At 47.1% G+C, this 142,283-nt stretch overlaps 2 protein-coding genes, 1 long non-coding RNA gene and 1 pseudogene across 6 annotated transcripts; all 4 read left to right on the top strand.

Annotated features, from left to right (window-relative positions):
- Positions 1 to 2,744: 2,744 nt before the first annotated feature.
- LOC132658560 (frizzled-3-like) lies at positions 2,745 to 12,785 on the top strand (annotated as a pseudogene).
- Positions 12,786 to 18,846: 6,061 nt separating this feature from the next.
- Positions 18,847 to 23,981, top strand: LOC132658609 (uncharacterized). The gene is made up of 3 exons (XM_060406315.1): positions 18,847 to 18,876; positions 19,353 to 19,576; positions 21,343 to 23,981. The coding sequence occupies exons 1-3, from the start codon at positions 18,847 to 18,849 to the stop codon at positions 22,052 to 22,054; spliced, it is 966 nt and encodes a 321-aa protein (XP_060262298.1). The 3' UTR covers positions 22,055 to 23,981.
- Positions 23,982 to 83,720: 59,739 nt separating this feature from the next.
- On the top strand, positions 83,721 to 125,973 carry LOC114112008 (liprin-alpha-1-like). 4 transcript variants are annotated; one of them, XM_060405832.1, is made up of 7 exons: positions 83,721 to 88,169; positions 93,274 to 93,360; positions 93,832 to 93,996; positions 94,563 to 94,643; positions 95,278 to 95,429; positions 96,272 to 96,444; positions 97,732 to 98,973. In XM_060405832.1, exons 1-7 carry the CDS (start codon positions 88,158 to 88,160, stop codon positions 97,785 to 97,787), a joined length of 726 nt encoding a protein of 241 aa, XP_060261815.1. In that variant the 5' UTR covers positions 83,721 to 88,157; the 3' UTR covers positions 97,788 to 98,973. The 4 variants fall into 4 exon arrangements, with proteins under 4 accessions (XP_060261815.1, XP_060261813.1, XP_060261814.1 ...); XM_060405831.1 differs by lacking the exons at positions 93,274 to 93,360; positions 93,832 to 93,996; positions 94,563 to 94,643; ... (1 more) ...; positions 96,272 to 96,444; positions 97,732 to 98,973 and adding exons at positions 116,903 to 116,989; positions 117,459 to 117,623; positions 118,799 to 119,013; positions 120,776 to 120,998; positions 125,842 to 125,973 and having other exon boundaries at positions 87,689 to 88,169; XM_060405830.1 differs by lacking the exons at positions 93,274 to 93,360; positions 93,832 to 93,996; positions 94,563 to 94,643; ... (1 more) ...; positions 96,272 to 96,444; positions 97,732 to 98,973 and adding exons at positions 116,903 to 116,989; positions 117,459 to 117,623; positions 118,799 to 119,013; positions 120,776 to 123,810 and having other exon boundaries at positions 86,984 to 88,169.
- A 1,259-nt stretch (positions 125,974 to 127,232) lies between these two features.
- Positions 127,233 to 130,975, top strand: LOC132658562 (uncharacterized). The gene is made up of 2 exons (XR_009598369.1): positions 127,233 to 127,722; positions 129,010 to 130,975. It is a non-coding gene; the product is annotated as an uncharacterized LOC132658562 (long non-coding RNA).
- Positions 130,976 to 142,283: the final 11,308 nt, after the last annotated feature.

Genomic DNA, 142,283 nt, shown 5'->3' with positions numbered 1-142,283 from the left:
CTGTAGCATGCCAGGCCTCCCTGTCCATCACCAACTCCCAGAGCTTGCTCAAACTCCTGTCCATTGAGTCAGTGATGCCATCCAACCATCTCATCATCTGTCATCCCCTTCTCCCCCCGCCTTCAATCTTTCCCAGCATCAAGGTCTTTCCCAATGAGTCAGTTCTTCCCATTGTTATGCCCAGAGTCCGAGTCCCCAAAACTGAGAGAATATGTCCACAGCAATGCAAAAGCATAAAGGGGTTTTATTGCCAGCTGGAGACAGGGCTCCTGTCTCATCCACCGCAGTGGAGTCTTGACGAGAGCCCCGAGCCCAGATTTACAGGAGTATTTATAAGTTTAGAACAAAGACAGGGAGTTGGCAAGGGTTGATTGGCTGCAGGGGTTTCCTGGTATTTACTGATTGGCCAGTCATCATCCCTCTGATTGGCCAGAGTTACCATCTCTCTGATTGGCCAGAGTTACCATCTCTCTGATTGGCCAGAGTTACCATCCCCGGGGAAGCATGACTCAGGGATTATTTTTGGCCTAGTGCACCTCTCTGAGCCTGTCGTGGCTCTGGTGAGGTTGTAACACCATCAGGTGGCAAAAGTATTGGAGTTTCAGTATCAGTCCTTCCAATGAATATTCAGGACTGATTTCCTTTATGATAGAGTGGTTTGATCTCCTTGCTGTCCAAGGGACTCTCAAGAGTCTTCTTCAACACCACAGTTCAAAAGCATCAGTTCTTTGGCACTCAGCTTTCTTTACAGTTCAACTCTCACATCCATACATGACTACTGGAAAAACCACAGCTTTGATTAGACAGACCTTTGTTGGCAAAGTAATGTCTCTGCTTTTTAATATGCCACCTAGGATGGTCATAGCTTTTCTTCCAAGGAGCAAGTGTCTTTTAATTTCATGGTTGCAGTCAGCATCTGCATTGATTTTGGAAGCCCCAAAATAGTCTGTCACTGTTTCCATTGTTTTCCTGTCTATTTGGCATGAAGTGATGGGACTGGATGCCGTGATCTTAGGTTTTGAATGTTGAGTTTTAAGCCAACTTTTTCACTCTCCTCTTTCGCTTTCATCCAGAGGCTCTTTGGTTCTTCTTTGCTTGTGTCATCTGCACATCTGAAGTTATTGATATTTCTCCCGGCAATCTTGGTTCCGGCTTGTGTTTTGTGCAGTCTGGCATTTTGCATGATGTACTCTGCATAGAAGTTAAATAAGCAGGATTATTTTTGCTTAGACATGATTTAAAATTATTTGGGGTATATTCCCAGGAGTGGAATTGCTGGATCATGTGGCAGTTTTACGTTTAACTGCTTGAACAGTCAGCAGACTGTTTTCCGTAGTGGTTGCCTCATTTAACATTCCTATCAGCAAATTTATTTTTGTACCTAGTCTAGCAATCTTATTCTCTTATGTAGTTGATAGTTCATTTATATATAATGCAATTGGTGATGTACTTGGGTTAATATCTGCCATCTTATTATTCGATTTCGGTTTTTCCAAACCGTTTTTCTTTTTCTCTCTGCTGCCTTGACTTCTTTTGTAGTATTGTATTTCTCTCTGTGATTACCAAGTTCCTTGTGCATTGTTTTATTGCTTACCCCAGAAATTATGATATGTACTCTTGACTTACAGTATTCTAATAAAAATAATAACTTTGATTACGCTCCCATTAGTGTTCCTGTGACCCCTGTCTTTATCATTTTATTATTAGACATAATTATTTTGTATTTTATATGTCTTTGAAGGTATTATTTTTTGTTTTTACAGAGAATGTTCATTTCTGTTTTCCCACATATTTGCCTCTTTTGTGGCTTTTAATTCCTTTTGAATTTTCATCTTAGATTATTTTTATCTTTTAGTGTAGGTTTGGGCCAGTAATTTTTCTTTTTTTTCCCTGTCTGAAAATGTGTTTACTTTGCCTTCACTTATTAAAGGGTATGTCTGCTGACCATAGTATTATGGTGAGCAGTTTTCTCTTAACTCTTTAAATAAGTCATTCTGCTGTGTTCTAGCATTCGAAAGTCCAGCAGTAGTTGTTCTGTTGAAGGTAAGGTATCTTTTTCCCCAGCCACTGGCTGCTTTTACGATATTTTTCTTTTTTTCCCCTACAGTTTAAATGCGATATGCTTAGGTGTATTTTTTGTATGTATTCTTCTGGGGATTTGCATAACTTTTTGAATATGGGTTGTCTTTAATCAGTTTTGAGAAACTCTTGACCATCATCTTGTTATATATTGCCTCTGTTCATTCTTTCTTCCCTCTTTTGAGATTCCAGTTATGTATATCCTAAACCTTTTCATGTGTTTTACACATCTGTTGTGCTTTTTTTCTGTATTTTTCAGTAGGCTTTGATCTGTGTGCTTCTGGTTTGGATATTTTCTATTGCCTTGTTGTCCATTCTGCCAGTTCTTTCTTCTGGTATATCTAATGAGCTCTTCATGTCATCATTTATGTCTTTCACTTACAGAATTTCCCTTTGGCCCTTCTTATGATAGATTCCATTTTCTGGAATCCTTCATCTTTTATTTTCTCAAACATATTTGTCATGTACAGACTTGGGACTGAGCTGAGTTGAGGCTGGGTTTCAGTTTTGATCGGTCTCTGCCTCCCTGTCCTTTGCCCCCACTGCTGAAGGGTGGTCCCTCAGGGGAGGGGCTTCCAGCTGCGAGTGAGTTATGCTCATTTCCCCTAGCTGGACTTGAGCCTCCAATTTATGTTTCCTCATACTGATAACACTGCCAAAATCTCCACTCTGCTTTTCAGAGACTTTGTGCTTAGCGTTTTAACCTCCTGCCCTGTGCATCTCCAGAATTTTCAAATATCTTGAAGGGCCCAAACCTAGGAACTTCCCTGTTCACCCATCTGTCACTTTTGTTTTGAATTTTGTCTGTAGTCTTTTTTTTTCTTCTAATTTTCATTTTATATTGGAGCATCATCTATTAACAGTGTTGTATTAGTTTCAGGGGGGAAAGCAAGGTGATTCCGTTACAGATGGTCTTGCTCGACTCCCAGAGCCCTGCTGGTTTCTTGGTTCTCGAGCCTCAGCCTGGGCAGAACTTGCTTCTCAGTCTCTCACCTTCTACCCAGGCTCAGCAGATGCCTCCTTGGACAAGTGGCTGCACTTAGGCAGGCCACCTCTGCATGCTTCCCTGCTGTCTGATTCCTGGTCTGTCTAGTTCAGTAGTTCTCTAGTAGCCTTCAATAGACACTTTCAAACTTTTCCCATATTTTGAAATTGTTCTTGATGGGCACATTGATTTAATTTAAAGTTATTAATTTAAAATTATCTCTTCATGCTTGGAAGTGCTGGTTGCGTATAGTTATATGTTACTATATATAAATATATGTTATGTTTATTATATGCAGTGTATATATAAAATATTACATGTAGTGTTATTTTATATATTAACATAATTGGTAAAGTGATTGTCATCTACAGTTATGTGTCAGTGATCACATCCCTTACACAGTTAACTTCTTTTCACACCAGTTTCTCTAAGTGACTCTTGGTTTTGTGACTTCGTTGTGTATACAAGTCTTCTGGAAAATGTTTTCTATCAATGTAGAAGTAAATTGATTGAGTCTTCGTGGAAAGGCCTTGTGGTGAAAATATGTGATTAGTTAAAAATCAGCAATGACTCTGAAACTGGTTACATAAACATGTGAAAAAAATATTTGGTAGTCAAAAGCCCAGATGTACAATTCTTGGGATAATTGATCTATTCCTGTGGTTATGATGATAATTTTAGTATGGTTTTATGTTTGGGGCCACTATTTTTTCTGTGTCCTTAATATCAGCTTACAGTGTTAGTTCTGGTTACATCATGTGATTTCAGAGGTCAAAGAACTCTAGTGTATGTTTTTAATCTAATGTGAAAAGAACAGTTTTCCCAGCACCATTTATTGAAGAACCTGTCTTTGCCCCATTGTAAATTCTTGCCTCCTTTGTCAAAAATAAGGTACCGGTAGGTGCATGGGTTTATTTCTGGGCTTTCTATCTTGTTCCATCGGTCTATATTTCTGTTTTTGTGCCAGTACCATACTGTCTTGATGACTGTAGCTTTGTAGTATAATCTGAAGTCAGGAAGGTTGAATCCTACAACTCCATTCTTTCTCAAGACTGCTTTGGCTATTCGGGATCTTTTCTGTTTCCATTTTGTTCTGTTCCAATATTTGTTCTAGTTCTGTGAAACATGCCATTGGTAATTTGATAGGGATCGCATTGAATCTGTAGATTGGGTTTGGTAGTATAGTCATTTTCACAATATTGATTCTTCCTACCCAGAAACATGGGATATGGCTCCCTGTGTTTGTGTCATCTTTGATTTCTTTCATCAGTGTCTTATACTTTTCTGTGTAGGGTTCTTTTGTGTCCTTAGGTAAGTTTATTCCTAGATATTTAATTTTGTTTTTGCAATGGTGAATGGGATTGATTCCTTAATTTCTCTTTATGATTTTTCATTGTTAGTATATAGAAATGCAAGTGATTTCTGTGGATTGATTTTGTATCCTGCAACTTTGCTAAATTCACTGATTAGCTCTAGTCATTTTCTGATACTGTCTTCAGGGTTTTCTATGTACAGTATGTATCATGTCATCTGCACACAGTGAGAGCTTGACTTCTTCTTTTCTGATCTGAATTCCTTTGGTTTCTTTTTCTTCTCTGATTACTGTAGCTAGGACATCCAGAACTCTGTTGAATAATAGTGGTGAATGTGGACACCCTTATCTTGTTCCTGATCATAGGGGGAATGCTTTCAATTTTTCACCATTGAGAAGAACGTTCGCTGTAGGCTTATCATATATGCCCTTTGCTGTGTTGACGAAGGTTCCTTCTGTGCCCATTTTTTGAAGAGTTTTAATCATAAATGGGTGCTACATTTTGTCAAAGGCTTTTTCTGCATCCATTGAGATGATATGATCTTATTTCCAATGTGTTAATCTGGTGTATCACATTGATTGATTTGCATATATTGAAGAATCCTTGCATTCCTGGTATAAACCCAGCTTGATCATGGTGTATGAGCTTTTTGATGTGCTGCTGAATTCTGTGAGCTAAAATTTTGTTGAGGACTTTTGCATCTCTGTTCATCAGTGATACTGGCCTGGAGTTTTTTTCTTTATATTGTCTTTGTCTGGTTTTAGTATCAGGTTGAAGGTGGCCTTGTAGTATGAGTTTGGAAGTGTTCTTCCTCTGCGTTTTTTGAAAGAGTTTTAGAAGGATAGGTATTAGATGTTCTCAAAATGTTTGATAGAATGCTCCTTTGAAGCCATCTGGTCCTGGGCTTTTGTTTTTTTCGGAGATTTTTGATCACAGCTTCAATTTCAGTGCTTGCAGTTGGGTTGTTCCTAATTTCTATGTCTTCCTGGTTCCGTCTTGGAAGATAGAAGTTTTCTAAGAACCTGTCCATTGCTTCCAGGTTATCCATTTTATGACCATAGTTGTTCACGATAGTCTCATAATCCTTTGTATTTCTGCATTGTCTGAGGTAACCTCTCCTTTACGTTTCTGATTTTGTTGATTTGATTCTTCTCTCTCTCTGTCTGGATGAATCTGGCTAAAGGTTTGTCAGTTCTGTTTATCTTCTCGAAGAACCAGCTTTCAGTTTTATTCATCTTTATTATTGTTTCTTTCATTTCTTGTTCATTTATTCCTGCTTGGGTCATTGTGATTTCCTTCCTTCTACTAATTGCGGGGCTTTTCTTTTGTCTGCAGTTGTTTTGGGTGTAAAGTCAGGCTGTCTAGTCTGTATTTTTCTTGTTTCTTGAGGTAGGATTGTTTTGTCGTGAACTTCCCTCTTGGAGCTGCTTTTGCGGCATCCCATAGGTTTTGAGTTGTCATGTTTTCATTGTCGTTTGTTTCTAGGAATTTTTTATTTCCCTTTTATCTTCTTCAGTAACCTGTTGGTAATTTAGAAACATGTTGCTTATCTCTGTGTGTTTGTGTTTCTTACAGTTTTTTTCTTGTAATTGATATCTAGTCTCATAGCATTGTGGTCGGAGGAGATGCTTGATACGATTTCAATTTTCTTAAATTTACTGAGGTGTGATTTGTGACCTAAGATGTGGTCTAGCCTGGAGAATATTCCATGTGCCCTTGGGAAGAAGGTGTATTCTTCTGCATTTGGATGGAATGTCCTGAAGATATCAATGAGATCCATCTCATGTAATGTGTCATTTAAGACTTGTGTTTCCTTATTAGTTTTCTGCTTTGATGATCTATCTATTGGTGTGAGTGTGGCATTAGAGTCTTACTACTATTGTGTTACTGTCAGTTTCTCCTTTGGTGTCTGTCAGTGTTTGTCTTAGGTATCGAGGTGCTCCTATGTTGGGTGCATGGATATTTATAATTGTTATGTCTTCCTTTTGGACTGATCCCTTGATCATTCTGTAGTGTCCTTCCTTATCTCTTGTGCTTTTCTTTATTTTAAGGTCTACTTTGTCTGATATGAGGATTGCTACTCCAGCTTTCTTTTCCTTCCCATTTGCATGCAATATATTTTTCCATCCTCTCCCTTTTAGTCTATATGTGTTGTTAGGTCTAAAGTGGGTTTCTTGTAGACAGCATATATATGAGTCTTGGTTTTGTATCCATTCAGCCAGTCTGTGTCTTTAGGTTGGAGCATTTAATCCATTTACATTTAAAGTAATTATTGCTCTATATGTTGCTCTTGCCATTTTCTTAATTATTGGGGTTGATTTTTTATATCTTTTTTTCTTCTGTTCTATTTCTTGACTGTATCAGTCCTTTTAACAGTTGTTGTAAAGCTGGTTTGGTGGTACTGAATTCTCTTAACTTTTGCTTGTCTGAAAAGCTTTTTATTTCTCCATCAATTTTGAATGAGATCCTTGCCAGGTACAGTAATCTTGGTTGTAGATTTTTCCCTTTCAGTACTTGCGATATATCCTGCCATTCCCTTCTGGCCTGCAGAGTTTCTGCTGAAAGATAGCTGTCAAGTGTATGGGGTTTCCCTTTTATGATACTTGTGGCTTCTCCCTTGCTGCTTTGAATATTCTTTCTTTGTGTTTAGTCTTTGTGACTTTGATTAGTGTGTGTCTTAGCATGTTTCTCCTTGCGTTGATCCTGTATGGGACTCTGTGAGCCTCTTGGACTTGACTGACTGTTTCCTTTTCCACGTTGGGGAAGTTTTAAACTATAATCTCTCAAAATTTTTCTCATACCCTTTCTTTTTTTCTCATTCTTCTGGGGCCCCTATAATTTGAATGTTGGTGCCTTTGCTGTTGTCCCAGAGGTCCCCGAGACTATCCTCAGTTCTTTTCTTTCTTTTGATTCTTCTAGGTCTTTGTTAATTGATTCTTGCATTTTCTCCATTTTGTTTTCAAGGTTTTTGATTCTCTTTACTATCCTTATTCTGAATTGTTTTTCAGGTAGTTTGTCTATTTCCTCTTCACTTATTTGGAATTCTGTGTTTCTGGTTTGCTCCTTCATCTGTGTAGTATTTCTCTGCCTTTTCATAATTTTTTCTGAACTTGTTGTGTTTGAAGTCTCCTTTTCCCAGGCTTTAAGCGAAGTTGAATTCTTTCCTTGAAGAAGGTTGAATTCTTTCTTTTGGTTTCTGCCCGCCTAAGGCTGGTCCAGTGGTTGTGTAAGCTTTGTGTAGAGTGAGATTTGTGCTGAGTTTCTGTTTGTTTGTGTTTCCTCTGGTGGGTAAGGCTGAGTGAGGTGGTAATCCTATCTGCTGATGATTGAGTTTGTACTTGTGTTTTGTGTGTTGTTTAGCTGAGGCGTCCTGCACAGGGTGCTGCTGGTGGTTGGGCGATGCTGGGTCTTGTGTTCAAGTGGTTTCCTGTGTGTGAGTTCTCACTATTTGATACTCCCTATGGCTATTCTCTGGTAGTCTAGGGTCTCAGAGTCAGTGCTCCTACTCCAGAGGTTCAGGAGTTGATCTCTGGTCAGAAACAAAGATTCCACAAGTGGTTTGTTATGGCATTAAGTGAGATTAAAACAAATATCCAACTTTGAGAAAACAAAGATGAATCCCAGACAAATGGCAGTTACAAAATCAGGCAAATAATAGTGAAAATCATGGAATATACACATATACATACACACTCATGAGCAAAGTCAAAACAGTCCAACAAAAATAAAGTGCAGTCGATTGATCCGGCAAACAAAGGAAATAAAAAATTAAACTTACCAGGTGAGAACAAAACTAACTCAAGCACAGACTGGAAACAAAACTAAAGCAGTGTGCCAAATGGGGAACAGAGCAATGAAAACAAAGCTAACAAACATGTTGAGAGGAAAGGAAGGAAAGAAAAGAAAGAATGGATATGCAGATTTAAATAGAGACAGATGAAGATTTATATACATTAAAGATTAGCTGCAAGGGGGAAAAAACAGGAGGAAAGGCAAAGAAAGGGATAAATATACAAAAATACAATAGGTTTAAAAAATTAAAATTATCAAGAGGAGAAAAGAAAAAAATGGAAGAAGAAAGAAGAAAGGAAAACTCCACAGAACTGCAACAGCCCAATGTAGAGGCAGAGGCTTATAACAATGTTAAAAAGTGTGACTGAATATACACATATACATACACACCCACAGGCCAAATCCAAAAAGTCCAACAAAAATAAAGGACAATAGATTGACCCAGTGAACAAAAGAACCCAAAAATTATATCTACCAGAACAAAACTAGGCAAAACACAAACTGGAAAAGAAAACGAGAGTGCAGTGCCGACTGGGGAATAAAGCACTGAAACTAAAAGTGACAACTCTGCTGAGAGGAAAGGACAGAAAGAAACAAAAGAAGGACATGCAAAGGTAGATAAAGGTAGATAGAGAAGATTTATATATGTTAAAGATTAACTGCAAGGGGAAAAGAACCATAGGAAAAGCAAACTAAGGAATAAATATAGAAAAAATAAAAGTAGGTTTAAAAAATTAAAGAGAAAAGAAAAAGGAAAACTCCCCGAACTGCAGAAGCCCAACGTAGAGGCCGAGGTTTATAGCAATAAAAAATGTGACTAGAAAAAATAAAGCTCAAAAGCTCAATTGGATTTCATCGTGCCAGTAAAATCAACAGCTACAACAGAGGGGTGGGGGAGGGGGGAGAGAAAATAGAAAAAAATAAATCTAAAAGAATCTACAGAACAAGTCAAAAATAAGAATAATAAATGTTTTTCTCGAGTCATTGCTGTCAGCGTCCTTTCCCTGACTGGAGGTCACAGCCCACTTTACCTCCCTCGGATGCCCTCCAGCCCTGTGCTGATCTCTAGACCTGCTGCGGGGGCAGCTCAGAGTCTAATCTGGTCCTACTCCTGTGTGTTCTTGCCTCCGGTGTCCACAGCTATCAGAACTAGTAGTGTTCTTTTGTGGGAGCTCTCAGTGACCTTTTATCTATTCCATAGAGACAGAGTCTTCCTAGTTGATCGTGTGGATTTAATCTGCAGCTTGTACAGCTGGTGGTGAGGTTTTAGGTCTTTTTCCTTAGCCACACTGCCCCTGGGTTTCAATTGTGGTTTCATTTCCACCTATCCATGTGGGTCATCCACTGGGGTTTGCTCCTGCGGCTGCCCTGGAGGACTTGGGTTTGCCCCTGTGAGGGCCAAGTGTGGAGGTGGTGCAGCTGCTTGGGCCGCAGGGGTTCTGGCAGCACCAGGTGCTCAGGGGAGTTGGCTGAGAGGGCAGCAGGAAATACAGTGCTCTAGAAGGGTATGGCAACCAGTCTTGGGCGGTACGCTCCAGTGTTGTTGCCTGGAGAACCCCCTCCTCCCTGACAGAGTTGCCTGGCAGGCCACAGATAAGAGAGCGGCAAAAAGCTGCACATGACTGAAGTGGGCATAGACGCAAGACTTTCTTTGCCTGTGGCAGCTCTGCCCCAGTGAGAGTTGAGCATGAAGGTGGCGCAGCTGCTTGGCTTTCGGGGACGCTGGCAGCAAGTGTGCAAGGACACGGCCTGCCTCCGCTGCAGGAGTTACGTCCCTATCAGAGTCTTTTTTCAAGCCTCTTGTAGCTGGTGATCCAAAGGCGTGTCTGTAGCTCCACCTGTTCAGGCACTTAGAGGGCTGGCTACCTTGCCTGTGGTCCTTCTCTGTTGTTGGGTGTGTCAGGCACATAGAGGGGCCCTCCTGGCTGGGATCCTAGTCTGTAGGTTGGCGCGCCTGGCACTTAAAGTGGCACCTGAGAGGGGTCCTGCTCTGTAGTGCCGTGTGTCAGGCGTTTGATGGGCCAGCCTCTCTCTATTGTTCAGCTGCCGATGCTGGCGTGTGGGGAGAGAGAGGCTATGGTGATGGCTCCGTCCCCTACCCATGACTCAGCAGTATCGCCTTGCTTCCGTGGCTGCCTGGCTTTCCTCCCTCATATCCCCTAAGTCCGTCTCTTCTCCCTCACGTGCCCTCAGTCCATCTCTCCAGAGTCCACAGCAGCCCTCGCCCTGGAACGGCCCCACAATCCCTAAACTCCAGCTCCTGGCTGCTGCGCCTTCCAGGGGACCAGTGTCCCTGTCTGGGGTGTGTATGGCTGCGGCAAGGACTGTCTGATTCTCATTCCATTTAGGCTGCCACAGATCGGCTGTTTCACTCTCAGCCTTAAGTGTTTCTCCTCTGACTCAGCCAGTTGGCCCATGCGCGGATTGGACCCCTGCCTCAGTTCCCCCACCCGCCGAGGGCAGGTCCAATCCTTCTGACACTCCTGTTTTCCCCTAGTTCCTTCGTCATACCGAGCTTTACGTGGTTCTCTATCTTCTTTTCTGCTGCTCAGGTCCTCTTGCCCCCTGTTAGCTGGTGTTCTGCATGCACTTCTGTCTCTGAAGGTGGATTCCTGATGTGTCCTTGGACAGAGATGTACCCCACGTCCACCGACTCCTCTGCCCTCTTGTTCTAGGGAAGATTTTTACCTCTTATTTTTAAGAAAGTTCTATTTGAGTCTAGGGTAAATTGAGGACTATCTTGTAATTAATCATTAAAAAAAACCTTTTAGCTACTATTCTACTGGAGCTTTTTATTTATGTATGCTTACTTTATATATACTTATTTATAGTTTGAAATCTTCCTGTATACTGTGTGTCCTAAATAAATAGCATTAATTACATTATTTATTCATGGCTATGCCTGTTTTAATAAAGAGTGATATTTTTGAAGCCAAAACAAAATTAAGTATACCTTCTTTGTTTGTTTGTTTTTTTTTTTTTTTTTGCCAACTGTGGAATATCTCATTGTATGACCCACAAGCAAGATATTTGCATGATTTCTTCAACATATGGTAATGTTCTCCAAGGACATAAGCATAAATAAGCCACAACTGCTAAATGTGGAAATCCAAATCATTCGGTTCCCAAGGAGTAAATGATTCTTGTCCTGTGTTTTTAGGTTCCCAGATTGTGGTGAGCTGTCTCCTCAGCTGGTGGCCCTGAATTTAGCTGGCGATCCTACTGATCCTGCGGATCCTACTGATCCTCCCACAGTGGAGAGGGACTGTGGCTTTTGGTGTCCCCGAGAGTGGAAAATCGATCCTGATCTTGGCTGTTCCTTTTTGCACGTGCGTGATTGTTCACCTCCTTGTCGAAAGATGTGCTTTAGGAGAGGAGAGCTTTCATTTGCTCGGTATTTCATAGGATTGATTTCAGGCATTTGCCCCTCTGCCACGTTGTTTACTTTTTTCACTTTTTTGATTGATGTGATAAGATTCCGGTATCCTGAAAGACCCATTATAATGTATGCTGCCTGCTACATGATGGTGTCATTAATTTTCTTTCTTGGGTTTTTGCTTGAGGACCGAGTCGACTGCCGTGCATCCAGCCCTGCACAGTATAAGGCTTCCACAGTGACCCAAGGATCTCAGAACAAAGCTGGTATCATGCTTTCCATGATACTCTATTTTTTCACTATGGCTGGCAGTGTTGGTGGGTGATTCTTACCATCACATGGTTCTTGGCAGCTGTGCCAAAGTGGGGTAGTGAAGCTATCGAGAAGAAAGCCTTGCTGTTTCATGCCGAAGCGTGGGGCAACCCTGGAACGCTGACTGTCATCCTTTCAGCGATGAATAAAATTGAAGGTGACGGTATCAGTGGCGTGTGTTTTGTTGGCCTCTACGATGTTGATGCCTTGAGGTATTTTGTTCTTGCACCCCTCTGCTTGTGTGTGGTAGTTGGGGTTTCACTCGTTTTAGCTGGCATTATATCCCTAAACAGAGTGCGAGTTGAGATTCCATTTGAAAAGGAGAACCAGTATAAACTGGTGGAGTTTACGATTTGGATTGGTGTTTTCAGCACTCTGTATCTCATACCACTCATGGTTGTACTTGGATGCTACTTTTTGAGCAAGCTTCCTGCGGCATCTGGGAAACAACGTGGATACAAGAACTCTGCAGAGAATATCACATTCCATGTCCATATCAGGTAAGGGAAACCTTGTTCTAAATTTCAAAACATTTAACAGTGAAAAGAGCTAATCTTAGATTCTTTTTTTAACTCTTCATGTAAAACCTGAACATTAAATGTTTGAAGTGAAGTTAATGAACAAATTTATTGTAGTAAGAATGTCATGCACACGTTTCTATTAACATCTTCCTTCTAAAAGATCACTTTTGTGAGTCCAAGCCATGGGCTTTTAAGCACTTTACTTCTGTTACCACAAAATAGTTGCTTGTTGATTACTTAGAAGTCTGCAGGTTTGAGGGGAAGATGTTGATTAAAGACAGTGTCTGTGGAAATTTTAGTGATACTTAGAATGGGAGTTTTAACAGTTTTGAAAAAAGATTAGAATGCATTTGTACAAACAGTTTCATCTCTTAGTTGTTCTTAGTTTTCTTTTTTTCATACTGAATATTTTGTGATTTACCTTTTAATTTAAAGAGATCAGATAATCATGGAATTTTAGATCTAGAGAGGACCTTCAGTTCAGTTCAGTCGCTCAGTCGTGTCCAACTGTTTGTGACCCCATGAATCACAACACGCCAGGCCTCCCTGTTCATCACCATCTCCTGGAGTTCACTCAGACTCACGTCCATCGAGTCCGTGATGCCATCCAGCCATCTCATCCTCGGTCGTCCCCTTCTCCTCCTGCCCCCAATCCCTCCCAGCATCAGAGTCTTTTCCAATGAGTCAACTCTTCTCATGAGGTGGCCAAAGTACTGGAGTTTCAGCTTTAGCAACATTCCTTCCAAAAAAAATCCCAGGGTTGATCTCCTTCAGAATGGACTGGTTGGATCTCCTTGCAGTCCAAGGGACTCTCAAGAGTCTTCTCCAACACCACAGTTCAAACGCATCAATTCTTCGGCGCTCAGCCTTCTTCACAGTCCAACTCTCATATCCATACAGGACCACAGGACAAACCAGAGCCTTGACTAGACGGACCTTAGTCAGCAAAGTAATGTCTCTGCTTTTGAATATGCTATCTAGGTTGGTCATAAATTTTCTTCCAAGGAGTAAGCGTGTTTTAATTTCATGGCTGTTAGAAATGGTTTATTCAAGTTCCCTGTGTAATTTAGAGTTCTTAAACATCTATCTTATTTGAGGCTTAGAAATGTTAAGTGACTTGCTCACTTTATTTAAGTATTTATGCATTATAGATAACTTCTGTTTACTTGTCTCTTTCCCCTGGTAGACAGTGAAGTCTTTAAATGCAAGAAAGTCTTTTTCGAATTTTTTTGAAGCATGTTCTATATGTTAGCAGATGATGGCATTGAGGATGGAATGTGTAGATTGAGAAGAAAAGACATTTTTAAGAAAAGTTCCAGTGTCACTGGAAACAAGGAGTGTGTGATTAGCACATAGTCAATTCTGTAAATCCTTGATGAATGAAAATGCCATTTCCTTTTTTTTTTGTGGTATCAATAATTCTACACAAAATTACATTTTAATTATTATATCATTATTATTTATATTATATATAACATAATATTATAATATTATAAATATTTGCTACTGGCTTTTAAAACACCAACCTATATTTGAGAGACCAGAAAAAAATGAATAATTGATATTTTATTACATTTCTTGATAGATGCTTCCTAAGAACTCTTAATATGAGTTTTCAGGCCTAAAGCTAAGTAATCAAATTTTGCCTCTAATGAGAGAGAAAGAGGTGATTGAATTACATCATGTGCTTCTTCATGTAAGGTTTCTAGGACTCTAAATATATATTATCTTAGGACTAATCCTCAGTGCTCAGCTGGTTTGAGAGGAGTGTTGGGTACGTTTTCTGACATCCGAATTGACTCATCAGGCCTGCACTCGAATTTTTGTCTCCCGAGCCCAAGGAACCTTCCAGAGCTGTGTTAGCCAGCCCCCTCTGCTTGACTTTTTCCCTGCCTTTTCTTCGCAGAGTGGGCTTTGTTCAGATGCCCGGAGGGAAGGAGCGGCCCTCTCAGTCTCTAGCTCCCTCACTGGGCTTCCCTTTTGTTTGAAATCTTGGATTGTGGCTGCCTAAGGACCTTTTTTAAACTGTATTTCGCTTTTCTAGCTCTTGGTAGGCTGACCTACAAGCTGTTTGCTTCTGTCACTGGCAGTGGGGACACCCTGGGGGCCTTCTGTCATCTGAAGCCACATGTAACAGGCCCAGTAATTGTATTGATCAAGGTTATTTGATACCGGGAAAACAAGAACCAGGGGCCTTGCATGGTACCCACGGTTGTGTTTCTGATCAGAACCCCCAGCTTGCCCGGGCTGGTTCAGTGCCACATGAACTTGGGAAGGAGGTGGAGCAAGCGGCCCACGTGGCCTGGAGACAGAGGAGCCGGTCTGCCCTCTTCCCTTGCCCCTGCCAGCCCAGGGCAGGCCTTGCGATGCCAGGCTGCTGGTGGTGGAGGAGAAGGCTGAGGAGGGAGGGGTGATGTGACCTGTGTTCTGGGACATGGTCACATGTGGGTTTTCTTTTTCAGTTTGAAAGAATGACTGCTTTTAGTCTTCCCTCCAGTTTCACTTTAAGGTTAAAACTGAAGATTTTATTCTTAAAGTTGAACACAGTGACTTTATGGTCTTTTTGAAAGCAACAGTTGAGGTTTAAAAAACACATCTCAGAGAACTCCACTAGATAAAGCCAAAAACAGAACGTGTTCAGGGTGAACTGCGGGTGGGACCCCAAACTGCACTCTGTCTCTCCCAGAGTGTGTAATCACTGAGATGAGTGGATATAGGACCCCAAGCACCCTGGGGATTTGAGGTCCTCAAGTGACAGAGGAGGTCCGGGCTGAGCCAGGAGCGGTGGGGCCTGTGCCCTGATGAGTGGAGAGCCGTGAGGGTGGGAGTGGGGCCAGGAGAGGGGTGGGAGACTCGGGGGCGGAGGGTGGGGCAGCACCTGGTGGTGTCTAAGAGGCACTGGCTGTCTCGGCTCAAGGCAGGGACACCCTTGAACCTCCACCGTGCTACGCCCATGGGTCAGAGTTGTCTGGCAGCCCAGGATGGAAGTTTAGAGGGTGAGTTCACGGCAGGTTGAATGAACCCCTGTACCCTCTGTGCGTTCATTTTAAGGGCCTGGAGTGAGGTTGGTCAAGCCCTTGCTGACCTTGAGTGAGGGAGTCTGACAGGGAGGACCGAGCTCAGGGTGAGAGTGAGGGGCAGCTAGCGTGGTGAGTCCTCCTCAGCCGGGTGGGATCTGGGGACACCCTTGAGTTCAGGGGTGCCTTTCAGTAGCCTCCCTGGAGGGTTGTTTGAGGGGTTAGAGCGGGCAGAAGCCCACTTAGAAGACGTGCTCATTCCTAGGGGTGGTGGTTTCTGAAGCAGTTTATACTGGTCGGTTCGACTGTGACCCAGTACCTTGCAGGGTCATGTTTTACAGGGGGCCTGAGCCGTGGGCATGGCCTTCCTTCTCCCACACTCCACACTCCCCTGTCGTCTTTCTGGCAGCCCATCCCCCCTCTCTGCACCCTTGATGGTGGGCCTGAGCCCAGCCCCCCTGTTACCACGGAGCCCCTTGTGACTGAGCGGGTTCCGGTTCCGGGCTCCTGGGAGACGTGCTGGAGGCAGAGCCTTGGTGCCATTTCTCCTTGAGACAGCGGTGCGGGTGGTCATAGTGTGAGAGCAGTGGTCCTAGTGTGAGAGCGGTGTGTGTGAGAGTGGTGTGTGAGAGCGGTTGTGTGAGAGCGGTGGTCGTAGTGTGAATAGTGGTGGTCGTAGTGAGAGATCGGTGGTACTAGCTCGGGAGTCGAGGTATCCTACCGTGAAACAACGGTTGCCCCCGAGTGGGGGGCTGCTCCCATCCGTGAGGATGGGTCGCCGAAGGGCCCACCTGTGGGCGTTATTCCAGTGCTGCAACCCCAAGGCACAGGCCAAGACAAGGAAGAACTTGGCCTCCGCCCAAGTCCTGGAAGGAGAGGGGCCTGAGGTGAGAGCAGCCCACAGCTGGGCCCGTCGGACTGGCCCTCACCCGGCAAAGCGTCGGGGTTGTGTTTCATTTCATTAGCATGGCTGTGGGCCCTGTCAGCCTGGGCGTTTTGGCCTTAGTGCGCAGCATTGACCCCAGCAGTTTACCGTGTAAGACGCTGTGCAGGTGCTGCGTGGAGGGTGGGTGGGGGCCCCACAAGAAGGGAAACACTGGCTGGAGGAATCACTGGGGCACGTGGACTGAGCTACTGAGTCAGTCCTTGACGCAGAAATGCTAAGCCCCTTAACGATTCCCTTCTTCCAAAGAAAGCATATACTGGCTGGAGTAGTCTCTGGGGCGTGAGGATCGAGCTAGAGAGTCAGTCCTTGAATTAGAAAGGCTAAGCGCATTAAGGTCTCCCATCCTCCAAAGCACAGAGCAGTGTGTCCAGTATTTTAATCACGGGTACCTGCTGCTTCCGTGTCTGACATACACCCTCATAGCTACACATGTCTGCTACATGCCTCTCACGAGTGCTGGGCACTGTTCCTGGTGCTGCACACTCAGTGTGTAGTAGGGGATACGTAGCCCAGGATTTTTTAATTTCTGCAAAGAAAAATAGAACGTGTGGTCAGCTTGAGCAAGTTCACCATGTGGACGGCCCCGCGTGCACGCAAATTGTGGCAAAATACATATAACATCAATTTTACATTTTAACCAGTGGATTGAATGACTGGGTGGCTTCCGTGGAGTCAGGCTAACAGATGACCTTGGGGTGCCATCTGCCTTTTTCCCAGAGGAACACTCCAAAGCCTGGTGGCTTCCCTTTTTTCTTCCTTCTCCCCAGTGGCTCTAGGTCACTGGTCTGTGTGTCCTTTAAGAATCTCTTTATCCACTTTGTTGTTAGGTTTATCTTTTGGAAAGCTTCTCAGATGTCCTGGGCCTTGAGAAGGCAGGCTTGGATTCCTGGTTCTCCCCTACCGTGTGCCTGCCAGGTCGAGGGGGAGGCTGAAGGCCAGTCTGAATTATAGTGGTCTGTGTGGTCTTGGGGTCAGTGGACGCCCTCTTCTCTGGAGGGGCTAGGAGAGCCTTTATGTGGAGCCTGGAGAGACTTGGCAGGGCCAGTCTTGACAGTCTCACTGTCTTTTTAAATTATGTTTGCATTTAGTTTCTCATTTCTTTGTTTTTTTTTAGGAGAAGAATATACAACTATTTAGGGAGCATCTTCGGAGACGAGAAGAAGAAATATCAGTGCTCAAGGCCGAAATCAACAACACCAGGGTCAGAATGGGGATCCTCACGTGTTGACATTTGCCCCGCGTAGGTCACCGCTAGCCTCTGTGTTGCTGTCCTTAACCTCTGTCTGATTTTCAAGTCATTTTTCACATCTTCCCATTGAGCAGACCTGGGTGGATCAGTTTGGGGTTCTCATACCTTGTTTCAAATTTATGATGAGACTTAATGTAATTTTAGTACATTTGAGGGGGGAGTGCTCTTAACTTAGATTTTTGTCCACACTACACTTTGTGTGGGATCTTAGTTCCCCAACCAGGGATTGAAACCTGTGACCCCTGCAGACGTGTGGAGTCTTAACTGCTGGGCCCCTGGGGAAGTCCACTCTAAATTTTGACCAAACTGGCGGGATTCCGATGTGCCTTAGCATGTTTCTGGCTATAGCGTGAGGCTGAGAGGAGTTATCAGGCCTGAATTCGAGCAGGAGGTTAAAGGTGCTCCTTTGTCCCTGCCCTGCAGCTGCTGCTGGACCACCTGGAGTTCCTGGTTTCCCGGTACCAGCCATCCTTCCAGTTGACGGCGGGCAAGCAGCAGGCAGAGTCCCCAGCCACCATGACCAGCGAGGTGGAGGTGCTCAGGGCGCTGAGATTGCTCTTTGAGCACCACAAGGCCCTGGATGAGAAGGTACCAGCCCCCCGGCCGTCCTGGATTTGTACACTTGCTGCCTTGTTCGGAGGGTGATGCACTTATTTATGTAACTAGTTGACTTTTGAGCTTCTTGAATTCTTGTATATACATTTTTTTCTGTAAGAAGTCAGAGTTTTATATGGTTAAAAAGCGTTGCCTGTGTACATGCTCAGTCATGTCTGAATCTTTGCAACCCTGTGGACTGTAGCCCACCACGCTCCTCTGTTCATGGGGCTTCCCAGGCATGAATCCTGGAGTGGGTGGCCATTTTCCACTCCATGGAATCTTCCCGACCCAGGGATCGATCCTGCCCTCTTGCATTGGCAGGCGGATTCTTTACCACTGAGCCATCTGGGAAGACCCCAGTTAAAAAGTATTAGTTGGCATGAATGTCTCAAGATGTATTATATTCTGTATATCAACTTGCAGTGAAAAACTGGGTAATAGAATTAATTTAGGATAACATTTTGTTCTCTCAAGCTTAGAATTTAAAGCTGTTAACAAGATTTTCTTGACTTTAAGATCAGTGAGAGACGTTAACGGTATTCTATCACAGTATCCACGTATGAGGGTGAGTGTACACTAAGAGTGTACTAACGCATATGCACACAGCAACACACAGTGACTCGGCCCCTTTGATTTGAGTTGAGAGCGCGATTACGCATATGCTCGAATTAGGTGCCACACATAAAGAGGTAAGCTTGATCAGTCATCCTGTAATTTCAGTTAAGGGTTTGTCCTTTGAATCCTTTCATTTAAAAAAGAATGAAGGCTGTAGTGGTGGGCATCAGGTCTTGTTTCTCTTTCTGCTTGAGGACCCACCCACCTGGGTTATTTTAATGACTAGTCAACTAGCCTTGTGGCTCAGAGCTGCAGGATGTCTAGGTACCCCTTTGTCCTGGAGAAGACAAATTCTGACTCTAATCACCTGGTGGTATTTGGGATGGATAGCATCCCCATGTATTTTCTTTCTATGTTGTGTTTTCAGTTTCGAGTTGAGTTTTTCCAGGTGGGGTTTTGCTGTCTTTACTTATTTGTTTAGTCTGATTCCATTTTTTGGTTTATCCACATTTCTCCAGAGTCAGAGCTTCCAAGTAAAATTGGGTTCAATTCCTGATAGACTTGAGCTGCCCTGAATGTCGCTGACGAGACGTGGTCCTCTCATGCCCAGGTGCAGACCGCGAAGGAGCAGGAATGGGAGCGTGTGCAGCAAGCCAGCGTGCTGGGGGACGGAGCCCAGGTGTTCCAGAGTGATGAGGCCGTGTCTGACGGCGAGGGCGACAGGGTCACCCTCTTCAGCCCGGCCAGTCAGCTATTGCCCAGCGGGCAGGCCGATGCCAAGACTCAGAGTATGAGGCTGCAGGAGCAGCTGGACGCCGTCAACGAAGAGATCAGGTGGGTGATCCCAAACTCAGCTCCCCAGAAACTCGATTTCTCTCAGGAGCTGCCTTCTCCTAGGGAAGTGTGAGTGTTCCATAGTAAGAAACCTGACCTCAGGTCTGCTTCAAGAATTTTCAGTTTTGAGATTGCCCTTGATTATAGAGCTTGGTCAGCCGGGGGGTTCTGTCCAAGGCATTGTGGGGTGTCCCCCCTCAGCTCTGAGCCCCAAGGTGGGTGAGGTGCCGAGGCGGTGTCCGCTGTGGCCCGAGCACCCTCCTGTGTCCTCAGAGCCCACCAATTTCTGGTGAAAGGCCACCTGGAAGAGAAAAGCTCAGGTTTTGGGGTTGGCAAATTCTGACTCAGATGTGCATTTTCATTTTTCACTTAATAAACACTGTGAAGATTGGCTTGTTGTAAGACAGTGGTCCAAGGACATGTGTTTGAGTTTTTCTCATCTCATCAGTATATGTAAGATGTTTTCTTTAGACACCATCTTGGCAATGATAACAATTTACAAAACGGGATAGAATCCAAAGGCCGGCCTCGTGGTGAGCAGGGGCCCTTGCGTCTGGGTGCAGCCGGATGGCTGGGGGCCCCGAGGCCTGCCTGGTGCCACACCCACACAGCTATGCCCGTGTCACGAGTCCATGTTCAGAGTGGCCACAGGCCGGTGACCCTGCACAGGACCAGGCAGAGGCTGCTGCTCAGACTGTTCTCATCACGTCAGCCCAGGCCGAGGTGCCCATTCCTGTCCACCGAGTGCGGGGGGCCGGGAGAAAGGCAGGGGGCGAATGGGACAACCAGCAAACGCAGGTGGTGCCGCCTGCCCATTTGACGGCGAGACAGATGGTTTTTTGGGCCGTGTTTGAGCACAGACGAGATCAGAAGCATGGTCTTTCCATGTCCCCTCAGGAAATGTGGAACGGTTATGTATTAATATTTTTATTTTTACAGCAAGTTGTCATGTAAAAGTGATTTTTCCTTATGTGACAAGTTGACTTGATGTAAATGGTAAATTCTGTCCATCAACTTGTTATCAACAGGGAAAAAGCTTTCAAGATATATAAATAGAAGTAAAGCTGGGGAGTTTACTTTCTGTAAGAATCTTGTACTTTAATTTGAAAATCATTTTATTTGCATCATCTTGTATTTAAACTGCTATATAAAATCATCCACAACACATTAGGGGAGAAGAGCAGAAACCGTGAATTCTAGGTTAATGCAGCACATTGACCTGAATCCAGAAACTCACACAAAGCTGGTGCAGAACTTCCTCAAGTGATGCGTGTGTACATATTCAAACTTACATTAAAAATAAAAAGAAAGATCAACTCAGCACTTCATCTGGTCTGGAGACTTGTGTTTAGAAACTCCAGCTTGTTCGTGAATTGCTATTTTGATTGTACCGAGTTCCCAATTCCCAGTGGAAAAGACTTGCGGCACTGACGTGTATCTCTGCCCTGAGAGCAGGGAGGTAAAGGTTGTCAACATCAGGTATCTCCTCACAGGAAAAGCATCGCCACCAGGGCCCCTTCAGAATGTTAGAGGAAAGACATGAAATGAAGAGTGAATGATCAGGGGCCAGTTTGTAAGACTCAATGCTAAGTTATTCCAAGTTTGAGAATATTCAAAAGAGGAAAAGTCGAACCTTTTGTCTGAGATGTTAGTTGAGCAACTGTTTGTGGAATTTGCAAATCATGACACAGAATGCCAGCCCAATTTGTTGTCCAGACACGTTTCTCTGCTGACAAGGGCAGGTGACGGGGTTTATTCTATTTTAGCTTGGTGGAAGAAGAGAAGGAGAACATGGAGCAGCGGGCCGAGGACACTGAGAGCAGGGAGGGCAGGGGGCGCTTAGGCAGCCTCCATCGTTGTAATTCCGTTAGCTCCCTCAACCTGCTTGCTGGATCCTCAGCTGCCGGCTCCTGCCCGCCCCTGCCCAAGCCCAGAAGGAGGCGGCACTGCCCGGCGCAGGAGGGAGACCAGCTGGGCATCATGACTGTGGTATGTGTCTGCCTCCTCCGTGCCCATCCTTCCCCCAGGACATGGGTTTTCTTTATTTTGTTTGTTTTTTGGTTTTTCTCTTTTTACTTAGAAGAAAATCGGGTACATTTGCTGCACTCAGAGGTCTACACTTTTTTAAACTGCCTAGTCTTTAATCATTCCACAATGGCACAGCAACGAATTAGTCTTGATATTTGGACCACAGGCTTAGCCCATCATCATGAACTCAGCCAGAGCCTGCCTCTGTGTTGTTGGGCCTGGCCTGTGCCGGGCACAGCAGCTGCAGGGAAGTTTCTGTTCTCAGGGAGCAGACAGCTTCGTGAAAGTAACCATAGGCAGCCCTCATGGCGTGGGAAGCCGTGCAGCACATGTTCCATTGGGGCTGCCTGGCTGCAGCGTGCAGGGCATGCAGTGGGAACAAAACCAAGAATCTCCATGGTCTGCTTGCAGATGGACCCGGCCGCGGGCTCAGGCCAGCTCTGCGTGTGAAACCAGGTTAAGAGCCTGGTGCCCCAGGGCCCCAGGGAAGAGTTTGGGCTGCCTCACTTTTCTGAGTCTAAAAATGGGATGACGACCTAGGGCTGTTGGTGACAGAGTGTGTGGTCCAAAGCACATGTTCCAGCTTTCTTGCGTGTTTAGCTTGGGTTTTGTGAGTGCATTGTTATCCCATGAAATCACGTGTACAACACGCTGCTTTGTAACTGGACTTGTATTATCACTTTTTTCTGTGACCACCCATTTCATGTTAGCTACATTGTTAGTCAGGTTATCATTAAATTAACTGTGAATCATTTGAGCAGCCTGTGAAGTGGGAACTAGTCCATTTTGTGGTCTTTTGACACACTGTTTTTATAATTTGCATCATTGGCTAATTAATTGCTATTTAAAATTCTTTGAGGATTTCTCTGTGGTTTCATGCTTGATTTCTTTCCGAATATTTGTTACAGAACAGTTCTGTATGTTTTCCTCGCTGTTGGAGTTCTCTGGCGGTGTGTCTGCTTTCATCATTGGTTTAGATTTCCTGTCTCATCCTCTTGTCTGCTTGGTTGTCATCAATCCAGACCCCTCCCCCGCCCCCGAGGCTGTAGTTTCCCATCCATCTCCCCTCCCCCGTACCCCACTTGCTCTGGTCATGGCCATGCTGTGGTCCACAGCGTGTGTGCCCTTGTTGGGTCTGTGCTTTGTCTTCATGTCTCATTAAACGGTGTTTTTCCCCATAGCAGTAAGTTGAATTGGTGAATCACTATGCAGTTCCAGGAGAAGGCATTGGCAACACACTCCAGTATTCTTGCTTGAAACTCCCATGGACAGAGGAGCATGGTAGGCTGCAGTCCATGGGGTCGCACAGAGTCAGATACGACTGAAGCAACTTAGCAGCAGCAGCAGCATGCAGTTACAAGCATAATGTAGATGGATCCTAAAGGGCATATCATGTATAATTCATAAATGAGATTGTGCTTACATAAAGAAATGATCCTCTTAAGTGTAGAATTAATGGACTTTTAGATATGCAGATGACACCACCCTTCTGGCAGAAGTGAAGAGGAACAAAAAGCCTCTTGATGAAAGTGAAAGAGGAGAGTGAAAAAGTTGGCTTACAGTTCACTGTTCAGAAAACGAGGATCATGGCATCTGGTCCCATCACTTCATGCGAAATAGATGGGGAAACAATGGAAACAGTGTCAGAGTTTATTTGGGGTCGGCTCCAAAATCACTGCAGATGGTGACTGCAGCCATAAAATTAAGACACTTATTCCTTGGAAGGAAAATTATGACCAGACTAGATAGCATATTGAGAAGCAGAGAGATTCCTTTGCCAACAAAGGTCCATCTAGTCAAGGCTATGGTTTTTCCAGTGGTCATGTATGGACATGAAATTTGGACTGTGAAGAAAGGTGAGCGCCGAAGAATTGATGCTTTTGAGCTGTGGTGTTGGAGAAGACTCTTGAAAGTCCCTTGGACTGCAAGGAGATGCAACCAGTCCATCCTAAAGGAGACCAGTCCTGGGTGTTCATTGGAAGGACTGATGCTAAAGCTGAAACTCCAATACTTTGGCCACCTCATGTGAAGAGTTGACTCAGTGGAAAAGACTCTGATGCTGGGAGGGATTAGGGGCAGGAGGAGAAGAGGACAACAGAGGATGAGATGGCTGGATGGCATCACCGACTCAATGGATATGCGTTTGGGTGAACTCCAGGAGTTGGTGATGGATGGGGAGGCCTGGCGTGCTGCGATTCATGGGGTTGCAAAGAGTTGGACACAACACAGTGACTGATCTGAACTGAGCTCACACAGTCTCCTTTCTGTGTTGGTGCTTGTATTTAAGAGTGTAAATCTCATCAGCTTTTGCACAGTTAATGTCTCTATTAGACTCTAGAAACGTGTCTTTTACGGTTAATAAAATGTAAAGACGGCACCTGCTATTATGGTAGCTTTCATTCTTATTTTCACAGGAAGCCTGTTTTAATGAATTTATTTTGAGAAGTTTTAAATCAAATTCTATGTCAGGATTTTACATTAATGTCCAAGAGGTGGTTAGATTTGTTCAATGTTAAAATAGGTATTATGGTAACTTCCTCATCAGCAAATTTACTAATTTAAAGTATAAGATGTTTTTTATTAAGGGAAAATAAGTTATACAGAAGTTTGCCTGAGAATAGACAAGTGTTAAGGGCCTTTGTTGTACGGAATCCTGTGCTTTAGTAAATCATGATGATGTAATAGAATTGTATCTTCCTGAGTAATAATTTCTAGTGTTTCTCTAGTAAATCTGGAATAGCTTATTTAACTTCTGTGGTCAAAAAAATGATCTGCTTCCAGTCACGTGTTCTCTGAATCTTCATGTCACTTACACGTTTGCCCTCATTTTTGCTTTCCTGTATTTGCCTATTCGGATGCTTGAAATTTTAGCTTCAAAGTTGCAGTGAATCTCTCTTCATTTCTTTGCATGCATCTATCAGCCTCATGATTTAAGGAAGCGGTGTCGAAAGGTAAACTATTTATTAATTTAGCAGGCCTTTCTTTCTCTGTGAAGTATTAAAGAGTCCTTTTGGTTTAACGTGAATGAACACCGTGTGGTTATGTCCTGGTGAATAACTGACGTTTTAATGGAAGTAATGAAACTCACCCACCACTTAAACTGTGCTGATGGTTCTGTTGGAAATAGGTCATTCGTTGGGACAATTGTAACAGTTTGCCTTTCTCCCACTTGTTTGCCTTCTGATCATCTCATGGTGGTTTATAATAGACATAGTATTATTTATTATTTTTAAAATTGTCTTTACTTATTTTTTTGGCCATGCTGCACAGCTTATGGGATCTTAGTTCCCCAGCCAGGGATCAGACCAGTGTCCCGGCAGTGAACGTGCCAAGTCTTAACCTCTGGACCACCATGGAATTTCTGCTTAGTGTTTTCTTACAAGGAATGACTGAATGAGAGCCATAGATGTTAGATTTGCGGGAAGCCAATTTAATGATGGTGGGTAGCAGTGTGCAGGAGACTCTGTGTGCCAGGCACGTGCTTTCCGCGTCTGTCATCTCTTCCCCAGGTGAGGGCCAGGCTGCTGCTCTCCCCGTTCAGGAGACATGGACACTGAGGCTTAGCGAGGCCGGGCACCCTGCCCAGGCTCTCATACCCAGCCGCCCGGTGCGGACTGGTCTGATCAGAGCCTGGACACTTAACTGTGGTGCCATCCAGCCCGCTTTCCTCCAGAGGCTCTTGTGTCTATCACGGCATCCCTGATGGAGGGAGCCTCAGGAGGGAGCTTGCTGCCTCTCCCCTCGGGTCCCTTGGATGAGCCCCTGTTGTTGGAGTCCACTGCCCCACGGGCTGGCCTTCCTTGTCCCTCTCCTTCTCCCAGCCCGCTGACCGAGCACTCCTGGGCCTTCCTGCAGGACTGGGGTGGCCGCGCTCCAGTTCAGCCCACTCAGTGCCCGGGAGCCCTTCTTCTGGGCACAGCAGAGCAGCGCCGTCCACTTGGGGTTGGTAACCTGGGTGTGCTGCTTGCCCACTCTGTGGCCTGCTTTGCCCTCCTGTTAAGTGGACACAGTGCTGCCCATCCTGGCCCCGTGGGCACCAGTGGGGCAGCTCCCATCTTGGGGGAGGGCGGCCAGGCTGCGGACCCAGAGGCCTTGCTCAGGAGGAGGCCCGGGGTAAGGGGCTGGCGTGGTCCCTCACCTTGAGGCAGGTGTTTGTCTCCACTGAGTCCATAGTCAGCCCAGGTACGTCACTTCCCTGCTCTGTTCGTTGTTTTCTGATTTTTAGAAATGCTTATTTTAACTTGAATTTGAGATTGATCCCTGTTCAATTCCATGTGGATAATTTCTAGGCTCTGTAGCCTTCTGGTTTCGGAGGGTTCTTAGAGCGCAGGGGAGGGTGCCCAGTTTATCCAGCTGCTGTTAAACGAGTTCAGCTGTGTTTTGCAGTAAGTCACTTTGTTGTCACCAAGCTCCTGTGAGGCTGCATGGGACCAGCATTCTTTACAGAATCCCACTGAAAAGGCACAGGTTAGTTGGTTAAAACAAGGCACCCATTGTTTATAAAAATACATGCCATGCACGTCTCCTATAACCTCCCCTAGCTTAACCACACACCCAGATGTATCAGTGAGACCTGTCTGGACCCTGAGGGGTTAATCTGTTCCCTACACTGTCCTTCCTGTCCTCACACCCAGGACCAGCAGAAAAGCTGGGAGCCAGGAGAGATCACCTTCTTTTTGTGTTTTTATTAGTTTATTTGTTAATTGAAAGATAATTGCTTTACAGAATTTTCTTTTCTGTCAAACGCCAACATGAATCAGCCATAGGTACCCATATATCTCCTCCCTTTTGAACCTCCGACCCTCTAGGGTGATACAGGATCATCTCGTAGTGAAGACCTGGGGGTTCTTTATGGAAACCGCTCTGAGCGCATGACCCTCGAACTGCGTGTAAGTACTTCAGTGTGTGGCCCCCAGTCTGTCTGTTACCGAGAAATGTGATCCAGGCGCATGGTGTTCGCGTGGAGGGTTTAGGTACCTTTTCTGTGTTTCTCTTGTTGTCATGGGTTCCAGTAACCTGCATCATCTCTCCAAATGATCTTGGGTGGTGGCACAAGCTGTATCTTTTCCTCCTTCAAACAGAAATGTCTGGACGGCTTTGCTGAGAGGTTTCGTACTCTCGCTGTGGTGGTTCTGAGCAGCATCTGGCGATAACAGTCCTTTCATCAGGGCAGTTCATGCCATGCAGGGTTCACGGGGCCAGCGTCGCTCTGCTGTCCTGCCCGGCAGGGCCATCTGGTCGCTGGATTCCAGGGAGGGCAGAGCCTGGCTGCAGGGAGGCTCCCGTCCAGGGTCTCTGCACTCAGTCAAATGCTCTCGCTGCCCCATAGCCCCGTTTCTCTTGAACAAGACAGTCCTTAAGGTGGCATTAAGCTAGAACAAGGGTTTCTTTTTGTAATTGTGGGAAAGCATAGCTAATAGATTTTCAGAGAAGATTCTGGTTATAATGTAAAGCCTGTGTGATTGCCGTTTTCAAAACACTCTATTGTTAGCCAATGTTACACTTACGTCACTCCCTCAGCTGCCAGCTTTACGGGAAGAGATAGGAGATGATGAGACTGCTATCAAATCTAAAACCTCGACCCCCGCAACGCTGCGGTCCCTTCGGCTGGACCGCCTGCACACGGGGTCGCTGCGCACAGCCAACCAAGAGGACATCAGGGACGCCCACAAGTAAGCGGCCTGTGTGTGCGTTGTCAGTTTCAGGAGCCCTGCACCTCTTGTCTTCAAAGAGTTGCAAGGATGATTTTAAAGGAATACCATTGGGTTCAGTGCCTGTGTTTAGTGTTGAACATCAGGTGCTGGGAAGAAGAGCTCAGTGAGCTCAGTGACCTCAGTGATTTTAGAAAATGTCCTTCTCTAGAGATTGACTCCTGTGGGAGCTTTCTTCCTGCTCTTGATAGAGGTCTGCCTGGCCTGGGGCACGTTCCTGATGGTGACAGCCCCATACCTCTCGGGTTTGCTCTTGAGGGTCCCTCCCTTTTCCTCAGGGGTCTCGTCTCAGGAGACTCTGTCCCCTCCTGTGACTGACACTGTCCTCATTTAGACCACCACCTGAGCTCCCGTCCTGAGCCAGGCAGCATGGGATCGAGGGCACGTGTGGTCACCTGACCAGCAGCCCTGCATGGTGACCATCGCTCTCCTGCCATGGCCAGGGCCAGTCACCCTGCAGGAGGCGGGGGCAACCGCCCAGAGCAGGGGAGCTCGCCTTCTCCTGGAGCGTTGTCACCTGCCAAGCAACGACCCTGAGGGAGGGTCGGGGTGTCCTCTGCACCAGCTGGCCTGGAGTGAAGCCCTCCTTGGGGGAGAGCTCGAGGCAGAGAACCTCAGCTTCCTGGGGCTGTTGTCTGTGTCCAGAAGCCTGCACTGCTCATGTGAAGCGTGTTTGGTGAAGGAGACTCCACCGTCTGCTGCGAGGTTGAGGCACGGGTGTTGCTGGATGCCCGTTTCTCTCAGCAGCTCTTGTGTAGGGGTGTGTGTTTGCACGAGGGTGCCCGTTAAAGGTCGTTTTCTCTCCCCAAAGCTGGACAGGCTCTGAGGACAGCCCCGAGAACAAGCCCAGCAGCAGCACCAGCAGGCAGGACTCGCTGCAGAAAGCCCCGAAGAAGAAGGGCATCAAGTCCTCCATCCGCCGCTGGTTTCATAGGAAGGAAAAGGGCCGGCCTGAACACCCCGGCAAGGAGGCGTTAGCACCAGGTGGGTGCTTCACTGTTCAGAGGGAGGAGGGCCTGCAGGCATGTCCCTTCTGTGTCTCCCCCATTGTCCCTACGAGGCTCCTGTCACTCACGCTGGGGGTCCTCCTGGGAGCCGGAGCAGAGGAGCTGTCTGTCTTCTCAGTGGGTCTGAGATGATCAGATGAGTTAATGAGTGGATGGGTGGATGGATGGAGGGATGGATTAGAGAGTGGGTGGATGGATGAAGAGATGAGTGGCTGGATGGGTGGATGAACGGAGCATGGAATGAATACAGCAGATGATTGTACTCCAATGCTAGAAACATATTCTATGAATTTGATTGAGTAGGAGCTGGGCAATGATTGTTTCCTCCTAACAGTGACACGTGTTTGGAAACGGCCTAAGTGCTCATCAGTCAGGGGTGAAATACAATCTGTGGACACCCCACAATGAACACCCTGCCCTCCTTCCTGCCACCTTCCCAGGAGCTCATCATGGGTTCTTCTCATGCCCCCCACCCCACCCCACAGCCACGGAGGTCCTCCTGGGGTCCCCTCATCACACAAGGTTATCATTAGGCCCTCCTCTCGCTTGGCTTCATCTCCTTGAGGACAGTATGTTCCTGCCTCTTCAGCCACAAACGTGTTGAGTCTTGTTTGTGCTGGGTGTGGGATTTGCAGGGGTAAGTGGAGCAGATGTGGTCTGGAGCAGTTAAGTGGCAAGAGAGCAAAAGGAGCAGGTTATTAAATGCTATCCCTAGTATTAATAAATACAATGCAGAGATAGATGGTGCATTGATTCTATACTGATGCTGTGTGTGCCCCTTACCAGGCAGGTGCTGCCCCCTCCCAATTTACAGAGGAGGATGCAGTGACGGTCACGCAGTCAGGGAGTGGTGAGGGCAGGTACACACCCACGCGGCGGGCCCAGGCACTTTCCCGAGCCCCAGCCACCTCTCTGGTGGATGCGGCAGCAATGAGACGGTTCTGTGGCATGATGATTCAGTGGACATGAGTTGGAGCAAACTCCCGGAGCTAGTGAAGGACAGGAAAGCCTGGAGTGCTGCAGTCCACGGAGTGGCAGAGTCGGACACAACTGAGCGACTGAACTAAAACCTGAGTGTGTGCTCCCCTGCTTCAGGCGTGTCTGACTCTTTGCGACCCCGGGGACTGTAGCCCACTAGCTCCTGTGTCCATGGGATTCTCCAGGCAAGAATACTGGAGTGGGTTGCCATGCCCTCCTCCAGGGCATCTTGTCGACCCAGGGATCGAACCCACATCTCTTGTTATCTGTTGCATTGGCAGGCAGGATCTTTACCCCTGGCACCACCTGGAAAGCCCCAGTGGACGCAAACAAGTAGAAATGCAGAAAATCCGGGCTGCTCCCAAGGTAAACAGGGAGAGCAGCAACACAGGTTGTAAAGACAAAGACAGAGGATGAGCGACAACAGCGCCCACAGAGACAGGCAGGAATGCGGTCACCCACATAAAGGAAACACCTGTGCCATTCGGAAGAGGGGCCCGTCTGCCCTTGGAGGGACAGTTGGAACCGGAATGAAAACCGAGGCCATGGTCAGCAGTGCCCACCCTCACAACCCGGGTGGCGTGGTGTCCCTCACTGGGCTTCCCGTATCCCCAGAGCTGCTGGCGGTAACATCTCTGAGTGCCAGGCTGGGAGGCATCCCCGTGTGAGCTAAGGCATCACTGCTCTCCTTCCACTGCTGCTGCGGGCCCTCTGTGGGCAGCCACCCTCATCCCCTGCCCTGCCACCCGCTGGGGCCGGGTCTCCCCCTGGGATCCTTTCAGCCCTTGAGCTTGGGTGTTCCCAGCCCTCTGCCACACTGGACTGGGACGCAACTCAGGACTTAGGCTTGAGATGTCAAGGAGACCTTGAATCTGGAAGGACAGTGCCGTGGGAGCAGGAGAGCAAAGCCAGCATGGGGAGGAAGCAGAGCTGGGGAACGTGCCCACAGCCTCCAGTACCTCCTGCACAGGTGCCTCTCTTTGCCTCTCCTTGGCCTGGACAGACCGCAGCTGCTGCTGCTCCACAGGTGATTCCTAAAGATGCACCTCCTGACAGAGCTATTGTCCTGCTGCTCTGGGGCTGCCTGAGTGTGTTCAGGAGCATCAGACAAGTGGGGCTCCCACACCTCATACTGGAGGTGAGGGGCCTGATACTGGGGAAGGGTCGGAGGGTGGGGGAGGGCCTGAGGGTGGGGGAGGGCCTGATGCTGGACTAGGATGTGATGGTGGACTAGAGCCTGATGCTGGACTAGGGTCTGGTGCTGGAGAAAGGCCTGATGCTGAGGAGGTGTCTGACGCTGGAGGAGGGCCTGATGCTTGGGAAAGGCCTGATGCTGGGGGAAGGTCTGATTCTGGACTTGGGCCTGATGCTGGGGGGCACATCTGATGCTGGACTAGGGGCTGATGCTGGGGGAGGGCCTGATGCTGGGGGAAGCTCTGATGATGGTGGACAGTCTGCTCCCAGATGTACATGGAGTTGAGGATACATCTCTATGAGAAATCTTTTTTTCATACTTTCCTCACCACCTTGCTATGTTCTTTTTAACTTAAAGATAACTTTGAGCAGTATCGCTTGATTTCTGCCATACATCAGCCTGAATTACCCGTAGGTTACGTATGTCCCGTCCCTCTTGACTCTCCCTCCCACCTCCCCTTGCTGCATTCTTGTTTCTATGGATATATGAATAATAGGCTGTTGATAACATAACATGAACAGCTCCCACACACGAGTGTGCACACACACTCCCTAGGGCATCATTTGGGTCCGCCTCAGGGACTAAATACATTCCTTTCTAAGACAAAGTGCCAGTCCTAGGATGGGAAGCTAAAATGGGAACCCCTTTACCTTGGGAGAAAGCCTGTCAGGTAAAACACAAGACATCTAGTTAAATTTGGTTTTCAGTGAATAAGTTTTTAGTCTAAGTACAGCCCAAGTATGGCAGGAGATGGACTTTTACTAAAAAGAAAAAAAGAAAAAAAAAGTTTTCATTGTTTCCCTAAAATTCAGATTTAACTGGGATTCCTGTATTTCTGTTTGGTAAATCCAGCCACCTAAAAGGCATGGTTAGAACAGATTCCTTCTTTAGCTGAAAGAGAGTACATCAGTGGTGAGTGAACACAGCACTCTCCCATCAGGGCAGAGTCACGATCACGGGAGGATGATGTGCCATCAGGCGGCCAGTAGAGTTCGGAAGGGCAAAGGTGAGTCTTCCTTGGCCCAGCACAGACCACAAGGTACTGGCAACCCCACAAAAGAGGAGGAGATGAAGGCGGAGGAGATGAAGGCAGAGGGAGAAAACGTGGCCAGTTCAGGAAGCAGCAGAAGGTGAGGGTGCCCAGGAGGTCCCAGGCCAGCCTGCCGGGGAGCCTCACAGTTCAAGGGGTGAAGCGCTCTTCCCAGGGTCCAGTGGTGATCACACCTGCACGAAGGTGCCCAGCTAAGCAGTAGGGGGTCACTGAAGCCCAGTGGCTACTCTGCCCCACCCTTGTTTCTTTTCCATGAAGTTTACAAAATATCCGTACATCCTGTACTCCCATGAACCTTGTACAAGACCTTGATCTTAATGCGGCATCTGCACCTTTCCAACCTGATGTAGGATTTTCTTTACCAATCAAATTGTCCTTTAGTTTTACTTTATGTACTAAGAACTCTCACAGTGGGTGACGAGAGAGAAGTATTGTGTCCAACTTATTCGATATTCCTTAGTATCTTCCAAGTGAGAGTGGTGAAACATGCCCCCCAAATTCCTAAAATTCCTCAGAATTGCAAAACAGTAGCAGCTGGTTAAAGCTAAGGGGCACAGTGGTCCCAGAACCTTGGGGAAGATGTGTCTCAGGTTGATTTAGTGTTGAGCATGTGTAAGGCTTGGAGGAATGATTCCGAGTGTCTCATACAGTAGATCAGGGTGGACCTTGAGAATCTCGAGTTTTAACCACTTCCCAGGTGATGCTAACACACTGGTCCAGTGATGACACTTTGACAACCACTGACTTACACAAGGAGAGAGCTTCCACAGAAATTGAAGTGGCTCTTTTTGAGACACTTATTCTATTCTATTCTGAGAGCTTCCTCACACGGAAAACCCAGATGCCAACCTGAAAATTAGCAGACTAGCTCTTCCACAACTAAGGATGTAAAGAAAAAACAATATGGAGATGCATTGGAAGGGAGAGATAGAGTCTAGTCAGGACCCATACTCCTGATGGGTGACCCAGAATTAGGAGGGGACATCAGCAACTTGGTATCTTCCCTGGGAGGACATGCTGAGCACCTGAGCCCTGGTGACCCTAATGAGGAAGACGAGCCCCCATATCTCGGTTTCAAACCAGCAGAGCTACGTCTGGGAGAGAGCATGGGGCTGTGGTAAGCCAAGACCCCACGCTTAACAGGTTAGTGCCAAATTTACTGATGCTGAATGTTGTCAGTAATGACGCTCAATGTAGCCACAGGTCACATGGGAAAGAGAAGTATGTACTAATTTTAGGACACGAGCCAAAGGGGCAAGGATTTCTTGAAACTTTCTCCAGGGATGAAATCACTGATAGATGACATTTAAAAAGCTCCTCCCTGTAGCCAGCTGTCCCGGTGTTAGCAGGAGCCTTTTCTGACATTCCCCACTTACCTTGCTAGCACTGCTTGCCCTGCTATGTCTCTGTATTCCCTGTGGAACAGATATATCCAGCCCAGCCATGCCCACAATGCTCCTCCAAAATGGCTTCACCCCAAAGGCGTGGATTCCCCCACAATAGCCTCCTTTCCTACCACTCACAGTGGGTGGACTCAGCTGTGACTTGCATCCCCTCAAGGTGATTCCCACTCCAGGTCAGCTCCAGCCAGAAGTACATCTGCAACTGTTGAGGTGGGGCTCACATTCAGCTGCACTGGGGGCCAGCCAGACCCACCAGCATGCCCAAAGCAACACGGGTATATCTAACAGGATACCACACTCAGCCTGCACAGGAGACACCCTGGATTTCCTGTCTCTGGTGACCTGGGGGAACTGTTCTTTTGGGCTGCATAGGAGACACTCTACAAAAATCCACTTATTCAACAAGGAGACATAGTTCATCTACCTAATATTAATGCATAAAACAAAAAGACAAAATAAAGAGACAAAGCATCTATGCTAAAGGAACAGCTAAGACATAAACTCAGGAAAAGAACTAAACAAGATGGAGATAAGCAATCTACATCAAATGACTGCAAAGTAAGGGTCATAAAGATATTTACTGGGTCTTCCCTGCTGGTTCATTTGTTAAGATTTTCCTGACAATGTAGCCAGCAAGGGTTCAACCCGTGGTCTGGGAACTAAGATCCCAGGCTGCGGGGCGAGTAAAGCTGCACATCACAGCTGTTGAACTCACGCACCCTAGAGCCTGTGCTCCACCACAAGAGAAGCCAGAACGATGGGAAGCCCATGCACCAAAACTGAGGGCAGCCCCCACTCTATGCAACCAGAGAAAGCCAATGACACAGCAAGACCCAGTGGACCCAGTAAATAAACGAATTAAAGACATTTACTTCTATCAGGGGAAGCATGACAGAATGGAGTGAGAACTCCACAAAGAGGCAATAAGTATACAACAGAACTGATTATAATGGAAGAATACAATAACTGACATGAAAAATACAGCAGATGAGTCAACAGATTGGATGATTCAGAGGACAGATCAGTAAGCTGACACACAGAGCAGTGCCTGCTGGTGCACCCGCTGACCCAGAGGGAGGGGCGGGGCCTCAGGATGGGGAGCACATGTGCACCCACGGCGGATTCATGTCAATGTGCGGGAGAACCACTACAGCACTGTAAAGCAGTCAGCCTCCAATGAAAGTAAATACATTTATATTTAAAAGAAGAAAAAGAAATACAGAGTAGTGGAAATCACCTGATCTGAGCACCAAAAAGAAGAAAATAAGCCAAAAAATTGAGGATAGTTTAAGGCATTTGGTGGATGATATCAAGCAGACTAACATTCACATTATAGGAATTCAAGGAGAAGAGAGAGAGAAAGATAAACTCTCAGTTGAAGAAACAATGGCTGAACATTTCCCCATATTGTGGAAGGAAACACACCCAGGTCCAAGAGCACAGAGAGTCCGACACAGGGTAAACCAAAGGAGAAACATGCCAAGACATATACTAATCAAACTAAGAAAAACTCAGCAAAAAGAGAAAATATTAAAAGCAGAAAGGGAAAAGCAGCAAATAACAAGGGAATCCCCATGAGTTTAACAGCTGATCTTCCTGAAGAAACGCTGCAGGCCAGAAGGGTGTGGCATGATAAAGTTATGAAAGCTGAACACTTACCAGCAAGATTACTCCAACCAGCTACGACCTCACTCAGAAGCAAAGAACTCAGCACCTTTACAAAGAAGCAAAAGTTAAAAAATTCAGCACCACCAAAGTAGCTTTACAACAAATATTAAAGGATGCTGTCTAGGCAGGAAATAGAAGGGAGTGAATAGACATGGGAATAAAACAGAAAAATAAAGTAACTAATAATAGTATCATGCATATCAATAATTCCCTTACCTATAAATGGATTAAATGGTCCAACTGAAACACAGACTGGCTGAATGGAAACAAAAACAAGCCCCATATAAATGTTGTCGATAATGCATCCACCTCAGAGCTAGGGACGCACACAGACTAAAACTGAGGGCCTGGAAAAAGGGATTCTATGCAAATGGAAATCAAAAGAAAGCTGGAGTAGCAATTCTCATATCAGATAAAATAGACTTTTAAATAAAGACTATTACAAGAGACAAGGAGGGACACTACATAATGATAAAGAGATCAACCCAGGAAGAAGATATTGCAATAATAAGACACACGCATCCAACACAGGAGCACCTGAATACGGGAGACAAACACAGACAACCATAGAACGGGAAAGCGACAGGAAGAAAATAATACTGGGGGACTTTAACACCCCACTTATACCAAGGGACAGATCATCCACAGAGAAAATGAATATAGAAACATGAGCCTTAAATCACACACTAGACTAGATGGACCTTTTGATATCTTTAGCATATTCCACCACCAAACAGCAGGATACATTTTTTTTTTCCCAAGTGCACATGAAACACTCTCTGGAATGGATCACATCTCGGGTCACAAATCAAGCCTTGCCAAATTTAAGAAACTGAAATCACAGCAAGCATCTTTTCTGATCACACTGATACATGATTCAGTTCAGTTCAGTTCAGTCGCTCAGTCGTGTCCGACTCTTTGCCACCCCATGAATCGCAGCACGCCAGGCCTCCCTGTCCATCACCAACTCCCGGAGTTCACTCAGACTCACGTCCACCGGGTCTGTGATGCCATCCAGCCATCTCATCCTCGGTCGTCCCCTTCTCCTCCTGCCCCCAATCCCTCCCAGCATCAGAGTCTTTTCCAATGAGTCAACTCTTCGCATGAGGTGGCCGAAGTACTGGAGTTTCAGCTTTAGCATCATTCCTTCCAAAGAAATAGGGATCATTTATAGGAAAAGTTGTAAAAAACACAAACACATGCAGAAATCAAACAGGTCACTGAAGAAATCAAAGAGGACATTTAAAAATACCTAAAAACAAATGGCAATGAATAAATGACAACCCAAACCCTATGTGATGCAATAAATCAATGCTAAGAGGGAAGTTTATGGCAATATAAGAAGCCTACCTCAAGAAATGAAAAGAACATCAAAGAAACACCTAATCTAACACCTAAAGAACCTAGAAAAAGAAGAAAATGGCCACAAAACCTCCCAAGTTAGCAGAAGGAAAGAAATCATAAAGAGCAGAGCAGAAATAAATGGAAATGAAGGAAACACCACCAAATATCAATAAAGGAATAAGATATGTCTTGGAGAACATAAACAAAATTGACAAATCATTAGCCAGACTCATCAAGAAAAACAGGGAGAAGACTCAAAGCAACTTGAAATGAAAAAGGAGACGTTACAACAGACAACACAGAAAGAGAAAGGGTCATAAGAGACAATTAGAAATAACTGCATGACAATAAAATGGGTATCCTGGAACAAACGGACAAATTCTTAGAAAAGTACAATCTTCTAAGAGTGAACTGGGAAGAAATGGAAAATATGAATAAATCAAGCACAATAATGGAAATATTATTTAAATTAAATATTAATGTAATATTTAATAATCAATTTAATTAATATATTTAACCCAATAAATTAATTTAAAATATTAATGTAATGAAGCTATTTAATATTTAATAATTAAATTGATAATTTAATTTAATAGTTTCAGTTATTAAATTACAAAATATTCAATTACTCAAGGACAAAGGAATCGTCCCATTGGGATAATCTGGCATCCATGTGGGAAGGTAAGTTGGATCCCTACCTCACAAAACACCACCAAACCAGTTAGACACATACTAAAAACCAACAACTGAAGGAAAAAATTACAAAATTGTGAAAAATTTTTGATGAGGGAATATCTTTTCTTTAAATTGAGGTATTGTTGATTTACAATAATTTGTTTGTTCACGGTGTACAAAAAGTGATTCAGTGATATAGCCTCTCAGGTGCTTCCTTGGACAAAATTCATTCACTTTGGGAGGCCCCTGGGCCATGTCCTCACAACAGCTGGGACTGCTAAGTCACTTCAGTGGTGTCCGACTCTGTGCGACCCCATAGACCCACCAGGCCCACCAGGCTCCCCCGTCCCTGGGATTCTCCAGGCAAGAACACTGGAGTGGGTTGCCATTTCCTTCTCTAATGCATGAAAGAGAAAAGTGAAAGGGAAGTCGCTCAGTCCTGTAGGACTCTGCGACCCCATGGACTGCAGCCTACCAGGCTCCTCTACCCATGGGAGTTTCCAGGCAAGAGTACTAGAGTGGGGTTGCCATTGCCTTCTCTCTCAGAACAGCTGAGAGTCCTGAATAGGCAAAGCAGCATATGGTGGTGCTCGTGGGGGGTTTTAGACTGAATACATTATTCTAACATAATACAAGAAACCGGAGAAGGCAATGGCACCCCACTCCAGTGTTCTTGCCTGGATAACCCCAGGGATGGACACGACTGAAGTGCCTGAGCTGTAGCAGTGGTAGCAATACAAGAAACAAGCCCAGAGGTTAAGAGGGAATCTCCAAACCTACCTTCAAACAGGAGGTCTTGCTCCCTTGAATGCGGGTGTGTGAAACAGCGCTTGGGAAGGGAAGAGCTGGGTCATGAATATTTCGTCTGCAGAGGACAAAGCAGTGTGTAGAGAGGATGTGCAGGCAGGTCCCAGGACACTGAGCACACGGACACGTGGACTGGACTCCCAGCCCTGCTCTGGGGGCATCACACTATCTCTACCCCTGACACAGGGTGAGCAGCTCGCACGTACCCTGGAGAGTAAGGTCACATGACCTGGACCTGGCCAATCGGTGTGTTCCATCCTCCCTGGCCACCGTGAGTGGCTCAGGACTGGGCCGTTGACCAATCGGGGCCCAGGGCCGGGCCTCACGCTGGAATCCAGGGAAGAGGAGGGCTGGGTCTGCCGGAAAGGGTGGGGTCGTGTGAGGTCAGGCTGCCGCCCTGGGAGGGGGCGTGAGGTCAGCCTGGGGCAGTGACCTTCCCACGCCCCTTAGGGCAGAGCCGCCGGCCTGAGAAGGAGGGCGCTGCTGAGCCCAGGGGCTGAGAGTGCCGGTTCCTGCTGTGGTCCCGGAGCTCCCCCTGAGACCGGAGGGAAGCCGTCTGCCCGTGAGTCCTCCCCTGCTTATCTGTCAGCTTGTGTGAACCACGCTGGATTTTCTGTCCAGCTGGCTACATGGAGACCCTGGAAATGCTCCTGTGTGGGTTTTGGCTGGCTTCAGGGAGGAAATGCCAGATGACACTGGGCGACTCCAGTTTAATCTGGATTCAGGTCATATCTCTTGAAAGTGAAATGAAAGTCCCTCAGTTGTGTCTAACTCTTGGCAACCCCATGGGCTATACAATCCATGGAATTCTGCAGGCCAGAATACTGGAGTGGGTAGCCTTTCCCTTCTCCAGGGGATCTTCCCAGTCCAGGGACTGAACCCAGGTTTCCCGCATTGCAGGCAGATTCTTTACCAGCTGAGCCACATGAGAAGTCCAAGAATACTGAAGTGGGTAGCCTGTCCCTTCTGTAGCGGGTCAGCATTCCCCACCCAGGAATCAAACCGGGGTCTCCTCGTGGCAGGAGGATTCATTACTAGCGGAGCTATCAGGGAAGCCCAGTATCTCTTAAGGCCAGCTATTCATTGTAGGATTACCCTAATTAGTCTTCATGGGATCAAGCTGGCAACCTGCTAAGGTAGCAATCGATGTCCTTTATCTAGAGGACAAAACGGGGGCTCAAAGAAGGGGGAAACACAGCTACAGCAAGGGAGTGTGTACCCAGACAAAACCCCCAGATCCTTCTGTTAGAACTCAGGGAAGGCCTATGGTGCGGCTTGTCCATGTGACAGGGGCTAAGGCACCAGCCCACACTGGATACTGTGGGGACCTGACTTGGTAACTGCCTTTGGGCAGCTCTGACACTCACAAAAGAAATTTGACTGAAGAGAGGAGGGACACCTCCCTTCATCCTCCCACCACACCCTCCGGGTACTCCCACACCCTGCCCCTTTTCTTTGTGAAGGAATAAGCGTAACGCTCATGTGACCACATTAGCTGTCCGCTCTTCATGAGCTACCACCTGGAGCTGCTACCGGAGAGGCCAGGAGCCTTTGCCCCTGAGTACCTCTCTTTCCTTTGCACCGTGGGGGCCCTCCTCCACACCTGCACACCAGAGGCCGTTTCTGAGACATGCAGGGACCCTCCTTCAGTTTGCAACAGGTCGCATCCATCGCTGTCCTTTCAATGCTTCCCTTGACACTCAGCTCCTGAGCTCCTTTGTCTGTATTGCGGCCCACCTGGCTGCCACGGGAGGGACAGAGCTGACCATGAATCCAAAGCTCGGATCTGAGAGGCAGGAATCTGTGCATAAAGGACCTGACTAATCACGCTGTAGAGGCTGTAGTGGGCTCCAGGGATCTGTAACCAGGGCTTGGGCCAAAGTGACTCCACAGCTGTTTTAATGCCTGGGGGGGGTTCTGGCTATCGTGGGGGTGGGGTGAGTCTCCTGAGGTTCTGAAGGCCCACTGTGTGCAGGTTCATGGTGCACAGAGAAGAGAAGGCAGAGTCTTTCCCTGGAGCTGGTGGGTTGTGGGCACAGCCATGGATGACCAGGAGTCTGCATCTCACTAGGGGCTGAGGCTGGTGCTAAGGGAATCCTCAGTGAGGTTTCTTTCCTTAAAAGCCATCCTAAGTGACTTTGGCTCCATTGCTTTTTGCCAAAAACATACAATGATCCCAAGAGCTTTGTACACTCCAAGGGTGGTGACTGGATGTGGAGCTCAGCGCAGACCCGAGTCAGTCCTGCCCTGAGTCCCCCTGGCTGGCCACAACATCCGCCTCCCATGGCCTAGCTTTCTTCTGCCAGGACGCCCAGAATGGGGGAAAGGCAAGTGTGGCCTCAAGCTGAGGGGCGCAGTGTGGGCTCCACGCCTCGGGGTTCCCCTTGAGACGTCTGGTGGACCTAGTTCCCACTGCTGTCGGGCAACTCTCTCTCGGGGCATGTCGTGTTTCTTTGCTTTCTGTTGTGATGGGGCACCCCAGTTATCTCAGGGCGATTGGGAAGTCTGCTGGTGTGACACGCTCCTGCCTTAGATGGGGAAACATCATTGCTGCATTGACGCTGCTCACTCGATGCTGGGAATCTGTTAGACACAAATGGCAAGGGGAACAGCGCAAAACAGGAAAGAAAAATGGAGAGTTGCTGGGTTGCTTCTGGTCTCACCTGTGATGAAGAGTGTGTACAGCCTGCACGTGAACCCGGGTTCCCTCACCTGCCAGCTACCAGGTGCCAGGCGCTGATTTTAGACCCCCAGCTTCACTAAGGGGTCACTGACAGACACCGTTTGTGTATTTGAAGTCTACACTCTGATGACTTGATGCCCGTAGACGTCATGGAATAATTGCCCAACAGATGCATCGCCTCACACGGTTAACTCTGTGTGTGTGTGCCTTTTATGTTGTGCTTATAATCCATGAATACAATATAGATAGCTCGCCATTTTTTAAGATCTTCTTTAATTTATCTTAGAAGTTTATAGTTTACTGTATGTCTTGTACATGTTAAATTAGATATCTTGATATTTCCAGTGCCATTATAAATTCCTAATAGATAAAGATAGAATTGACTTTTCTATATTCCCTTGGTAAATCCATTTACTTCAAATCATTCTAATTGTATTTTTTTATGTATACACAATTATGTCTGCAAATAAGTGCTTTTTTCCCCCCTTTGCAACTGTGATAACCCTTTCCTTTTTCTTGCCTTATTGTATGGACTAGGATCTCCAGTCCAGTGGTGAACAGAAGTAGTGAGAATAAGTATCCTTGTCTCTGTCAGAGGAAGAGCTTTTAGTATTTCAACATCACACAGGATATTAGCTTTTTTGTAGATATTTTTTATCAACATATGTAAATTCTTTGTTAGTTTACTAAGAGCTTTTCTTAGTCATGAACTATAATTATTACATTAAATTTTCTTAAGTTTATTTTCTGCAGATTTTGAAATGGGTGATTTTTCTTTTATGTGGTGATTTAACTTTTAAAAATTTTGTGATTCTAAAACAACCCCAACCTGATCTCGATGCATTCTCCTTCTGTTGCATTTTATTTGCTAGCGTTTTATTTAGGATTTTTTCATCTATACTCAGAGTCTGTAATTGTCCTTTCTTGTACTTCTTCCTGGTTGGTTTTAGTAGCAAGGTATTGCTAGTCTTATAAAACAAGGTTGGAGACTGTTCCTTGTTTACCCCGAGAATTCCTGTGAGATTACTGTTTTCTTTCCTAGATTTTTGGAAGAATTGATTGGCAAAACAAGTTGGTTTCATTGTGGGGAGGACTTTAATTTCAGATGTAATTTTTTTCATGCAAATAAAATTTTCTGATTTTGTTTGTCTTCTTGGGTCTATTTCAGTAAAGCATTTCCCCCCTGCTAGGAATTTATGGAGGCGAGCAGACTCTCCAGTTAGTAAGTGAACTGTGGTTCATAGTATCTTTCTTATCTGCAAGATATGTTGTCTCCCCTTTTAAAAACCCTCAATGCTGGTGATTTGTGCTTTGTCTCTTTTTCTTAATAAGTCTCTCTAGGGGTTTATCAGTTTTATCAGTCCTTTCAAAGAGCCAACTTTTGGCTTTGTTTTTAAAAAAATTCATATTTGCTTTCTGTTTCCTTATTTTCTGCTCTTCTTTTCTCCCATCTGCCTTGTGTTTTGTTTGCTTTACTTTTTTTCTGGTTTCTAGGGATAGAGGCTTAATTGATTTTTAGCCTTCCTTCTTTTCCAGTATATGTGTTTAAGGCTTTACGTTACCCTCTAAACACAGTTCGCTGCATCCCACAAGTTTGAAGAAGCCAGCTTTTCATTATTTTTATGGAAAAGTATTTTCTAATTTTCATTGTGTTTTCTTAAATTATTACTCATGAAATTCTTCCAAGCAGTATGTGATTTAACTTCCCAGTGTTTGGGGAGGTTTTTCTAGTGACCCTTTTTTGATTTCTAGCTTAGTTCCATGAAGAGCCCCCTCTTCGTCTTTTTGGGCTATTTTGTAAATACTGTAGACTAGCTGATAAACAACAGAAAGTTGTTTCTTGTAGGCCTGGAGGCTGGGGAGTCCCAAGATCACCAGCAGGTGCCACACCTGGTGAGGCCTGTTTCCTGGTTCCTAGACTGCCTGCTGCTTCTCCCTGTCCTCGCAGCACGGGAGCCCATTCCCTCCTGGCTTGACCCCTCCCAGAGTGCCTGCCTCCTAGGATCATCACCACGTGTGGGGTGAAGTTTGAGGGCCCATAAACCATCAGCCAATTGCAATCCCTAGGTATACCCTGCATTGTTTCAGTCCTTTGAAATAATTCGAGCTTTCCTAATGGCCCAATGCATATTCTTTTTGTTATACGTTCCTTGGGCTCTTTAAAAGAATATGTATCCGTGGAAATGCAGTGTTCCGAGTGTATCAGTTACATCAGGTTTGTCACTCATGTAATTCAGACTCCGGTAGCCACGCTGAGTAAAAGCAGAAGTAGGTGAAATTACCTGTAATACATTTTATTTTAACACACCCCAAATATTATCATTTCAGTGTGTAATCAACATGATAAAACCTAATGATATAGTTCAAATTCTTTTTTTCACGCCAAGTCTTTAATATCCAGTGTGTGTCTCAGGCTTGCAGCGCATCTCATTGTAGAGCCAGCCGCATTTCAGGTACTTCATGGCTGCAGATGACTACGTACCAGGGGGCCCGGTTCCACAAGAGATGTGTCTTTAACGTCTCCCACTGGGGTTATGAACTCGGCTGTTACTCCTTTTCTATTTCTGTCAGTTTTTACGTTTTGATATTTTGAGGTTATGTTATTAGGTACACTCCAATTTAGAATCCTCATCTTCTTGCTGGACTGTACTTGCATCAGTAAGAGTTGCTCCATTTATGGCTAGAGATGCTTCTTTCTTTAGACTATTTGACAGTGATGTTGCCACGTCAGTTTTCTGTCCTGGTTGGCCTGGGTATCTTTTACTTTCACCTGTCTAAAAGACCTTCCATCTTAACATGGGCCTCTGTGAAGAGCGTATAGTTTTCACTGGAATCAGTTTGCCACTTTGTCTTTTAATGAGAGTATTTTCTCTGTTTATACTGTTGATATTTAGTGTGTAGACACCAAGTTGCTCTGTGTTTTCTGTTTGTCCCATCTAGTCTGTGTTCTTTGCTCTTGCCTTCTTTGAGAAGTATGAGGTATTTCTCTGGTTCTGGGCTCCTCTGCCAGGTTGTTGGGTTCACATTCACAGACACGGTGTGTGTTTTACATTCAAGCCTAACTTAGTACTCTTACTGCCTCCCTGACACAGCTGTTTCCTCCTTGTCACTGTTCTCTTTTAAACTGTTAGATATATTTTTGGCGTTAACATCGTTTTGTAGAATTAACATTCACCCTCACAGTTACCTCACTGTTGGTCTTTACTTGTTTTTTATATTTCCATCAGAGACTACTTTTCTTTTTCCCAAAGCACTGCCTTAATATTTATTTTAGTTCATGTGTGTGGGTGATGAGTTGTGTCATTTCCATTTGCCCTAAAATTCTTTATTTTGCTTTTACTTTCGAAGAGTGTTTTTGTTGGGTATAGAATTCCAGGTTGGGGGTTATTTGTTTTTCAGCGTTTTACAGATGCCCAGTCCATGATCTTCTGACTTCCTTGTTCTGGGAAAGTCAGCTCTCAGTGTTGTTGTGCCATTCAAAGCCACACCTTTTTTCCTCTGAGCACTTGAACATTTTCTTCTTGTCTTAGGCACCTGCAGAGGTGCTGAAACTAATGTATGGTTTTCATTTTTGAGTCACTGGTCTGATTCTTGAACCAACTCCCTATCAGTCAGTTCAGTCGCTCATTGTCTGATCCCTTGCGACCCCATGGACTGCAGCACGCCAGGCTTCCCTCACCATCACCAACTCGTGGAGCTTGCTCAAGCTCATGTCCATCGAGTCAGTGATGCCATCCAATCATCTCATCCTCTGTCGTCCCCTTCTCCTCATGCCTTCAGTCTTCCCCATTATCAGGTTCTTTTCCAGTGAGTCAGTCCTTCGCATCAGGTGGCCAAAGTATTGGAGCTTCGGCATCAGTGTTTCAGTGAATATTCAGGACTGATTTGTTTTAGGATTGAGTTGTTGGATCTCCTGGCAGTCCATGGGGCTCTCAAGAGTCTTCTCCAACTCCCCAGTTCAGAAGCATCGATTCTTCAGCATTCAGCCTTCTTCATGGGCCAACTCTCACATCCATACATGACTACTGGAAAAACCATAGCTCTGACTAAATGAACCTTTGCTGTGTGGGCTCTGCTGAGGCAGCTTGCCTGGCCATCTTCTCTAGTTTTCTGAGGTTCTGCTCCTTGAAGGGATGTGTGACAGTGATGCCGGCGGTCAGACAAGTCGAGTGGCGTTTGCTCACCCTCAGATCCTCAGGCCCGAGCTGTGTGACTCTGTGGAATCGTGATGTTTCTGGCGGTCTTGTCTGCGGGGGTCATGATTTATGAGAAACATCCCGGGGATGTGGTGTTGCTGGGGGCATCGTCCCCACTACCAGCCAGACAGCCACCCCGTTCTTTCCCTGGGGAAAGGTTGCCCCGCGCTGCCGGTGGGCACTGGCTGGGCATGGGGCGTCGGGCCGGGCCTGTGCTGGCGCGGCAGCCGGGAGCGTTGCCGGGAGCTCAGGGAGCAGCTGAGACACCATCGGTTGGCGGCCGGCGGTGCCGGGTGCTCGCAGACCCTCCCAGAGCAGGGTCACGAGCCGCCGCCAGGGGGCGCGCTTCTGCCTGTGAGCTTCCCCTCCAGGCTTGGTTTCTCCGCTCCCCCAGCATCTCTGCTGGCCGTCCCCGTCGGCCTTGCGGTCCGACCGTTTGTCTTCCGGAAGCTCTGCCACTAAGGAGGCTAAACGGTTCCAACTTCCCTCCCAGCTTAGGAAGGTGGAACGTGTGCCTCGCGCGGCCCGCACTTGCCGCTGCCTGCTGCCCGCGCTGGCTCGCCACAGGCAGTCCCAGGAGGGGGCGCAGTGGCCCCGGGTGCGGGCCCGGGGCTCGGGGAGCGCGTCTCCTCTCACGAGCCGGTCACCAGCACCCGCCGTGAGCCACGTGTCACACACGAAGCCGCGCAGGCTGCGTGAGCAGGCATGCAGGTGTGCTCCCGGCGAACCCGGGGCCCGTGGTCCGCACAGAGCATGGCCCGCTTGCCGCCCCTACGATCACAGCCCGCGTGCCTTCGGGACAGGGGCGATGCGAGCGGAGCTGACGCTGTTCTCGGCCGACAGGCGGAGGAGAGACAGGGCAGCATCGAGGAGAGGCTGCGCCGGATGGAGGCCCAGCTGGAGAACAAGGAGCTGCCGCAGGTGCGTGTGCTGCCCGGGAGGCGGCGTCTGCGCGGGAGACGCGGCTTGGGCGGGGGCCAGCGCTGCCTTTCTCCGCCGCCCCCGTCTCCGCCGCCCAGTGTGTGCGTGTGTGTCCCCATCTGCTGATCGGGCACCCACTTCCTCCGGAGCAGGGCCAGAGGTGGTTGCCCACAGGCGGTGGGCAGGGGCCAGGGCATCCCCACGTTCAAAGAGGCTGCTTGTTGCTCTGACCAGCCAGTCTGGGGAGCTGCTTGGGATACGGGTGGACCTCACGACTGGCCCTCAGACAAACCTGAGGGTGCCAGCCCGGGGCCCATGAAGCGGAAGGCAGGGCGCCCGGGTGTGGAGCCTGCTTGCCTCCGAAGTGGCGCTGGAGCCCCACATGCCAAACTGCTGGTCCAGGCACGGCGTGTGTGTAGCATGGCTGCTCCTAGGCAGGAGGAGAACAGTAGTTGCGCTGCGACAGAAGGCGCGTCAGGAGGGGGTGATGGTGGAGGCTATCATCACCGAGTCCTGAGAGCGGTTTCCCGGAAAGGTTGGCCACATGGCAATACAGACCATCCAGGAAATGGAGTGGGGACCCCGGGTCCAGCCTCACGTGTCAGTACTGTCTCCACCATGCCTGCGTTCTCGGGCCTGGACTGCAGAGCCTCGCAGGTGGGCCCCCAGGGGGCAGTGGTTCTGACTCCCATCCTGAGACCGGCGGTGAGGCGCCCTCCCCGCTTAGGCAGAGAGCTCAGCGTCTCCCGATCAGGGGTGCACATCCTTACTTTCAGAACTGCTGCTCAGAGGCTGTGGAGATCGGGATGCTGTTTATGACTAAGCCAATTCAAAGTCAACTTTTGTTTTGCTTTAAGAATCTTTGAATGCCGACGCCTTATTGTGGAAGCTGTGACAGGTTTTGTTTCCTTGGGCTCAAAAATCACTGCAGATGGTGACTGCAGCCATGAGATTAAAAAATGCTTGCTCCTTGGAAAGCTAAGACAAACATAGACAGCATATTGAAAAGCAGAGGCATCACTTTGCCTACCAAGGTCCATATAGTCAAAGCTATGATTTTTCCGGTAGTCACGAATGGGTGTGAGAATTGGACCATAAAGAAGGCTGAGCACTGAAGAATTGATGCTTTCGAATTGTGTTGCTAGAGAAGACTCTGTTTTAACAGAAAATAAACTGTTTTTAAATGTATTATGATGGAAAATTTCAAACATGCACAAAAGTGGATGGAGTAGTATAATAAATACCCATGACCAGTCAATTAGTCTCAGCAATTTCTAACACAGAGCCAATCACAAATAGATCATTCTTTTGTCTTCTTTCCACTTTTTTTATACAGTAGGTTCTAAAACAGCTTTTTAAACCTTGAAATTGATGCTCATTTTATAAAACACAGACTTGCCAACTTTGTTATTACATTTAAAAATTGCTTGAGGTAATTATTTCCAGTTTTTTAATATGAATTTTCATATTGGAATAGACCCTGGTGCTGGAAAAGATTGAAGACAGGAAGAGAGTGGATGACAGAGGGTGAGATGGTTGGATGGCATCACCAACTCAATGGACATGAGTTTGAGCAGCTGCTTAGCAGAAGTCGAGTTACATTTTCCTTATGGCTAATCCACTGCTGTAACACGTATAGCATTTCTGGTTTTGAACACTGAATGTGTTTGCATTATAGATGAATTTAGAGTCTGTGGCAATTGTGTGTGGTTCAGAATTCTGAGTAGTCCTTTCTGGGTTCACCCAAAAGCTGAGACAAAGCGTGAGCCTTTCATGTGGACTGTGCTGTGCGTCAGAAACATAATAGGAGCCATATACACAATCTAAAATTTCCTAAACACCAACGGGCTACTTGACATCTTTCTTTCACCGCGAGTCTTGAAATCTTCTATGTGATTTCCACATCGAGCTTTGCACCAGCCTGTCTCACGTGCTCAGGGGCTGCACGAGGCGAGTGCTGTGGCCGACAGCACAGAGCTGCCAGGTGAGTCGAGTGACTCGGAAACTTGGCCCATTTGACTTGTTTTACTCCGTGAGGAAGTTAAGTGGGCTGTTGAGGAATGAATGTGAGGAATGCCGAGGAATGCAGGGGAGCTCCATGGAGGTAGTTTAAAGCAATGAGAGGAGCAAGGGCAATAGAGTGAGTCGTGTCCCCCTGACCCGAACCCCCGCCCCAAGTCCAGCTTCTCTCTACAGGCTTCGTCGTTGTTAATGGCTTGCCATGTTTCCTCCAGAGAAACCTTTTCTACACCTGAGATGGAACTTCCTCTTCATTATGGTTTATGGGTTAATATTGTTCTGAGTGTTTATATTTGCTACGGGACTCTTAGAGAACATTTTCTCAGAATTAAAATGGTCGGAGTTGATACCTACTAACGTAACCTGTTCTGCACATTCTGGTGCAAGTCATTTTACATCCGGAAAGCAGGCGGTGCAGGCTGTGTCATTTGCTGTTCCTTAGGACCAGCTGATTCTCAACCTGGAAACCCTGAGAGCCGAACTGGAGCAGACGAGACTGCGAGGGGCTCCCTTCCACCACGGGCAGGCCGCTCCCCCGGGCAGCTCCCCTCAGCGCTGTCGAGTGGGACAAGGGCCTGTCTGGTGTGTGCACAGTATGACTGGGTGTGGCTCATGGTCGCACCTCAAGGAGCCTGTAGCTTCGTGGCCAGCGGGAGGGAAGAGACAAGCATCGTTCCTTAGGGTCAAGCTTGGTACCACGGAGTGGTGGTCACAGGATTGACAACACTGAAAACCACAGGCGGAGGTTTGGAAATGGGGGCCGACCAGTTGATATTTGGGTGTATTCATTTGCGGGGTCTAACAGACTGTGACACTGATGTTTCTGAAGAGTCGCAGAAGGTTGATGACCTGTAGTCTTTTTTACGTGAATGGAGACTGAGACATGATTTGCTGTTGACTGCAGTGGGAGGAATCACCTGGCTTATGAATGAGGCAAGCAGATTACTGCTGTTGCTGCTGCTAAGTCACTTCAGTCGTGTCCGACTCTGTGTGACCCCATAGACGGCAGCCCACCAGGCTCCCCCGTCCCTGGGATTCTCCAGGCAAGAACACTGGAGTGGGTTGCCATTTCCTTCTCCAATGCATGAAAGTGAAAAGTGAAAGGGAAGTCGCTCAGTCATGTCTGACTCTTTGCCACCCCATGGACTACAGCCTATCAGGCTCCTCTGTCCATGGGATTCTCCAGGCAAGAGTACTGGAGTGGGTTGCCATTGCCTTCTCCGGCAGATTACTGAGCATCCTGATTTTTTCTTACTCGTTGTTATAGGGGCGGCAATTCTTATTAAGTATTGAAATGTTTCTTGGGCTTTTTCACGGAAAATGGTAACAAGTGAGAGATCAACTTTAGCAAAGTTTATTAAGGGCTTAACTGGTGACATTCATTCATCTGTAGGAAATCGACTACTGCTTGAATCCGGAGTTAGGAGACAGTTTGGAGCCCATACGCATATTTCTGTGTTCGTGTGCTTAGGGGATCCTTGCAGTCCAGGGCCCCCACCCAGCCTTCTTCTAGAGTAAGGGGATATCATTTGAGACAAAGGCTGAACCAGAAACTGGCTCTATTTCCAAAACCATGGCAGGTGGAGGTCAGGGAGAGTACATGTCCTGCAGAACGGATAGGGGACATGGCTGGACTTGGTGGCAGAGCTCCTCCAGGGTGAGGGGCTGGTGCTGTCAGAGGTGGGGAACCCCTGCTCCCGGGGTGGATGAGGTGAGTGTGAGGAGGACTGTGTAGACAGTGGAGGAAGAGGAGGTGGACACGGCCTCCTGCTCTTGGGGGTTTTGGGTAACGAGGCAGTCCCTGGTGCCAAGACCTGAGGCCTGGCACAGTTGAGCGGTTCAGATGGAGAAGCCTGGAGCCTGGTCACCAGGACCCTGTGTGTCAGTGAGTGTGAGAGGCGAGAAGAGGAAGCAGCCGTGGGGCAGGAGGGGCCGCTGTGCTCTGAAGACTGGGCCGCAGCGGCTGGTGCGAGGGAGGGGTGTTTCCAGGAGGCAGCTCTCGAGGGGTCACGGCAGTGACTTAGCAGCACAGGTGGGGCCTCGGAGTGGGGCTCGTGGGCAGTGTGGGCTGGGTGGGGGCACTATGCTGGCTCAGGAGGGAGGGAGTCGGGACTGAAAACCTGCCTCACAGGCAGGGCAGGCACGGTGTATTTAGCAGGACCTCCCAGAGGAATTGGTCACCTTGTCTCTGAGACCTTCTCCTGGAGTAAAGAGCTTCAGGCGAGGAGGGGGAGAGAGATGGAGCCTGCACCCCGCGAGGGGACTGGGAGGTGATGGTTGGGGGCAACCCAGCCCGGAGGCCTCTGTGGCCCTCAGAGGACCCGCCAGGGTCCACAGTCCATGGCGGGACTGGGTCGTACCCCCGACCCAGTTCCCAAGTGTGCTCTGGCCCCAGGCCTTGGGTGGAAGTGGAGCAGAGAAGGGAGCAGTTCCGTCAGGAGGGAGGGCTATGGGAGGGAAGACAGGCGTGGCTTGGGGAGATTCCAGCCCTCCACCTCCTGTGCAGCACAGCTTTCCTCACAAAACCCTTGAGCAGGGCGGCGTGTGACCCCGAGCAGCCTGAGCTGGTGGTTGGCCCTGGCCGCTCTGCAGATGGATGGGGTGTCCTGTCCTCGGAGGAGGGCCGTGTCTCCTGGGTTTAGGGACTCCTGCACGTGAAGGCGCCACCCTCTTCCCAGAGACAAGACTGAGCAGAGCCCGGGCAATCCTGCAGTGCAGGCGGCTCACAGTCAGGGCGGGGCCGCCCTGCCTCTCAGCAGGCCCCTGCTGAGTGAGCTCCTGGCACCTGCAGGCCCAGGCCTTAGTGCTCAGGGCCTGAGCATCTGTGCTGGGCCTTGTTCAGCCCAGAGTCTGGTGCCATGCTCACCTCTGCTTTAATAGGAGACACCAATGGTGCTCAGCTCCGAGCTGTGGGTCCGAGGCCTTTCTGCTGCGGGTTGTCTGAGATGCCTTTAAAAACACTGAGAGCGGTGCAGACAGTCTTCCAGGCAGACAGGTGATTGTGATCCACGGACTTCACGCGGGAGAGGGAGGTCAGAGCAGGCGCGGGCCGGAGGGGAGGTGGGGTGCCAAGGAGAAAGCAGAGCAGGTGCAGGCCCCGCCCTGGGACCTGAGGGTGGGCTCTGGCGGGACTCTGGACCCCCCATCCCCAGACAGCTGATCCTGTCCTAGTCAGCTCCACGCCCTCGTGGCAGCGCTGCCTTCCCCACATTCGGGAGTTTTCCAGCTGCTGGGGATGAGGCCTGAGTGTCTGTGGAGCAGCGGGCAGCCTGTTGCTGTTGTTGGAGCCAGGAGGGCAGTGCCCTCCCAGGGGCTCTTTTGCTCTGAAATTGCCGATCTTCCAAATGGACAGGCTGTGGCTTGCCTGACAGAGTGAGCTCTCTTTTTCTTCTAACAGCCCTCTTCTTTCCTGTGTGTTTCAGGTGACCCCACTTGGGCAGCGCCCCGGACCTCAGGTTCCCTGTGGCAGACCAGCCAGCAGAGTCCTCGGGCAGTGGGGCGGTGCTGCAGCACCCCCAGAAAGGCTGGCTGGCAGCGCTGTGCGACGAGCCGTCCAAGGCAAGGACCCCACCGCCCCCTTCCCGTCCCTGGTGGGCACCTTGTGAGGCACCTGCCTCCTCACACTCTGCTCCTGAGGTGGGTTTGGAGCACAGCGCTAATAGATCGCTTTACGTCTTCCCATTTTCCTTTTTCTGGCTAAGAGTTTACTTCTAAGGCATGCTTTTTTTCCTTAAAATAACCAGTTTTGATAACTTGTGGCCTACTGTGAGGCCCAGCATGGTACTAATTAGCAGTTTTGAAATCGTCCTACAAGTAAATGGATACACATATCCATCAGCTTATGGTGAGAAGAATTCTCATTGGAAGTTTAAGTGCCTTTATATTTTCACTTCATTCATGGCGTGTATTTTTTCATACATGTCTGTGTTTTCAGCTTCCATATTCAGTGAGCAGTTAGTTTGGGCCAGACATGGTCAGAAGTAGGACTCCAGCAGGGAATTAAAAACCGTGTGCGTTCTTTACCCACTGCTACGTAATGAATCACTGCCAAGCTGAGTGACTTCCCCGTGAGCAGCTCACAGTCCACAGTTCCTGTGCATTGTAGCAGGCGGGCCTGGTTCAGGGCCTCCTGAGGGCACAGCCACGGGAAGGCCCCCCAGGGCTGGATGGCAGGCTTTCAGACTCAGCCGGCTGCTGGGGACAGGCCCAGGTCCCTGCCGTGTGGACCTCTTCATGGCCTGGCTTTCCTCGGAGCACCCTCTGAGAGGGAGAGCGTGGGGTGTAGTCCTGGGCCTTTCGTGTCCTGGTCTTGAGGGCAGACACCTTCACCTCTGTTTGCGAGAGTGAGCTGAAAGTCCTGCCTCCCTCAGGGGCTGAGCAGGAGTCGCCCCTTTTGCCTCTTGAAGGGAGGAGGATGGACGAATTTGTGGCCCCTTTTTTAAACCTGTGCAGCCTGTTGAACAGTAATGAGCAAGGAAAGGACACCAGAGTGCCCGAGTTGTCTGAGGAGGAGGGCACGATTGTGTGTGAACAGGGTGGCCAGGGAGGTGACACCAGGAGGGTGACCTTGAACCAGAGACCCGGAGGCAGGAAGAGAAGTAGCCACTCGGAGATAGAAAAAGGGTCGTGTCAACCAGCAGGGACAATGGAGAGAGCGGGCCGCATCAGGGAGGAGCCCGGGTCAGGCCTGAGCAGCTCGAGGCCGGAGCCTGTTTCCTGAGGTGAGGAGGGCTGCCGGGGTGGGGAGCTAAGAGCTGGGCCTCAGCCCTGTTGATGTGGACGAGCCCATCGGGTGTCCCAGGGACGGTCAGGAGAGCAGCTGAGTGTTCTGGCCTGCATCCGGGAGAGGACTCACTCAGCTCAGGGTGGACTTGGGGTCGTGGGCACACAGATGGCATTGAAAGGCACGAGCACAGTAAAGTGGGTGCCCAGGCGGGTGGCGGTGGAGAGAGATGGGGTTCACGGTAGAGCCGTGGGGCGCCCCGCATTCCAGGTTGAGAAGGGGCACAAGGGACTGAGGAGTAACCGCAGGGAGGGCAGGGCCTGGAGCCCAGGGAGAGACATGCTGGGGGGGGGATGGGGGAGAGCAAGGAGGGGAGGGGGCTTGGTAACATGGGTTCCTGGAGTACCCGGGGAGCTGCCCTGCGGGGCGGGGCACACCGCCTGCTGGCAGAGACTTGGAGACCAGGCGGGGAGGGGGATTGTAGAGGCCGCTCCCAGGGAGCTTTCAGAGACCGGCAGTGGGCGCTGCAGGGAGCCCTGGAGGAGGAATCTGCTGGTTCCCCCTTGTGCGACTGGAAGGGGAGGGAAGGGAGAGGACGTGCTGACCCGGCTGATGGGGGTGAACCCATAGGCAGCTGGTTCGCTGGAGCAGAGCAGAAATGATGGCGGGTGGTCCTAGAGCCAGCGAAGTGGGTGGCCCAGCCCTGGGGCGGGATCGTGATGAAGACAGGAGGCGAGGACACTTGCCATGGGGGACAGGGAGCCGGCAAGCCAGCACCTGGAGGCTGCCCCTCGGTTGCTTTGAGGTCATGTCTGGGAAAGAAGGCAGGACCTGGGGTGAGAGTGTGGCAGGGGGGAGGTTTGCAGAGAGAAGGATGTGAGGTGTGAGAGTGGGAGGGCGGCACGGGGCCCTGCGGGCACTCTCCTGTGTGTCTCTGATGACAGAGCCGCCCTTGCAGTGTGAGGGGCCGTCCCCCAGAACAGCTCGAGGGCCTGTGCCCTGAGAGGAGAGTCGCGGGGTTTGGGGGTGCGGCTGGCCCTCCTGTGTCCTGGCTGAGCGTGTTTGCTCCTGTCTGTGGGTGTTCAGACCAGCCTGGGAAACGGAGGGCTGGGAGCCTGTGAGGACGGCACTCTCCGGTGAACTGGTACCAGCGATGACCGCTGATAGGGATCCAGCGGCTGCCGAGCTGAAGGGTTCTTTTTTCTTATTTTCCTCCAGCCTGGCTGATGGAGGCATGGATGTATTTTTGTAATTTTCGGTTTCTGTCTCTGACTCCATCAGCCCACCCTTGTGAATAACCTCACAGGTTTGACTGCCGTCCACGCTGAGACCTGAGTGTCACCAGGCCATCTAGGAACTGGATTCTCCCCCTGCCCATTTCTTCAGTCCTGCTCGCTGAAGAGATGGCAGTGTCTTGTAGGCATCGCCCATTTATCCACAGTCAGGGCTTCCATGTAAAATTGTGTTCAGTTCCTGATAAACTTGAGCTGCCCTGAATGTCGCAGACGAGACGTGGTCCTCTCATGCCCAGGTGCAGGCCCTGAAGGAGCAGGACTGGGAGAGCGCGCAACAAGCCAGCATACTGGCCGATGTGGCCCAGGCATTCGAGAGTGATGAGGGCATGTCTGACGGCGAGGGCGACAGGGTCACCCTCTTCAGCTCAGCCACTCAGCTGTCGCCCAGCGGGCAGGCTGATGCCAAGACTCTGAGTGTGAGGCTTCAGGGGCAGCTGGACGCCATGAACGAAGAGATCCGGTGGGTGATCCCGAACTCAGCTCCCCGGAAACTCGGTTTCTCTGAGGAGCTGCCTTCTCCTAGGGAAGTCTGAGTGTTCCATAGTAAGAAACCTGACCTCAGATCTGCTTCAAGAATTTTCAGGTTTGAGATTGCCTTGATTATAGAGCTCGGTCAGCGGGGCGTTCTGTCCACAGTGTGGTGTCAGCACTCTGTTGGGGGGTGTCCCCCCTCAGCTCTGAGCCCCAAGGTGGGTGAGGTGCCGAGGCGGTGTCCCCTGCAGCCCGTGCACCCTCCTGTGTCCCTCGGAGCCCCCCACGTTCTGGTAAAAAGCCACCTGGTGAAAGCTGGGGCTTGGGGGTTGGCAAATTCCCACTCAGATGTGCATTTTACTTTTTAACTTAATACAGTGTGAAGATTGGCTTGTTGTAAGACAGTGGTCCAAGGACGTGTGTTTGAGTTTCTCTCATCTCATCAGTATATTTAAGATGTTTTCTTTAGACACCGTCTTGACAGTTATAACAATGTACAACACGGGATAGAATCCAAAGGCCTGCCTTGTGGTGAGCAGGGGCCTTTGGGTCTGGGTGCAGCCGGATGGCTGGGGGCCCCGAGGCCTGCCTGGTGCCACACCCGCACAGCTATGCCCGTGTCCCGAGTCCATGTTCAGAGTGGCCACAGGTCAATGACCCTGCACAGGACCAGGCAGAGCTGCTGCTCAGACTGTTCTCATCACGTCAGCCCAGGCCAAGGTGCCTGTTCCTGTTGGCCGAGCACGGGGGGCCTGGGGAAAGGCAGGGAGTAAATGGGACAACCAGCAAATGCAGGTGGTGCCGCCTGCCCACTTGATGCCGAGACAGACAGGTTTGTGGGCGGTGTTTCAGCATAGACGAGCTCAGAAAGATGGTCTTTCTCCGTCCCCGCAGGAGGTATGGAACGATTATATATTGATATTTTAATTTTTACAGCAAGGTGTCAGGTAAAGGTGATTTTTCCTTATATAACAAGTTGACTTGTTGTAAATGGTAAATTCTGTCCATCAACTTGTTATCAACAGTGAAAAAGCTTTCAAGATATATAAATAGAAGTAAAGCTGGGGAGTTTACTTTCTGTAAGAATCTTGTACTTTAATTTGAAAATCATTTTATTTGCATCATCGTGTATTTAAACTGCTATATAAAATCATCCACGACACATTAGGGGAGAAGAGCAGAAACCGTGAATTCTAGGTTAATGCAGCACATTGACCTGAATCCAGAAACTCACACAAAGCTGGTGCAGAACTTCCTCAAGGGATGCGTGTGTACATATTCAACCTTACATTAAAAATAAAAAGAAAGATCAACTCAGCACTTCATCTGGTCTGGAGACTTGTGTTTACAAACTCCAGCTTGTTTGTGAATTGCTGTTTTGATTGTACCGAGTTCCTGATTCCCAGCGGAAAAGACTTGCGGCACTGACATGCATCTCTGCCCTGAGAGCAGGGAGGTAAAGGTTGTCAACATCAGGCATCTCCTCACAGGAAGAGCGTCGCCACCAAGGTCCCTTCAGAATGTTAGAGGAGAGACGTGAAATCAAGCATGAATGATCAGGGGCCAGTCTGTAAGACTCAATGCTAAGTTATTCTAGGTTTGAGAATATTCAAAAGAGGAAAAGTTGAACCTTTTACTTGAGATGTTAATTGAGCAACTGTTTGTGGAATTTGCTAATTGTGACACAGAATGCCAGCCCAAATTTGTTGTCAGACATGTTCCTCTGCTGACAAAGGCAGGTGACGGGTTTTATTCTATTTTAGGTTGATCGAAGAAGAACACGGAGCAGCCAGCCGAGGAGACTGAGAACAGAGAGGGCAGGGGGAGCTTAGGCAGCCTCCGTCGTTTTAAATCAGTGAGCTCCCTCAACCTGCATCCACCTCCTTGCATGCCGGCTCCTGCCTGCCCCGAAGTGGGCACTCCAAGCCCCGAAGGAGGCAGCACAGCCCAGCCCGGGAGGGAGACCAGCTGGGCATCATGACTGTGGTATGTGTCTGCCTCCTCCCTGCCCATCCTTCCCCCAGGACGTGGGTTTTCTTTATTTTGTTTGTTTTTTGCTTTTTCTCTTTTTACTTAGAAGAAAATCAGGTACATTTGCTGCACTCAGAGGTCTGCACTTTTTTAAACTGCGTAGTCTTTAATCATTCCACAATGGCACAGCAATGAATTAGTCTTGATATTTGGACCACAGGCTTAGCCCATCATCATGAACTCAGCCAGAGCCTGCCTCTGTGTTGTTGGACCTGGCCTGTGCTGGGCACAGCAGCTGCAGGGAAGTTTCTGTTCTCAGGGAGCAGACAGCTTCGTGAAAGTAACCATAGGCAGCCCTCATGGTGTGGGAAGCCGTCCAGCACATTTTCCTTTGGGGCTGCTTGGCTGCAGGGTGCAGGGCATGCGATGGGAACAAAACCAAGAATCTCCATGGTCTGCTTGCGGATGGACCCGACCGCGGGCTCAGGCCAGCTCTGCGTGTGAAACCAGGTTAAGAGCCTGGTGCCCCAAGGGGCCCAGGGAAGAGGTTGGGCTGCCTCATTTTTCTGAGTCTAAAACTGGGGTGAAGACCTAGGGCTTTTGGTGACAGAGTGTGCGGCTCTAAAGCACATGTTCCAGCTTCTTGCGTGTTTAGCTTGGGTTTTGTGAGTGCATTGCTATTTACGCCATGAAATCACGTGTACAACACTCTGCTTTGTAACTGGACTTGTATTATCTCTTTTTTCTGTTACCACCCATTTCATGTCGGCCGCATTGTTAGTCAGGTTATCATTAAATTAACTGTCAATCCTTTTAGTGGCCTGTGAAGTGGGAACTAGTCCATTATCTGGTCTTTTGACACACTGTTTTTATAATTTGCATCATTGGCTAATTAGTTGCTATTTAAAATTCTTTGAGGATTTCTCTGTGGTTTCATGCTTGATTTCTTTCCGAATATTTGTTACAGAACAGTTCTGTATGTTTTCCTTGCTGTTGGAGTTCTCCAGCGGTGTGTCTGCTTTCATCATTGGTTTAGATTTCCTGTCTCATCCTGTTGTCTGCTTAGTTGTCATCAATCCAGACCCCTCCCCCGCCCCCGAGGCTGTAGTTTCCCATCCATCTCCCCTCCCCCATCCCCCCACTTGCTCTGGTCATAATGAATTTGCCTAGTCTAAGAACTTCATAAAAGTGGAGTCAAACAATATTGGTCCTTTTGTGTCTGGTTTATTTCACATAGCACAATGTCTTTAAAGTTCATTCATGTGAGTAGCTTGAAAGAGAACTGCCTTTCATTTTAAGGCTGAATACTATTCCATTGTTTGGCTAGACCCCATTTTGTTCATCCATTTCTCACCAAAAGGACATCTGGGTGTTTACATTTTGACGATTATGAATAATGCCACTGTGAGCATTAGTGTACATATTTTTGTATGACCACATTTCCAGTTCTCTTGGGTGGAAGAGACTCTCAATGAGACTGTAGAGGAATTTGATGAGTAATACACATCAGCCAGAGATGGATACAGTAAGTCCCCTCATACAAAATATTTGAGTTTCGAGCTTTCTAAGATGCGAATGTGTGTTCGCATGTCCAATCACGTTAGTTCATGTGTCTGGTGTGCACGGTCACGTGTGCCCATCCTCTGCAGGTGGCTGTGCTTTTGTGTACTTTACAGTACAGTAGAGCAGTTTTGTAATTTGAAGCCCAAGATGTCTGGAAGCAAGCTTACAAACAGTGGGGTGTAGCCAGTTGTGTTAGTTGGGTACTGAGGCTGACTGTGTTGTATTTACGATCAAACTGGACCTATGAACTCACTTTTGGAATAGAACTCATTCATACAGAGTGGACTTACTGCACTCTGATCATGGACAGTGGTCATTGAGACTGTGTTTCCTTTGAGGAAGTGTGAAAGTAACTTAGATATGCCATGGATGAAGGAGCCTGGTAGGCTGCAGTCCATGGGGTCGCTAAGAGTAGGACACGACTGCGCGACTTCTTTCACTTTTCACTTTCATGCATTGGAGAAGGAAATGGCAACCCACTCCAGTGTTCTTGCCTGGAGAATCCCAGGGACCGCGGAGCCTGGTGGGCTGCCGTCTATGGGGTCGCATAGAGTTGGACACAACTGAAGCAACTTAGCAGCAGCAGCAAATTTATATACATTCCTTTGTTAATGTTCTTTTTCATTATGGTTTCTTCCAGGATACTAGATATAGTTCCCTGTGCTATACAGTAGGAGCTTGTCGCTTAGCCATTCTCAATGTAATAGCTTGCATCTACCAACCCCAAGCTCCCGGTCCGTCCTGCTCCCTCCTCTCCTCCCGCTTGGCAACCACAGGTCTGATCTCTAGGTCTGTGAGTCTGTTTCTGTTTTGAGGGTAGGCTCACTGGTGCCACAGTTTAGATCCCACACACAGGAGATATCCATTTGGTGTTTGTCTTTCTCTTTCTGGCTAGAATCGGGTATACTTTAAACAGCTACCCATTTTCCAAGCAGAGCTCTGCTTTCTTCAAATGCCTACAATTAAAAAAAAAAAAAAGATGGAATGATTCAATATTTTGTGGTTCAAAATACTCATTAAAAAGACATCATTAGGACTTCCCTGACGGTCCAGTGGCTAAGTATCTGCCTGCCAATGCAGGGGACATGGGCTCAATCCTTGGTTCCAAAAGATTCCACATGCCTAGGTGCAACTAAGCACAAGTGCTACAAGTACTGAAGCCTGCCTGCCCTGGAGCCCCTGCTCCCCAACCAGAGAAGCCACCGTAATGAGAAGCCTGCTCACTGCAGCCAGAGAGGGGCCCCTGCTTGCCAAAACCAAAGCAAGCCCGTGCTCAGCAATGAAAACCCAGCACAGTCAAAAATAAAATAAATAAAATTTAAAAAGACATCATTCAAGGACCAATCACTAAATAGTGCCAGTCTTTTCCATTTTATCAACTGAGTATAAAGAGACAGATTTTGTACCTGAAAGGGTAGCTTTATTTATAACTTGGGCAAACTTTCCTTTTTCTCAGTGTCTCCATGTGAGACAATTCATCTTAGAGGATAAATCATTTTTTAAAGGCAAGAGATAAGAACAGAATGGAACCATAAAGTGGAGTCGCTTTTGGAATATGAAAAGCGATGACAAAACTGGCAGAGGAAAGATAGGAAAACGGAGAACCTGCCTCCAAACATTCCAGCATCACTGGTGTTAGAACCTGTGAAATTTATGAGTGAGTGGCTCTGGTTTTAATTTCATGAGTTCACACTCCAGTGGGTGTACACTCCATATGCGTTTGCGTATGTGTGCCTCTGGGCTTACAGCTCAGTGCTTATCTGTATAGGTTTGTTGTTATATACCATTGAGGACAGAAACCATGTCTTCTTCACCTTGACTTCTCCACTGCAGAGTGCTGTATGTGGCATATTAGAGGTGCCCAAGCTTGCTGGAAGGAATGAATACGCTTGGGACAAATGAATATCCTTTGGATGTATTGCTACCATGTGAGTGTATTTACATATTAGTGGAGAGGTGTTTCCCTGAGCTTCAGTCATTTGTGTATCTATCTGAATGGGTGAGGAAGGGACAACTCGAGTGAGAAGGTTTGGCAGAGGAGGGCAAGCTGGAGCCAGGAAGCAAGAGACAGCAGGTAACAGGCGTGACTGTCTCTCTGGCGCCCACCCTGTTCTCTGTGGGCTTTCAAAACAAGGCTCCATGTTTTCCCTTCCTCCTGGCACTTTTTAAATTCTCTCGCACTGTCAGGACACTCCTATTTAGAAACCAACTCAGGGTTATTTCTTCCCTTTTGTGGAGGAGGATGAGGAACTGGTTTCATGCTTCCAACAGATCTGTTTTCCTTCCTTGGTTTAGACTCTCAAATTCTGCTTTCAAAGGGCAGGCAAAATAGAGACTGAAATAATTGATTCAACAACAACCTCGAGGCCTGTAAAATGCCATCTTTGCTACTAACCAGGGAAGATCATATATCACAGGTAGACACTTTTTATACTTTAGAGAAGAAGAAAAAGAATACCATTTTCTCCTCCCTCCTAATTAACTGCCCCCTGGGCTACTAGGACCCTCAAATAAGAGTGACAGATAATCTCAGAATTTCTAGATGACAATAGAAGAGGGGATTTCTCTGGTGGTCCAGTGGTTAAGACTCTGTGTTCCTGCTGCAGAAAGCAAGGGTTCAATCCCTGGTTGGGCAATTAAGGTCCCACAGGCCAATGGAGTGGTCAAAACAAGCAAACAAAGATAAAGAAAATAGAAGAGAGCCTATTAAAAGAAAAAAAAAAACCTATAGAATTTTTCAGAAGATTGAAAAATCAGGATTCAGGGCTTTCATGGTGGTGTAGGGGTTAAGAATCTGCCTGCCAATGCAGGACATACAGGTTCCATTCCTGGTCGGGGAAGATTCCACATGCCTCGGGGCAGCTAAGCCAGTGATCCACAACCATTGATCCTGCACGGCCTGGAGTCCATGGACTGCAGCTAGAGAGTAGCCCCCGCTTGCTGCAACTAGAGAAAGCCCTCGTGCGCCAACGAAGACTCAGTGCAACGAAGAAAAAATAAAGAATAACAAAAAAAAAAAAGAGAAAAATCAGGATTCATACATTTCCTGAACCCTTCTCATGTGTCTAACAAAGTCCTATCAAGCCTCTTATTCCCCTCCCAAGTCTCGGGCACCAGCAATTCTCTGGCACCCACTAGTCTCACTCTTCCCAACTCCTCCTCCACTTGCAGCCCATGCTCCACCTGGCCTTTCTGGGAGTCGCTATTGCCCGCCAGGTCATTCTGTTCATTTTCTCTTCCCAGGTAGATTACAGCTCCTTTCCCTTATATGATCCACAGGTTCCAGGGGAAGCTCTCAACAAAACACCTGCTGACTGAACAACAACAGGAGATTCACGTGTCATAGAATTTTAGGGCTAAAAGGACTCTTAGGATCTTTTTGTTCACTTTTTCTGTTTTAGAGAGGATAAGCAGAGGCCCAAAGGGTTACCTTTATAGATATTAAAGAAAAACCATTGGTTCCAGACCGTATGTTCAGCTGAATAATATACCTGGTTCCTCATTAAAGCCATGTGGTGTAAGCATGCTTAGTCATGCCCAAGTCTTGGAGACCCCATGGACGGTAGCCTGCCAGGCTCCTCTGTCCGTGGGATTTCCCAGGCAAGAATACTGGACTGAGTTGCCATTTCCTACTCTAGGGGAATCTCCCTGACCCAGGGATCAAACTCACGTCTCTTGCATGTCCTGCATTGACAGGCAGATTCTTCATCACTAACACCTAGGAAACCCTGCTAGAACCATGCTCTTTCTATTCTGACCCCCAACCTTGATCTTCCCTATTTTGACCTCAAGCCCTACATTCTCAATGAATTGCTGCCCATGGTTTGACCTGACAGTGGGGGAAAAAACAAAACAATTAGGTCCCAGGATGACAATCTCCTTTCAAAAGGAGGTTGGGAGGACCGTTGTGGTGTCCAATGACAACAGAAGGCATCAGAAAGAAAGGGGCACTGACTTGACGGGGTGTGGAGAGTCAGCAAGAAAGTGGCAGGGGGACTTCCCTGGTGGTCTAGTGGCTGAGACTCCACACTCCCTATGTAGGGGCCCGAGTTCCATCTCTGGTCAGGGAACTAGATTCCACTTGCTGCAGCTAAAAAGATCCCACACGCCACATCTAGAGACCCTGCATGCCGTAACGAAGACCCAGTGCAGCCAAATAGATAAAGAAAAGAAATATTAAATAAATACATAAATAAATAATAAAGTCAGTCATTGATAATAAAATCAAATAAAGAGGGTTGGAGATAGGGTCTTTAGAGGGCCAAGGACCAAGTCTAAGCAGAGTCCAAGCAAATGCAGTTCTTCACCAAAAGGCAATTAGAGTCAGGTAGGAACTGATAGGCATGAGGGGCAGAAAGAGAAACACTAGACAAACCCAGATCTGCTTCTGACTCTACCCTTGACAAGAAGTTTAATGTGGAACAAATTATTTAACTGTCAGGCCCTCAGGCAGACTCAGAATCTTATAGTCTCTGGTTGGGAGCAAGTCTTCATTCCAAGGATTTGCAATCAGATTTTTGATCTTAAAAAGCTGGAAGAGGGTTGGAAGGATAAATTGGGAGTTTGGGATAAACATATACAAACTGTTATATATAAAATAAATAACCAACAAGGACCTACTTGTTGGACATACACTGCTCAATATTGTGTAATCACCCATAAGGGAAAGACTCTGAAAGAGAATGGACATGTATAACTGAACCCCTCTGCTGTACACTTGAAACTAACACAACATTGTAAACCAGCCATACTTCAATTAAAATTTAAAAAGAGCCGGAAACAGTATCACTTCAAGTGGAAGACATCAGAGAGAATCGTCTCTCCTTGCAGAATGTCGCAGTTTGTTCACATCACAGATTACTCAGAGCCTGCTGTTAAGTCAGAATCCCACGGTTGTTATTTTAGTCTGTTGACGCTGTGGTTGCATATTTCACCAAGGGCCATCATTACCGTGGAGGAGTAAGACATTTGGGGCTCCTGAATTATGACCGATGGATGGTGGTTAGGTGCTTTTTCTCAGAACACCCTTTTAACTACATGTGGACTGTACTACATGTGTGAACCATATTTTTAAAAAAAAATGTTGATCACTTTCGATTAAAACACTAGATGGAAAAAAACCCTACACTAGACAGCAAAGAGATACATACTTATAAAACATTCCTCTCAACGTTTTCACAAGGCCTGAATTATTTTGTAATCTGAGGATGCTATAATTTTGGCATCTACATTTGAATTCAATCTCTCTGCTTAAAGCCTCTTGTGAAGTTAAAATCCTATGAGGTTTATTTTAGACTGAAACAGTTTCATATTTTTCATTGTACTACAGAATAGAAAAAAGGCAAAATTAAAACAAAAACCAGGAACTTCCCTGGTGGTACCATGTTTAAGACTCTGAGCTTGCAATGCAGGGTGCCTGTGTTCTATCCCTGGCCAGCAAACTAAAATCCCATATTCTGTGCAGTGTGGCCAAAACAAAAAAGAGGACCTCAAAATTATGTTGATCATTGACAAATGCCCTGTTGTAGAAGTGTAGAAAAGCCCTTGAAGTTATCATAAGGACACGGTCTGTCCAGCTGTAAACTTAGGTATCTATTTTGAACCCCTTTCACAGTGTCAGAATGTTAGACCTGGAAGGGGCCTTTGAGGTCATCTGATCCAAGCCACTCAATTTCCAAAGGCAGGTAGTAAAGATCAGAGGCATAAGAGACTCGCAGAAGTCCAGCAGGAGATTATTTAGTATAGCTGATCTGGAACCTGTGTTTCCATTCTCAGCATTACTGTTCTTTGCTCGCTTTTACTTATATTTGTTTTTTAAATTGTTAAATATCATTGCACTGTATACGGAAAAAAAAACAAAATCTCTCTCTTCCAACAGACTTCCCTCCCACTCTTCCATGTCGTCCAACTTTTTAGGGGAAACTGCTATTGATAGTTGGGCTTCTCTGGCGGCTCAGCTGGTAAAGAACCCACCTGCCAATGCAGGAGACATAAAGAGACGTGGGTTTAATCCCTGGGATGGGAAGATTCCCTGGAGGAGGGCATGGCAACCCACTCTAATATTCTTGCCTGGAAAAGTCCATGGACAGAGGAGCCTGGAGGGCTACAGTCTGTGGAGTTGCAAAGAGTCGGACGAGCCTGAGCACATGTGCACACACTGTTAACAGTTTGCTGTATACATATGCAAATTCCATGTGTGTGTCTGAGCACTGATGCATTCATTCACATACATATGGGTATACACACGGGCCAAGATGTTTTAAATTTGTATTACATTTAATTTTTATTGAATTATAATTGATATATATTGTTAGTTTCAGGTGTACAACATAGTGATTTGACAGTTTTAAATTTTAATTATTTTTTTATTGAAGAGATTTTGCTTTACAAAATTAAACCTCAACATGAATCAGCCATCAGTTCAGTTTAGCCACTCAGTCGTGTCCGACTCTTTGCGACCCCATGAATCGCAGCACGCCAGGCCTCCCTGTCCATCACCAACTCCTGGAGTTCACTCAGACTCACGTCCATCAAGCCAGTGATGCCATCCAGCCATCTCATCCTCTGTCGTCCCCTTCTCCTCCTGCCCCCAATCCCTCCCAGCATCAAAGTCTTTTCCAGTGAGTCAACTCTTCGCATGAGATGGCCAAAGTACTGGAGTTTCAGCTTTAGCATCATTCCTTCCAGAGAAATCCCAGGGCTGATTTCCTTCAAAATGGACTGGTTGGATCTCCTTGCAGTCCAAGGGACTCTCAAGAGTCTTCTCCAACACCACAGTTCAAAAGCATGAATTCTTCAGCACTCAGCTTTCTTCACAGTCCAACTCTCATATCCATACATGGCTACTGGAAAAACCATAGCCTTGACTAGACGGACCTTAGTCAGCAAAGTAATGTCTCTGCTTTTGAATATGCTATCTAGGTTGGTCATAACTTTTCTTCCAAGGAGTAAGCGTCTTTTAATTTCATGGCTGTGGTCACCATCTGCAGTGATTTTGGAGCCCCCCCCCCAAAATAAATTCTGACACTGTTTCCACTGTTTGCCCATCTATTTCCCATGAAGTGATGGGACCGGATGCCATGATCTTTGTTTTCTGAATCTTGAGCTTTAGGCCAACTTTTTCGCTCTTCTCTTTCACTTTCATCAAGAGGCTTTCTAGTTCCTCTTCACTTTCTGCCATAAGGGTGGTGTCATCTGCATATCTGAGGTGATTGATATTTCTCCCGGCAATCTTGATTCCAGCTTGTGTTATTTCCAGTCCAGCGTTTCTCATGATGTACTCTGCATAGAAGTTAAAGAAGCAGGGTGACAATATACAGCCTTGATGTACTCCTTTTCCTATTTGGAACCAGTCTGTTGTTCCTTGTCCAGTTTAACTGTTGCTTCCTGACCTGCATACAGATTTCTTAAGAGGCAGGTCAGGTGGTCTGGTATTCCCATCTCTTGAAGAATTTTCCACAGTTTCTTGTGATCCACACAGTCAAAGGCTTTGGCATAGTCAATAAAGCAGAAATAGATGTTTTTCTGGAATCTCTTGCTTTTCTGATGATCCAGTGGATGTTGGCAATTTGATCTCTGGTTCCTCTGCCTTTTCTAAAACCAGCTTGAACATCAGGGAGTTCACGGTTCACGTATTGCTAAAGCCTGGCTTGGAGAATTTTGAGCATTACTTTACTAGCATGTGAGATGAGTGCAGTTGTGTGGTAGTTTGAACATTCTTTGGCATTGGCTTTCTTTGGAATTGGAATGAAACCTGACCTTTTCCAGTCCTGTGGCCACTGCTGAGTTTTCCAAATTTGCTGGCATATTGAGTGCAGCACTTTCTCAGCATCATCTTTCAGGATCTGAAACAGCTCCACTGGAATTCCATCACCTCCACTAGCTTTGTTCATAGTGATGCTTTCTAAGGCCCACTTGACTTCACTTTCCAAGATGTCTGGCTCTAGATTAGTGATCACATCATCATGATTATCTGGGTCATGGAGATCTTTTTTGTACAGTTCTTCCGTGTATTCTTGCCACCTCTTCTTAATATCTTCTGCTTCTGTTAGGTCCATACCATTTCTGTCCTTTATCGAGCCCATCTTTGCATGAAATGTTCCCTTGGTATCTCTAATTTTCTTGAAGAGATCTCTAGTCTTTCCCTATCTGTTGTTTTCCTCTATTTCTTTGCATTGATCGCTGAGGAAGGCTTTCTTATCTCTTCTTGCTATTCTTTGGAACTCTGCATTCAGATGCTTATATCTTTCCTTTTCTCCTTTGCTTTTCACCTGTCCTCTCTTCACAGCTATTTGTAAGGCCTCCCCAGACAGCTAGAGTTTTATATGAATGTACATATAGTATCTCCTTTTCTATGTCTGCTTTCTTTCACCCAGAATTGTGATTTCGAGTTTAATGCATGTTTTACTTTGCTTTTTAAAAACGCCATTACAGTTGACAATTGACTTTTCACTTGATAGTTGAGCACAGGGAATTGAGCAGGGTTCCTGGTGCCCATCAAATAGGCCTTCTGCAGCTCTATTAATTTGTAACTCTTTCCTAATCTTTTTAAGCTGTCATTTACTAGGTGCTGTCTCCTATTTCATGTATTCTTATTTGTATATGTTGTTGTTGTTCGGTCGCTAAGCTGTGTCAAACTCTTTGCAACCCCATGGACTGCAGCATGCCAGGCTTCCCTGTCCTTCACCATCTCCTGGAATTTGCTGAAACTCATCTCCACTGAGTCTGTGATGCCATCCAGTCATCTCATCCTCTGTCATCTCCTTCTCCTCCTGCCTTCAGTCTTTCCCAGCATCAGGGTCTTTGCTAGTGTGTCGGCTCTTCACATCAGGTGGCCAAAGTATAGGAGCTTCAGCTTCAGCATCAGTCCTTGCAGTGAATATTCAGGGCTAATTCCCTCTAGGATTGACAGGACTGGTTTGATCTCCTTAATACATCTATATATATTAACACCATTTTATAGAGGAAAAGCTGAAATTCAGAGAGGTTACAGAGAACAAACTGGTTAATAAGCTCAAGGGCTCTGGATAAGAATGCCACGGTTTAGCTCTTGGGACTGTCTTTGTAGCTATGTGATCTTCGGTGAGCTACTTAACTTTCTGTGTCTTCTTTTGTTCACATTTGTTATAAAATGGTATGACTACTGATAGTACCTGCCTTCGGGGATTGTTGAGAAGATTAAGTTAGGTGTGTGAGGCACTTACAGCACTGCCCAGCCGGTAGTGAGTGTCCACCAATGCCAGCTGAGACTCGCACAAGATACTTACAGCTAGTGAGTGACAGAGCATACACTTAAAGCCTTCTACTCAGTGCAAGCAGCACAAAATGGTGCTTCAAGTCAGTTTTATAATTCATGACGGGGCTCACAAATGGAGGTTTTACTAACGTGGTCACATATCAATATCAGATTAGTTGAGGACTAAGCAAGTTTGGGACTTCCTTAAGGCATACCTATGCTTGTATGTGTGATGTCTATACATACCTCATCAGCATGTGAATATGATGCATTTTTAAGCTTTGCATTTTTTTTTCTTGGTGGCACTGGGTCTTTGTTGCTGTGCAGAGTCTTTCTCTAGTTGTGGTGTAAGAGCTTCTCGGTTGCAGTGGCTTCTCTTGTTTCAGGGCACAGGCTCGAAAGTGCGTAGGCTTCAGTAGTCATGGAGCGTGGGCTTAATAGTTGCAACTTGCAGGCTCCAGAGCTCGGGCTCATTAGTTGTGGTCCTCTGGCTCAGTTGCCCTGTGGCATGTGGGATCTTCCCAGACCAGGGATTGAACTGGTGTCCCTTGCATTACAAGGTGGATTCTTAACCACTGGACCACCAGGGAATCCCTAAGCTTTAAAATCCCTAAGCTTCTCCTTAAGGGAGAAGACAATGGCAACCCACTCCAGTATTCTTGCCTGGAACACCCCATGGATGGAGGAGCCTGGTAGGCTGCAGGCCACGGGGTGGCTAAGAGTCAGACACGACTGAGTGGCTTCACTTTCACTTTTCACTTTCATGCATTGGAGAAGGAAATGGCAACCCACTCCAGTGTTCTTGCCTGGAGAATCCCAGGGACAGGGGAGTCTGGTGGGCTGCCATTTATGGGGTTGCACAGGGTTGGACACAACTGAAGCAGCTTAGCAGCAGCAGCAGCAGCTCAGGAAAGTAAAGTAGTGTAGAGATTCTATATACTGTAGCTAGTTTCACCAGGGGCGGGGGCGGGAGCGGGGGCACGGTGCCTTGCTATCTTATGTAGCCATTAGCGTCAAACCTGGGACCTTGGACTTCCCTAGTGGTCAAGTGGTGAAGAATCCTCCTGCCAGTACAGGGGACACCAGTTTGATCCCTGATCCAGGAAGATGCCTCATGGTTCGGGACTGCTCAGCCCATGTACCGCAACTACTGAAGCCTCTATGCCCTAGAGTCTGTGTTCTGCAACAAGAGAAGCTGCTGCAATGAGAAGCCCGCACACAGCAACTAGAGAGTAGCCCCCACTCACTGCGCTACAGAAAGGCTGCACTCAGCAGTGAAGACCCAGCACAGCCAGATAAATAAATAAAAATTAAAGGCACAGGTGATCTAAAAAAAAAAAGGACGGTTACCATAGGTATACTCTTTAGCCCTTTATCATATTTCACCCGTTTTTACATGTACCCATTTTTGTGTCTGGATATGCACATGTACATGCATTTTTATTGTCTTTGCATTTTTATCACATGTATAAGTTCATGTAGCCATCGCTTTGGTTAAGATACTGTGGAAATTCCCTGGCAGTCCAGTGTTTAGGATTCTGTGCTTCCACTGCAGGGGGCATGAGTTCAGATCCCTGGTTGGGGAACTGAGATCCCACAAGACCCGCAGCGTGGCAAAAAGAAAACAAAACACCAAAACGATTCAGAACTGTTTTTATCACCACATCTTTCTTGTGCTTCCTTTCTCCCTACCACCCTTTCCTATTCCCAGGCAACCACTAATTTTTTCTCTGTCCCTATAATTTTGTCGAGAATGTTATATAAATAGCTTCATGCAGTGTATAATCTTTTGAGACTGACTTTTTTCATTCAGCATAATACCCTGGAGACCCATGCAAGTTGCTTCATGTACCAGAAGTGACCGTTTTTAATTGCTGAGTAGTATGCCGTGATAGAGATGTTCTGCAGTTTGTTTAATCACCCACTGAAGGATACTGAGTTGTTTCCGGCTTTTGCTATTAGAAATAAAGCTGCTCTGAACATTCATGTACAGGTTTTTGTGCAGACATAAATTTTCCTTTCGTGTAAATAAATGCCCAGGAGTGTGATTGCTGGGTTACATGATAAGCATGTATTTGAATTTTTAAGACACTACTCAACTATTTTCCATAGAAATTCTACCATTTTACGTTCTACCGGCAGTGTACAAGAGACGTATGTTCTCAGCATTCTTACCACCATTTGGTATTTTCACTATTTTTTATTCAGCTTTTTTCAGATGATGGGATATCTTATGTGATTTCAATTTGCATTTCCCTTATGACTAATAATATTGAACATCTTTTCATGTGCCATTCATACATCTTCTCTGATGAAATGTCTGTTCATGTCTATTGTTCATTTTCAGTTGAATTGTTTTTTACTTTTGAGCTTTGGGAGTTCTTTATATATTCTAGATACAAATCCTTTGTTGGAAATGTAGTTTGTGAATAGTTTATTCTAGTCTATAGCTTGCTTGTTCATCCTTTTAACAAAGTCTAGGAGAATAGAAGTCTTAAATTTTAACAAAGTCCAGTTTGCCAAGTTTTTTTTCCTTTTAGGGACTGCGTTTTTGGTGTCATTTATAAGAATTCTTCAGTGGGACTGCAAATTCTCTGAAGTTTTATAACTTTATGTCTCACATTGAAATCTATGATCAATTTTGAGTTAATTTGTATAAAGTGAGTTTCATTTCTTTGCCTGTGAATATCCACTAGCTTCAGCGCCATTTGTTGGAAAGGCTATCTATCCTTCCACCATTGAACTGCTTTTGCTTCTTCCTCAAAAATCAGTTATCTGTCCTTGTATAGGTTTATATTTGGGTTCTCTGTTCTTTCTTGTTGATCTTTGTGCCTGTTTCACCAACAATCCACAGTGTCTTGATTTTTGGAGCGCCGAAGAATTGATGCCTTTGAACTGTGGTTTTGGAGAAGATTCTTGAGAGTCCCTTGGACTGCAAGGAGATCCAGCCAGTCCATTTTAAAGGAGATCAGTCCTGGGTGTTGTTTGGAAGGACTGATGCTAAAGCTGCAACTCCAATACTTTGGCCACTTCGTGCGAAGATTTGACTCATTGGAAAAGACTCTGATGCTGGGAGGGGTTGGGGGCAGGAGGAGAAGGGGATGCCAGAGGATGAGATGGCTGGATGGCACCACTGACTCGATGGATGTGAGTTTGAGGAACTCCGGGAGTTGGTGATGGACAGGGAGGCCTGGCGTGTGGCAATTCATGGGGTCGCCAAGAGTCGGACACAACTGAGCGACTGAAGTGAGCTGAACTGAACTGATACAGTAAGTCTTAAAATTGGACAGTAAGATTTTCCCCAGTTATTTTTCAAAATTGTTTCATTTATTCTACTTTTTTTTCCATATAAAATCTAGACTAAGCTTGTCTTTAACTACTAAAAGTGTTACTGAATTTTGACAGAAATGTTATTAAATCTAGAGGTCAGATGTTGAATCTCCAATCCATAAACAGTGCTGTTATGGATTGATTGAGTCCCCCTGAAAAGTGAAAGTGTTAGCCGCTTGGTCGTGTCTGACTCTCTGTGACCCCATGGACTGTAGCCCGTCAGGCTCCTCTGTCCATGGAATTCTCTCCAGGGAAGAATGCTGGCGTGGGTAACCATTCCCTTGCCCAGGGGATCTTCACGATCAGGGCTTGCACCTGGGTCTCCTGCATTGCAGGCAGATCCTTTACTGTCTGAGCCATCAGGGGAGTCCCTTGAGCCCCCCTAATAAGCCCTAACCTCCAGTACCTCAGAATGTGACCTTATTTGAAAATAGGGTCATTCTAAACGTCATTAGTTAAGATAGATTTATACTGAAGTAGTGAGGGACTCGTGTTCCAGGATGACAGGTGTCCGTATAAAAGGTAATTCTGGACACAGGTGCACATAGAGGGAAGATACGTGTAGAAGCATGGAGAGAATGCTGTGTGAAGGTCAGGTTTGTGCTGCCACAAGGCACGGAGCTACTAGACACTGAGAAAGATAGCTGGAACATATCTTGCCCTATCACCTTTAGAGGGCGTATCCTCTGTAGCACCTTGATCTCAGACTTTTAGCTTCCAGAAATGTGACACAATCAATTTCTGTCTGTTAAGCCACTCAGTTTGAGGGACTTTGTTACAACAGCCCTAGCAAACTAATAAAACATATATCTGTTCATTTATTTATATCTTCCTTAATGACATCAGCGTTTTATAGTTTTCAGCACAGAAGACATGTATGTTTTGTGAAGTATATACCCAGGTGTTTCTTTGTTAAAAAATAAATGTATTGTTTTAATTTTGTTTCTACATGTTCATGATATATAAAAACACAATTGTGTACAGAAATTAAATTTCTAGGTATGTTTTTCTCGTATTCTGCAACCTTGTTGAACGTACTCGTTCTAGGACTACTAAATTTTATTAGTTTTTTTTTGTTGTTATTAATTTAAAAATGTTTTTCTGAGATTCCTTGGGACGTTCTATGTAGACAGTAATGTCACATGCAATCAGGGACAGGTTTCTTTTTCCAGTCTACACTTTTTATTTCCTTTTCTTGTTTTGTGCTGATGGGACTTCTAGTACTCTGCTGAATATGAGTGGTGGGACTAGGCATTCTTCCCTTGTTTCCAGCATTGAAGATAGAAATCCAGTGTTTCACCACAAAGTATGATGTTTACTGTAGGGTGTTTTAATATATACTTTATCAGGTTGAAGAAGGTACTTTCTATAGTTTGCTGAAAACTTTAACATCATGACTGCTGTTTCTGCATCATTTGGTATGATCATGTGATTTTTCTCTTCGTTATGTTAGCCTGTTGATTTGGTGGATTACATTGATGTTAGAATACTGAACCAGCTTTGGATTTCTGGAACAAATCCTACTAAGTTGTGGTGTTGTGTAATACTTTTAATATATTTTTGGACTTGATTTCCTACTATTTTATGAAGGATTTTTGCATTTTTTAAGGGGGTGGTATTAGTCTATAGTTTTCATCTTTTGTATTATCTTTGTTGGGCTTTCTTGGTGACTCAGACAGTAAAGAATCTGGCTGCAATGCAGGAGACACAGGTTCCATCCCTGGGTCAGGAAGATCCCCTGGAGAAGGGAATGGCACCCCACTCCAGTATTCTTGTCTGGAGCTTTCCATGGACAGAGGAGACTGTCGGGCTACAGTCCACGAGATCGCAGAGAGTCAGATATGACTGAGTGACTAACACCCTTTTGTTCTGCTTTAATATTCAAGAGTTCTTCTGTGTATTCTTGCCACCTCTTCTTAATATCCTCTGCTTCTGTTCGGTCCATACCATTTCTGCCCTTTATTTATCCCATCTTTGCATGAAATGTTCCCTTGGTATCTCAAACTTTCTTGCAGAGATCTCCAGTCTTTCCCATTCTATTGTTTTCCTCTATTTCTTTGTATTGATCACTGAGGACGGCTTTCCTATCTCTCCTTGCTATGGAATAGCAAGATTGTTTGGCTCCAGAAAGACAGAAATGGTATGGTCCTAACAGCAGCAGAAGATATTAAGAAGAGGTGGTGAAGATACACAGAAGAACCATACAAAAAAGATCTTCATGACCCAGATAATCACGATGGTATGGTCACTCACATAGAGCCAGACATCCTGGAATGCAAAGTCAAGTGGGCCTTAGGAAGCATCACTATGAACAAAGCTAGTGGAGGTGATGGAGTCCCACTTGAGCTATTTCACATCCTAAAAGACGATGCTGTGAAAGTGCTGCACTCAATATGCCAGCAAATTTGGAAAACTCCGCAGTGGCCACAGAACTGGAAAAGGTCAGTTTTCATTCCAATCCCAAAGAAAGGCAATGCCAAAGAATGCTCAAACTACTGCACAGTTGCACTCATCTCACAGGCTAGTAAAGTAATGCTCAAAATTCTCCAAGCCAGGCTTCAACAGTATGTGAACCATGAACTTCCAGATGTTCATGCTGGTTTTAGAAAAGGCAGAGGAACCAGAGATCAAAATGCCAGCATCCATTGGATCATCAAAAAAGCAAGAGAGTTCCAGAAAAAAAAAAAAAACAAACACCTATTTCTGCTTTATTGACTATGCCAAAGCCTTTGACTATGTGAATCATAGCTGAAAGAGATGAGAATGCCAGATCACCTGACCTGCCTCCTGAGAAATCCGTATGCAGGTCAGGAAGCAACAGTTAGAACTGGACATGGAACAACAGACTGGTTCCAAATGGTAAAAGGAGTACGTCAAGGCTGTATATTGTCACCCTGCTTATAGAACTTCTATGCAGAGTACATCATAAGAAACGCTGGCTGGAGAAAGCACAAGCTGGAATCAAGATTGCCCGGAGAAATATTGATAACCTCCGATATGCAGATGACACCATCCTTATGGCAGAAAGTGAAGAAGAATTAAAGAGCCTCCTGATGAAAGTGAAACAGGAGAGTGAAAAAGTTGGCTTGAGGCTCAACATTCAGAAAAGAAGATCACTTTCTTATTCAGATCATTTCAACATTCAGAAAATAAACTAAGATCATGGCATCTGGTCCCATCACTTCATGGAAAATAAATGGGGAAACAGTGACAGACTTTATTTTTGTGGGCTGCCAAATCACTGCAGATGGTGACTGCAGCCATGAAATTAAAAGACACATACTCTTTGGAAGAAAAGTTATGACCAACATAGACAGCGTATTAAAAAGCAGAGACATACTTGCCAACAAAGGTCCCTCTAGTCAAAGCTATGGTTTTTCCAGTAGTCATGTATGGATGTGAGAGTTGAGCGGGAAAGAAAACTGAGTGCCAAAGAATTGATGCTTTTGAACTGTGGTGTTGGAGAAGACTCTGGAGAGTCCCTTGGACAGCAAGGAGATCCAACCAGTCCATCCTAAAGGAAATCAGTCCTGAATATTCACTGGAAGGACTGATGTTGAAACTGAAACTCCAATACTTTGGCCAGCTGATGGGAAGAGCTGACTCATTTGAAAAGACTGATACTGGGACAGATTAAAGGCAGGAGGAGAAGGGGATGACAGAGGATGAGATGGCTGGATGGCATCAACAACTCAATGGACATGAGTTTGAGGAAACTCTGGGAGTTGCTGATGGACAGGGATACTGGCTTGCTGCAATCCACGGGGTCTCAAAGAGTTGGACAGGACTGAGCGACTAAACTGAACTGAATATTAAGTAATCCGGACTTCATAGAATTTGTTTGGATTAGTTCTCTGCTGTTTTCTGGAAGAGATTGTGTAGAATTGGTATTCTTTTAAAATTGTTAGATTTTACCAATGAAAACATCAGGCCTGAATATCTTTTTTCAGCAGATTTTAAACTACAAATTCAATTTGTTGACTAGGTATAGGACTGTTGAGATTATCAGTTTGATCTTGGGTGAGTTTTGGCAGTCTGACTTCTGAGGAATTGGTCTACTTCATCTGAATTGTCTGGTGTATATGCATAGAGTTGTTTGTAATATTACTTAGGTATTTTTAACATTTTTATTGGAAAGTGAAAGTTAGTGTTGGCTGTGCTGGGTTTTCGTTGCTGCGTGCAGTCTTTGCCTAGTTGCAGAGCGTGGGGGCTACTGTTTGTTTTAGGCTTTTCATTGTGGTGGCTTCTCTTGTTGCAGGGCCTGGGCTGTAGAGTGTGTGGGCTTCAGTAGTTGTGGCCCACGGGCACGTCACTGTGAAGCATGAGGGAATTTCCTGGACCAGGGATCGAACCTGTGTCCCTTGCATTGGCAGGCGGATTCTTAACCACTGGGCCGCTAGGGAAGTCCTTCCTTCTTAGATTTTTAATGTTGGTACAGTCTCTAGTGATATCCTCTTTTTCATTCTTGATATTGGTTAATGCCGGGGTCCAGCCCCAGTGGATCCAGGGAATTCGAAGCGAGGATGGCGTTTGCGAGGAATACTTAGGTATTTAGAGATATAAGATTAGATTAGAAAGAAATAGTCTGGTAGGAAAATTTAGGTGGAGGAAAGGAGGCTGAATAACTTGGCTTACGGGGAAAACCAATAAAACTCCAGACAAGGAACTTGCACCATCCACGTCAGGCCACCGGTGTCCGTTTGAATATCGGAGAGTGCCCCGCCTTGGCTCTCTCTCTTACGGATCTTAGAAGACAAATAAGTAGACGTGGTGAGCCTCCCTTCTCCAGATGGGAATTCAGCCAGAAGAAGAAAAGAATGACATGGGGAAGCCCAGCATCGGTGCAAGACTCCAAAAACTATGTTTCAAAATCAGCTTATATACCCCAAGTTGTTCATAAAGTAATAGAGTTATGCAGGGGCAGCAGTCCTGATCCTCACTGAGACAAGGCTTTCTTTTTGCATACCCTCCCATATACAAAAGGTCTCAGGTGGTTTACATTATCTTCTGGCCAAGAGGCTTCTTAACATTTTTATGGCTCTCTTCCTGGATAATTGTCTACCGACCAGAAAACTCCCTTTCCCTAGAAGTATGTTTTCTTTACTCTGCATCACCCTCAAAGTACTAAATAAAGTTGCATTCCTGTAGAAGAAAGGTGCAGTGGGTTATAACAAAGAAAGTACTTAACTCAAAGATCTAATGTTGCTAATACCAGGTCTGCTGCCTGTTTTTCTATATACCAACTATATCTAAAGACAGAGGATATGAAAATTTGGCAGCAAGTATTGGCTCAACAAATGAAACCTTTAATCAGTCCTATTCTAATGATTTTGACTCCTCGGAAGCCCCTACATTCCTAGGATGCTTTAAGCTTCCTGTGCCTCCTGCAGTTAGGAGGCCTCAAACAATCACATGTGCAACTGTACGAGGCCTGCAGGCAGGCTAGAAAGCCGTCAGAGGGGTTTTTGGATTGAAACACTCGTATTATGCCCAGGAGATTTATTATCTAAAAGCTCTAATTTTTTCCAGAAAAAGGTGGTGGGGGGACAGTCCCCGGTTAATGACAGAAGAGTAGGTGGAAAGCATAACACAGTAAAGCAGGCAGATTCTGGTCTTGGTGAGTGGATGCTCAGGAATTTCCAGGGGGAATCCCTGAAGCCGATCACGTCCTTGCGTTTTGTCAGGCTTCCTTCCGCATGACCTTGTCATGGGTGGGATTCCTCACGCTGGCTCCCGGCAGGTTAAGTTGTGTTTCTCTGTCATTTTAAATCATTCGTACTAGAACCTTATCAATTGTACTAAAGTTTTCAAAGAACCAGCTCTTGGGTTGCGTGATTTTTTTTAAAAATTGATTTTCTGATTTCAGTGTCATGGACTTCTCTTCTTTATTATTTCCTTTCCATTGCTTGTTTTGGCTTTATTTTGCTCTTTGTGGTTATTGTGAATAACACTACTCTGTTACGAACATTCCTATGCACATTTTTTCTTCAGTTCATGTCAGTCGCTCAGCCGTGTCCAACTCTCTGCGACACCATGGACTGTAGCATGCCAGGCCTCCCTGTCCATCACCAACTCCCAGAGCTTGCTCAAACTCCTGTCCATTGAGTCAGTGATGCCATCCAACCATCTCATCATCTGTCATGCCCTTCTCCCCCCGCCTTCAATCTTTCCCAGCATCAAGGTCTTTCCAAATGAGTCAGTTCTTCCCATTGTTATGCCCAGAGTCCGAGTCCCCAAAACTGAGAGAATATGTCCACAGCAATGCAAAAGCATAAAGGGGTTTTATTGCCAGCTCGAGCCAGGGCTCCCGTCTCATCCACCGCAGTGGAGTCTTGACGAGAGCCTGGAGCCCAGATTTACAGGAGTATTTATAAGTTTAGAAGAAAGACAGGGAGTTGGCAAGGGTTGATTGGCTGAAGGGGTTTCCTGGCATTTACTGATTGGCCAGTCATCATCCCTCTGATTGGCCTGAGTTACCATCTCTCTGATTGGCCTGAGTTACCATCCCCAGGGAAGCATGACTCAGGGATTATTTTTGGCCTAGTGCACCTCTCTGAGCCTGTCATGGCTCTGGTGAGGTTGTAACACCATCAGGTGGCAAAAGTATTGGAGTTTCAGTATCAGTCCTTCCAATGAATATTCAGGACTGATTTCCTTTATGATAGAGTGGTTTGATCTCCTTGCTGTCCAAGGGACTCTCAAGAGTCTTCTTCAACACCACAGTTCAAAAGCATCAGTTCTTTGGCACTCAGCTTTCTTTACAGTTCAACTCTCACATCCATACATGACTACTGGAAAAACCACAGCTTTGATTAGACAGACCTTTGTTGGCAAAGTAATGTCTCTGCTTTTTAATATGCCACCTAGGATGGTCATAGCTTTTCTTCCAAGGAGCAAGTGTCTTTTAATTTCACGGTTGCAGTCAGCATCTGCATTGATTTTGGAGGCCCCCAAAATAGTCTGTCACTGTTTCCATTGTTTTCCTGTCTATTTGGCAGGAAGTGATGGGACGGGATGCCGTGATCTTAGTTTTTGAATGTTGAGTTTTAAGCCAACTTTTTCACTCTCCTCTTTCGCTTTCATCCAGAGGCTCTTTGGTTCTTCTTTGCTTTCTGCCATAAGGTTCGTGTCATCTGCACATCTGAAGTTATTGATATTTCTCCCGGCAATCTTGATTCCGGCTTGTGTTTTGTGCAGTCTGGCATTTTGCATGATGTGCTCTGCATAGAAGTTAAATAAGCAGGATTATTTTTGCTTAGACATGATTTAAAATTATTTGGGGTATATTCCCAGGAGCGGAATTGCTGGATCATGTGGCAGTTTTGCGTTTAACTGCTTGAACAGTCAGCAGACTGTTTTCCATAGTGGTTGCCTCATTTAACATTCCTATCAGCAAATTTATTTTTGTACCTAGTCCAGCAATCTTACTCTCTTATGTAGTCAATAGTTCATTTATATATAATGCAATTGGTGATGTACTTGGGTTAATATCTGCCATCTTATTATTCGATTTCAGATTTTCCAAACCATTTTTCCTTTTCTCTCTGCTGTCTTGACTCCTTTTGTAGTATTGTATTTCTCTCTCTGATTACCAAGTTCGTTGTGCATTGTTTTATTGCTTACCCCAGGAATTATGATATGTACTCTTGACTTACAGTATTCTAGTAAAAATAATAACTTTGGTCACTCTCCCATTAGTGTTCCTCTGACCCCTGTCTTTATCATTTTACTATTATACATAATTATTTTGTATTTTATATGTCTTTGAAGGTATTATTTTTTGTTTTTACAGAGAATGTTCATTTCTGTTTTCCCACATATTTGCCTCTTTTGTGGCTTTTAATTCCTTTTGAATTTTCATCTTAGATTATTTTTATCTTTTAGTGTAGGTTTGGGCCAGTAATTTTTCTGTTTTTGCCTGTCTGAAAATGTGTCTACTTTGCCTTCACTTATTAAAGGGTATGTCTGCTGACCATAGTATTATGGTGAGCAGTTTTCTCTTAGCTCTTTAAATAAGTCATTCTGTTGTTTTCTAGCATTCCAAAGTCCAGCAATAGTTGTTCTGTTGAAGGTAAGGTATCTTTTTCCCCGGCCACTGGCTGCTTTTACGATATTTTTCTTTTTGTCCCCTCAGTTTAAATGCGATATGCTTAGATGTATTTTTTGTATGTATTCTTCTGGGGATTTGCATAACTTTTTGAATATGGGTTGTCTTTAATCAGTTTTGAGAAATTCTTGACCATCATCTTGTTATATATTGCCTCTGTTCATTCTTTCTTCCCTCTTTTGAGATTCCAGTTATGTATATCCTAAACCTTTTCATGTGTTTTACACATCTGTCATGCTTTTTTTCTGTACTTTTCAGTAGGTTTTGATCTGTGTGCTTCTGGTTTGGATATTTTCTATTGCCTTGTTGTCCATTTTGCCAGTTCTTTCTTCTGGTATATCTAATGAGCTCTTCATGTCATCATTTATGTCTTTCACTTACAGAATTTCCCTTTGGCCCTTCTTATGATAGATTCCATTTTCTGGAATCCTTCATCTTTTGTTTTCTCAAACATATTTCTCATGTACAGTCTTGGGACTGAGCTGAGTTGAGGCTGGGTTTCAGTTTTGATCGGTCTCTGCCTCCCTGTCCTTTGCCCCCACTGCTGAAGGGTGGTCACTCAGGGGAGGGGCTTCCAGCTGCGAGTGAGTTATGCTCATTTCCCCTAGCTGGGCTTGAGCCTCTAATTTATGTTTCCTCATACTGATAACACTGCCAAAATCTCCACTCTGCTTTTCAGAGACTTTGTGCTTAGCGTTTTAACCTCCTGCCCTGTGCATCTCCAGAATTTTCAAATATCTTGAAGGGCCCAAACCTAGGAACTTCCCTGTTCACCCATCTGTCACTTTTGTTTTGAATTTTGTCTGTAGTCTTTTTTTTTTCTTCTAATTTTCATTTTATATTAGAGCATCATCTATTAACAGTGTTGTATTAGTTTCAGGGGGGAAAGCAAGGTGATTCCGTTACAGATGGTCTTGCTCGACTCCCAGAGCCCTGCTGGTTTCTTGGTTCTTGAGCCTCAGCCTGGGCAGAACGTGCTTCTCAGTCTCTCACCTTCTACCCAGGCTCAGCAGATGCCTCCTTGGACAAGTGGCCGCACTTAGGCAGGCCACCTCTGCATGCTTCCCTGCTGTCTGATTCCTGGTCTGTCTAGTTCAGTAGTTCTCTAGTAGCCTTCAATAGACACTTTAAAACTTTCCCCATATTTTGAAATTGTTCTTGATGGGCACATTGATTTAATTTAAAGTTATTAATTTAAAATTATTTCTTCATGCTTGGAAGTGCTGGTTGCGTATAGGTATGTTACTATATATAAATATATGGTATATTTATTACATGTAGTGTATATAAAATATTACATGTAGTGTTATTTTATATATTACCATAATTGGTAAAGTGATTGTCACCTACAGTTTTGTGTCAGTGATCACATCCCTTACACAGTTAACTTCTTTTCACACCAGTTTCTCTAAGTGACTCTTGGTTTTGTGACTTCGTTGTGTACACAAGTCTTCTGGAAAATGTTTTCTATCAATGTAGAAGTAAATTGATTGAGTCTTAGTGGAAAGGCCTTGTGGTGAAAATATGTGATTAGTTAAAAATCAGCAATGATTCTGAAACTGGTTACATAAACATGTGAAAAAAATATTTGGTAGTCAAAAGCACAGATGTACAATTCTTGGGATAATTGATCTATTCCTGTGGTTATGATGATAATTTTAGTATGGTTTTATGTTTGGGGCCACTATTTTTTCTGTGTCCTTAATATCAGCTTACAGTGTTAGTTCTGGTTACATCATGTGATTTCAGAGGTCAAAGAACTCTAGTGTATGTTTTAAAATTTTCCTTTTAATGTGAAAAGAACAGTTTTCCCAGCACCATTTATTGAAGAGCCTGTCTTTGCCCCATTGTAAATTCTTGATCCTTTTTCAAAAATAAGGTACCGGTAGGTGCATGGGTTTATTTCTGGGCTTTCTATCTTGTTCCATCAGTCTATATTTCTGTTTTTGTGCCAGGACCATACTGTCTTGATGACTGTAGCTTTGTAGTGTAATCTGAAGTCAGGAAGGTTGAATCCTACAACTCCATTCTTTGTCAAGACTGCTTTGGCTATTCGGGATCTTTTCTGTTTCCATTTTGTTCTGTTCCAATATTTGTTCTAGTTCTGTGAAACATGCCATTGGTAATTTGATAGGGATCGCATTGAATCTGTAGATTGGGTTTGGTAGTATAGTCATTTTCACAATATTGATTCTTCCTACCCAGAAACATGGGATATGGCTCCATCTGTTTGTGTCATCTTTGATTTCTTTCATCAGTGTCTTATACTTTTCTGTGTAGAGTTCTTTTGTGTCCTTAGGTAAGTTTATTCCTAGATATTTAATTTTTGTTGTTGCAATGGTGAATGGGATTGATTCCTTAATTTCTCTTTATGATTTTTCATTGTTAGTATATAGAAATGCAAGTGACTTCTATGGATTGATTTTGTATCCTGCAACTTTGCTAAATTCACTGATTAGCTCTAGTCATTTTCTGATACTGTCTTCAGGTTTTCTATGTAGAGTATCATGTCATCTGCACACAGTGAGAGCTTGACTTCTCGTTTTCTGATCTGAATTCCTTTGGTTTCTTTTTCTTCTCTGATTACTGTAGCTAGGACATCCAGAACTCTGTTGAATAATAGTGGTGAATGTGGACACCCTTATCTTGTTCCTGATCGTAGGGGGAATGCTTTCAATTTTACACCATTGAGAAGAACGTTTGCTGTAGGCTTATCATATATGCCCTTTGCTGTGTTGAGGAAGGTTCCTTCTGTGCCCGTTTTTTGAAGAGTTTTAATCATAAATGGGCACTACATTTTGTCAAAGGCTTTTTCTGCATCCATTGAGATGATATGATCTTATTTCCAATGTGTTAATCTGGTGTATCACATTGATTGATTTGCATATACTGAAGAATCCTTGCATTCCTGGTATAAACCCAGCTTGATCATGGTGTATGAGCTTTTTGATGTGTTGCTGAATTCTGTCAGCTAAAATTTTGTTGAGGACTTTTGCATCTCTGTTCATCAGTGATACTGGCCTGGAGTTTTCTTCTTTATATTGTCTTTGTCTGGTTTTAGTATCAGGTTGATGGTGGCCTTGTAGCATGAGTTTGGAAGTGTTCTTCCTCTGCGTTTTTTGAAAGAGTTTTAGAAGGATAGGTATTAGATGTTCTCAAAATGTTTGATAGAATGCTCCTTTGAAGCCATCTGGTCCTGGGCTTTTGTTTTTTTGGGAGATTTTTGATCACAGCTTCAATTTCAGTGCTTGCAGTTGGGTTGTTCCTAATTTCTATGTCTTCCTGGTTCCGTCTTGGAAGATAGAAGTTTTCTAAGAACCTGTCCATTGCTTCCAGGTTATCCATTTTATGACCATAGTTGTTCACGATAGTCTCATAATCCTTTGTATTTCTGCATTGTCTGAGGTAACCTCTCCTTTACATTTCTGATTTTGTTGATTTGATTCTTCTCTCTCTCTGTCTGGATGAATCTGGCTAAAGGTTTGGCAGTTCTGTTTATCTTCTCGAAGAACCTGCTTTCAGTTTTATTCATCTTTATTATTGTTTCTTTCATTTCTTTTTCATTTACTTCTGCTTGGGTCTTTGTGATTTCCTTCCTTCTACCAATTTTGGGGCTTTTCTTTTGTCTGCAGTTGCTTTGGGTGTAAAGTCAGGCTGTCTAGTCCGTATTTTTCTTGTTTCTTGAGGTAGGATTATTTTGTCGTGAACTTCCCTCTTGGAGCTGCTTTTGCGGCATCCCATAGGTTTTGAGTTGTCATGTTTTCATTGTCATTTGTTTCTAGGAATTTTTTATTTCCCTTCTATCTTCTTTAGTAACCTGTTGGTGATTTAGAAACATGTTGCTTATCTCTGTGTGTTTGTGTTTCTTACAGTTTTTTTCTTGTAATTGATATCTAGTCTCATAGCGTTGTGGTCAGAGGAGATGCTTGATACGATTTCAGTTTTCTTAAATTTACTGAGGTGTGATTTGTGACCTAAGATGTGGTCTAGCCTGGAGAATGTTCCATGTGCCCTTGGGAAGAAGGTGTATTCTTCTGCATTTGGATGGAATGTCCTGAAGATATCAATGAGATCCATCTCATATAATGTGTCATTTAAGACTTGTGTTTCCTTATTAATTTTCTGCTTTGATGATCTATCTATTGGTGTGAGTGTGGCATTAGAGTCTTACTACTATTGTGTTACTGTCAGTTTCTCCTTTGATGTCTGTCAGTGTTTGTCTTAGGTATCGAGGTGCTCCTATGTTGGGTGCATGGATATTTATAATTCTTATGTCTTCCTTTTGGACTGATCCCTTGATCATTCTGTAGTGTCCTTCCTTATCTCTTGTGCTTTTCTTTATTTTAAGGTCTACTTTGTCTGATATGAGGATTGCTACTCCAGATTTCTTCTCCTTCCCGTTTGCATGCAATATATTTTTCCATCCTCTCCCTTTCAGTCTATATGTGTCGTTAGGTCTAAAGTGGGTTTCTTGTAGACAGCATATATATGAGTCTTGCTTTTGTATCCATTCAGCCAGTCTGTGTCTTTTGGTTGGAGCATTTAACCCATTTACATTTAAAGTAATTATTGCTCTATATGTTGCTCTTGCCATTTCCTTAATTGTTTGGGGTTGATTTTTTAGATCTTTTCTCTTCGGTTCTATTTCTTGACTGTATCAGTCCTTTTAACAGTTGTTGTAAAGCTGGTTTGGTGGTACTGAATTCTCTTAACTTTTGCTTGTCTGAAAAGCTTTTTATTCCTCCATCAATTTTGAATGAGATCCTTGCCAGGTACAGTAATCTTGGTTGTAGATTTTTCCCTTTCAGTACTTGCGATATATCCTGCCATTCCCTTCTGGCCTGCAGAGTTTCTGCTGAAAGATAGCTGTCAAGTGCATGGGGTTTCCCTTGTATGTTACTTGTGGCTTCTCCCTTGCTGCTTTGAATATTCTTTCTTTGTGTTTAGTCTTTGTGACTTTGATTAGTGTGTGTCTTAGCATGTTTCTCCTTGCGTGGATCCTGTATGGGACTCTGTGAGCCTCTTGGACTTGATTGACTGTTTCCTTTTCCACGTTGGGGAAGTTTTGAGCTATATTCTCTCAAAATTTTTCTCATACCCTTTCTTTTTCTCTCATTCTTCTGGGGCCCCTCTAATTTGAATGTTGGTGCCTTTGCTGTTGTCCCAGAGGTCTCCGAGACGATCCTCAGTTTTTTTCTTTCTTTTACTTCTTCTAGATCTTTGTTAATTGATTCTTGCATTTTCTCCATTTTGTTTTCAAGGTTTTTGATTCTCTTTACTATCCTTATTCTGAATTGTTTTTCAGGTAACTTGTCTATTTCCTCTTCACTTATTTGGAATTCTGTGTTTCTCATTTGCTCCTTCATTTGTGTAGTATTTCTCTGCCTTTTCATAATTTTTTCTGAACTTGTTGTGTTTGAAGTCTCCTTTTCCGAGGCTTTAAGCGAAGTTGAATTCTTTCATTGAAGAAGGTTGAATTCTTTCTTTTGGTTTCTGCCCACCTAAAATTTGTGCTGAGTTTCTGTTTGTTTGTGTTTCCTCTCGTGGGTAAGGCTGAGTGAGATGGTAATCCTATCTGCTGATGACTGAGTTTGTACTTGTGTTTTGTGTGTTGTTTAGCTGAGGCTAAACACCTGCACAGGGTGCTTCTGGTGGTTGGGCAATGCTGGATCTTGTGTTCAAGGGGTTTCCTGTGTGATTCTCACTATTTGATACTCCCTACGGCTATTCTCTGGTAGTCTAGGGTCTGGAGTCAGTGCTCCTACTCCAGAGGTTCAGGACTTGATCTCTGGTCAGAAATAAAGATTCCACAAGTGGTTTGTTATGGCATTAAGTGAGATTAAAACAAATATCCAACAATGAGAAACCAAAGATGAACCCCAGACAAACGGCAGTTACAAAATAAGACAAATAATAGTGAAAATCATGGAATATACACATATACATACACACCCATGAGCAAAGTCAAAACAGTCCAACAAAAATAAAGTGCAGTCGATTGATCTGGCAAACAAAGGAAATAAAAAATTAAATTTACCAGGTGAGAACAAAACTAACTCAAGCACAGACTGGAAACAAAACTAAAGCAGTGTGCCAAATGGGGAACAGAGCAATGAAAAGAAAGCTAACAAACATGTTGAGAGGAAAGGAAAGAAAGAAAAGAAAGAATGGATATGGAGATTTAAATAGAGACAGATGAAGATTTATATACATTAAAGATTAGCTGCAAGGGGGAAAAAACAGGAGGAAAGGCAAAGACAGGGATAAATATACAAAAATACAATAGGTTTAAAAAAATTAAAATTATCAAGAGGAGAAAAGAAAAAAATGGAAGAAGAAAGAAAAAGGAAAACTCCACAGAACTGCAACAGCCCAATGCAGAGGCAGAGGTTTATAACAATGTTAAAAAGTGTGACTGCATATACACATATATATACACACCCACAGACCAAATCCAAAAAGTCCAACAAAAATAAGGTACAATAGACTGACCCAGTGAACAAAAGAACCCAAAAATTATATCTACCAGAACAAAACTAGGCAAAGCACAAACTGGAAAAGAAAACGAGAGTGCAGTGCCGACTAGGGAATAAAGCACTGAAACTAAAAGTGACAACTCTGCTGAGAGGAAAGGACAGAAAGAAACAAATGAAAGGATATGCAAAGGTAGATAAAGAAGATTTATATACGTTAAAGATTAACTGCAAGGGGAAAAGAACCATAGGAAAAGCAAACTAAGGAATAAATATAGAAAAAATAAAAGTAGGTTTAAAAAATTGAAGAGAAAAGGAAAAGGAAAACTCCCCGAACTGCAGAAGCCCAACGTAGAGGCTGAGGTTTATAGCAATAAAAAATGTGACTAGAAAAAATAAAGCTCAAAAGCTCAATTGGATTTCATAGTGCCAGTAAAATCAACAGCTACAACGGGGGTGGGGGGGGGGGGGAAGAGAAAATAGAAAAAAATAAATCTAAAAGAATCTACAGAACAAGTCAAAAAATAAGAATAATTAATGTTTTTCTCGAGTCATTGCTGTCAGCGTCCTTTCCCTGACTGGAGGTCACAGCCCACTTTCCCTCCCTCGGATGCCCTCCAGCCCTGTGCTGATCTCTGGACCTGCTGCGGGGGCAGCTCAGAGTCTAATCTGGTCCTACTCCTGTGTGTTCTTGCCTCCGGTGTCCACAGCTATCAGAACTAGTAGTGTTCTTTTGTGGGAGCTCTCAGTGACCTTTTATCTGTTCCACAGAGACAGAGTCTTCCTAGTTGATCGTGTGGATTTAATCTGCAGCTTGTACAGCTGGTGGTGAGGTTTTAGGTCTTCTTCCTTAGCCACACTGCCCCTGGGTTTCAATTGTGGTTTCATTTCCACCTATCCATGTGGGTCATCCACTGGGGTTTGCTCCTGCGGCTGCCCTGGAGGACGTGGGTTTGCCCCTGTGAGGGCCAAGTGTGGAGGTGGTGCAGCTGCTTGGGCCGCAGGGGTTCTGGCAGCACCAGGTACTCAGGGGAGTTGGCTGAGAGGGCAGCAGGAAATACAGTGCTCTAGAAGGGTATGGCAACCAGTCTTGGGTGGTACGCTCCAGTGTTGTTGCCTGGAGAACCCCCTCCTCCCTGACAGAGTTGCCTGGCAGGCCACAGATAAGAGAGCGGCAAAAAGCTGCACATGACTGAAGCGGGCATAGACGCAAGACTTTTTTTGCCTGTGGCAGCTCTGCCCCAGTGAGAGTTGAGCATGAAGGTGGCCCAGCTGCTTGGCTTTAGGGGACGCTGGCAGCAAGTGTGCAAGGACACGGCCTGCCTCCGCTGCAGGAGTTATGTCCCTATCAGTCTTTTTTCAAGCCTCTTGTAGCTGGTGATCAAAAGGCGTGTCTGTAGCTCCACCTGTTCAGGCACTTAGAGGGCTGGCTACCTTGCCTGGGGTCCTTCTCTGTTGTTGGGTGTGTCAGGCACATAGAGGGGCCCTCCTGGCTGGGATCCTAGTCTGTAGGTTGGCGCGCCTGGCACTTAAAGTGGCACCTGAGAGGGGTCCTGCTCTGTAGTGCCGTGTGTCAGGCGTTTGATGGGCCAGCCTCTCTCTATTGTTCAGCTGCCAATGCTGGCATGTGGGGAGAGAGAGGCTATGGTGATGGCTCCGTCCCCTACCCATGACTCAGCAGTATCGCCTTGCTTCCGTGGCTGCCTGGCTTTCCTCCCTCATATCCCCTAAGTCCGTCTCTTCTCCCTCACATGCCCTCAGTCCATCTCTCCACAGTCAACAGCAGCCCTCGCCCTGGAACGGCCCCACAATCCCTAAACTCCAGCTCCCGGCTGCTGCGCCTTCCAGGGGACCAGTGTCCCTGTCCGGGGTGTGTATGGCTGCGGCAAGGACTGTCTGATTCTCATTCCATTTAGGCTGCCACAGATCGGCTGTTTCACTCTCAGCCTAAGTGTTTCTCCTCTGACTCAGCCAGTTGGCCCATGCGCGGATTGGACCCCTGCCTCAGTTCCCCCACCCGACGAGGGCAGGTCCAGTCCTTCTGACACTCCTGTTTTTCCCCTAGTTCCTTCGTCATACCGAGCTTTGCGTGGTTCTCTATCTTCTTTTCCGCTGCTCAGGTCCTCTTGCCCCCTGTTAGCTGGTGTTGTGCATGCACTTCTGTCTCTGAAGGTGTTTTCCTGATGTGTCCTTGGACAGAGATGTACCCCACGTCCACCGACTCCTCTGCCCTCTTGTTCTAGGGAAGATTTTTACCTCTTATTTTTAAGAAAGTTCTATTTGAGTCTAGGGTAAATTGAGGACTATCTTGTAATTAAACGTTAAAAAAAAACCCTGTAGCTACTATTCTACTGGAGCTTTTTATTTATGTATGCTTACTTTATATATACTTATTTATAGTTTGAAATCTTCCTATAAACTGTGTGTCCTAAATAAATAGCATTAATTACACTATTTATTCATGGCTATGCCTGTTTTAATAAAGAGTGATATTTTTGAAGCCAAAACAAAATTAAGTATACATTCTTCTTTTTTTTTGCCAACTGTGGAATATCTCATTGTATGACCCACAAGCAAGATATTTGCATGATTTCTTCAACATATGGTAATGTTCTCCAAGGACATAAGCATAAATAAGCCACAACTGCTAAATGTGGAAATCCAAATCATTCGGTTCCCAAGGAGTAAATGATTCTTGTCCTGTGTTTTTAGGTTCCCAGATTGTGGTGAGCCGTCTCCTCGGCTGGTGGCCCTGAATTTAGCTGGCGATCCTACTGATCCCGCTGATCCTACTGATCCTCCCACAGTGGAGAGGGACTGTGGCTTTTGGTGTCCCCGAGAGTGGAAAATCGATCCTGATCTTGGCTGTTCCTTTTTGCACGTGCGTGATTGTTCACCTCCTTGTCGAAAGATGTACTTTAGGAGAGGAGAGCTTTCATTTGCTCGGTATTTCATAGGATTGATTTCAGGCATTTGCCTCTCTGCCACGTTGTTTACTTTTTTCACTTTTTTGATTGATGGGATAAGATTCCGGTATCCTGAAAGACCCATTATAATGTATGCTGCCTGCTACATGATGGTGTCATTAATTTTCTTTCTTGGGTTTTTGCTTGAGGACCGAGTCGCCTGCCGTGCATCCAGCCCTGCACAGTTTAAGGCTTCCACAGTGACCCAAGGATCTCGTAACAAAGCTGGTATCATGCTTTCCATGATACTCTATTTTTTCACTATGGCTGGCAGCATTGGTGGGTGATTCTTACCATCACATGGTTCTTGGCAGCTGTGCCAAAGTGGGGTAGTGAAGCTATCGAGAAGAAAGCCTTGCTGTTTCCTGCCGAAGCGTGGGGCAACCCTGGAACGCTGACCGTCATCCTTTCAGCGATGAATAAAATTGAAGGTGACGGTATCAGTGGCATGTGTTTTGTTGGCCTCTACGATGTTGCTGCCTTGAGGTATTTTGTTCTTGCACCCCTCTGCCTGTGTGTGGTAGTTGGGGTTTCACTCCTTTTAGCTGGCATTATATCCCTAAACAGAGTGCGAGTTGAGATTCCATTTGAAAAGGAGAACCAGTATAAACTGGTGGAGTTTATGATCTGGATTGGTGTTTTCAGCACTCTGTATCTCATACCACTCATGGTTGTACTTGGATGCTACTTTTTGAGCAAGCTTCCCGCGGCATCTGGGAAACAACGTGGATACAAGAACTCTGCAGAGAATATCACATTCCATGTCCATTCAGGTAAGGGAAACCTTGTTCTAAATTTCAAAACATTTAACAGTGAAAAAAGCTAATCTTAGATTCTTTTTTTAACTCTTCATGTAAAACCTGAACATTAAATTTTTGAAGTGAAGCTAATGAACAAATTTATTGTAGTAAGAATGTCATGCACACGTTTCTATTAACATCTTCCTTCTAAAAGATCACTTTTGTGAGTTCAAGCCATGGGCTTTTAAGCAGTTTACTTCTGTTACCACAAAATAGTTGCTTGTTGATTACTTAGAAGTCTGCAGGATTGAGGGGAAGATGTTGATTAAAGACAGTGTCTGTGGAAATTTCAGTGATACTTAGAATGGGAGTTTTAACAGTTTTGAAAAAACATTTGCATGCATTTGTACAAACAGTTTCATCTCTTAGTTGGTCTGTTTTTCTTTTTTGCATACTGAATATTTTGTGATTTACCTTTTAATTTAAAGAGATCAGATAATCATAGAATTTTAGATCTAGAGAGGACCTTCAGTTCAATTCAGTTCAGTTCAGTCGCTCAGTCGTGTCCAACTGTTTGTGACCCCATGAATCACAACACGCCAGGCCTCCCTGTTCATCACCATCTCCTGGAGTTCACTCAGACTCACGTCCATCGAGTCCGTGATGCCATCCAGCCATCTCATCCTCGGTCGTCCCCTTCTCTTCCTGCCCCCAATCCCTCCCAGCATCAGAGTCTTTTCCAATGAGTCAACTCTTCTCATGAGGTGGCCAAAGTACTGGAGTTTCAGCTTTAGCATCATTCCTTCCAAAAAAAATCCCAGGGTTGATCTCCTTCAGAATGGACTGGTTGGATCTCCTTGCAGTCCAAGGGACTCTCAAGAGTCTTGTCCAACACCACAGTTCAAACGCATCAATTCTTCGGCGCTCAGCCTTCTTCACAGTCCAACTCTCATATCCATACAGGACCACAGGACAAACCATAGCCTTGACTAGACGGACCTTAGTCAGCAAAGTAATGTCTCTGCTTTTGAATATGCTATCTAGGTTGGTCATAACTTTTCTTCCAAGGAGTAAGTGTGTTTTAATTTCATGGCTGTTAGAAATGGTTTATTCAAGTTCCCTGTGTAATTTAGAGTTCTTAAACATCTATCTTATTTGAGGCTTAGAAATGCTAAGTGACTTGCTCACTTTATTAAAGTACTTATGCATTATAGATAACTTCTGTTTACTTGTCTCTTTCCCCTGGTAGACAGTGAAGTCTTTAAATGCAAGAACGTCTTTTTCGTATTTTTTCGAAGCATGTTCTATATGTTAGCAGATGATGGCATTGCGGATGGAATGTGTAGATTGAGAAGAAAAGACATTTTTAAGAAAAGTTCCAATGTCACTGGAAACAAGGAGTGTGTGATTAGCACATAGTCAATTCTGTAAATACTTGATGACTGAAAATGCCATTTCCTTTTTTATTTTGTGGTATCAATAATTCTACACAAAATTACATTTTAATTATTATATCATTATTATTTATATTATATATAACATAATATTATAATATTATAAATATTTGCTACTGGCTTTTAAAACACCAACCTATATTTGAGAGACCAGAAAGAATGAATAATTGAAATTTTATTACATTTCTTGATAGATGCTTCCTAAGAACTCTTAATATGAGTTTTCAGGCCTAAAGCTAAGTAATCAAATTTTGCCTCTAATGAGAGAGAAAGAGGTGATTGAGTTACATCATGTGCTTCTTCATGTAAGGTTTCTAGGATTCTAAATATATATTATCTTAGGACTAATACTCAGTGCTCAGCCGGTTTGAGAAGAGTGTTGGGTACGTTTTCTGACATCCGAATTGACTCATCAGGCCTGCGCTCGAATTTTTGTCTCCCGAGCCCAAGGAACCTTCCAGAGCTGTGTTAGCCAGCCCCCTCTGCTTGACTTTTTCCCTGCCTTTTCTTCGCAGAGTGGGCTTTGTTCAGATGCCCCGAGGGAAGGAGCGGCCCTCTCAGTCTCTAGCTCCCTCACTGGGCTTCCCTTTTGTTTGAAATCTTGGATTGTGGCTGCCTAAGGACCTCTTTATACTGTATTTCACTTTTCTAGCTCTTGGTAGGCTGACCTACAAGCTGTTTGAGTCTGTCACTGGAAGTGGGGACACCCTGGGGGCCTTCTGTCATCTGAAGCCACATGTAACAGGCCCAGTAATTGTATTGATCACGGTTATTTGATACCGGGGAAAACAAGAACCAGGGGTCCTTGCTTGGTACCCACGGTTGTGTTTCTGATCAGAACCCCCAGCTTGCCTGGGCTGTTTCAGTGCCACATGAACTTGGGAAGGAGGTGGAGCAAGCGGCCCACGCGGCCTGGAGACAGAGGGGCCGGTCTGCCCTCTTCCCTTGCCCCTGCCGGCCCAGGGCAGGCCTTGCAATGCCAGGCTGCTGGTGGTGGAGGAGAAGGCTGAGGAGGGAGGGGTGACGTGACCTGTGTTCTGGGACATAGTCACATGTGGGTTTTCTTTTTCAGTTTGAAAGAATGACTGCTTTTAGTCTTCCCTCCAGTTTCACTTTAAGGTTAAAACTGAAGATTTTATTCTTAAAGTTGAGCACAGTGACTTTAAGGTCTTTTTGAAAGCAACAGTTGAGGTTTAAAAAACACATCTCAGAGAACTCCACTAGATAAAGCCAAAAACAGAACGTGTTCAGGGTGAACTGTGGGCGGGACCTTAAACTGCACTCTGTCTCTCCCAGAGTGTGTAATCGCTGAGATGGGTGGATATAGGACCCCAAGCACCCTGGGGACTTGAGGTCCTCAAGTGACAGCAGAGGTCCGGGCTGAGCCAGGAGCAGTGGGACCTGTGCCCTGGTGAGTGGAGAGCCTCGAGGGTGGGAGTGGGGCCAGGAGAGGGGTGGAAGACTCGGGGGCGGAGGGTGGGGCAGCACCTGGTGGTGTCTGGGAGGCGCTGGCTGTCGCGGCTCAAGGCAGGGCCACCCTTGAACCTCCACCGTGCTACCCCCATGGATCAGAGTTGTCTGGCAGCCCAGGATGGAAGGTTAGAGGGTGAGTTTACGGCAGGTTGAATGAACCCCTGTACCCACTGTGGGTTCATTTTAAGGGCCTAGAGTGAGGTTGGTCAAGCCCTTGCTGAGCTCGAGTGAGGGAGTCTGACAGGGAGGACCGAGCTCAGGGTGAGAGTGAGGGGCAGCTAGCGTGGTGAGTCCTCCTCAGCCGGGTGGGATCTGGGGACACCCTTGACTTCAGGGGTGCCTTTCAGTAGCCTCCCTGGAGGATTGTTTGAGGGGTTAGAGGGGGCAGAAGCCCACTTAGAAGACGTGCTCATTCCCAGGGGTGGTGGTTTCTGAAGCAGTTTATACTGGTCAGTTCGACTGTGACCCAGTACCTTGCAGGGTCATGTTTTACAGGGGGCCTGAGCCGTGGGCACGGCCTTCCTTCTCCCGCACCCCACACTCCCCTGTCGTCTTTCTGGCAGCCCCTCCCCCCTCTCTGCACCCTTGATGGTGGGCCTGAGCCCAGCACCCCTGTTACCACGGAGCCCCTTGTGACTGAGCCGGTTCCGGTTCCGGGCTCCTGGGAGACGTGCTGGAGGCGGAGCCTTGGTGCCATTTCTCCTTGAGACAGCGGTGCAGGTGGTCATAGTGTGAGAGCAGTGGTCCTAGTGTGAGAGCGGTGTGTGTGAGAGTGGTGTGTGAGAGCAGTTGTGTGAGAGCGGTGGTCGTAGTGTGAATAGTGGTGGTCGTAGTGAGAGATCGGTGGTGCTAGCTCGGGAGCCGAGGTATCCTACCGTGAAACAACGGTTGCCCCCGAGCGGGGGGCTGCTCCCATCCGCAAGGATGGGTCGCCGAAGGGCCCACCTGTGGGCGTTATTCCAGTGCTGCAACCCCAAGGCACAGGCCAAGACAAGGAAGAACTTGGCCTCTGCCCAAGTCCTGGAAGGAGAGGGGCCTGAGGTGAGAGCAGCCCGCAGCTGGGCCCGTCGGACTGGCCCTCACCCGGCAAAGCGTCGGGGTTGTGTTTCATTTCATTAGCATGGCTGTGGGCCCTGTCAGCCTGGGCGTTTTGGCCTTAGTGCGCAGTGTTGACCCCAGAGTTTACCGTGTAAGATGCTGTGCAGGTGCTGTGTGGAGGGTGGGCGGGGACCCACAAGAAGGGAAACACTGGCTGGAGGAATCACTGGGGCACGTGGACTGAGCTACTGAGTCAGTCCTTGACGCAGAAACGCTAAGCCCCTTAATGATTCCCTTCTTCCAAGGAAAGCATATGCTGGCTGGAGTAGTCTCTGGGGCATGACGATCGAGCTAGAGAGTCAGTCCTTGAAGTAGAAAGGCTAAGCACATTAAGGTCTCCCATCTTCCAAAGCACAGAGCAGTGTGTCCAGTATTTTAATCACGGGTACCTGCTGCTTCCGTGTCTGACATACACCCTCATAGCTACACATGTCTGCTACATGCCTCTCACGAGTGCTGGGCACTGTTCCTGGTGCTGCACACTCAGTGTGTAGTAGGGGATACATAGCCCAGGATTTTTTAATTTCTGCAGAGAAAAATAGAACGTGTGGTCAGCTTGAGCAAGTTCACCATGTGGATGGCCCCGCGTGCACGCAAATTGTGGCAAAATACATATAACATCAATTTTACATTTTATCCAGTGGATTGAATGACTGGGTGGCTTCTGTGGAGTCAGGCTAACAGATGGCCTTGGGGTGCCATCTGCCTTTTTCCCAGAGGAACACTCTAAAGCCTGGTGGCTTCCCTTTTTTCTTCCTTCTCCCCAGTGGCTCTAGGTCACTGGTCTGTGTGTCCTTTAAGAATCTCTTTATCCACTTTGTTGTTAGGTTTATCTTTTGGAAAGCTTCTCAGACGTCCTGGGCCTTGAGAAGGCAGGCTTGGATTCCAGGTTCTCCCCTACCGTGTGAATGCCAGGTCGAGGGGGAGGCTGAAGGCCAGTCTGAATTATAGTGGTCTGTGTGGTCTTGGGGTCAGTGGAGCCCCTCTTCTCTGGAGGGGCTAGGAAAGCCTTTGTGTGGAGCCTGGAGAGACTTGACAGGGCCAGTCTTGACAGTCTCACTGTCTTTTTAAATTATGTTTGCATTTAGTTTCTCATTTCTTTGTTTTTTTAGGAGAAGAATATACAACTAATTAGAGAGCATCTTCGGAGACGAGAAGAAGAAATATCAGTGCTCAAGGCCGAAATTAACAACACCAGGGTCAGAATGGGGATTCTCACGTGTTGACATTTGCCCCGTGTGGGTCACCGCTAGCCTCCGTGTTGCTGTCCTTAACCTCTGTCTGATTTTCAAGTCATTTTTCACATCTTCCCACTGAGCAGACCTGGGTGGATCAGTTTGGGGTTCTCATACCTTGTTTCAAATTTATGATGAGAGCTAATGTAATTTTAGTACATTTGAGGGGGGAGTGCTCTTAACTTAGATTTTTGTCCACACTACACTTTGTGTGGGATCTTAGTTCCCCAACCAGGGATTGAAACCTGTGACCCCTGCAGAAGTGTGGAGTCTTAACTACTGGGCCCCTGGGGAAGTCCACTCTAAGTTTCGACCAAACTGGTGGGATTCCGATGTGCCTTAGCATGTTTCTGGCTATAGCGTGAGGCTCAGAGGAGTTATCGGGCCTGAATTCGAGCAGGAGGTTAAAGGTGCTCCTTTGGCCCCGCCCTGCAGCTGCTGCTGGACCACCTGGAGTTCCTGGTTTCCCGGTACCAGCCATCCTTCCAGTTGACGGCGGACAAGCAGCAGGCACAGTCCCCAGCCAGCATGACCAGCGAGGTGGAGGTGCTCAGGGTGCTGAGATTGCTCTTTGAGCACCAGAAGGCCCTGGATGAGAAGGTACCAGCCACCCAGCCATCCTGGATTTGTACACTTGCTGCCTTGTTCGGAGGGTGATGCACTTATTTATGTAACTAGTTGACTTTTGAGCTTCTTGAATTCTTGTATATACATTTTTTTTTCTGTAAGAAGTCAGAGTTTTATATGGTTAAAAAGCATTGCCTGCGTACATGCTCACTCATGTCTGAATCTTTGCAACCCTGTGGACTGTAGCCCACCACGCTCCTCTGTTCATGGGGCTTCCCAGGCATGAATCCTGGAGTGGGTGGCCATGCACGTCTCCTATAACTTCCCCTAGCTTAATCACACACCCAGATGTATCAGTGAGACCTGTCTGGACCCTGAGGGGTTAATCTGTTCCCTACACTGTCCTACCTGTCCTCACACCCAGGACCAGCTGAAAAGCTGGGAGTCCAGGAGAGATCACCTTCTTTTTGTGTTTTTATTAGTTTATTTGTTAATTGAAAGAGAATTGCTTTACAGAATTTTCTTTTCTGTCAAACACCAACTTGAATCAGCCATAGGTACCCATATATCTCCTCCCTTTTGAACCTCCAACTCTCTAGGGTGATACAGGATCATCTCGTAGTGAACACCTGGGGGTGCTTAATGGAAACTGCTCTAAGCCCATGACCCTCAAACTGCGTGTAAGTACTTCAGTGAGTGGCCCCCAGTCTGTCTGTTACCGAGAAATGTGATCCAGGCGCGTGGTGTTCGCGTGGAGGGTTTAGGTACCTTTTCTGTGTTTCTCTTGTTGTCATGGGATCCAGTAACCTGTATCATCTCTCCAAATGATCTTGGGTGGTGGCACAAGCTGTATCTTTTTCTCCTTCAAACAGAAAGGTCTGGACGGCTTTGCTGAGAGGTTTCATACTCTCGCTGTGGTGCTTCTGAGCAGCATCTGGTGATGAGGACAGTCCTTTCATCAGGGCAGTTCATGCCATGCAGGGTTCACGGGGCTGACGTCGCTCTGCTGTCCAGCCCGGCAGGGCTGTCTGGTCACTGGATTCCAGGGAGGGAAGAGCCAGGCTGCAGGGAGGCTCCCGTCCAGGGTCTCTGCACTCAGTCAAATGCTCTCGCTGCCCCATAGCCCCGCTTCTCTTGAACAAGACAGTCCTTAAGGTGGCATTAAGCTAGAACAAGGGTTTCTTTTTGTAATTGTGGGAAAGCATAGCTAATAGATTTTCAGATAAGATTCTGGTTATAATGTAAAGCCTGTGTGATTGCCATTTTCAAAACACTCTATTGTTAGCCAATGTTACACTTACCTCACTCCCTCAGCTGCCAGCTTTATGGGAAGAGGTAGGAGATGCTGAGACTGCTATCAAAACTAAAACCTCGACCCCCGCTATGCCGCGGTCCCTTCGGCTGGACCACCTGCACACAGGGTCGCTGCGCACAGCCAACCAAGAGGACATCAGGGACGCCCACAAGTAAGCGGCCTGTGTGTGCGTCGTCAGTTTCAGGAGCCCTGCACCTCTTGTCTTCAAAGAGTTGCAAGGGTGATTTTAAAGGAATACCATTGGGTTCAGTGCCTGTGTTTAGTGGTGAACTTCAGGTCCTGGGGAAGAAGAGCTCAGTGACCTCAGTGATTTTAGAAAATGTCCTTCTCTAGAGATTGACTCCTGTGGGAGCTTTCTTCCTGCTCTTGAGAGAGGTCTGCCTGGCCTGGGGCACGTTCCTGACGGTGACGGCCCCGTACCTCTCGGGTTCGCTCTTGAGGGTCCCTCCCTTTTCCTCAGGGGTCTCGTCTCAGGAGACTCTGTCCCCTCCTGTGACTGACACTGTCCTCATTTAGACCACCACCTGAGCTCCAGTCCTGAGCCAGGCAGCACGCGATCGAGGGCACGTGTGGTCACCTGACCAGCAGCCCTGCATGGTGACCATCGCTCTCCTGCCACGGCCAGGGCCAGTCACCCTGCAGGAGGCGGGGGCAACTGCCCAGAGCAGGGGAGCTCGCCTTCTCCTGGAGCGTTGTCACCTGCCGAGCAACGACCCTGAGGGAGGGTCGGGGCGCCCTCTGCACCAGCTGGCCTGGAGTGAAGCCCTCCTCGGGGGAGAGCTCGAGGCAGAGAATCTCAGCTTCCTGGGGCTGTTGTCTGTGTCCGGGAGCCTGCAGTGCTCGTGTGAAGCGTGTTTGGTGAAGGAGACTCCACCGTCTGCTGTGAGGTTGAGGCGCGGGTGTTGCTGGACACCCGTGTCTCTCAGTAGCTCTTGTGGAGGGGTGTGTGTTTGCACGAGGGTGCCCGGTAAAGGTTGTTTTCTCTCCCAAAAGCTCAACAGGCTCTGAGGACAGCCCCGAGAACAACCCCAGCAATAGCACCAGCAGGCAGGACTCGCTGCAGAAATCCCAGAAGAAGAAGGGCATCAAGTCCTCCATCTGCCGCTGGTTTAATAGGAAGGAAAAGGGCCAGCCTGAACACCCCAGCAAGGAGGCGTTAGCACCAGGTGGGTGCTTCACTGTTCAGAGTGAAGAGGGCCTGCAGGCATGTCCCTTCTGTGTCTCCCCCATTGTCCCTACGAGGCTCCTGTCACTCACGCTGGGGGTCCTCCTGGGAGCCGGAGCGGAGGAGGTGTCTGTTCTCTCAGTGGGTCTGAGATGATCGGATGAGTTAGTGAGTGGATGGATGGATGGATGGAGGGATGGATTAGTGAGTGGGTGGATGGATGAAGAGATGGCTGGCTGGATGGGTGGATGAACGGAGCATGGAATGAATACAGCAGGTGATTGTACTCCAATGCTAGAAACATATTCTAGGAATTTGATTGAGTAGGAGCTGGGCAATGATTGTTTCCTCCTAACAGTGACACGTGTTTGGAAACGGCCTAAGTGCTCATCAGTGAGGGGTGAAATACAATCTGTGGACACCCCACAATGAACAGCCCGCCCTCCTTCCTGCCACCTTCCCCAGGAACTCATCATGGGTTCTTCTCATGCCCCCCACACCACCCCACAGCCACGCAGGTCTTCCTGGGGTCCCCTCATCACACAAGGTTATCATTAGGCCCTCATCTCACTTGGCTTCATCTCCTTGAGGACAGTATGTTCCTGCCTCTTCAGCCACAAACCTGTTGAGTCTTGTTTGAGCTGGGTGTGGGATTTGCAGGGGTAAGTGGAGCAGATATGGTCTGGAGCACAGTTAAGTGGCAAGAGAGCAAAAGGAGCAGGTTATTAAATGCTATCCCTAGTATTAATAAATACAATGCTGAGATGGATGGTGCGTTGATTCTATACTGATGCTGTGTGTGCCCCTTACCAAGCAGGTGCTGCCCCCTCCCAATTTACAGAGGAGGACGCAGTGACGGTCACGCAGCCAGGGAGTGGTGAGGGCAGGTTCACACCCACGCGGCGGGCCCAGGCACTTTCCCGAGCCTCAGCCACCTCTCTGGTGGATGCGGCAGCAATGAGACGGTTCTGTGGCATGATGATTCAATGGACATGAGTTGGAGCAAACTCCAGGAGCTAGTGAAGGACAGGAAAGCCTGGAGTGCTGCAGTCCCCAGAGTGGAAATGAGTCGGACACAACTGAGCGACTGAACTAAAACCTGAGTGTGTGCTCCCCTGCTTCAGGCGTGTCTGACTCTTTGCGACCCCGGGGACTGTAGCCCACTAGCTCCTGTGTCCATGGGATTCTCCAGGCAAGAATACTGGAGTGGGTTGCCATGCCCTCCTCCAGGGCATCTTGTCGACCCAGGGATCGAACCCACATCTCTTGTTATCTGTTGCATTGGCAGGCAGGATCTTTACCCCTGGCACCACCTGGAAAGCCCCAGTGGACGCTGACAACTAGAAATGCAGAAAATCCGGGCTGCTCCCAAGGTAAACTGGGAGAGCAGCAAGCACAGGCTGTAAAGACAAAGACAGAGGATGAGCGACAACAGCGCCCACAGAGACAGGCAGGAATGTGGTGTCCCACATAAAGGAAACACCTGTGCCATTCGGAAGAGGGGCCCGTCCGCCCTTGGAGGGACAGTTGGAACCGGAATGAAAACCGAGGCCATGGTCAGCAGTGCCCACCCACACGGCCCGGGTGGTGTGGTGTCCCTCACTGGGCTTCCCGTATCCCCAGAGCTGCTGGCGGTAACATCTCTGAGTGCCAGGCCGGGCGGCTTCCCCGTGTGAGCTAAGGCATTACTGCTCTCCTTCCAGTGCTGCTCGGGCCCTCTGTGGGTGGCCACCCTCATCCCCTGCCCTGCCACCCGCTGGGGCCAGGCTCTCCCCCTGGGATCCTTTCAGCCCTTGAGCTTGGGTGTTCCCAGCCCTCTGCCATGCTGGACTGGGATGCGACTCAGGACTTAGGCTTGAGATGTCAAGGAGACCTTGAATCTGGAAGGACAGTGCCATGGGAGCAGGAGAGCAAAACCCGCATGGGGAGGAAGCAGAGCTGGGGAACGTGCCCACAGCCTCCAGAGCCTCCTGCACAAGTGCCTCTCTTTGCCTCTCCTTGGCCTGGACAGACCCCAGCTGCTGCTGCTCCGCAGGTGATTCCTAAAGATGCACCTCCTGCAAGAGCTATTGTCCTGCTGCTCTGGGGCTGCCTGAGTGTGTTCAGGAGCGTCACACAAGTGGGGCTCCCACACCTCATACTGGAGGTGGGGGGCCTGATACTGGGGAAGGGTCGGAGGGTGGGGGAGGGTCTGAGGGTGCGGGAGGGCCTCATGCTGGACTAGGATGTGATGGTGGACTAGAGCCTGATGCTGGACTAGGGTCTGGTGCTGGACAAAGGCCTGATGCTGAGGAGGTGTCTGACGCTGGAGGAGGACCTGATGCTTGGGAAAGGCCTGATGCTGGGGGAAGGTCTGATTCTGGACTCGGGCCTGATGCTGGGGGGCACATCTGATGCTGGACTAGGGGCTGATGCTGGGCTAGTGGCTCATGCTGGGGGAGGGTCTGATGATGGTGGACAGCCTGCTCCCAGATGTACATGGAGTTGAGGATAAATCTCTATGAGAAATCTTTTTTTCATACTTTCCTGACCACCTTGCTATGTTCTTTTTAACTTAAAGTTAATTTTGTGCAGTATCGCTCGATTTCTGCCAGACATCAATCTGAATTACCCGTAGGTTACGTATGTCCCATCCCTCTCGACTCTCCCTCCCACCTCCCCTTGCTACATTCTTGTTTCTATGGATATATGAATAATAGGCTGCTGATAACATGAACAGCTCCCACACACGAGTGCGCACACGCACACTCCCTCGTGCATCATTCGGGTCCGCCTCAGGGACTAAATACATTCGTTTCTAAGACAAAGTGCCACTCCTAGGATGGGAAGCTAAAATGGGAACCCCTTTACCTTGGGAGTAAGCCTGTCAGGTGAAACACAAGACATCTAGTTAAATTTGGTTTTCAGTGAATAAGTTTTTAGTCTAAGTACATCCCAAGTATGGCAGGAGATGGACTTTTACTAAAAAGAAAAAAAGAAAAAAAAAGTTTTCATTGTTTCCCTAAAATTCAGATTTAACTGGGATTCCTGTATTTCTGTTTGGTAAATCCAGCCACCTAAAAGGCATGATTAGAACAGATTCCTTCTTTAGCTGAAAGAGAGTACATCAGTTGTGAGTGAACACAGCACTCTCCCATCAGGGCAGAGTCACGATCACGGGAGGATGATGTGCCATCAGGCGGCCAGTAGAGTTCGGAAGGGCAAAGGTGAGTCTTCCTTGGCCCAGCACAGACCACAAGGTATTGGCAACCCCACAAAAGTGGAGGAGATGAAGGCGGAGGAGATGAAGGCAGAGGGAGAAAACGTGGCCAGTTCAGGAAGCAGCAGCAGGTGAGGGTGCCCAGGAGGTCCCAGGCCAGCCTGCCAGGGAGCCTCACAGTTCAAGGGGTGAAGCGCTCTTCCCAGGGTCCAGTGGTGATCACACCTGCACGAAGGTGCCCAGCTAAGCAGTAGGGGGTCACTGAAGTCAGTGGCTACTCTGCCCCACCCTTGTTTCTTTTCCATGAAGTTTACAAAATATCCGTACATCCTGTACTCCCATGAACCTTGTACAAGACCTTGATCTTAATGCGGCATCTGCACCGTTCCAACCTGATGTATGATTTTCTTTACCAATCAAATTGTCCTTTAGTTTTACTTTATGTACTAAGAACTCTCACAGTGGGTGACGAGAGAGAAGTATTGTGTCCAACTTATTCGATATTCCTTAGTATCTTCCAAGTGAGAGTGGTGAAACATGCCCCCCAAATTCCTAAAATTCCTCAGAATTGCAAAACAGTAGTAGCTGGTTAAACCTAAGGGGCACAGTGGTCCCAGAACCTTGGGGAAGATGTGTTTCCGGTTGATTTAGTGTTGAGCATGTGTAAGGCTTGGAGGAATGATTCCGAGTGTCTCATACAGTAGATCAGGGTGGACCTTGAGAATCTCGAGTTTTAACCACTTCCTAGGTGATGCTAACACACTGGTCCAGTGATGACACTTTGACAACCACTGACTTAAACAAGGAGAGAGCTTCCACAGAAATTGAAGTGGCTCTTTTTGAGACACTTATTCTATTCTATTCTGAGAGCTTCCTCACACGGAAAACCCAGATGCCAACCTGAAAATTAGCAGACTAGCTCTTCCACAACTAAGGATGTGAAGAAAAAACAATATGGAGATGCATTGGAAGGGAGAGATAGAGTCTAGTCAGGACCCATACTCCTGATGGGTGACCCAGAATTAGGAGGGGACATCAGCAACTTGGTATCTTCCCTGGGAGGACATGCTGAGCACCTGAGCCCTGGTGACCCTAATGAGGAAGACGAGCCCTCATATCTCGGTTTCAAACCAGCAGAGCTATGTCTGGGAGAGAGCAGGGGGCTGTGGTAAGCCAAGACCCCACGCTTAACAGGTTAGTGCCAAACTTACTGAAGCTGAATGTTGTCAGTAATGACGCTCAATGTAGCCACAGGTCACATGGGAAAGAGAAGTATGTACTAATTTTAGGACACGAGCCAAAGGGGCAAGGATTTCTTGAAACTTTCTCCAGGGATGAAATCACTGATAGATGACATTTATTTTTTATTTATTTATTTATTTTTTTTTACAGTTTCTTTTTTTTTTTTTTAATTTTTTAAATTTTAAAATCTTTAATTCTTACATGCATTCCCAAACATGACCCCCCCTCCCACCTCCCTCCCCACAACATCTCTCTGGGTCATCCCCATAGATGACATTTAAAAAGCTCCTCCCTGTAGCCAGCTGTCCCAGTGCTAGCAAGAGCCTTTTCTGACATTCCCCACTTACCTTCCTAGCACTGCTTGCCCTGCTATGTCTCTGTATTCCCTGTGGAACAGACATATCCAGCCCAGCCATGCCCACAACGCTCCTCCAAAATGGCTTCACCCCAAAGGCCTGGATTCCCCCACAATAGCCTCCTTTCCTACCACTCACAGTGGGTGGACTCAGCTGTCACTTGCATCCCCTCAAGGTGATTCCCACTCCAGGTCAGCTCCAGCCAGAAGTACATCTGCAACTGTTGAGGTGGGGCTCACATTTAGCTGCACTGGGGGCCAGCCAGACCCACCAGCAAGCCCAAAGCAACGCGGGTATAACTAACAGGACACCACACTCAGCCTGCACAGGAGACACCCTGGATTTCCTGTCTCTGGTGACCTGGGGGAACTGTTCCTTTGGGCTGCATAGGAGACACTACAAAAATCCACTTATTCAACATGGAGACATAGTTCATCTACCTAATATTAATGCATAAAACAAAAAGGCAAAACAAAGAGACAAAGTATCTATGCTAAAGGAACAGCTAAGACATAAACTCAGGAAAAGAACTAAACAAGATGGAGATCAGTAATCTACATCAAACGACTGCAAAGTAAGGGTCATAAAGATATTTACTGGGTCTTCCCTGCTGGTTCATTTGTTAAGATTTTCCTGACAAGGTAGCCAACAAGGGTTCAACCCGTGGTCTGGGAACTAAGATCCCAGGCTGCGGGGCAAGTAAAGCTGCACGTCCCAGCTGTCGAACTCATGCACCCTAGAGCCTGTGCTCCACCACAAGAGAAGCCAGCACGATGGGAAGCCCATGCACCAAAACTGAGGGCAGCCCCCACTCTATGCAACTAGAGAAAGCCAATGACACAGCAAGACCCAGTGGACCCAGTAAATAAACGAATAAAAGACATTTACTTCTATCAGGGGAAGCATGACAGAACGGAGTGAGAACTCCACAAAGAGGCAATAAGTATAAAACAGAACTGATTATAATGGAAGAATACAATAACTGACATGAAAAATACAGCAGATGAGTCAACAGATTGGATGATTCAGAGGACAGATCAGTAAGCTGACACACAGAGCAGTGCCTGCTGGTGCACCAGCTGACCCAGAGGGAGGGGCGGGGCCTCAGGATGGGGAGCACATGTGCACCCTCGGCGGATTCATGTCAATGTGCGGCAGAACCACTACAGCACTGTAAAGCAGTCAGCCTCCAATGAAAATAAATACATTTATATTTAAAAGAAGAAAAAGAAATACAGAGTAGTGGAAATCACCTGATCTGAGCTCCAAAAAGAAAAAAATAAGGCAAAAAATTAAGGATAGTTTAAGGCATTTGGTGGATAATATCAAGCAGATAGTATTCACATTATAGGAATTCAAGGAGAAGAGAGAGAGAAAGATAAACTCTCACTTGAAGAAACATGGCTGAACATTTCCCTACATTGTGGAAGGAAACACACCCAGGTCCAAGAAGCACAGAGAGTCCGACACAGGGTAAACCAAAGGAGAAACATGCCAAGACATATACTAATCAAACTAAGAAAAACTCAGCAAAAAGAGAAAATATTAAAAGCAGAAAGGGAAAAGCAACAAATAACAAGGGAATCCCCATGAGTTTAACAGCTGATCTTTCCGAAGAAATGCTGCAGGCCAGAAGGGTGTGGCATGATACACTTAAAGTTATAAAAGGGAAACACTTACCAGCAAGATTACTCCAACCAGCTAGGACCTCACTCAGAAGCAAAGAACTCAGTACCTTTACAAAGAAGCAAAAGTTAAAAAATTCAGCACCACCAAAGTAGCTTTACAACAAATATTAAAGGATGCTCTGTAGGCAGGAAATAGAAGGGAGTGAATAGACATGGGAAGAAAAACAGAAAATAAAGTAAATAATAATAGTATCATGCATATCAATAATTCCCTTACCTATAAATGGATTAAATGGCCCAACTGAAACACAGACTGGCTGAATGGAAACAAAAACAAGCCCCATATAAACGTTGTCGATAATACATCCACCTCAGAGCTAGGGAACACACACACACTAAATCTGAGGGCCTGGAAAAAGGGATTCTATGCAAATGGAAATCAAAAGAAAGCTGGCGTAGCAATTCTCATATCAGATAAAATAGACTTTTAAATAAAGACTATTACAAGAGACAAGGAGGGACACTACATAATGATAAAGAGATCAATCCAGGAAGAAGATATTGCAATAATAAGACACACGCATCCAACACAGGAGCACCTGAATACGGGAGACAAATACAGACAACCATAGAACGGGAAAGCGACAGGAAGAAAATAATACTGGGGGACTTTAACACCCCACTTATACCAAGGGACAGATCATCCACAGAGAAAATGAATATAGAAACATGAGCCTTAAATCACACACTAGACTAGATGGACCTTTTGATATCTTTAGCATATTCCACCACCAAACAGCAGGATACATTTTTTTTTTCCCAAGTGCACATGAAACACTCTAGGGAATGGATCACATCTTGGGTCACAAATCAAGCCTTGCCAAATTTAAGAAACTGAAATCACACCAAGCATCTTTTCTGATCACACTGATACATGATTCAGTTCAGTTCAGTCACTCAGTCGTGTCCGACTCTTTGCCACCCCATGAATCACAGCACGCCAGGCCTCCCTGTCCATCACCAACTCCCGGAGTTCACTCAGACTCACGTCCACTGAGTCCGTGATGCCATCCAGCCATCTCATCCTCGGTCGTCCCCTTCTCCTCCTGCCCCCAATCCCTCCCAGCATCAGAGTCTTTTCCAATGAGTCAACTCTTCGCATGAGGTGGCCAAAGTACTGGAGTTTCAGCTTTAGCCTCATTCCTTCCAAAGAAATAGGGATCATTTATAGGAAAAGTTGTAAAAAACACAAACACATGGAGAAATCAAACAGGTCACTGAAGAAATCAAAGAGGACATTTAAAAATACCTAAAAACAAATGGCAATGAATAAATGACAACCCAAACCCTATGTGATGCAATAAATCAATGCTAAGAGGGAAGTTTATAGCAATACAAGAAGCCTGCCTCAAGAAATGAAAAGAATATCAAAGAAACACCTAATCTAACACCTAAAGAACCTAGAAAAAGAAGAAAATGGCCACAAAACCTCCAAAGTTAGCAGAAGGAAAGAAATCATAAAGAGCAGAGCAGAATTAAACGGAAATGAAGGAAACACCACTAAAGATCAATAAAGGAATAAGATATGTCTTGGAGAACAAAAACAAAATTGACAAATCATTAGCCAGACTCATCAAGAAAAACAGGGAGAAGACTCAAAGCAACTTGAAATGAAAAAGGAGACGTTACAACAGACAACACAGAAAGAGAAAGGGTCATAAGAGACAATTAGAAATAACTGCATGACAATAAAATGGGTATCCTGGAACAAACGGACAAATTCTTAGAAAAGTACAATCTTCTAAGACTGAACCAGGAAGAAATAGAAAATATGAATAAATCAAGCACAATAATGGAAATATTATTTAAATTAAATATTAATGCATATTTAATAATTAATTAAATTAACATATTCAACACAATTGATAAATTTAAAATATTAATGTAATAAAGCTATTTAATATTTAATAATTAAATTAATAATTTAATTTAATAATTTCAGTTAATAAATTAAAAAATATTCAATTATTCAGGGACAAAGGAATCGTCCCATTGGGATAATCTGGTATCCATGTGCGAAGGTAAGTTGGATCCCTACCTCACAAAACACCACCAAACCAATTAGACACATATTAAAAACCAACAATTGAAGGACAAACTTTACAAAATTGTGAAAAATTTTTGATGAGGGAATATCTTTTCTTTAAATTGAGGTACTGTTGATTTACAATAATTTGTTTATTTACAGTGTACAGCAAAGTGATTCAGTGATTCAGCCTCTCAGGTGCTTCCTTGGACAAAATTCATTCCCTTTGGGAGGCCCCTGGGCCATGCCCTCACAACAGCTGGGGCTGCTAAGTAGCTTCAGTCGTGTCCCACTCTGTGCGACCCCATAGACCCACCAGGCCCATCAGGCTCCCCTGTCCCTGGGATTCTCCAGGCAAGAACACTGGAGTGGGTTGCCATTTCCTTCTCCAATGCATGAAAGAGAAAAGTGAAAGGGAAGTCGCTCAGTCCTGTCGGACTCTCTGCGACCCCATGAACTGCAGCCTACCAGGCTCCTCCACCCATGGGACTTTGCAGGCAAGAGTAATGGAGTGGGTTGCCATTGCCTTCTCCCTCAGAACAGCTGAGAATCTTGAATAGGCAAAGCAGCATATGGTGGCGCTCGTGGGGGTTTTTAGACTGAATACATTATTCTAACATAATATAAGAAACCGAAGAAGGCAATGGCACCCCACTCCAGTGTTCTTGCCTGGAGAATCCCAGGGATGGGGGAACCTGGTGGGCTGCCGTCTATGGGGTCGCACAGAGTCGGATACGACTGAAGTGACTTAGCAGTAGCAGCGGTAGCAATACAAGAAACAAGCCCAGAGGTTAAGAGGGGATCTCCAAACCTACCTTCAAACAGGAGGTCTTGCTCCCTTGAATGCGGGTGTGTGAAACAGCGCTTGGGAAGGGAAGAGGTGGGTCATGAATGTTTCGTCTGCAGAGGACAAAGCAGTGTGTAGAGAGGATGTGCAGTCACGTCCCAGGACACTGAGCACACGGACACGTGGACTGGACTCCCAGCCCTGCTCTGGGGGCATCACACTATCTCTACCCCTGACACAGGGTGAGCGGCTCGCACGTACCCTGGAGAGTAAGGTCACATGACCTGGACCTGGCCAATCGGTGTGCTCCATCCTCCCTGGCCACCGTGAGTGGCTCAGGACTGGGCCGTTGACCAATCGGGGCCCAGGGCCGGGCCTCACGCTGGAATCCAGGGAAGAGGAGGGCTGGGTCTGCCGGAAAGGGTGGGGTCGTGTGAGGTCAGGCTGCCGCCCTGGGAGGGGGCGTGAGGTCAGCCTGGGGCAGTTAGTGACCTTCCCGCGCCCCTTAGGGCAGAGCCGCCGGCCTGAGAAGGAGGGCGCTGCTGAGCCCAGGGGCTGAGAGTGCCGGTTCCTGCTGTGGTCCCGGAGCTCCCCCTGAGACCGGAGGGAAGCCGTCTGCCCGTGAGTCCTCCCCTGCTTGTCTGTCAGCTTGTGTGAACCACGCTGGATTTTCTGTCCAGCTGGCTACCTGGAGACCCTGGAAATGCTCCTGTGTGGGTTTTGCTGGCTTCAGGGAAGAAATGCCAGATGACACTGGGCGACTCCAGTTTAATCTGGATTCAGGTCATATCTCTTGAAAGTGAAGTGAAAGTCCCTCAGTCGTGTCTAACTCTTGGCAACCCCATGGGCTATACAGTCCATGGAATTCTGCAGGCCAGAATACTGGAGTGGGTAGCCTTTCCCTTCTCCAGGGGATCTTCCCAGTCCAGGGACTGAACCCAGGTTTCCCGCATTGCAGGCAGATTCTTTACCAGCTGAGCCACAAGAGAAGTCCAAGAATACTGAAGTGGGTAGCCTGTCCCTTCTGTAGCAGGTCAGCATTCCCGACCCAGGAATCAAACCGGGGTCTCCTCATGGCAGGAGGATTCATTACCGGCAGAGCTATCAGGGAAGCCCAGTATCTCTTAAGGCCAGCTATTCACTGATATCTCTTAAGGGCAGCTATTCATTGTAGGATTACCCTAATTAGTCTTCATGGGATTAAGCTGGCAACCTGCTAAGGTAGCAATCGATGTCCTTTATCTAGAGGACAAAACGGGGGCTCAAAGAAGGGGGTAACACAGCTACAGCAAGGGAGCGTGTACCCAGACAAAACCCCCAGATCCTTCTGTTAGAACTCAGGGAAGGCCTATGGTGCGGCTTGTCCATGTGACAGGGGCTAAGGCACCAGCGCACACTGGATACTGTGGGGACTTGACTTGGTAACTGCCTTCGAGCAGCCCTGACTCTCACAAAAGCAATTTGACTGAAGAGAGGAGGGACACCTCCCTTCATCCTCCCACCACACCCTCCGGGTACTCCCACACCCTGCCCCCTTTCTCTCTCTTTGTGAGGGAATAAGCGTCACGCTGATGTGACCACATTGGCTGTCCACTGTTCACGAGCTACCACCTGCAGCTGCTACCGGAGAGGCCAAGAGCCTTTGTCCCTGAGTACCTCTCTTTCCTTTGCACCGTGGGGGCCCTCCTCCACACCTGCACACCAGAGGCCGTTTCTGAGACATGCAGGGACCCTCCTTCAGTTTGCAACAGGTCACATCCATCACTGTCCTTTCAATGCTTCCCTTGACACTCAGCTCCTGAGCTCCTTTGTCTGCATTGTGGCCCACCTGGCTGCCACGGGAGGGACAGAGCTGACCATGAATCCAAAGCTCGGATCTGAGAGGCAGGAATCTGTGCATAAAGGACCTGACTAATCACGCTGTAGAGGCTATAGTGGGCTCCAGGGATCCGTAACCAGGGCTTGGGCCAAAGTGACTCCACAGCTGTTTTAATGCCTGGGGAGGGTTCTGGCTATCGTGGGGGTGGGGTGAGTCTCCTGAGGTTCTGAAGGCCCACTGTGTGCAGGTTCATGGTGCACAGAGAAGAGAAGGCAGAGTCTTTCCCTGGAGCTGGTGGGTTGTGGGCACAGCCATGGATGACCAGGAGTCTGCATCTCACTAGGGGCTGAGGCTGGTGCTGAGGGAATCCTCAGTGAGGCTTTTTCCTTAAAAGGCATCCTTAGTGAGTTTGGCTCCATTGCTTTTTGCCAAAAACCTACAGTGATCCCAAGAGTTTTGTACACTCCAAGGGTGGTGACTGGATGTGGAGCTCAGCGCCGACCCGAGTCAGTCCTGCCCTGAGTCCCCCGGGCCGGCCACACCACCCCTTCCCATGGCCTGGCTTTCTTCTGCCAGGACCCCCAGAATGGGGGAAAGGCAAGTGTGGCCTCAAGCTGAGGGGCGCAGCGTGGGCTCCACATCTCGGGGTTCCCCTTGAGACGTCTGGTGGACCTAGTTCCCGCTGCCGTCGGGCAGCTCTCTCTCGGGGCATGTCGTGTTTCTTTGCTTTCTGTTGTGATGGGGCACCCCAATTATCTCAGGGCGATTGGGAAGTCTGCTGGTGTTACACGCTCCTGCCTTAGATGGGGAAACATCATTGCTGCATTGACGCTGCTCACTCGATGCTGGGAATCTGTTAGACACAAATGGCAAGGGGAACAGAGCAAAACAGGAAAGAAAAATGGAGAGTTGCTGGGTTGCTTCTGGTCTCACCTCTGATGAAGAGTGTGTACAGCCTGCACGTGAACCCGGGTTCCCTCACCTGCCAGCTACCAGGTGCCAGGCACTGATTTTAGACCCCCAGCTTCACTAAGGGGTCACTGACAGACACCGTTTGTGTATTTGAAGTCTACACTCTGATGACTTGATGCCCATAGACGTCATGGAATAATTGCCCAACAGATGCATCGCCTCACACGGTTAACTCTGTGTGTGTGTGTCTTTTATGTCGTGCTTATAATCCATGAACACAATATAGATAGCTCTCCATTTTTTAAGATCTTCTTTAATTTATCTTAGAAGTTTGTAGTTTACTGTATGTCTTGCACGTTTAATTAGATATCTTGACATTTACAGTGCCATTATAAATTCCTAATAGAGATAGAATTGACTTTTCTATATTCCCTTGGTAAGTCCATTTACTTCAAATCATTCTAGTTGTATTTTTTTAGGTATACACAATTATGTCTGCATATAAGTGCTTTTTTCCCCGCCTTTGCAACTGTGATAACCCTTTCCTTTTTCTTGCCTTATTGTACGGACTAGGATCTCCAGTCCAGTGGTGAACAGAAGTAATGAGAATAAGTATCCTTGTCTCTGTCCCATTATCAGAGGAAAAGCCTTCAGTATTTCACCATCACACAGGATATCAGCTTTTTTGTAGATATTTTAATCAAAATATGTAAATTCTTCTGTGTTAGTTTACTGAGAGTTTTTTCTTAGTCATGAACTAAAATTATCACATTAAATTTTCTTAAGTTTATTTTCTGCAGATTTTGAAACAAGTGATTTTTCTTTTATGTCATGGTTTAACTGTTAAAAATTCTGTGATTCTAAAACAAGCCCAACCTGATCTCGATGCATTCTCCTTCTGTTGCATTTTATTTGCTAGCGTTTTATTTAGGATTATTTCATCATACTCAGAGTCTGTAATTTTCCTTTCTTGTACTTCTTCCTGGTTGGTTTTAGTATCAAGGTTATGCTAGTCTTATAAAACAAGGTTGGAGAGTGTTCCTTGTTAACCCTGAGAATTCCTGTGAGATTACTTTCTTCCCTAGATTTTTGGAAGAATTGATTGGCAAAACCAGTTGGTTTCATTGTGGGGAGGCTTTTAATTTCAGATGTAATTTTTTTCCTGCAAATAAACTTTTCTGATTTTGTATGTCTTCTCGGGTCTATTTCAGTAAAGCATTTCCCCCCTGCAAGGAATTTATTGAGGCGAGCAGACTCTCCAGTTAGTAAGTGAACTATGGTTCATAATATCTTTCTTATCTGCAAGATGTGTTGTCTCCCCTTTTAAAACTCCTCGATGCTGGTGATTTGTGCTTTGTCTCTTTTTTCTTAATAAGTCTCTCTAGGGGTTTATCAGTTTTATCAGTCCTTCCAAAGAGCCAACTTTTGGCTTTGTTTTTAATAAAATTCATATTTGCTTTCTGTTTCCTTATTTTCTGCTCCTTTTTTCCCCATCTGCCTTGTGTTTCGTTTGCTTTCCCTTTTTTCTGGTTTCTAGGGATAGAGGCTTAATTGATTTTTAGCCTTCCTTCTTTTCCAGTATATGTGTTTAAGGCTTTAAGTTACCCTCTAAACACAGTTCGCTGCATCCCACAAGTTTGAGAAGCCAGCTTTTCATTATTTTCATGGAAAAGTATTTTCTCATTTTCATTGTTTTCTTAAATTATTACTCATGAAATTCTTCCAAGCAGTATGTGATTTAACTTCCCAATGTTTGGGGAGGTTTTTCTAGTGACCCTTTTTTGATTTCTACCTTAGTTCCATGAAGAGCCCCATCTTCGTCTTTTTGGGCTATTTTGTAAATACTGTAGACTAGCTGATAAACAACAGAAAGTTGTTTCTTGTAGGCCTGGAGGCTGGGGAGTCCCAAGATCACCAGCAGGTGCCACATCTGGTGAGGCCTGTTTCCTGGTTCCTAGACTGCCTGCTGCTTCTCCCTGTCCTCGCGGCACAGGAGCCCATTCCCTCCTGGCCTGACCCCTGTCCTCCCAGAGTGCCTGCCTCCTCGGATCATCACCACGTGTGGGGTGAAGTTTGAGGGCCCATAAACCGTCAGCCCATTGCAATCCCTAGGTAGACCCTGCATTGTTTCAGTCCTTTGACATAATTCGAGCTTTCCTAATGGCCCAATGCATATTCTTTTTCTTATACGTTCCATGGGCTCTTTAAAAGAATATGTATCCATGGGAACGCAATGTTCCGAGTGTATCAGTTACATCAGGTTTGTCACTCATGTAATTCAGACTCCGGTAGCCACGTTGAGTAAAAGCAGAAGTAGGTGAAATTACCTGTAATATATTTTATTTTAACACACCCCAAATGTTATCATTTCCGTGTGCAATCAATATGATAAACCCTAATGAAATAGTTCACGGTCTTTTTTTCATGCTAAGTCTTTAATATCCAGTGTGTGTTTCAGGCTTGCAGCGCATCTCATTGTAGAGCCAGCCGCATTTCAGGTACTTCATGGCTACAGGTGACTACGTACCAGGGGGCCTGGTTCCACGAGAGATGTGTCTTTAACGTCTCCCACTGGGATTATGAACTCGGCTGTTACTCCTTTTCTGTTTCTCTCAGTTTTATGTATTGATATTTTGAGGTCATGTTATTAGGTACACTTGATCACATGTGAGGAACTCCGCCCATGGCAAGGTACACTCCAATTTAGAATCCTCATCTTCTTGCTAGACTGCACTTGTGTCAGTATGAGATGCTCCATTTATCGCTAGAGATGCTTCTTTCTTTAGACACTATTTGACAGTGATGTTGCCACGTCAGTTTTCTGTCCTGGTTGGCCTGGGTATCTTTTACTTTCGCCTGTCTAAAAGACCTTCCATCTTAACATGGACCCCTGTGTATAGCGTATAGTTTTCACTGGAATCATTTTGACACTTTATCTTTTAATGAGAGTATTTGGTGTGTTCATAATGCTGATATTCAGTGTGTAGACACCCAGTTGCTGTGTGTTTTCTATTTGTCCCACCTAGTCTGTGCTCTTTGCTCTTGCCTTCTTTGAGAAGTATGAGGTGTTTCTCTAGTTCTGGGCTCCTCTGCCAGGTTGTTGGGTTCACATTCGCAGACACGGCGTGTGTTTTACATTCAAGCCTAGGTTAGTACTCTTACCACCTCCCTGACACGGCTGTTTCCTCCTTGTCACTGTTCTCCTTTAAACTGTTAGATATATTTTTGGCGTTAACATCACTGTTTTGTAGAGTTAACATTCACCCTCACAGTTACCTCACTGTTGGTCTTTACTTGTTTTTTATATTTCCGTCAGAGACTACTTTTCTTTTTCCCAAAGCACTGCCTTAATATTTTCTTTAGTTCATGTGTGTGGGTGATGAGTTGTGTCATTTCCATTTGCCCTAAAAGTCTTTATTTTGCTTTCACGTTTGAAGAGTGTTTTTGTTGGGTGTAGAATTCCACGTTGGTGGTTATTTGCTTTTCAGCACTTTACAGATGCCAGTCCATGATCTTCTGACTTCCTTGTTCTGGGAAAGTCAGCTCTCAGTGCTTTTGTGCCATTCAAAGCCACACCATATTTCCTCTGAGCACTTGAACATTTTCTTTTGCCTTAGGCACCCACAGAGCTGCTGAAACCAATGTGTGGTTTTCATTTTTGAGTCACTGGTCTGATTCTTGAGCCAACTCCCTGTCAATCAGTTCAGTCGCTCAGTGTCTGACCCCTTGCGACCCCACAGACTGCAGCATGCCAGGCTTCCCTGTCCATCACCAACTCCCGGAGCTTGCTCAAGCTCATGTCCATCGAGTTGGTGATGCCATCCAACCAGCTCATCCTCTGTCGTCCCCTTCTCCTCCTGCCTTCAGTCTTCCCCATCATCAGGTTCTCTTCCAGTGAGTCAGTCCTTCGCATCAGGTGGCCAAAGTATTGGAGCTTCAGCATCAGTCTTTCCAATGAATATTCAGGACTGATTTGCGTTAGGATTGACTGATTGGATCTCCTAGCAGTCCATGGGGCTCTCAAGAGTCTTCTCCAACTCCCCACTTCAGAAGCATTGATTCTTTGGCGTTCAGCCTTCTTCATGGGCCAACTCTCACATCCATACATGACTACTGGAAAACCATAGCTCTGACTAAATGAATCTTTGTTGGCAAAGTTATGTCTCTGCTTTTTAATATGCTGTCTAGGTTTGTCATAGCTTTCCTTCCAAGGAGCAAGGATCTTTTAATTTCACCATCTGCAGTAATTTTGGAGCCAAGAAAATAAAGTTTGTCACTGTTTCCATTGTTTCCCCATTTATTTGCCACAAAGTGATGGGGCCGGATGCCATGATCTTCATGTTTTGAATGTTGAGTTTTATGCCAGCTTTTTCACTCTCCCCTTTCACTTTCATTAAGAGGCTCTTTAGTTTCAACCCCTGGAGGCATTTCTTATTCCCCTTTCTGTCTTTTCTCCACCATGAGTGTCCCCATTGATAGTTTTTAACAGCGTAGTGTAACGACAGGCTCCTTCAATATATTCTATACTTTTTCCCTCTTATATACATATATATATTTTAAACGATTGATCTTTCAGTTCACTGATCCTCTCCTCAGCTACGTCCAATCTGAAGTTAAGCCCAGAGACTGAGTTCTTACATTCAGTCACTGTTATTGTAAAGTTCTAGAGTCGGTTTTGATTCTCAGAAATGTTTCCTTTTTTCAAGTATATTTTCGAACTGGTGAGGTTTGCATCTGATTCCTCTAGCATACTCTGATATGCTGATATACATCTGATGCCTCTGGATCTGGTTCAGTTCCTTTTCTCTTGGTCCTCTTTGTTGTTACACCCTCTTTTGCTTTTTTGCTTGCACGTGGACATTATGTTTGGAAAACCCTAGAGGTTCTGAGTGATGCTGCCTTCTCCAGAGTTTCCTCTGATGCAGACCTCCAGTGGGGACAGAGCTGTCTGTTCACTCTGGGCCTCAGGGACTTGAGGCTGGGGGGTCCTTGTAAGCTCAGTCTCAGCAGCCTTCACCCACCTTCTCCGCGACCCCAGGGAGGAGCTTTCCAGCATCTCGGTCTGGAAGCCTGCGGTGCCTCCCTTCTCAGCATGTTTTGAAGCCCACCGACTGTCTCCTGAACACCACGAGGTGGCTGATACTCAGCGCTTAGCCAGTTTGGGCAGAGTGTTGGGTACGTTTTCTGACATCCGGACTGACTCATCAGGCCTGCGCTCAAATTTTTGTCTCCCCAGCCCAAGGAACCGTCCAGAGCTGTGTTAGCCAGCCCCCTCTGCTTGACCTTTTCCCTGCCTTTTCTTCGCAGAGTGGGCTTTGCTCAGATGCCCCGAGGGAAGGAGCAGCCCTCTCAGTCTCTAGCTCCCTCACTGGGCTTCCCCTTTGTTTGAAATCTTGGATTGTGGCTGCCTAAGAACCTCTTTTAAACCGTATTTTGCTTTTCTAGCTCTTGGTAGGTGGACCTACCAGCTGCTTGAGTCTGTCACTGGAAGTGGGGACACCCTGGGGGCCTTCTGTCATCTGAAGCCACATGTAACAGGCCCAGCAATTGTATTGATCAAGGTTATTTGATACCGGGGGAAACAAGAACCAGGGGTCCTTGCTTCGTACCAACGGTTGTGTTTCTGATCAGAACCCCCAGCTTGCCTGGGCTGTTTCAGTGCCACATGAACTTGGGAAGGAGGTGGAGCAAGCGGCCCACGTGGCCTGGAGACAGAGGAGCCGGTCTGCCCTCTTCCCTTGTCCCTGCCGGCCCAGGGCAGGCCTTGCGATGCCAGGCTGCTGGTGGTGCAGGAGAAGGCTGAGGAGGGAGGGGTGACGTGACCTGTGTTCTGGGACATGGTCACATGTGGGTTTTCTTTTTCAGTTTGAAAAAATGACTGCTTTTAGTCCTCCCTCCAGTTTCACTTTAAGGTTGAAACTGAAGATTTTATTCTTAAAGTTGAGCACAGAGACTTTATGGTGTTTTTGAAAGCAACAGTTGAGGTTTAAAAACACATCTCAGAGAACTCCAGTAGATAAAGCCAAAAACAGAACGTGTTCAGGGTAAACTGCGGGCGGGACCCCCAATCTGCAGTCTGTCTCTCCCAGAGTGTGTAATCGCTGAGATGGGTGGCTATAGGACGCCAAGCACCCTGGGGACTTGAGGTCCTCAAGTGACAGCAGAGGTCCGGGCTGAGCCAGGAGCAGTGGGGCCTGTGCCCTGGTGAGTGGAGAGCCTCGAGGGTGGGAGTGGGGACAGGAGAGGGGTGGGAGACTCGGGGGCGGAGGGTGGGGAGCACCTGGTGGGGCCTGGGAGGCACTGGCTGTCGCGGCTCGAGGCAGGGACACCCCTGAACCTCCACTGTGCAGTCCCCACGGGGCAGAGTCGTCTGGCAGCTCAGGATCGAAGTTTAGAGGGTAAGTTGGCAGCAGGTTGAGTGAACCCCGGTATCCACTCTGGGTTCATTTTAGGTGAGCCCTTGCTGAGCTTGAGTGAGGGAGTCTGACAGGGAGGACCGAGCTCAGGGTGAGAGTGAGGGGCAGCTAGTGTGGTGAGTCCTCCTCAGCCGGGTGGGATCTGGGGACACCCTTGACTTCAGGGGTGCCTTTCAGTAGCCTCCCTGGAGGGTTGTTTGGGGGTTATTGGGGGCAGAAGCCCGCTTAGAAGACGTGTTCATTCCCAGGGGTGGTGGTTTCTGAAGCAGTTTATACTGGTCGGTTCGACTGTGACCCAGTATCTTGCAGGGTCATGTTTTACAGGGGGCCTGAGCCATGGGCACGGCCTTCCTTCTCCCGCACCCCACACTCCCCTGTCATCTTTCTGGCAGCCCCTCCCCCCTCTCTGCACCCTTGATGGTGGGCCTGAGCCCAGCCCCCCTGTTACCATGGAGCCCCTTGTGACTGAGCAGGTTCCGGTTCCGGGCTCCTGGGAGATGTGCTGGAGGCAGAGCCTTGGTGCCATTTCTCCTTGAGACAGCGGTGCGGGTGGTCATAGTGTGAGAGCAGTGGTCCTAGTGTGAGAGTGGTGTGTGTGAGAGTGGTGGCCGTAGTGTGAATAGTGGTGGTCGTAGTGAGAGATCGGTGGTGCTAGCTCGGGAGCCGAGGTATCCTACCGTGAAACAACGGTTGCCCCCGAGTGGGGGGCTGCCCCCATCCGCGAGGATGGGTCGCCGAAGGGCCCACCTGTGGGCGTTATTCCAGTGCTGCAACCCCAAGGCACAGGCCAAGACAAGGAAGAACTTGGCCTCTGCCCGAGTCCTGGAAGGAGAGGGGCCTGAGGTGAGAGCAGCCTGCACCTGGGCCCGTCGGACTGGCCCTCACCCGGCAAAGCGTCGGGATTGTGTTTCATTTCATTAGCATGGCTGTGGGCCCTGTCAGCCAGGGCGCTTTGGCCTTAGTGCATAGCATCGACCCCAGCAGTTTACCTTGTAAGAGACTGTGCAGGTGCTGCGTGGAGGGTGGGCGGGGGCCCCACAAGAAGGGAAACACTGGCTGGAGGAATCACTGGGGCACGTGGACTGAGCTACTGAGTCAGTCCTTGACGCAGAAATGCTAAGCCCCTTAACGATTCCCTTCTTCCAAAGAAAGCATATACTGGCTGGAGTAGTCTCTGGGGCTTGAGGATCGAGCTAGAGAGTCAGTCCTTGAAGTAGAAAGGCTAAGCGCATTAAGGTCTCCCATCTTCCAAAGCAGAGAGCAGTGTGGCCAGTATTTTAATCACGGGTACCTACTGCTTCCGTGTCTGACATACACCCTCATAGCTACACATGTCTGCTACATGCCTCTCACGAGTGCTGGGCACTGTTCCTGGTGCTGCACACTCAGTGTGTAGGAGGGGATACGTAGCCCAGGGTTTTTTAATTTCTGCAAAGAGAAATAGAACGTGTGGTCAGCTTGAGCAAGTTCACCATGTGGACGGCCCCACGTGCACGCAAATTGTGGCAAAATACATATAACATCAATTTCACATTTTAACCAGTGGATTGAATGACTGAGTGGCTTCCGTGGAGTCAGGCTAACAGATGACCTTGGGGTGCCATCTGCCTTTTTCCCAGAGGAACACTCCAAAGCCTGGTGGCTTCCCTTTTTTCTTCCTTCTCCCCAGTGGCTCTAGGTCACTGGTCTGTGTGTCCTTTAAGAATCTCTTTATCCACTTTGTTGTTAGGTTTATCTTTTGGAAAGCTTCTCAGACGTCCTGGGCCTTGAGAAGGCAGGCTTGGATTCCGGGTTCTCCCCTACCGTGTGCCTGCCAGGTCGAGGGGGAGGCTGAAGGCCAGTCTGAATTATAGTGGTCTGTGTGGTCTTGGGGTCAGTGGAGCCCCTCTTCTCTGGAGGGGCTAGGAGAGCCTTTATGTGGAGCCTGGAGAGACTTGACAGGGCCAGTCTTGACAGTCTCACTGTCTTTTTAAATTATGTCTGCATTTAGTTTCTCATTTCTTTGTTTTTTTAGGAGAAGAACATACAACTAATTAGGGAGCATCTTCGGAGACGAGAAGAAGAAATATCAGTGCTCAAGGCCGAAATCAACAACACCAGGGTCAGAATGGTGATTCTCACGTGTTGACATTTGCCCCGTGTGGGTCACCGCTAGCCTCCGTGTTGCTGTCCTTAATCTCTGTCTGATTTTCAAGTCATTTTTCACATCTTCCCTCTGAGCAGACCTGGGTGGATCAGTTTGGGGTTCTTATACCTTGTTTCAAATTTATGATGAGACAATGTAATTTTAGTACATTTGAGGGGGGAGTGCTCTTAACTTAGATTTTTGTCCACACTACACTTTGTGTGGGATCTTAGTTCCCCAACCAGGGATTGAAACCTGTGACCCCTGCAGAAGTGTGGAGTCTTAACTACTGGGCCCCTGGGGAAGTCCACTCTAAATTTCGACGGAACTGGTGGGATTCCGACGTGCCTTAGCATGTTTCTGGCTATAGCGTGAGGCTGAGAGGAGTTATCGGGCCTGAATTTGAGCAGGAGGTTAAAGGTGCTCCTTTGGCCCCGCCCTGCAGCTGCTGCTGGACCACCTGGAGTTCCTGGTTTCCCGGTACCAGCCATCCTTCCAGTTGACGGCGGGCAAGCGGCAGGCACAGTCCCCAGCCAGCATGACCAGCGAGGTGGAGGTGCTCAGGGCGCTGAGATTGCTCTTTGAGCACCACAAGGCCCTGGATGAGAAGGTACCAGCCCCCCAGCCGTCCTGGATTTGTACACTTGCTGACTTGTTCGGAGGGTGATGCACTTATTTATGTAACTAGTTGACTTTTGAGCTTCTTGAATTCTTGTATATACATTTTTTTTCTGTAAGAAGTCAGAGTATTATATGGTTAAAAAGCATTGCCTGCGTACATGCTCAGTCATGTCTGAATCTTTGCAACCCTGTGGACTGTAGCCCACCACGCTCCTCTGTTCATGGGGCTTCCCAGACATGAATCCTGGAGTGGGTGGCCATTTTCCACTCCATGGAATCTTCCTGACCCAGGGATCGATCCTGCCCTCTTGCATTGGCAGGCGGATTCTTTACCACTGAGCCATCTGGGAAGCCCCCAGTTAAAAAGTATTAGTTGGCATGAATGTCTCAAGATGTATTATATTCTGTATATCAACTTGCAGTGAAAAACTGGGTAATAGAATTAATTTAGGATAACATTTTGTTCGCTCAAGCTTAGAATTTAAAGCTGTTAACAAGATTTTCTTGACGTTAAGATCAGTGAGAGACGTTAACGGTATTCTATCACAGTATCCACGTATGAGGGTGAGTATACACTAAGAGTGTACTAACGCCCATACACACAGCAACACACAGTGACTCGGCCCCTTTGATTGAGCTGAGAGTGTGGTTATATGTAGAGCTTGAATTAGGTGCCACACATAAAGAGGTAAGCTTGATCAGACATCCTGTAATTTCAATTAAGGGTTTGTCGTTTGAATCCTTTCATTTAAAAAAGAATGAAGGCTGTAGTGGTGGGCATCAGGTGTTCTTTCTCTTTCTGATTGAGGACCCACCCACCTGGGTTATTTAATGCTTAGTAAGCTAGCCTTGTGGCTCACAGCTGCAGGATGTCTTCAGTACCCCTTTGTCCTGGAGAAGACAAATTCTGACTCTAATCACCTGGTGGTATTCCGGATGGATAGCATCCCCATGTATTTTCTTTCTATGTTGTGTTTTCAGGTTCGAGTTGAGTTTTTCCAGGTGGAGTTTTGCTGTCTTTACTTATTTCTTTAGTCTGATTCAATTTTTTGCATTATCCACATTTCTCCAGAGTCAGGGCTTCCAAGTAAAATTGGGTTCAGTTCCTGATAGACTTGAGCTGCCCTGAATGTCGCTGACGAGACGTGGTCCTCTCATGCCCAGGTGCAGACCGCGAAGGAGCAGGACTGGGAGCGTGTGCAGCAAGCCAGCGTGCTGGGGGACGGAGCCCAGGTGTTCCAGAGTGATGAGGGCGTGTCAGACGGCGAGGGCGACAGGGTCACCCTCTTCAGCTTGGCCACTCAGCTGTCGCCCAGCGGGCAGGCCGGTGCCAAGACTCAGAGTGTGAGGCTGCTAGACGCCATGAACGAAGACATCAGGTGGGTGATCCCAAACTCAGCTCCCCGGAAACTCAGTTTCTCTGAGGAGCTGCCTTCTCCTAGGGAAGTCTGAGTATTCCATAGTAAGAAACCTGACCTCAGGTCTGCTTCAAGAATTTTCAGTTTTGAGATTGCCCTTGATGATAGAGCTCGGTCAGCCGGGGGGTTCTGTCCAAGGCGTTTTGGGGTGTTCCCCCTCAGCTCTGAGCCCCAAGGTGGGTGAGGTGCCGAGGCGGTGTCTGCTATGGCCCGAGCACCCTCCTGTGTCCTCAGAGCCCACCAATTTCTGGTGAAAGGCCACCTGGAAGAGAAAAGCTCAGGTTTTGGGGTTGGCAAATTCTGACTCAGATGTGCATTTTCATTTTTCACTTAATAAACAGTGTGAAGATTGGCTTGTTGTAAGACAGTGGTCCAAGGACATGTGTTTGAGTTTTTCTCATCTCATCAGTATATTTAAGATGTTTTCTTTAGACACCATCTTGGCAATGATAACAATTTACAAAACGGGATAGAATCCAAAGGCCAGCCTCGTGGTGAGCAGGGGCCCTTGGGTCTGGGTGCAGCCGGGTGGCTGGGGGCCCCGAGGCCTGCCTGGTGCCACACCCACACAGCTATGCCCGTGTCCCGAGTCCATGTTCAGAGTGGCCGCAGGCCGGTGACCCTGCATAGGACCAGGCAGAGGCTGCTGCTCAGACTTTTCTCATCACGTCAGCCCAGGCCGAGGTGTCCATTCCTGTCCTCCGAGTGCGGGGGCCGGGAGAAAGGCAGGGGGTGACAGGGACAACCAGCAAACGCAGGTGGTGCCGCCTGCCCATTTGACGGCGAGACAGACGGTTTTGTGGGCCGTGTTTGAGCACAGACGAGATCAGAATCATGGTCTTTCCATGTCCCCTCATGAAATGTGGAACGGTTATGTATTAATATTTTTAATTTTACAGCAAGTTGTCAGGTAAAAGTGATTTTTCCTTATGTGACAAGTGACTTGATATAAATGGTAGATTCTGTCCATCAACTTGTTATCAACAGTGAAAAACTTACAAGTTGTATATGTGGAAGTGAAGCTGGAGAGTTTACTTCCTATAAGAATGTTTTATTTTAATTTGAAAATCATTTTATTTGCATCATCATGTATTTAAACTGCTATATATAATCATCCACAACACATTAGGGGAGAAGAGCAGAATCCGTGAATTCTAGGTTAGTGCAGCACTTTGACATGAATCCAGAAACTCACACAAAGCTGGTGCAGAACTTCCTCAAGAGATGCGTTTGTACATATTCAAACTAACATTAAAAATAAAAAGAAAGATCAACTCAGCACTTCATCTGGTCTGTAGACTTGTGTTTAGAAACTCCAGCTTGTTCGTGAATTGCTGTTTTGATTGTACCGAGTTCCCGATTCCCAGTGGAAAAGACTTGTGGCACTGACGTGTATCTCTGCCCTGAGAGCAGGGAGGTAAAAGTTGTCAGCATCAGGCATCTCCTCACAGGAAGAGCGTCGCCACCAGGGCCCCTTCAGAATGTTAGAGGAAAGACATGAAATGAAGAGTGAATGATCAGGGGCCAGTTTGTAAGACTCAATGCTAAGTTATTCTAAGTTTGAGAATATTCAAAAGAGGAAAAGTCGAACCTTTTACTTGAGATGTTAATTGAGCAACTGTATCTTGAGTTTCTAATCATGACACAGAATGCCAGCCTAATTTGTTGTCCAGACACGTTTCTCTGCTGACAAGGGCAGGTGACAGGTTTTATTCTATTTTAGTTTGGTGGAAGAAGACAAGGAGAACACGGAGCAGCGGGCCGAGGACACTGAGAGCAGGGAGGGCAGGGGGCGCTTAGGCAGCCTCCGTCGTTGTAAGTCGGTGACCTCCCTCAACCTGCTTGCTGGCTCCTCAGCTGCCGGCTCCTGCCCGCCCCTGCCCAAGCCCAGAAGGAGGCGGCACTGCCCGGCGCAGCAGGGAGACCGGCTGGGCATCATGACTGTGGTATGTTTCTGCCTCCGCCCTGCCCATCCTTCCCCCAGGACGTGGGTTTTCTTTATTTTGTTTGTTTTTTGGTTTTTCTCTTTTTACTTAGAAGAAAATCGGGTACATTTGCTGCACTCAGAGGTCTACACTTTTTTAAACTGCCTAGTCTTTAATCATTCCACAATGGCACAGCAATGAATTAGTCTTGATATTTGGACCACAGGCTTAGCCCATCATCATGAACTCAGCCAGAGCCTGCCTCTGTGTTGCTGGACCTGGCCTGTGCTGGGCACAGCAGCTGCAGGGAAGTTTCTGTTCTCAGGGAGCAGACAGCTTTGTGAAAGTAACCATAGGCAGCCCTCATGGCGTGGGAAGCCGTCCAGCACATGTTCCATTGGGGCTGCCTGGCTGCAGGGTGCAGGGCATGCGGTGGGAACAAAACCAGGAATCTCCATGGTCTGCTTGCGGATGGACCCGGCCGCGGGCTCAGGCCAGCTCTGCGTGAGAAACCAGGTTAAGAGCCTGGTGCCCCAGGGCCCCAGGAAAGAGGTTGGCTGCCTCACTTATCTGAGTCTAAAAATGGGATGATGATCTAGGGCTGTTGGTGACAGTGTGCAGCTCCAAAGCAAATGTTCCAACTTTCTTGCGTGTTTAGCTTGGATTTTGTGAGTGCATTGTTATCCCATGAAATCACGTGTACAACACTGCTTTGTAACTGGACATGTATTATCACATTCTTCTGTGACCACCCATTTCATGTTAGCTGCATTGTTAGTCAGGTTATCGTTAAATTAACTGTGAATCCTTTTAGTGGCCTGTGAAGTGGGAACTAGTCCATTTTGTGGTCTTTTGACACACTGTTTTTATAATTTGCATCATTGGCTAATTAGTTGCTATTTAAAATTCTTTGAGGATTTCTCTGTGGTCTCATGCTTGATTTCTTTCCGAATATTTGTTACAGAACAGTTCTGTATGTTTTCCTCGCTGTTGGAGTTCTCTGGCGGTGTGTCTGCTTTCATCATTGGTTTAGATTTCCTGTCTCATCCTGTTGTCTGCTTGGCTGTCATCAATCCAGACCCCTCCCCCGCCCCCGAGGCTGTAGTTTCCCATCCATCTCCCCTCCCGTTCCCCCACTTGCTCTGGTCATGGTCGTGCTGTGGTCCACAGCGTGTGTGCCCTTGTTGGGTCGGTGCTTTGTCTTCATGTCTCATTAAATGGTGTTTTTCCCCATAGCAGTAAGTTGAATTGGTGAATCACTATGCAGTTACAGGAGAAGGCAATGGCAACCCACTCCAGTATTCTTGCTTGAAAATCCCATGGACAGAGGAGCATGGTAGGCTGCAGTCCATGGGGTCGCACAGAGTCAGGTACGATTGAAGCAACTTAGCAGCAGCAGCAGCATGCAGTTACAAGCATAATGTAGATGGATCCTAAAGGGCATATCATGTATAATTCATAAATGAGATTGTGCTTACATAAAGAAATGATCCTCTTAAGTGTTGAATTAATGGACTTTTAGATATGCAGATGACACCACCCTTCTGGCAGAAGCGAAGAGGAACAAAAAGCCTCTTGATGAAAGTGAAAGAGGAGAGTGAAAAAGTTGGCTTAAAGCTCACCATTCAGAAAATGAGGATCATGGCATCTGGTCCCATCATTTCATGGGAAATAGATGGGGAAACAATGGAAACAGTGTCAGTTTATTTGGGGGCGGCTCCACAATCACTGCAGATGATAATTGCAGCCATGAAATTAAGACGCTTATTCCTTGGAAGGAAAATTATGACCAACCTAGACAGCATATTGAAAAGCAGAGAGATTCCTTTGCCCACAAAGGTCCATCTAGCCAAGGCTATGGTTTTTCCAGTGGTCATGTATAGACATGAAAGTTGGACTGTGAAGAAAGGTGAGCGCCAAAGAATTGATGCTTTTGAGCTGTGGTGCTGCAGAAGACTCTTGAGAGTCCCTTGGACTGCAAGGAGATGCAACCAGTCCGTCCTAAAGGAGATCAGTCCTGGGTGTTCCTTGGAAGGACTGATGCTAAAGCTGAAACTCCAGTACTCTGGCCACCTCATGTGAAGAGTTGACTCAATGAAAAAGACTCTGATGCTGGGAGGGATTGGGGACAGGAGGAGAAGAGGACAACAGAGGATGAGATGGCTGGATGACATCACCGACTCAATGGATATGTGTTTGGGTGAACTCCAGGAGTTGGTGATGGACGGGGAGGGCTGGAGTGCTGCGATTCATGGGGTTGCAAAGAGTCGGACATGACACACCGACTGATCTGAACTGAGCTGACACAATCTCCTTTCTGTGTTGGTGCTTGTATTTAAGAGTGTAAATCTCATCAGCTTTTGCACAGTTAATGTCTCTATTAGACTCTAGAAACGTGTCTTTTACGGTTAATAAAATGTAAAGACGGCACCTGCTATTATGGTAGCTTTCATTCTTATTTTCACAGGAAGCCTATTTTAATGAATTTATTTTGAGAAGTTTTAAATCAAATTCTATGTCAGGATTTTACATTAATGTCCAAGAGGTGGTTAGATTTGTTCAATGTTAAAATAGGTATTATGATAACTTCCTTATCAGTTAATTTACTAATTTAAAGTATAAGATGTTTTTATTAAGGGAAAATAACTTATACAGAAGTTTGCCTGAGAATAGACAAGTGTTAAGGGCCTTTGTTGTACGGAATCCTGTGCTTTAATAAATCGTGATGATGTAATAGAATTGTATCTTCCTGAGTAATACTTTCTAGTGTTTCTCTAGTAAATCTTGAATAGCTTATTTAACTTCTGTGGTCAAAAAAATGATCTGTTTCCAGTCACGGGTTCTCTGAATCTTCATGTCACTTACACGTTTGCCCTCATTTTTGCTTTCCTGTATTTGCCTATTCGGATGCTTGAAATTTTAGCTTCAAAGTCGCAGTGAATCTGGTTTCTCTTCATTTCTTTGCATGCATCTATCAACCTCATGATTTAAGGAAGTGGTGTCGAAAGGTAAACTATTCAGTAATTTAGCAGGCCTTTCTTTCTCTGTGAAGTATTAGAGTCCTTTTGGTTTAACGTGAATGAACACCGTGTGTTTATGTCCTGGGGAATAACTGACGTTTTAATGGAAGTAATGAAACTCACCTACCACTTAAACTGTGTTGATGGTTCTGTTGGAAATAGGTCATTCGTTGGGACAATTGTAACAGTTTGCCTTTCTCCCACTTGTTTGCCTTCTGATCATCTCATGGTTGTTTATAATAGACATAGTATTATTTATTATTTTTAAATTTTCTTTACTTATTATTTTTGCCATGCTGCACAAGTTATGGGATCTTAGTTCCCCAGCCAGGGATCAGACCAGTGTCCCAGCAGTGAATGTGCCAAGTCTTAACCTCTGGACCACCATGGAATTTCCGCTTAGTGTTTTCTTACAAGGAATGACTGAATGAGAGCCATAGATGTTAGATTTGCGGGAAGCAAGTTTAATGATGGTGGGTCGCAGTGTGCAGGAGACTCTGTGTGCCAGGCTCGTGCTTTCCGTGTCTGTCATCTCATCCCCAGTTGAGGTCCATGCTGCTGCTATCCCCGTTCAGGAGACATGGACACTGAGGCTTAGCGAGGCCGGTCACCCTGCCCAGGCTGTCATACCCAGCAGTGCGATGCGGACTGGTCTGATCAGAGCCTGGACACTTAACCGTGGTGCCGTCCAGCCCGCTTTCCTCCAGACGCTCTCGTGTCCGTCATGGCATCATGATGGAGGGAGCCTCAGGAGGGAGCTCGCTGCCTCTCCCCTCGGGTCACTTGGATGAGCCCCTGTAGTTGAAGTCCACTGCCCCACGGGCTGGCCTTCCTTGTCCCTCTCCTGCTCCCAGCCCTCTGACGGAGCATTCCTGGGCCTTCCCGCAGGACTGGGGTGGCCGCGCTCCAGTTCAGCCCACTCAGTGCCCGGGAGCCCTTCTGCTGGGCACAGCAGAGCAGCGCCGTCCCCCTGGGGTTGGTGACCTGGGTGTGCCGCTCGCCCACTCTGTGGCCTGCTTTGCCCTCCTGTTAAGTGGACACGGTGCTGCCCATCCTGGCCCCGTGGGCACCAGTGGGGCAGCTCCCATCCTGGGGGAGGGTGGCCAGGCTGCGGACCCAGAGGCCTTGCTCAGGAGTTGGCCCGGGGTAAGGGGCTGGCGTGGTCCCTGACCTTGAGGCAGGTGTTTGTCTCCACTGAGTCCACAGTCAGCCCAGGTGCGTCACTTCCCTGCTCTGTTCATTGTTTTCTCATTTTTAGAAATGCTTATTTTAACTTGAATTTGAGATTGATCCCTGTTCAGTTCCATGTGGATAATTTCTAGGCTCTGTAGCCTTCTGGTGTTGGAGGGTCTTGTTAGAGCGCAGGGGAGGGTGCCCAGTTTATCCAGCTGCTGTTAAACGAGTTCAGCTGTGTTTTGCAGTAAGTCACTTTGTTGTCACCAAGCTCCTGTGGAGCTGCACGGGACCAGCATTCTTTACAGAATCCCACTGAAAAGGCACAGGTTAGTTGGTTAAAACAAGGCACTCATTGTTTATAAAAATACATGCCATGCACGTCTCCTATAACCTCCCCTAGCTTAACCACACACCCAGATGTATCAGTGAGACCTGTCTGGACCCTGCGGGGTTAATCTGTTCCCTACAATGTCCTACCTGTCCTCACACCCAGGACCAGCAGAAAAGCTGGGAGTCCAGGAGAGATCACCTTCTTTTTGTGTTTTTATTGGTTTATTTGTTAATTGAAAGAGAATTGTTTTACAGAATTTTCTTTTCTGTCAAACCCCAACATGAATCAGCCATAGGTACCCATATATCTCCTCCCTTTTGAACCTCCGACCCTTTAGGGTGATACAAGATCATCTCGTAGTGAAGACCTGGGGGTGCTTTATGGAAACCGCTCTGAGCGCATGACCCTCAATCTGCGTGTAAGTACTTCAGTGTGTGGCCCCCAGTCTGTCTGTTACCGAGAAATGTGATCCAGGCATGTGGTGTTCGCGTAGATGTATAGGTACCTTTTCTGTGTTTCTCTTGTTGTCATGGGATCCAGTAACCTGCATCATCTCTCCAAATGACCTTGGGTGGTGGCACAAGCTGTATCTTTTCCTCCTTCAAACAGAAAGGTCTGGGCGGCTTTGCTGAGAGGTTTCATACTCTCGCTGTGGTGCTTCTGAGCAGCATCCGGCGATGAGGACAGTCCTTTCATCAGGGCAGTTCATGCCATGCAGGGTTCACGGGGCTGGCGTCGCTCTGCTGTCATGCCCGGCAGGGCCATCTGGTCGCTGGATTCCAGGGAGGGCAGAGCCAGGCTGCAGGGAGGCTCCCATCCAGGGTCTCTGCACTCAGTCAAATGCTCTCGCTGCCCCATAGCCCCGCTTCTCTTGAACAAGACAGTCCTTAAGGTGGCATTAAGCTAGAAGAAGGGTTTCTTTTTGTAATTGTGGGAAAGCATAGCTAATAGATTTTCAGATAAGATTCTGGTTATAATGTAAAGCCTGTGTGATTGCCATTTTCAAAACAGTCTATTGTTAGCCAATGTTACACTTATCTCACTCCCTCAGCTGCCAGCTTTACGGGAAGAGGTAGGAGATGATGAGACTGCTATCAAACCTAAAGCCTCGACCCCCACTTCGCCGCGGTCCCTTCGGCTGGACCGCCTGCACACAGGATCGCTGTGCACAGCCAAACAAGAGGACATCAGGGACACCCACAAGTAAGCGGCCTGTGTGCGCGTCGTCAGTTTCAGGAGCCCTGCACCTCTTGTCTTCAAAGAGTTGCAAGGATGATTTTAAAGGAATACCATTGGGTTCAGTGCCTGTGTTTAGTGGTGAACTTCAGGTCCTGGGGAAGAAGAGCTCAGTGACCTCAGTGATTTTAGAAAATGTCCTTCTCCAGAGATTGACTCCTGTGGGAGCTTTCTTCCTGCTCTTGAGAGAGGTCTGCCTGGCCTGGGGCACGTTCCTGACAGTGACAGCCCCGTACCTCTCGGGTTCGCTCTTGAGGGTCCCTCCCTTTTCCTCAGGGGTCTTGTCTCAGGAGACTCTGTTCCCTCCTGTGACTGACACTGTCCTCATTTAGACCTCCACCTGAGCTCCCGTCCTGAGCCAGGCAGCATGCGATCGAGGGCACGTATGGTCACCTGACCAGCAGCCCTGCATGGTGACCATCGATCTCCTGCCACGGCCAGGGCCAGTCACCCTGCAGGAGGCGGGGGCAACTGCCCAGAGCAGGAGAGCTCGCCTTCTCCTGGAGCGTTGTCACCTGCCGAGCAACGACCCTGAGGGAGGGTCGGGGCACCCTCTGCACCAGCTGGCCTGGAGTGAAGCCCTCCTTGGGGGAGAGCTCGAGGCAGAGAATCTCAGCTTCCTGGGGCTGTTGTCTGTGTCCAGAAGCCTGCACTGCTCGTGTGAAGCGTGTTTGGTGAAGGAGACTCCACCGTCTGCTGCGAGGTTGAGGCGCGGGTGTTGCTGGGTGCCCGTTTCTCTCAGTAGCCCTTGTGGAGGGGTGTGTGTTTGCACGAGGGTGCCCGTTAAAGGTCGTTTTCTCTCCCAAAAGCTCGACAGGCTCTGAGGACAGCCCCGAGAACAAGCCCAGCAATAGGACCAGCAGGCAGGACTCGCTGCAGAAATCCCAGAAGAAGAAGGGCATCAAGTCCTCCATCCGCCGCTGGTTTAATAGGAAGGAAAAGGGCCGGCCTGAACACCCCAGCAAGGAGGCGTTAGCACCAGGTGGGTGCTTCACTGTTCAGAGGGAGGAGGGCCTGCAGGCATGTCCCTTCTGTGTCTCCCCCATTGTCCCTACGAGGCTCCTGTCACTCACGCTGGGGGTCCTCCTGGGAGCCGGAGAGGAGGAGGTGTCTGTCTTCTCAGTGGGTCTGAGATGATCAGATGAGTTAGTGAGTGGATGGATGCATGGATGGAGGGATGGATTAGTGAGTGGGTGGATGGATGAAGAGATGGCTGGCTGGATGGGTGGATGAACGGAGCATGGAATGAATACAGCAGATGATTGTACTCCAATGCTAGAAACATATTCTATGAATTTGATTGAGTAGGAGCTGGGCAATGATTGTTTCCTCCTAACAGTGACACGTGTTTGGAAACGGCCTAAGTGCTCATCAGTGAGGGGTGAAATACAATCTGTGGACACCCCACAATGAACAGCCTGCCCTCCTTCCTGCCACCTTCCCCAGGAGCTCATCATGGGTTCTTCTCATGCCCCCCACCCCACCCCACAGCCACGCAGGTCCTCCTGGGGTCCCCTCATCACACAAGGTTATCATTAGGCCCTCATCTCACTTGGCTTCATCTCCTTGAGGACAGTACGTTCCTGCCTCTTCAGCCACAAACCTGTTGAGTCTTAATTGTGCTGGGTGTGGGATTTGCAGGGGTAAGTGGAGCAGATGTGGTCTGGAGCACAGTTAAGTGGCAAGAGAGCAAAAGGAGCAGGTTATTAAATGCTATCCCTAGTATTAATAAATACAATGCTGAGATGGATGGTGCCTTGATTCTATACTGATGCTGTGTGTGCCCCTTACCAAGCAGGTGCTGCCCCCTCCCGATTTACAGAGGAGGACGCAGTGACGGTCACGCAGTCAGGAAGTGGTGAGGGCAGGTTCACACCCACGCGGCAGGCCCAGGCACTTTCCCGAGCCCCAGCCACCTCTCTGGTGGATGCGGCAGCAATGAGACGGTTCTGTGGCATGATGATTCAGTGGACATGAGTTGGAGCAAACTCCAGGAGCTAGTGAAGGACAGGAAAGCCTGGAGTGCTGCAGTCCACGGAGTGGAAACGAGTCGGACACAACTGAGCGACTGAACTAAAACCTGAGTGTGTGCTCCCCTGCTTCAGGTGTGTCTGAGTCTTTGCGACCCCAGGGACTGTAGCCCACTAGCTCCTGTGTCCATGGGATTCTCCAGGCAAGAATACTGGAGTGGGTTGCCATGCCCTCCTCCAGGGCATCTTGTCGACCCAGGGATCGAACCCACATCTCTTGTTATCTGTTGCATTGGCAGGCAGGATCTTTACCCCTGGCACCACCTGGAAAGCCCCAGTGGACGCAGACAACTAGAAATGCAGAAAATCTGGGCTGCTCCCAAGGTAAACTGGAAGAGCAGCAACACAGGTTGTAAAGACAAAGACACAGGATGAGCGACAACAGCGCCCACAGAGACAGGCAGGAATGCGGTCACCCACATAAAGGAAACACCTGTGCCATTTGGAAGAGGGGCCCGTCCGCCCTTGGAGGGACAATTGGAACCAGAATGAAAACCGAGGCCATGGTCAGCAGTGCCCACCCTCACGACCCGGGTGGCATGGTGTCCCTCACTGGGCTTCCCGCATCCCCAGAGCTGCTGGCGGTAACATCTCTGAGTGCCAGGCTGGGAGGCGTCCCCGTGTGAGCTAAGGCATCACTGCTCTTCTTCCAGTGCTGCTGCGGGCCCTCTGTGGGCGGCCACCCTCATCCCCTGCCCTGGCACCCGCTGGGGCCGGGTCTCCCTCTGGGATGCTTTCAGCCCTTGAGCTTGGGTGTTCCCAGCCCTCTGCCACGCTGGACTGGGACGCAACTCAGGACTTAGGCTTGAGATGTCAAGGAGACCTTGAATCTGGAAGGACAGCACCATGGGAGCAGGAGAGCAAAGCCCGCATGGGGAGGAAGCAGAGCTGGGGAACGTGCCCACAGCCTCCAGAGCCTCCTGCACAAGTGCCTCTCTTTGCCTCTCCTTGGCCTGGACAGACCCCAGCTGCTGCTGCTCCGCAGGTGATTCCTAAAGATGCACCTCCTGCAAGAGCTATTGTCCTGCTGCTCTGGGGCTGCCTGAGTGTGTTCAGAAGCATCAGACAAGTGGGGCTCCCACACCTCATACTGGAGGTGGGGGGCCTGGTACTGGGGAGGGTCGGAGGGTGGGGGAGGGTCTGATGCTGAGGAGGTGTCTGATGCTGGGGGAGGGCCTATTTCTTGGGAAAGGCCTGATGCTGGGGGAAGGTCTGATTCTGGACTTGGGCCTGATGCTGGGGGCACATCTGATGCTGGACTAGGCGCTGATGCTGGGGGAGGGCCTGATGCTGGGGGAAGCTCTGATGATGGTGGACAGCCTGCTCCCAGATGTACATGGAGTTGAGGATAAATCTCTATGAGAAATCTTTTTTTCATACTTTCCTCACCACCTTGCTATGTTCTTTTTAACTTAAAGATAATTTTGTGCAATATCGCTCAATTACTGCCATACATCAACCTGAATTACCCGTAGGTTACGTATGTCCCGTCCCTCTTGAATCTCCCTCCCACCTCCCCTTGCTACATTCTTGTTTCTATGGATATATGAATAATAGGCTGTTGATAACATAACATGAACAGCTCCCACACACAAGTGTGCACACACACACTCCCTAGGGCATCATTCGGGTCCGCGTCAGGGTTGCCCTGGGACCGACAGTGAGCCTCGACACCTGCACTTTGTTCCCACCCTCTGCCTGCTGCCCGCGCTTCAGCAGCAGAGGGGCCCTGTCCCCGCAGATGCTGAAGTAATGGAGCCTCTTGTCTCCGGAGCCAAGGGCATGAACACACCATCGGTCGTCCTCTGGGGACACCTACGCTTCCGCCTTCTGGGCTTTCCATTGTATCCGTCCATTTCTCTTAACACAATGTCCGTGTGATGACTCGGGCTCCCATTGCCAGCTCTGGTCTGTTCTCAGTGAGAGTACAGCTTACCCTCTGCACTCTTTATTGGCCCTGGGAAATTTTGCTTCAGTACTTGATTGAAAGAAAGCAATATACAATCCTGTGATAAAAATAGTTCAAAAGTAGCCTGTACATTCTTTGTCACATATTCGGGAAGTTCACAAAAGATTAATAGGAAAATAGAACGATAACAATGAATTGTATCAGTAAGTTAAAGGTGGAACCCACATGTAAGGAGACATGCTGTCTGTCTACCGAGATACCAGCTGCATAATAAATATCGCACCGTGACCTGAACACATCTGTTGCTGGCTTTTTTAATGTGCCACTGAAAAAGTAAAAGTTACATTTGCTACTTATACAATCCAGAACGGCTGTGTCATCACAATCTAAAAACATACGCGTAGGTCCATTCTTTAGACATGTTTACAAACAGAGGTAAAACGATGATTTACATACAAATAAGGCCTGCGTCAGAGCTTTGCTCCGCTGCCTGTCTGGGAAGGGGCACCTTCACTGTCCAGCTCCATGGCTCCGCAGCGGGTGTAGGGCATCGCGATTGGTCCCCGAAGCGTCTCAACGGAGAGGAGGGATCCGGGTCCACAGAGACTAGGTTACAGCTGAGAGTTTCATAGTCGTCTTCTAGTCATCCTTTCAGCCCAAATTTCATTTGAAGCTCACATTTAACACTCAGTACTTTTAAATCACTTCATGCTGCAGACAAAAAGCATTTCTTCCTAGAAAAAGTACAGTTTAGGCCAATGGTTAAAATCCAACAACAATTGGTTGAAATTAAGTTTGCTTATCTCAGAGTGATGGTTGGAGAGCTTGGTTACATTCTGGAATGATAATGCACACACTCATGATGATTTTACACTCTCAGGAAAACCCCTTCTCTCATAGTTTAACATTTAACAATTAAACAAGAATAATTACAGTAAATGCATCATTTACAAAAGCCCTATATTTGTTCATAGGATTTATTCAGACAAGCACTACAGTACATTTGTTTGAAAGACTAAAATCAGGTATCAGAACATGAATTGATCTGAAAGGATATTTATAGTCAGAATATACAAGAAAAAGTAATAATAGAAATGAAGTCATAAGTTTACATACATATAAGAAACATTAAATTCTAAAGTATTTTCTGTATGGAATTCATGAATTTTTCCACTAATTAAAAACCCTGTAATAAAATATCTTCAGGTCCATATAACAAGTATTAACAGAGTAAAGATTGCATGGAGTTCAAAATGTAGTCTTTGTCGTATACTGGACGCTGTATAATCATCTGGAGAATCAGTGCAGGTAAACTGGAAACACAGAGAGGAGTCAGTCCTGGGACAGCAGCTGGTGCCCGAGCCCCTGCCCCTCCAGACACCCCTCCACCCCATTCGGGGCCCTCAGCTGCTTTGAGAATTCAGAGAAACATGGAGGACCAAGCAGATCAAGGAGGGAACTCTGTGGCTGACCTTATTCTGACATATAGCTAAAAGCTGCTGGTAGAAAAAAACTCAAAAGCCCAATCCAGCTTTCTAGCTGAGACGTGACCAGGACAGAGCAGACAGCCTCCTGCCCTCAGAGCAGCTCCAGGAGGGCTGGGCCCCCGGGCCGGACCCACCAGAGGCCCACCCAGAGCGGCACCTGCAAGGGAGCGTGGCCCCTCAGCGGAGGCCGAGACCCAGATGCCGGTGCACCTCCATGTGAAATGCTGGCCTCCGCACGGAGAGGCCCAGGGCAGGGCAGCCTCGTGAACCCTGACTCTCTGGGCCCTGCTCCCTCCGAGAACGTGCACGCAGGGCGTGGCCGGCAGCACCGCCGCTGTGGGAGGGACACCCGTGTGGTGGACACGAGGGAGCCTCGGCCGTGCTCTCACCACTCCGGCGGCAGCGGGGCGCCAGGGTCACGTTCTCTGCTGCCGAGGGCTCCCTCGGCCGACCTCCGGAGACCCACCTACCCTCCACTCCCTGGGCGTGGGCTCTGAGCCCCTGTGGGACCAGACCGGCCTGTCCTCACCCCGAAGCTCAGCAGGAGCAAGTCCTGACTGTAGCGGAATCCAGCCTCTGTGTTCCCGCCATGCTGCCCTGTCCCACGAGTGCAGGAGGAAACGTGCAAACACAGAGTGCGGTTCGTCATGTAATGTCACAAGGGGCACGAGGACACACACACGCGCAGCAGCGCCCACTCCTACTGAGGGTCTGGGGAAACTTCTTGAGGGTGTACGAGCTGGAGAGAGCAACCTGGGGGCTGCCACGTGGGGGACCCTCCCACCAGGGGGTGGGTTGGGGGGGTGGTCAGACTAGAGCAGCAAACGGCACATTCGATGACAGAAACGCCATCATGGGGACAGCCACTCCCTGTGAGCAGCTGCCAGTCTCTCATTAGACCTCCGGATTCACAGGGCTGCTGGACCTCTCTTCCAGCCCTCACAGGATCTGTGAGATGGGACATGGGGTGGGACTGGCTACTTGTGGGTCAGAGGCTGGGCACCTGTGGCCTAGAGCCCCGCGATCTGCTATCCTGGGGGCTGGGCCCCTCTTCCCAGGCTGCTTCACTGAGGGCAGAGCATGGGGCTCATCTAAGAAAGCGGAAACTCAGTCTCAGCCTCCCTCGGAAATGTCCCCACTGACGTTTTCTCGTCACAACACAGGCTGTAGTGCCCAATGGGTCAGCCCCAACCCCTAACCCGTGCTCCAAGTTGACTAAGAAATCTACAGAAACCGCTAGCAGTAACCCGCTGCTCCCAATTGAACATTTTCCGTCTTCCCCTGGGCCCACCAGGAACACATCTGATGAGTCTCTGGCCAGGCTTCCAGAGAGGGCTGAAGACAGTGGGGGCTGCTGATGGAGCAGGCCACCTGTCCAAGCCCTTCTGATTCTAAGAGCCCCGGACACCTGCTGCACTGTGACTTCAAAAGCCATGAAAACAACCCAGTTACACGGTTTATGCCCTGCCTATCTCACACGGTTTGTAAAAGTCACCTCCAATATATTATATTCGCAATACCTCGCTCTAGGATTGTTTCTAATTTATCTAAACTCTAATGTCTATGTCACCATGTCCATCTGACAGGGAAATGTTGGGTTTTAATGAGGAGAATGGAAAATAAAAAAGCAAGCGGTTAGACTCTTCAATCAACTGAAAGCTAAGCTACAGTTAAGAATTATAAAAATGAGCTACATGCTCCTCGGAAGAAAAATGCTGTTTAAAAAAGGAGAGAGGCACTGGGTACCCCCAACCCCTGGTTAAGCGTATTATTGAGTTCTGGCGAAGAGACGATGCAGCTTCCCCCTAAGCCCCCTCACCAAAAGTGCCCAGCTTAGCACAGGCTTTCCCTAAATATACTTTGCTCTGTGAGAGCCAGTGAGAGCAAAGCTTATTAATCTACTCACGGGAAGGGCTAATAACAGGAAAAAATGCACCAAAGAGACCCTCCAGGCCCCATTCCCATGGGGTGAGCGCACACTCTCTCTGGGGTGGGCACAGCCAACCGTGGAGAAAGCATCCAGTGAGACATCCCTGTCACAGATGGGACACTGGGGGGGCGAGGGTGGTGGTGCACAAGGCATCTCCTGAGCCACAGAGCCTGACCCCGGCCCAGGCTGTCTGGCCGTCTATCTTGCCATCAAGTGGGGACACAGCGGCCCTGAGCACCCAGCCTGAACTAGCAGCGTTCTCTGGCAGAGTAGCAGACAGAGGGAAAACCAGAGCTGAGTTTGAAAGGGCAACTGCCAGGCCGTGTATTTACGGCCCGGCCGAACTTGGGGGAGCACCTCTCCTGGCCTCACCTTCTTCGTTCACCCCATTGACTGACAGTGTGCAAGGGACCGACGACGGTGAGGACGGGGGGAGGACAGGCAGGTGGACACTGCTGTCACTGAATTTGGATTCGGCCATCCTCCCAGTGGGGAGAGCCCTTGAGGGGCAACTGGCGTGGCCTGAGAGCGACCCTACTGTTTCACGAAAGAGCTCTTGAGTGCTGCCGGCCACACACACATCTCTACAAGCATGGGTGTCAACCTCATGCTCTGAGAACAGATGTGTGTCTTGGTTTTATTAGTTGCAAGAATATGCTAACATTCAAGCAGACAAGAACTTGAAGAAAAACCAGCACGACTGTTAAACGTTTATAAACAGGTGTTAGGATTCCCTGTAGAGCACTGCCCCTTGGGCGTGCGATGGCACTAAAGAGCCCTGTAACCTGGGAAGCAGGCCATTCCAGCTCATCCACATTCTAGCCCAGGGCTGCACACGCCGCCCGACCTGTCACCTACCGTCCGGCTGCATCTTCTTTGGCTGCACCGAGGGTGAGGGCAGAGAGGACGGGACCTGGAAGTTTGCGGGCAGAGTCTCTGCACACCCAGCGGCTAAGCTACACCAACTTCCATTCCTACTAACAGTGGAGGAGAGTTCCCTTTTCCCCACAACCTCTCCAGCATTTGTTATGGACAGACTTTGCAATGAGGACCATTCAGACTACTGTGAAGTGGTCCCTCCATGGAGTTGGGAGTTGAGCCTCTTCAGTAGTCATGTGGAGAGAGATGGCCTTTTTCAAGTGCAGATCCAATTCTATCCCCTACCTCCCTGCTCAAACTGCCCTTGTCTTTCCCCATCATGTTTAATAGACGACCAAATCCCATCGTTGCTTGTTCCCCACTTTCTTCTCTGATCTCTTTTCACTGGGATGCCCTCTGTACTCTTTGGGTTACATCCCATAGGGCATTTTTCATTTCTTGAAGGTCCTAAGGTTTCCTTGTCACATAGCCTTCCAAGATGCTATGTTTCCTGCCTGAAATTCTTCCAGCATCTCAAGCCTGGTGTACGTTGGTTCAACCTATGGATCTCAACTCGGTGATGACTCTGAAAAGCCTTCCCTGACACCCAGTTTTTGGTGAGGGAAGAGGCCCCTGTAGAAGTGCTCAAAGTATCCGCCTGGTATTTATCACTGCGTTGGTGTCCATGAAAGCAGGAACTGTGTGTCTCCTTCTCTCAGCATTCTATTTCCAGAAACGGATTCCATGCCTCCTAGCTCATAGTAGGTGCTTAGTTTTTATTCAGTGTGTGAAAGACAGAGAAGTTCTTGGAAGCCTCAACTTTGCACTTGGCTCAGCACTTTTGATCTCTTTGTATCTTTGTCGATTCAATTCTTTTCTTTTTTTCTGGTGATGTGCACGCTATATTTAAGGCACAATCGAAGGCATGGAGACATAGCAATAAACATAGGTTCTTGCTTTCAAGAAACTCGTACAGCAGATTTCCATCGTTTAGGGTTTTTAGAATGCTCTAGCACCACTTCAACTCTTAGTATTGCCCATTTCCATTTCAAAGAAAGTTCATGTAACTTACATAGCAAAGGGGGAGACCTTCCAACGTTGAGTCCAATACTTATACCTTTCCCATTTCAGGCAACTCTTGTGGTTCCTTCTGTAGGTGTGTGGCTCTTCCAGAAACGTGAAGGTCTTGCACAGGCCTCAGACTTTTGTGGGTTTTGGAATCAACTAGAAAGTTTCCCGTGATAGGTTCCAGAGCACCACCTCAAACAGTCAGTAGTGAATGGAGTGGATTCCAGGAATATGCATTGTTACCCAGCATCACTGGTGATTCTGTGACTACAGACCCAATGCAGTGGGCAGGGCCTGGATTGTCCACTGGGTCTGATGTGGAATGGAAAGAAGGGCTTCCCCACCACTGTTTATAGCCTTGTGACTAGAAACGGTCCCCGAACCACAATCAGACAAACAAGAGTATCCCAGGTCGTAGCCCATGAGATGAAGCAACCAAGAGGCTGGGTGAGATGGAGCCAAGGGGAAAGGTTGCTCTTTTTCTCTCCATCTTGACTCCTTTCTTCCTTGAGGCCTTAGGGATTCATCATGGAGATTTGAAATAAAGCTCACAAGAGTCATATTTGTGGAATACAGAGTTTGCATTGAACCAACTATAAAAAATGAAGAGAGTTTAACCTGCCACATGTTTCTTTCCAAAAAAAGGCAATTGCTTTTCCATTGTGGGGTTTCTCTGTTGCCTTGTTGGAGTAGCCTTCATAGTAAAAACAAATGAAAACTAAAGAAAGATTCAAAGGTAGCAACAAAGGACACCTTCCGTTTCTGAAATCATCTTTCCACTTTGTAGCACACGAGGTCTTTCCTGTGCATTTTCACTAGGGAATTAGCAGGCTCCTGGCTGGGATGGGAAGGCATGCACCTGCAGGAGACTCGGGTTGCATCCCTGGGTCGGGAAGGTGCCCTGGAGAAGGAAATGGCAACCCCCTCCAGTATTCTTGCCTGGGAAATGCCACGGACAGAGGAGCCTGACGGGCCGCAGTCCATGGGGCGATCAGAGTTGGGCACAGCTGAGCAACTAAGAACAGAAGCATCTCCAAGGCCCACACTCAAGTGTGTGTGTGCGAGGCGAGGCGTGTCATGTGTCTGTCTGTATCTCCCTCTCACCGTCTTGGAGTCTGTCTCGGAAGCTTCCTCTCTTTCTGCCTCTGTCTCTCCCAACAGCCGGCCGCCGATCCGTTCCTCCGGCCCCGGCCTCTCACGGGTGCCATGGCTCTGGCTGAGGAGCTGGCGCGGGAGGCTGTCTCCCTGGGCGTGGGTGCGTGCGAGTGTCTGTGTGTCTGTCCGTGTGCCTGCCTGTCGCTGGGCTGCTCTCTCTGGAAGGTCGTGTGCTTGGGGCGGCCTGGGGGCAAGGGGGTGTGGCCTCGGGAGGGCAAGGGGCGGGGCTGAGGCGCTCAGGTCGACCGCGCCTCCGTGGCCCCCGTGGGTCTGGGCACCGGGCAGGTGCCGCGCAGGATGGGCGCTCAGGCCCCGGCTGGGCTGCGCCTAGGCCCGCAGGACGCTCTGAGGCCCGTGGGCCGCGGCGGGGGGATGGGGGGCTGTTTGGGGGGGCCGTCTGGAGGCGGGAGGCGGTGTTGCCGGAAGCCAGACACCTCCGGGGCCCCGTGGCCCTGAGCAGCGATCAGGATGGGGGCAGACTCCTCAAGTCATTTTTCTCATCTTCCCACTGAGCAGACCAGAGTGGATCAGATAGGGGTTCTCATTACTTGCTTCCAATTTATGATGAGAGCTAATGTAATTTTAGTACATTTGAGGGGGGAGTTGTCGTAACTTAGATTTTTGTCCACGCTACACTTTGTGTGGGATCTTATTTCCCTGACCAGGAATTAAAACCCGTGACCCCTGTCGAAGTTTGGAGCCTTAACTACTGGGTCTCTGGGGAAGTCCACTCTAAGTTTCCACCGAACTGGTGGAATTCCGACGTGCCTTAGTATGTTTCTGGCTATACTGTGAGGCTGAGAGAAGTTATCGGGCCTGAATTCGAGCATGATGTTAAAGGTGCTCCTTTGCGCACCACCACCACCACCCCTCCACCACCCCCATCCCCCCACCCCCGCAGCTGCTGCTGGAGCACCTGGAGTGCCTGGTTTCCCAGTACGCGCTGTCCCTCTGGATGACGATGGACAGGCGGCAGGCGCAGTCCCCAGCCGGCATGACCAGCGAGGTGGAGGTGCTCAGGGCGCTGAAATTGCTGTTTGAGCACCACAAGGTCCTGGACGAGAAGGTACCAGCCCCCCGGCTGTCCTGGAGTTGTACCCTTGCTGCCTTGTTAGGTGGATGATGCACGTATTTATGTAACTAGTTGACTTCTGAGCTTCTTGGATTCTTGTATATACATTTGTTTCTGCAAGAAGTCTAAAGTTTTATATGGTTAAACAGCGTTGCCTGCATACATGCTCACTCATGTCTGAATCTTTGCAACACTGTGGACTGTAGCCCACCACGCTCCTCTGTTCATGTGGCTTCCCAGGCATGAATACTGGAGTGGGTGTCCATCTTCTACTCCAGGGAATCTTCCCGACCCAGGGATCTATCCTGCCCTCTTACATTGGCAGGCGGATTCTTTACCACTGAGCCACCTGGGAAGCCCCCAGTTAAAAAGTATTAGTTGGCATGAATGTCTCGAGATGTATTATATTCTGTATATCAACTTGCAGTGAAAAACTGGGTAATAGAATTAATTTAGGATAACATTTTGTTCTCTCAAACTTAGAATTTAAAGCTGTTAACAAGCAGATTTTCTTGACGTCAAGATCAGAGAGAGAAAGGTATTCTGTTACAGTATCCATGTATTAGGGTGAGTATACACTAAGAAGTGTAGTAAGGTATATACTCACATCAACAGTGACTCGGCCCCTTTTATTTGAGGTGAGAGCGCGGTTTCGAGTAGCACTCGAAAAGTGCAGTTTGTTAGAAGAATTAGGTGCCACACATAAAGAGGTAAGTTTGATCAGTCATCCTGTAATTTCAGTTAAGGGTTTGTCATTTGAATCCTTTCATTTTAGGAAAAAATGAAGGCTGTAGTGGTGGGCATCAGATGTTCTTTATCTTTCTGATTGAGGACCCACCCACCTGGGCTATTTTTGTGACTAGTAAACTAGCCTTTCGGAGAAGGCAATGGCACCCCACTCCAGTACTCTTGCCTGGAAAATCCCATGAACGGAGGAGCCTGGTAGGCTGCGGTCCATGGGGTTGGGAAGAGCTGGACATGACTGAGCGACTTCCCTTTCACTTTTCACTTTCATGCACAGGAGAAGGAAATGGCAACCCACTCCAGTGTTCTTGCCTGGAGAATCCCAGGGACGGGGGAGCCTGGTGGGCTGCCGTCTATGGGGTCACACAGTGTTGGAGACGACTGATGTGACTTAGCAAACTAGCCTTGTGGCTCAGAGCTGCAGGATGTCTTCAGTACCCCTTTGTCCAGGAGAAGACGAATTCTGACTCTAATCACCTGGTGGTATTCGGGATGGATTGCATCTCCATGTATTTTCTTTCTATGTTGTGTTTTCAGTTTCAAGTTGAGTTTTTCCAGGTGGGGTTTTACTGTCTTTACTTATTTCTTTAGTCTGATTCCATTTTTTGGTTTATCCACATTTTATCCACAGTCAGGGCTTCCATGTAAAATTGGGTTCAGTTCCTGATAAACTTGAGCTGCCCTGAATGTCGCTGATGAGACGTGGTCCTCTCATGCCCAGGTGCAGACTCTGAAGGAGCAGGACTGGGAGCGTGCACAGCAAGCCAGCGTGCTGGCCGACATGGCCCAGGTGTTCGAGAGTGACGAGGGCGTGTCTGACAGTGAGGGCGACAGGGTCCCCTCTTCAGCTCGACCACTCAGCTGTCGCCCAGTGGGCAGGCCGATGCCAAGACTCTGAGTGTGAGGCTGCAGGAGCAGATGGACGCCATCAACGAAGAGATCCGGTGGGTGATCCCTAACTCAGCTCCCCGGAAACTCGGTTTCTCTGAGGAGCTGCCTTCTCCTAGGGAAGCCTGAGTGTTCCATAGTAAGAAACCTGACCTCAGGTCTGCTTCAAGAATTTTCAGTTTTGAGATTGCCCTTGATTATAGAGCTTGGTCAGCCGGGGTGTTCTGTCCACGGTGTGGTGTCAGCACTCTGTGGGGGGGGTGTTGTGGGGTGTCCCCCCTCAACTCTGAGCCACAAGGTGGATGAGGTGCCGAGGTGGTGTCCCCTGCAGCCCTTGCACCCTCCTGTGTTCCTTGGAGCCCACCCTGTTCTGCTCCACCTAGAACAGAAAAGCTCAGGTTTTGGGGTTGGCAAATTCCCACTCAGATCTGCATTTTCCTTTTTAACTTAATACAGTGTGAGGATTGGCTGGTTGTAAGACAGTGGTCCAAGGACATGTGTTTGAGTTTTTCTCATCTCATCAGTATATTTAAGATGTTTTCTTTAGACACCATCTTCACAGTTATAACAATTTAGAAAATGGGATAGAATCCAAAGGCCGGCCTCATGGTGAGCAGGGGGGCTTGGGTCTGGGTGCAGCTGAGTGGCTGGGGGCCCCGAGGCCTGCCTGGTGCCACACCCGCACAGCTATGCCCATGTCCCGAGTCCATGTTCAGAGTGGCAGCAGGCCGATGACCCTGCACAGAACCAGGCAGAGGCTGCTGCTCGGACTCTTCTCATCACGTCAGACCAGGCCGAGGTGCCCGTTCCTGTCGGCCGAGCACGGGGGCCGGGGGAAAGGCAGGGGGCGAACGGGACAACCAGCAAACGCACGTGGTGCCACCTGCCCTTTGACAGCGAGACAGACAGATTTGTGGGCCATGTTTGAGCACGGACGAGCTCAGAAAGATGGTCTTTCCACGTCACCACAGGAAATATGGAATGGTTATATATTAATATTTTAATTTTTACAGCAAGTTTTCAAGTAAAAGTGATGTTTCCTTATGTGACAAGTTGACTTGATTTAATGGTAAATTCTGTCCATGAACTTGTTATCAACAGTGAAAACCTTTCAAGTTGTAGAAGTAGAAGTGAAGCTGGAGAATTTACTTCCTGTAAGAATTTTGTGTTTTAATTTGAAAATCACTTTATTTGCCTAATCATGTATTTAAACTGCTATATAAAATCATCCAAGACACATTAGGGGAGAAGAGCAGAAACCGTGAATTCTAGGCTAATGCAGCACATTGACATGAATCCAGAAACTCACAGAAAGCTGGTGCAGAACTTCCTCAAGTGATGTGTTTGTACATATTCAACCTTAAATTAAAAAAAAAAAAAGAAAGATCAACTCAGCACTTCATCTGGTCTGGAGACTTGTGTTTACAAACTCCAGATTGTTCGTGAATTGCTGTTCTGATTGTACCGAGTTCCCGATTCCCAGTGGAAAAGGCTTGAGGCACTGACGTGCATCTCTGCCCTGAGAGCGGGGGAGGTAAAGGTTGTCAACATCAGGCATCTCCTCACAGGAAGAGCGTCACCACCACAGTCCCTTCAGAATGTTAGAGCAAAGACATGAAATCAAGTTTGAATGATCAGGGGCCAGTTTGTAAGACTCAATGCTAAGTTATTCTAAGTTTGAGAATATTCAAAAGAGGAAAAGTCGAACCTTTTGTCTGAGATGTTAGTTGAGCAATGTTTCTAGAATTTGCTAATCGTGACATGGAATGCCAGCCCAATTTGTTGTCCAGACAGTTTCCTCTGCTGACAAAGGCAGGTAACGGGTTTTATTCTTTTAGGTTGATGGAAGAAGAGAAGGAGAACACGGAGCAGCAGGCGGAGGAGACTGAGAGTAGGGAGGGCAGGGGGAGCTTAGGGAGCCTCTGTCATTATAAATCGGTGAGCTCCCTCAACCTGCATGCCGGCTCCTGCCCGCCCCTGCCCAAGCCCAGAAGGAGACAGCACAGCCCGGCGCGGGAGGGAGACTGGCTGGGCATCATGACTCTGGTATGTATCTGCCTCCTCCCTGCCTCATCCTTCCCCTAGGACATGGGTTTTCTTTATTTTGTTTGTTTTTTGGTCTTTCTCTTTTTACTTAGAAGAAAATCAGGTACGTTTGCTACACTCAGAGGTCTACAATTTTTTAAACTGCCTAGTCTTTAATCATTCCACAATGGCACAGCAATGAGTTAGTCTTCATATTTGGACCACAGGCTTAACCCGTCATGCTTCTGAGCAGCATCTGGCGATGAGGACAGTCCTTTCATCTGGGCAGTTCATGCCATGCAGGGTTCACGGGGCCGGCATCACTTTGCTGTCCTGCCCGGCAGGGCCATCTGGTCACTGGATTCCAGGGAGGTGGA

Source organism: Ovis aries, chromosome 24 (assembly GCF_016772045.2).
Source record: "Ovis aries strain OAR_USU_Benz2616 breed Rambouillet chromosome 24, ARS-UI_Ramb_v3.0, whole genome shotgun sequence".
NCBI classification, from domain to species: Eukaryota; Metazoa; Chordata; class Mammalia; order Artiodactyla; family Bovidae; genus Ovis; species Ovis aries.
The sequence above is the reverse complement of the archived record's forward strand: the minus strand, read 5'-3'. Positions and strand labels throughout refer to the sequence as shown.

Excerpts from the sequence above, each read along its gene's own strand:
- LOC132658609 (XM_060406315.1), top strand. The coding sequence starts at position 18,847 with ATGCTCGAATTAGGTGCCACACATAAAGAG. Across the intron at positions 18,877-19,352 it reads TAGGTGCCACACATAAAGAG|GTGCAGACCGCGAAGGAGCA; the intron begins GTAAGCTTGATC and ends TCTCATGCCCAG. Across the intron at positions 19,577-21,342 it reads GCCGTCAACGAAGAGATCAG|CTTGGTGGAAGAAGAGAAGG; the intron begins GTGGGTGATCCC and ends ATTCTATTTTAG.
- LOC114112008 (XM_060405830.1), top strand. Across the intron at positions 117,624-118,798 it reads ACAAGGCCCTGGATGAGAAG|GTGCAGACCGCGAAGGAGCA; the intron begins GTACCAGCCCCC and ends TCTCATGCCCAG. Across the intron at positions 119,014-120,775 it reads GCCATGAACGAAGACATCAG|TTTGGTGGAAGAAGACAAGG; the intron begins GTGGGTGATCCC and ends ATTCTATTTTAG.